The sequence below is a fragment of the Mytilus californianus genome, unplaced genomic scaffold (genome assembly GCF_021869535.1).
Source record: "Mytilus californianus isolate M0D057914Y unplaced genomic scaffold, xbMytCali1.0.p SCAF_12, whole genome shotgun sequence".
In the NCBI taxonomy this organism is placed as follows: domain Eukaryota; kingdom Metazoa; phylum Mollusca; class Bivalvia; order Mytilida; family Mytilidae; genus Mytilus; species Mytilus californianus.
This window is the reverse complement of record NW_026262604.1, coordinates 13,580,069-13,724,247: the sequence shown is the minus strand read 5'-3', so window position 1 is coordinate 13,724,247 and position 144,179 is coordinate 13,580,069. Positions and strand designations below refer to the sequence as shown.

The following is a 144,179-nucleotide window of genomic DNA, read 5'->3' as shown; positions in this document are numbered from 1 at the left end:
TAACAAGTTCTTAGAAGCGTACTCTTTCACTCCGTGATCCGTAAGCAAGTTGAGAAGTTTTAATGCCATATTATTTTTTTCATTTTGCAGATATGAACTTAAACAAATAGCGTCAGACTCGCAGAAGACATTGATCTTAACGAATAGTATGACGGACCAAGCCTTCTTACAGGAATTTGAAGATAAACTTAGACCACTTGTTTGTGAAGGTGATAAAATATTTAATCCACATGTAAATGAGTAGGAAAAATGTATATTACATTGTCATGGATAAGGGTCTGGATTGTGGGTCTTCCTTTCTATAATTTTTTTTTCTCTATTTGTAGACCATTTTTCACTATTTTTTTGTTTTTTTTTCCCTTATTTTCAATTCTTTTTCCACTTTATTCTCTTTTTCCCCCTTTATTATGTACTCTGTTAGTCCATTCAGACCATCATGGATTATCAGCTATGTTTGCGGGCCATCTGTATAACCTAATATTTATCAAAAAACCTGCAAAAGGGATCTTTTTGCAAGGTTGCAAATATATAAATCAAAACACTAGAGTTAAATTGTAATATGAAAGTTACAAAACAAATAAGAGTTTATGGCAAAAAAATACGAAAGCTTTAAATAAATTAACATTGTTTCACCATTTATTTAGCAGTTACAATAACAACAGAACAAATGACCACACCAGTCTTACCGACGTTACCATCCACAGAAAAACTAGTCCCTGACAGTAAGTACAAAATGTATCCCTTTCTACATCGGCGATCGTTGGATTTCGTCAGAAAAGCTGCAGAAAGATACCACTAGGTTCGTTTAGAAACACAATACAAAATGTATGTGATGTGAGAAGTGGTCGTCTTTACACTAAATCCGTTTGACTGATTGGTACTTTAGTCTGGGAGAACATGATTTATCTATTAGTTGTAAATGGCTTTGAACTAGCTTCCATTAACTGCGAGTACGCTTATGTCTGTTGCTTTTAGTTTAGTGGTTTTTGAGCCTCAAGCATCTTTTGAGTTAAGCCAAATACAACTTTTTTGTTTTCTTATGTTGTGCTGTCACACCACCGTCCCAGGTAAGGGGATGGGTTGAGTGATTACAAACATGTTTATTATTTTCCAATACTGTATGTGCCTCTCCCAAGTCGTCAGGAGCTTGTAGTACAGTGGTTGTCGTTGGTTCCTGTCTGTCATATTCGTTTTTCATACATTGTTTTGTTATAGATTATGCCGTTAGCTTTCTCGTTTCAATTAGTTCACATTTTTCATGTCGGGGCCTTTTATAGCCGACTATACGGTATGGCTTTTTCTCATTGTTGAAAACCGTACAGTGGCCTATAATTGCTTACTACCACTTCAATTTAACTCTGGTGGATCGTTATCTCAATGCCAATCATACCACATCTCCTCATTTATATACTAATGTGCAGTCGGGGACTGTACACAAATGTGCCAGTGGATATAATTATGCTCTTGATATCATATATATAGATTTAAGGGTCTGTTGATTAATCCACTGAGTGGAAGTTTACTTGTCAACTTATGCTATAAGATTTGTAAATCCTATTAAATTTCAACATTTTCAAATCTTTGTTCATTACTAAGACGCTTGTGAGTGTCGAGCTGATGAGTTTATCCATTTCCATCTGATTTTCAAGACAAGAAACTGTTGTAGGGCAGAGTAAACATCGCTCTCGCAAGTTTCTCAGTCTCATACCATAAAGTTTATACTTTAATATGACATTGACCTAAGGGAGCTACCATTTGATTTTTAGGGGGGGGGGGGGGCTAGGATGAAATTTGAAAAAAAAGGCAGGACAGGAGTTTTGAGTAAAAAAAAAGGCAGGATGAGCAACTTGGCAAAAAAAAAAAGTCAGGATAAACTAATAAAAAAAGGCAGGACCGAATAGAGTGAAAAATAAAAAGGCAGGACAGAGATTACAACTTAAAAAAATGCAGGACAGAGATTACAACTTAAAAAAATGCAGGACAAAATTTTTCATCCTAGCCCCCGCCTCCCTTATAAAAATCAAATGGTAGCTCCCTAAACTAAATATTATCTATAAAAAATAATCAGATTTCGATGTTTTCTTTCCAGAGTACTGTCCTAACTGTATGAAGGATGTTAATTACGGTTATAAACCGTACCCGGGTGATTGCACAAAATATTATGATGTCAGACCTGATGAAAATGGTGGCGCTATCCAGGACGTTAAGAAATGTCCTTTCGGAACTTTTTGGGACTCGACATACTTAACATGTCAATATACTTGGATGGTGAACTGTGTATACGGTAAGATGAGTATTTTTGTTATTATCGAATTCAAAAGGTTACGGGCTTATCAATTGTAAATTATTTTTCATTCGTTTGTAGACAGAACGCAAGTCTGACGTATTTTAAAATTATATGTTGTGCTTTGTGTACAGTTGTTTGTCTTTTGATCTTTTTCTCTTGTTGCCTTGGCATTGTCAGTGTGTTCCGAATATGAGTTTGAATGCCCTTTGGTAACTTTCGCCTCTTTTTTACAAAAAATGATTTTGTTTATGATTATGTGCAGTTATTTCTCTATCATGTTACTTTTAATAAAAAAAAAAAAATAAAAAGGATATTTTTATTTTTGTATCAGATCCATGTAGAAGTTTTTCATCCGGAACATTAGCCATGCCTGGTTTATGCAGTGGTTATTGGACATGCTCCAATTTCCGGGGAAACGCTACCTGTTGTTCGAGACCAAACCAAAGATACGTTCAGGGTGTGGGTTGTTTGGAGGATTTTTCTTGTACTACACCATGTCCAGATGATGATTCAAATAAGATTCAAGTACAAACACGTAAGTAATAATAGTGTCCGACAGGGTAGAAAGCGGAATATACAAATATGTAAACATTAATCGAAGCATATCATGTGTGGATCAAAGTATGTAGGTAAGGGATACAGGGTCTTTGATTTTCAACTTAGAAAGGGGTTCTTGGCCTAATTTTAATCGATTTTATGTGGTTTAAATATATTGTAGAATGGAAGTATGGATTCTAGTATGAACAATAACAGGGAACATATTAATGACATGCTTGGGCTCAGCAGTATATTCTTTGTTATATATAACAGTGAAACAGGAAAAATGTTTTTCTCGAACTTGCACGTGGCTATGCAACAACAAATGTTGATACTGATAACTTTTTTATTCTTTTAATACATTAAGCAAAATTAGTTTTGATTGACGACAGTTAAGGTTCTTCATTGAACAAATTCATTTGCTGATTGTTCTTGTTTCTGACATATGATGTAATATTTGCCACTGACAACCTAGTATCTGCAATCAGTCAATAATATCTAGAATGTGCTATCCAAAATAGAAAAGCAAATGGGAAATATCTCCATGATTATTTTCACTTTTCATAATAAAAAAAGAAAATATGATAAAAATTTTAACTTATTTTATTATTTGTATTATTAATAAATGTTACATTTTACAATTTTTACGGTACAGCGAGTCATAGCAAATTTCCTTAATTGTAATTTATGCATGGATTTAACTTTGGCGGTATCTTCTGATAGGCTTCTCTAAGTGTTTTTTGGGAAATGTGTGTCGTTTGGTTTATGCATTAACGTATTCTCCTATAATAATATTCCAACGTCATCTTTATTTTTCAGAATGTTACCGATATCCATATCAACCAGACCAGTCCAAATATTATGAAGAAAACCATGGTATCAACATCACACGAAGTTGTGCACCGGGCACGTGGTTTGATCAGAAAACGTGTTCTTGTTCTATAGCTTCCGGTTTGAATTCTGGCAATATACAGGGTAAAATCATGAATCTATAAATTTATGGCTTCGGGTTCAATTTCAATAAAATTAAAGGTAAATTTACATGCAATTATATTAACCTATAAATAGCTTCCCATTTCAAATCTTATTAAATCATAATAAAGATGCGACCCAACTAATCGATGTCATATGGTACTGATATAAGTTATCATCATGACTGACCAGTAGGGACACAAACAGGGGTACAGTCAACGATTCCTTCTACAAGAAGACGGTGAAATATTTGTAAATAGTAACACTGCAACTATATCTTTGCATCACTGTAGTCTTACTTTAAACCTTAACTGTCTTATACCATAACTATATTTCCATATTTGTATGTATACTGGACTCAGAAGCAAATAGTAAAATCCTATACCAGTTGACTGAACGCATTACTTCAATGTAGTTCACTCAAACTCATGAAATTGTGGATACAACGGCATCAGTTTCTGTTTTCGCGCAAATTCCTGTCCACCATTGAATTGTAGTGACATCACCAAATTCAATTCTAAAGTGAAATAATGAAAGAACCTAATCATTTATGTCAGTAAACATAATTATAATGTTTAAGGAGGACTTTCCGATTTGACTCTATATATTTATTATAATAATCAGTTTTATACTGCAAATAGAACCGTCGTGGTTGTCTTTTTCTTTAATATACATTTAGTAAAACAGTGACATTGTGTACAATGATTGACATGTCAATCAATTTCCTTAATAACTAGAGGCTCATTTGGGATAGAAAAATACACTGGAATAGGTCACTATGACAAGCTTCATAGTATATGATAAGGGCATGAAATTTGGATTAAAATCATAATAAGGATGCTTTTTATATCCAAATTATTGGAAACTTCTGAATTGATCTGAATTGGATATAAGTATTTATAATGGATGTGCTTAAAACCAGTCGTAACTGCATCAGACGTGATAGGGACATGTGTATTTTTCTATATTTAAAATATTTCAAACGGTCGGTGTACTGGATGTATAAGCTGTTCGACCCTACCACAAAAGGATTAAAGCCATCCCGCACCCCAAGTAAAAATTAACCTCGCCAATTTCAAATGAAGTTCAGCATAAGCCTCATACTTTTTTTTACATAGAATTTATATTGTATTATTTATGTGGGACTCACGTAGGCTTTTATATCTTTCAAAATGAACTGGAAATTTATGGTTTTCATTATAACTTACATTGTTGGTGTACTTTGAATATTTCTCAAACAAATATATCTCTAAAAATGTATATTTCTCAAACAAATATATCTGTATTATGTTGTTTCTTCAAACAAATATATTAATATATTTATAAAATGTATATTTCTCAAACAAATATATCTGTATTACGTTGTTTCCTCAAACAAATATATTTATAAAATGCATATTTCTCAAACAAATATATCTCCAAAAATGTATATTTCTCAAATATATATATCTGTATAGCGTTATCATCTCAAACAAATATATCTACAAAATGCATATTTCTCAAACAAATATATCTATAATAATATATCTCTACCATATATACGTATATAGCATGTTTTTTCTTCAGCAGCTGTACACTTTCCTGTGTTTGATGATCTAAGACGGGAGACAACTGTTGGTGAAGGTACAGGGGCATATATTAAACAAAAAGAGACAAATGAAATGTTTTTAACTTTTGGAAACCAGCGAGACAAGTCGATAGAGATATGGAATTCATTAAATAACGAATTACTTGAACAAAGAGCAGTATTGCTGAACGGAAAAGAGTTTTTCAATGTATGGCAGGCAAGCCGACGGCCATTATTGAAAAGTGCTTTCGTAAATGAACTACATGGCGATTCTTTTAATTTATGGGCGCCAAAAATGTTTTCCCGGAAAAGAAATGGTCGACGGCTACGAATAATCCCGAGAAATCCAAATAATGAAAGAATGTGGCAGAGATCACGTGCTCTGCTACAGTAAGACATATCGGAGGCCCCTATACATATAACTCATTTAGAATCAGGTAATTCTATTCAATGTATGTTCCAACTAACGAGGAGTAAGTAAAATACTAATACTAGTCGACGTGTTTTCAGGGATTCTTTATCCAAAATCCGTTCAACAAAAAATATTCTCTCAATGAACAATTATGCTGATTGATTGCTGTTTTACGTCCAATGACAACTATTACAAGCATACTCAGGATGAGAACAGGCTTACATAAATTATGTATAGAGTATGAACCCTTCTTTGTAATAGCTTTACTTCTACGATGAGCCAAGTTTTAACGTGCCGGTTGACTCGGAAAAAAACATATCACTCGCCTTACCTGCGCACATTTTTCTGACTCCGACAAGTTTTGCTTTTATTCGTTAATGCCCCGTCTTTTGCGGGAACCAGTGAATACATGGAAACGAAAATCTCGCTTCATTATTAAGACAAAACTGTTTCCACAAACATCAATATAATTTACAATGTATAAAAATAAGTTTAAAACATAAATATATGAAGAAGTTAAGGCAACATCCGTCATATAGCTCCAGACTCGAAGTAAATTATTTTTGTAAAGTATAGATCGATTTATTGTAGCAAAATTTAAAAAAAAATAGGTTTGAAGAAAAAACAGGCATAATAGTACATCTCATAGCACGTTATATCTCTCAACAGTATGTATAAAGGTTATAAAAATTGTGTTTAATAGTGAAGTAATTATGCAAAATGTCATGTATGCAATTATATTAAATGTTCACGTACAGTCAAATTAGGTTTATAATAACGGTTGAGTTCTGTCACAGTTGTATGGATATAATTGTTACGTGATTTCGTTTGAACCGGTCACATGTTCATGTGACTGTCTCTGGTTAAGGAAACATATAATTGGTTGTCTTCAGTAATTATATCCAATTGACAATCCTCGGGTGAATTCGGCTACTCTCCTTCGGAGGAACGGAATCGGCCGAGTTTAGACGAGTGTAATTATATCTTTAATGGGTTTTTTTACTCGACAATTTTTTTTGTGTTTATGTTTGATACGCAAGGTGATGCATTTCTCGAACTATTTAAGACCTCTTTACACGAAATACGTTGAATGTGTACTGCTTGATGCTTAAGTCTAGAAGAACATGAATATTTCATGAGTTTATGACTGATCCACAAGGTCATGCTTTTTTCGGACTGTTTATGACAGATACATAAGGTCATGCTTTTTTCGGACTGTTCATGAAGTCTTATCTTCTAAATACGTTAGGTTTGTACTGATTGATACTTTAGTCGTGGAGAACATGATTTATTTATTAGTTTATGACAGATACACAAGGTCACACTTTTCTGAGAATGTGTTATGCTGTCTGTACACTAATTGGGTTGAAAGTGTACTGTTTGATACTTTCGTCTGGGAGAACATGATTTATGTATTAGTTTATGACGGATACACAAGGTCACACCTTTTTCAGAATGTGTTATGCTGTCTTTACACTAAATAGGTTGACCGTGTACTGATTGATACTTTCGTCTTGGAGAACATAATTTATTTAATAGTTTATGACTAAACACACGGCCATGCTTTTCTCTGACTGTGTATTTCGTCTTTACACTAAATACGTTGGACGACTACTACTTAGGAAAACATGATTTATTCATTAGTTGCAATTGGCTTTAAACTACGATCATTTTTAGATTAGATCTTTGTGTCTTTTGTTTTTATATATAAATACTAGAACACCCCCGCGGGTCCATGACTGAATTAAAGTACCTATAGATATAAGAAGATGTGGTATGAGTGCCAATGAGACAACTCTCCATCCAAGTCAAAATTTATAAAGGTAAACCATTATAGGCTTTTTTTTAGCCTGGATTTTTAGTATTCGTATTGTCATTTGATAAAGTCATCCTGTTTGTAAGGTGCAGAGTTTTCTCTGCTTTCAAAATCTTTGTTTGAACCCGTCCTGGTTTCTTACTACAATAAACTTACTATAAACTAAATTTAATTTTTAACTAATTAACCAAAATTAATAGTGGTATTGGGGTGGAAGAAAAAAGACTTGTTAAATAGTGCACTATAGTGTAACATAGATTGAAACAACTACTGGAAGAATTCCAGGTTCTCTTTATAGAGAAGGAATTTACAGAAGGTAACAGGTGACATATACTATTGGTATCTGTATCGGATTCGACCCGGAACTTGTTAATTATTTGTAATATTAATTATGTGGAAAACAAAAGGGCCTGGAATGTTGTAATTTTTAAACAGCACCATTGTCCTATGTTAGTTATATATTAAGTTGAATTATTTGATTCGTTCTTTTTACGTCATGCCGGCTAACAAATAGGACATCGTTATTTTAGTACTATAGATATAATCTATTCTCTCGACTCAATGTACTATCATAAGGTGTAAAGAGGCTTTAATGAATATACACCACGTTTAATAAACTGTTAAAATTTCATTATTTAATTACCAAGAGTTTGTATGGTAGAACGTATTACTCGGAGTTTGAGTTAGAATCTTAATAATTCTGTGTGATATTTTCAGAAGCGTTCACCAAAACGTTGCAATTGGTTAACAACAGCATAAAAAATTGATATTCAACAAATGACGAGACGTAAATTTCATTGTTGGCACGAACTATGACATTCCCCATAGTCCTTAAAAATCTTAATCGACAAATGTGTTTAACTCTTATTATAATAGCGTTCCTGCTAAAGGTCTGTGGTTCTCTCCAGGCATTCCAGCTTCCTCCACCAATAAAAACGTACTGCCACTAAATAGCCAACCGTGCTGGAAGTGGCGTTAAACACCAATCAATCAATAATATGATAGCTAATGGCCATGCAAGAGAACAGTTTAGTTATTCGAATTTCAAATTAGATCATGTATTTTCAATGGTATATTAGAACGCAATGTAATAAACACAAATAGCATAGTGGGTAATACTTGATATTTTATAAGTTGTAGGGTGTGGCCCGGATGTATCTTATGAATTCAATAGCAATAGTGGTATAACAGACAGTTCTAGTAATGGCATTCTGGCAGGGTTCCTAAACGTCGTTCTAAACGGACAAACAGCGTCCTTTAGTGGAAATAGTATGTTAAACATTTGGCGGTTCTCTAATGTTGAACTCAAAAGTCGCCTGGTCATTGAATTCCAGTTTAAAACTTCCGGATCCGGTATTCAAAGCGAGGCACTAGTTTCTAACTGTATTGGAAGCGACCTTGAGGAAGCATCATTGCTGATCGTGGCTAACCGTGGGAGTAACACTGTTCTTTTTCGTACTGTAACAAACAAAGGAACAGCAGAAATATCAGCTCCATTCATAGTAGGTGTAAAAGTTCAAAAGTATAACACTTAAGATAATTATTATTACAATTAGAAAAAAAGTTAGTATATTGAGTTTGATATTGATCAAGTTGGTTTTTCGTTTTATAGATTTTCTTTTATTATTTTTATTATTATTATTATTTTAATGAAAATCGTAAATCAAACGACAGACAGAACCATATATAAATTGAATCGACCAAAAACTATTTTAGAAGTTTTATAATAATAACATCAAACAACAAAAGATACCCACCACCTCCTTTTTTTTAGTAAAATTTTCTATTGAATATAACCTTTATAAAAGTGATTGAAATAAGTCACAATTTTAACACATTTCTGAAGTCAAAAACACCATATTGTGTGAAAATTAGAATTTTATTGATTTTCAATTTTTGACATTAAAAAAAAAAAAACGTTTTTATTAAAAAAAAAAAAAAAAGAAACGGAAAAAAAAAACGAAAATTACTTTGAATTTGAGTTTTTTATTAAATTCTTGTCTCTCGACCAATTTGAAATGGACTTATCTTAGACTTTTGAATTTTTACTTTTTCGGTTGAAATCTCCAGATTTGCTACTGAACTAAAAATGTCTCTGTATACTCGGCATTAATTTCAAGGGTTTTAAATATACTAAATGTCTACAAATTTGTCGCTAAAACAAACAAAATGTGAAACTGCTTCACACAATAAGAGGTGGTGCGTTGTGTTGTTAAATATAATTATACATGTCTGTTTATTTGTGCCGTTTGTTTTTGTTCATTTTACGAAGCGATGTTTAGTTAAGAAAATGAAGGTTTAAAGATAAACGAACAAATCAGACCAAATTGAAAATTAAATCACCATGAAAATGAATGAAAAATATTGTTGAATAAATTTGACATTTTTGATTTAGAAAAGTAAAAAAAACATTTAAACTTCAATATTTTTTTTCGATTACAGCCTGGATCAATGAATACTGTAACATATATTTACAATGGTCAAAGGATGATATGTGCTGTAAATTCGGCGGTCGTTCAGACCTCTCTTACAGGTAAAAAATGTTGTAAAAATTCTTATCTTTCCTTTTTTTTTACATTTCTTGCATTAAAGTTGTAAACCAAGGAAAAAAGTTTTATAAAAAAAATCCTTGTTTGGGAAACATTCATACGAGTCGGTGTGAACGGCATGACATTTCTAGTGCATCTGGTGAAGAAAAAATGGTACCATTGTCAGTACTACAACTGGTTTGATTCCTCTGCTGATTGACTGTTAGTCCGCGAGGGTATCACCAGCTCGGTATCTAAATACTGATATTGTGTCATAAAAATTTGCTGTAACAAAATTTTTGAAATTATTTCGAATTAAGGAATACATCTTCCTCGTGCAAAGATCTGATTCCTTGCTCGGCTTTAGCTATACTCTTTGTCCTCTTTGGTTTATAACCTCTTCATTGTAAATAAGGTTTGGATTTTTAAATATTTTAGCCTCGAGCATCACTGAAGAATCATTTATTGTCAAAATGCGCACCTTGAGGTCCAAAAAATAGTAACATTAATGTCACTCTAACAATTTCAACATGGACTAGTTTTAAGAATGTTATGTCTTTTCCGATTTAGATCTGTCTCCCCATTATTCAGGCAGATGTTTCCAAAATTAAAATTCTCCTACACTTCTAGGAAGGGCATGATACTTTCTTATCTGCCAAAAAGATAAATCTTCATGCTGCTATTATTGTAACATGAACTCGAAAAACGTTAATAATTCCCTGATCGCAAGCGAAATGAATCTACACCGTGGAGAAGTTAACAGTCACAGTAGGAATTTTAGATCCTCAATGCTCTTTTAATCTTTCTATCCATGATTTAGATTATTTAACGACTGTAATATTTTAAAACTTGAAACATGTGCTTTTCTCAGTTATATGGAGATGTTGTTTTGTATTTTCATTTCCTATGTTCCACAGGTGATATTCAGATGAGGCAAACCGGTATTATCATCGGCGCTGCCAGTAAATGGGCGTCATTACAAGGAGACATGGATAATGTAAGTTAATAACAAAATTACAGCTGAGGATAAACATTTATATCAGAATTTGCTATGTTAGAATTGTTCTGGGTGTTATGTTTTCATATTACTCGTTTGTATTTTGCGCTTATTGCTACTGCTGTTTCAGTCGGGGTTTTTCTTCAGAAAAGACTTATTTGCATTTCATGCAGTAAAAACTGTTTTGAAAGGTTATCACGAGAAATTAAAATGAAATGTAAGGACAAGAACAAACCGAAGATCAGACGATATTTCAATGAAGTAAATAATGGGAAACTGTCATACTCATAAACAAACATGACTTTGAACAGGCATATATTGAATGTTACGGAGTTAAACATGCATGTTAGTGAGATCGTCAGATCGACTCAAAGCACAAAAACAACAACAAAGCACAAAAACAACTAACAAATAGACACAAGTCACAAAGTATCGAGTATAGAGTTCCCGTAGTTACTAAAAGCTTGTTCAAAACCAATTACAACTAATAAATGAAAATGTTTCAAACTAAAATATCGATCAGTACACATTCAAAGGACTTTAGTGTAAAGACGTCATAAACAGTCTAATGATTCAGGTCATATGTTGACCATAAAATTGAACAATATACAAATCATTGTATTGGTTTAAAACCTAATATTTCAGAATTGCATAACAAGTGAGGCACTGTAACGTATGCGTTAGCAAATATATAATGTATATAGGTAACAAGACTTGTGTTGATTTTCTTCATTTGATAATTGATTAAAGTTATAAAAAGTAAAATAACAAAAATACCGAACTCCAAGCAAAATTCAAAACGGAAAGTCTCTTATCAAATGGCCAAATGAAAAGCTCAAACACATCAAACGAATGGAAAACAACTGTCATATTCCTGACTTGGTATATGCATTTCCTTATGAGACAATGGTGGATTACACCGGGTTTTATAGCTAGCTAAACCTCTCACTTGTATGACAGTCGCATACAATTCCACAATATTGACAACAATGTGTGAACAAAACAAACAGAAATAATAGGTAAAAATGTCAAAAATAGAGTCATCATTGTGTTATAATCTTAATCACTATAAAAACAAACAAATATGTCAACAAAGAAAAAAAATTGTATATAGACAATATAAGCGACTTGGTACAGGCATTTCCATAAGTAGAAAAAGGTTGATTAAACCTCTCACTTGTATGTCGCATAAAATTCCAGTATATTGACAACAATGTGTGAACAAAACAAACAGACATAATAGGTAAAAATGTCAAAAGTAGGGGTACAGCAGTCAACATTGTGTTATAATCTTAATCACTATAAAAACAAAGAAATATATGTCAACAAAGAAAAACAAAATGACGTAAAGACAAAGCACAAAAGAACAAATGAAAGACAAGAATACACACAATGACCACAAACAACTAAAAAACAAAATGGCGTATAGACAATTCTATAGACATGGCATATAAGCAAAAATGAATGGCAAGAATACGAAAAAAGACCATAGCACAATAACACAATGGCGGGATGTATAAGTACCGAGCCACGCCAAAAGGATATATTACCAAAGATGGACTAAACAGTAAAGGGTAATAATTTACAAAGACAAATAAAAGAACACTATAACAAGTGATTAAGGCGATAAACAATGTCAGTACCTAGAATCTATACTTCAAGACCATCATGTATTATTTGTGAAGTTGATACGGAATACTTATCAACAAGGTCTTGATATCTTCCGATGAACTTTTTTAAAACACTGAACTTAAAAGCTCAAAGCTTTCAAATCGACATCTTTTCAACAGTATCCTCTTTGTTATTTGATAACTGCTACTATCTTAAATCCTCTGAAATAGATTCCCAGTGTTGTACGATATTAACGACTTAAAACAATTATTTTCTTATATTTTCAGTTTCATCTGTACCGTTGTATACCTGCCAGTGTTGTACCATTTCTTAGCATGTAGCTTGAGTTCTAGGACACAAAGAACCCTTTGACTTCAGCTTTAATGATAATAAACCCGTTTGTAGTTATTTCCGTACACTGTAAAGTCTAAACTGTTTAAATGTGACATTGTTTATGATGTTTTTTAAATCAAATGTTGCATAAAAGTTATTTTGTACTTTAATTTAAACAGTGTATGTTAATGAAATTCGGAGTTACTGTTATAGTAGTATCTTTACATTTGTTTAGTTTGTACCGTTTGTGTCTTTTGCACGATTCTTTAAATTGGATATCTAATGCAAGTGTCAACGAAATCAATAAGTTTGTTGATCAATGGCATTTTTGTCTCAAAGAAATCCTGACTGAGTAATGTCATTGATTCAGGAAACTTGCCTTAATGGGTGTCTTTCGACTTGTGAAATCCTGTGTCATCAAATTGCTAATGAAATCCATGTATAATAGAAATGTATCAAAGAAAATGATAAGTTAAATAATAAAACCATTTTCCAATTGTGTTGTTAATTTATTTAGTCTTACCTCGGGAAGGTGAAATCTGGTCTTTAACAATCGAAATGTCAAGTATAATTTCTCCAGATTTAAAATTGTCTATAAAAGAAGGTTAATAAATAAATTAGACAAAGTATCATAGATCTTCTACCAGGATTAAAATTGTGTACGCCAGACGCGCGTTTTGGGTACATTTAAAGTGCGAAACGAAACAGAAACGAAACAGAAACGAAACGAAAAGAAATGAAACGAAACGAAATCAACGAAAAAAGCAGACGAAGCGAAATAGGAATCAACAACGAAGAGAAACAAAGAAAAACGAAATATAATTAATCGAATGTAGAATAAAAACGTCTTTTTTTTCTACATTTGCATTTAATTCTTAGAATTGATGGTTAGTCAGAACCATTTGGGTGATAGTGATGGATGTAACAAATACTACATGCATATCGGAACGAGAACACGTTATGATGTTTTGAATATGAACCCTGACAGACACGCTGAATCGGATTTTATACGTGCTACTGCACCAGGAAACAGTCCGCAATCGGACACTCCAACCTACCAGGACACATTATTCAGACTCTGAGCGAACCAGTTGTTGCTCTTTTTCCTTCATACCGCAAAATAATTGAGAATTAGAAAAAAAAAAAGTTCTAGTTCTAGTTTGACTATGACATTGCCCGGTATCGAAACGGCGACCTCCTGCAATTAACACGAGCATGCCACCTTAAATCTACACAGGCGGTTAGAACCATTCTGTCTGAATACAAACTATTATCTTCTTAAGGGCATACGATACAGTTTTGATCCCGTAATGAAATTTTGATAAAAATTTGCATATAGGCTATTTTTTACCTGATTAAATCAAATATGCAATAAAAATATACCATCATGTGATACTTTTTGAGTAAATTGAGGTTGAAATTTCAGATATTTCCTCAAAATTCGGATTTGTGGACGTATTTTTCCTTTCGACAGAAATACATAACTTTTTTGTTTTAAAAGATAAGCTGTTTTTTGTTAAATTATTTGTAATTTCTGTTTTATATAAATGTTCCATAGATTTGTACATTTTATTTTTACAAATAACTCATATTTATCAAATGTTCATGAATGTAGAAAAAAAAGTCATGTTTTGCTGTATATTTATTAAATTTAAAATAATTGCATTATTGACTTTTTCATGAAAACTGGTACACATAATCTTCATACGTAATCAAATCAATGTCATTTTAAAAAAGAAGGGTCCATGATCTCGTTTTCAAGTTAAATCAGTTTGAATGATAAAAATCAGTCGAAAACTGCAACTTTTCCCGATAAGTCACAGTTTGACGGCGCGAGAATAACAATTTACGTTAGCAACGTCATTACTTCCCCTGTAACTGTATCGTATGCCATTAAGAGAGACGGAAGATACAAAAGGGATATAAAAACTAATAAGTCACGGAAGAAAAACTGACAAAGACATGACAAAAAAATGAGAGACGACGAAAAGACAAACAACAGTCTATAAACACAATGGAAAACCCTAGAGTGAGCAACAAGAACTTGATGTGAATCAATGCACCACGGCAGTGATAATCGTTGTGACTCCGGTAGGGTAAGTAGATCTTGCTCCACATGTGGCATCCTTCGAGTTTCTCATGCAAGTACAAGTTCTGTGATTTCTCTCCTTCAATAATTTCACTTTCAAGGGAAAGAGGACAGTTTGGAATATGAACATCCTAGTATCCGTCGTCATATCTGAATCAGATATTCCATAACGATCAACCTTATTTAAATGTTTGTCCTTCTTGCTTTCTTGCAAGATATAGAACTATGCCGTGTACTAAAATTGTATCAATTTCTACACGATTCAGTTTACGTCCGCTGTGTAGTTTCAGATTTGGGATTTGTGAATTAGAATCAAAGAAGGCATCTGTCAGCCATGTTTTTAAATTGATCTTATATAAATGAAAATTGCTTATGGCTTTCCATGAACGATCACGAATTCTTGCGAGTTTGGCTATATTTTAGTCCAATTTCCGGAGATGAAAATGTGAAAATTTTCTTGAAGAGACGGACGGACAGAAAGTGATGGCAATAGCTCAGATGGACCTTTTGGTCATTTCAGCTACTGTGGATTCATTTATTTTCGTGGGTATCAATTTTCGTGGATAGAGAAAAAAAGACGTTTCGTGGTATACGTAAATTCGTGGATCGCTGATTACAAAAAGAAAAAAAATCAGATACGTAATTCGTGGATTTCTTTTTAATTTAAGAGATCATATAACCTCCTTGGTTTGATCAATAATAAAACAAACAAAAAAGAAGGAATTCATTGAAAAAGTTTTGAATTGTCAAAATCCTCGCTTGGTCATTCTAGATTAAAGTGTTCATTGAAAAATTCTATTACAATAATGGACAGAGACAACTAATTACTTGTTTGTTTTACAATTTATAAATTCTTGTCGGAATTTTATAAGGCATTAAAAACTCTATGATTGAAAGCTCATTTCCCTAATCACGATATAATAAACAGTCATATAAGTAAAAGGTGTGAAAATAAATGTTCCTGTCATAAACAATGTTACCTACGGGCAATATCCACGTACTTAATCCTAGTGATTTTTAATCACCAGTAAACCACACTATGGCACGGTAATTAACAACTTTCAGTTATTTTCCATGAACAGTTTTATTCAATTTTAAAAAGTAAATTATCACTGATATTTATTATTGATTTAATCAAAATACTTGTATCTTCTTTTAATAAAAACACGTGTTATGTTACAATGTTTATCGATAGTCAACACTATACTAGAACTGCATAACATAACCGGAAATAAACATCCGATTCCATACACATTTCTCGGGATTATTCTTCGTTGAATTCTTAAATTCGTGGTTTGCTGTGACCCACGAAACCCACGAAAATTGGTATACCACGAATAAAAATGAATCCACAGTAATCAAATTTGGAAGGATGTCATTGAATCCTTATGATTTAAGTTTATTGCATTTCGTTTTATTTCTTTCGTTTCGTTTTGTTTCGTTCCGTACTTTATAGACACCCTGCTTTTTGTCTATAAAAGAGGTACGAAAGATACCAGAGGGACAGTCAAACTCATAGATCGAAAACAAACTGACAACGCCATGGCCAAAAATAAAAAGACAAACAGACAAATAATAGTACAGATGACACAACATAGATAAACCAAAGACTAAGCAACACGAACCCCACCAAAAACTGGAGGTGATCTCAGGTGCTCCGGAAGGGTAAGCAGATCCTGCTCCACATGTGGCACCCGTCGTGTTGCTTATGTTATTACAAATCCGGTAAATAGTCTAATTCGGTAAGTCACATTCGTTAAAAGGGAGGGTATTGTAGTTACGACATAAGGAACATATCCGATATCATCTGTGAAACGGTTATTCCATAACGGTCGACCAACTCGTGATGGCGTCCGTAAAATTTACGAAGGGATGATTTCAACTTCCCTATTTGGAACTCTTAGTTTAATAGCTTCCTTGTGAGCAGCAATCCTCTATCAAGGAAATAATGATATGAAACACAAGCCCGGGAATATCGTATCAATTGGGAGATATATACTCCGTATGCAGGCGCTGCTGGAATGATGCTACATAGAAATGGAAAGTTCACAATTGGGAAGCTGAAATCATCTCTTTTGTCGTAAAGTTTTGTTTTCAACCGACCCTCATTGTCAATTTCTATATGTAAGTCAAGATATGAGGCAGATTTAACTGAATCTGTAGTATCCTTTATCTCTAGTTCGATGAGATAAATTCGTTCAACATAGTCACCAAATTTTGTAATATTTAGTGAGAGAACATCATCTATATAGCGGAACGTAGAGTTAAAGGATATTGCTAACGTCTTTTATCTTTCTTCCTAAGAAGTTCCTGTATGAAGTCAGCCTCATAATAATAAAGAAACAAGTCGGCAAGAAGAGGGGCACAATTGGTTCCCATTGGAATTCCGACAGTCTGTTGATAAACACCTCCAAACGTAACAAATATGTTGTCAATCAAGAAATCAAGCATCTTGATAATGTCAGTTTCAGAGAATTTTTTGTTTGAATCAGAGTGATTCTTTACAAAGTAAGATTTATTCCTCCCCAAGACAAGATACTTGTATCAACGTTCGCCATTCTTTTTAATGAAACAAAGTAATACCATCTCTTTCAATTTGTCTTTTAGTTTGGAATGGGGAATACATGTGTAAAGTGTAGAAAAAGTCAAATGTTTTAATTCTATTGCAAGATGAGAGAGTCTTAGATTGTATGTACTCTAAAAGATCTTTGGAATTTTTTAGTATCCACATCTGATTCACGCCACCTCTAGAATAGGCATTTCACAATAACTTTGGAGCCCGGCTTTGATTTCTGATAAAATAGATGTTAATAATTTAGAAAGAGGTTTCGTGGAGCACTTGAAAAACCCAGCAATATACCGTTGTTTGTAAGGACACTTATATAGTTTAGGTATCCAATACAGTGATGGAAGATCCAGTTCTTCATCTTTGGTTGAAATTCCAAAGGAACATAGAACAGACATATGATTATCCAGGATTTCCTCTTTAGTAAGTGTCGTGAGGGTATATGTTGAGTTTCCAAGTGAATTGTCAATACCTAATTCATTTATCAATCAGTTTATGTAATGATATTTACACACAAAAACGATGTTGTTTGAGGCTTTATCTGCGGGGACAACAACATATTTGTCATGGAGGTAGGACAAGTGTTTTGCTACATTTGGGTCTTTAAAAATTGACGTAGCGTGGGTATTGATATGCCCATTTAGTTTCTTAATTCGGATTTGTATCAACGACCTCACAGCCTGGGGTAGGAAATCCTTAAAATAATGTAAAAATCTGAAAGTTTTTTTTACAATCAATTTATAACTTTGACCACACAAATGATAATTCATGTCAACAAAGAAGTGCCAATACATGAATCCCAAACTGACATCCACTAAACTATGAGAAAGGACAAAAAATACTGAGGTTCCTACCTTGAAACACTTACAAAATCTTATCGTATGAGGCCATTAAACTATTTGGTAATCTCACTTCAATAATCAAAAAGAGTGTTAACAAAACAATCCGAACTCTAAGGTAAATTCAAAAATTGGGATGTCCATAAAAACTGACAAAATCAAAGGTTAGAATTTATTAACCAATGGAATGAGTGGAAACAACTAACATATTCCTGACTTACGACAGGCATTTGTCAAAGAAATTGAGGGTTAACCTGGTTTTATAGCTATCTAAACCTCCCATTTGTTTATAGTTCTGTTATATTGACACAAGTGGGTGAACAAACCAAACAGACATAATACTAGGTTAATGTGACAATATTTGGGATCCAGCAATCAAAACTGTGTCAACATACATCACAGACATATAACACAAGTGACTTAAAAATTCAAACAAACAAACAAATAAATCTAACAAAGACGCTAACAACAAAGTTATTGTAAATAATTGTAAATCTGACAAAGACGCCAACAAAAAACTTATTGTAGATGATACATGTAGTAAAGACAATAACATAAATGGTAACAATTGTAATGCACCAGATGTGCATTTCGATAATTAATGTATCTTCAGTGATGCTCAAAGCCAAAATATTTGAATATCCAAAATCTAATACAAATTTTCAAGAGCAAATCAAACCAAATAGGACCTAAAATAAAATTAATATACAGTTTAAATTTTCTCGATGAAGTTCAAATTAAGTAAAATATAAATACAAGTGAAAACAAAATGAAAAAAAAACACTGTTAAAACCTCTTGCATCCGATTCGCATTTCATAATAACCATCAGGAACAAATTCAAACTCCCGATAACTGAATGCATAAATACAGAGTTACGTCAAGATTCTTACGACCAAATGAAATAGAATAACACATTTATAAATGAAAACAAACGTAATTTACTGACTTAAGGATTATCTCCCTTAACTTATCCCCCCCCCCCCCCCCCAAACCACCACACCAGTTGATTTTTAATTATTTTGTTTGTACATGTATGTATAAGGCTATCACCATGCTAATCATCTCGATTTTCATACATAACTACGAAGAAGTGAAATATATTGTAAAATAATTCCTTGTAAAATAGCTGACGTTAGTATAGACGTATCTGACTGTTTGGATATTAAGCTACTTTGACTCTGAATGATCCTAGATCTGTTTCCGAATAACCTTCTAATGTCATGCATTAATTATTTTAATCATGACAGACAAATTTTCATACACGTGTAAATACTCCTATTTTTCAATGTTACACAATGTGTATGATGTATATGTATTTTTATTTAAATGTTACAGTATATTTATGATGATATTTAAGCTACTGTATACCTCACATTCACATTTGTTTAGTTTTCACCGTTTGTGTCATTTGTAAGATTCATTAAATAGTATGATATCAAATGCAAGTGTCATCGAAATTAGTAATTTTGTTGATCCATGACACTTTTGTCAAAGAAATCCACAAGCTGAATTATTTCATTGGTTGGGAAACTTTAAGTATTTTAACGAATTCTTAATCATGTGTTATCAAAGTGCTAGTGAAATCCCTGTATAATAGAAATGTATCAAAGAAAATAAGTGCTTGAATAATAAAACCATTTTAAAATTATGTGAGTTTTTCTCAGAAGTAGGATCTTTCTATAACGTCAACCTTTCATTGATGCAATACTATATATTGTGTGAATAAATGGGAGTATATAGGATTAAGGTCAAGTGAAAACAAACAAAAAATCCTAGCCTTCAAAAAGCCTCCGGAAAGCCTAATCCGGTATAAAACAATAGACTTATATAGTGTATAGAATACCTCCAGATTTTAAACCGTTCCTCTACAAATAGGTTATTAACACATTAGACAAAACAGTCATAGCTCTGCTATCACTAAACTCACCATAGATACCAGGATTAAAATTTAGAACTCCAGACACGCGTTTCGTCTACAGAATACTCATCATTAATGCTCAAATCAAAAGGGTTGAAAAGGCAAATCAAAGTACGATGTTGAAGAGCATTGAGGACTAAAAATGCCGAACGGTTTAGCCACATACAGCTAAAGTTATCTATTCCTGGAGTAGAAAATCCTTAGCATTATGAAAAATCTCAAAGTTCTCACATAAGTGCCGATACATAATTCCCATAATGACAAGCACTAAACTATAAGAAAGGACAAAAACTAATGAGGTTATACCTGGAAACAACCACAAAAACATATCGTATGAATCCAATCAAATATTTGGTAGTATCACTTGAATAAACAAAAAGAGTGTTTACAAAAAGAAGGAACTCCAAAGTATTTTCAATTTTGGATGTAGATAAAAACTGACAATAAAATCAAACGTCACACTTGATCAACCAACGAAATGAACGGAAAACAACTGTCACATTCTTGACTTGCTACATGCATTTACAAAAGAAAAAGGTGAGTTAAACCTGATTTTATAGCTAGCTACATGTAAACCTCCTACTTGTATGGGAATTGTTTTTAGCTCTGTCATATTGTCAAAATTAGGTGAGCAAACCAAACAGACATATTACTAGGTAATGTGACAATTATTGGGATCCAGCAGCCAAAACTGTGAAAACAAATATCACAGACATATAACACAAGTGACTTAACATTTCAAACAATCATACAAATAAATCTAAAAAAGACGGCAACAAATCAGTTACTGAAGTTGATAGTAAATTTACAAAGACGCCAACAAAAAAGTTTTTGTAGTTCATACAATATATAGTATAAACTTTCTCGATAAAGAACAAAGTAAGTTAAATATATATACAAGGGAAAACAAAATGAAAACAACACTGTTAAAACCTCTTGCGTCTGATTCGCACCTCTGGCTCAGCAAAGGGGAACACCCAAAGATAAAAACCCGATAGCTGGATGCATAAATACCGAGTTAAGTCAAGATTCTTACCTCCAAAAGGAACATTATATCACACTTATGAACGGAAACAAAGGATTATTTCCCTTATCTTACCTTTCTCTCCCCCTCCCCCATCCAATACACAAGTTGATTTTTAATTATCTTATTTGTACATGATGTATGTATAAGGCTATCACCAAGCTAATTATATCGATTTTCAAGCGAAAATGGAATCAGAGTAGAAAAAGTAGTACATCAATATTAGACATTGTGTAAGATAAACACTATCAACAGACACATGTCATTTACCAAAAAAAAAGTCATTGGTTATGTGTAGATACACCATAGGATGGACTAAATTTCACTCGAAAGCAAAGCTTTCTCGTGGAATTTAGTCCCTCCTATGGTGTATCTACACATACCCAACACTTTTTAATTTGTTAACTATAACGAATGCAATTTGTAATAAAAAAGCAGCGTATGCAATGCTTACACAATATCCATACATAACTACGCAAATTGAAGTATATTTATAAATAATTCATTGTAAAGTAGGTGACGTTAGTATAGACGTATTTAACTTCTTACGAGTGTATTAGGCTGAATTGTCTCCAAATGTTATAGATCTGTTTCCGAATCACTTTCTGGTATCATACAACAATTACTTTTAATTATGACAGACAAATTTCCATATACGTGTAAATACGTCTTTTACATAATTTTTTTAATGTTACATAATGTGTATGATGTATATGTATTTTTTTTTAAATGTTACAGTATGTTTATGGTGATTTTTAATTTAAATATTGAATGTGAATGAATTTCTCAGGTATTGTAGTATCTTCGCGTTTGTTTAGTATTTACCATTTATGGCATTGAAATTGTAAATTGTAAATTGTATGATATCCAAAGTGTCAACGAAATCAGTAATTTTATTGATCAATGACACTTTTGTCAACGAGGGAAAAAAATCCAGACCATCAAAAGTCCATTGGAATGCAAAATACGGTCTTTAACAAAAAGCATATGAATATACAATATCCAGACTTTAAACCGTCTCTTTAAAACAAGTTATGAATATAGCAGACAAAAAGTATCGTAGATCTCTCTCATAATGACAAACCACTAAAGTATAAGAAAAGACAACCACAATAAATGAGGTTCCTGGCTGAAAACAGATACAAGAATGTATGGTATGAGTCCAACAAATATTTGATAGTTTGAGTCCTCGTTTGAAAACGATATTGACCATTTCTAGTTGAATTCTAGATCTGCATGTGTTTCATTGAATAATCAAAAAGAATTGAAGACAGGTGCTATTAAGAAAGCATGACCGATCGAATGGAGAATTTCCCTTAAAATATCTCTCCCCAGCTCTACCCCTTCCCCACACACACATACTTGATCTTTAATTGCATTGTTTGTACGTGCATATATAAGGCCATCACATAGCTAATTATCTCGATTTTTCAACGAAAATAAAATCAGAGTAGATTATAAAAAAAAAACACCATCAATAGTAGACACTCCTGTTAGATAAACACCAACATTAGAAAACAAAAAAAGAAAGAAATGTATCTATAAAATTTTATATTAATCAAAATGCAATGCGACCTGTCACAAAAATGCAAAATGTCTACATGTAGTAAAACACAAATAATAACCATGATTTATACTAATACATGTTATATAACTACGAAACAGAGACATATTAGAATAACGTCCTTGTAAAATCGCTGACGTTAGTATAGACGTATTTAAGCTAAATTGTCTCCGAATGGCCCTAGATCTGTCTCCGAATAACGTTCTAACATCATGCAACAATCAGTTTTTAAATTATGACGTTCAATGTTTTAAATTGTGATGCAATATTTTGAGAGAACTTGCGTAGTTTGAAGTAATGGAAGACAAAAATTGAAAACAAGTGTAAATACGTCTATTATATAATTATTTATGTGTACCTAATTTCATGCGCATTGTACGTGTTTACATGCTTTAAATCAAAGCAGATCACGGACTATTTTCTTTAATAATCAAAAACTGTTATGTAACAACATATTAATCTTATTATGCAAAAGAAAATTTAAAAACTGAGCACTCAAGGAGATGATGAATTGGAAGATTATTTTTTTATGAATTGTATCAAAAATTGATTTTTTGTACAAAAAGACAAGAGAGATAAAATAAATCCAGAAGGTATAAAGGGGCAGAATAAAGAAATCCTACGTATAAAAAAATGCTACGGTAAAAAAGACATAGGAAAAGACTACACAACACTTCAATCTCAGCTGTATGTGCTTCGAGAGGTACAAAGATACTGCTCCACTAATGACACCACTCGGCAAAAATCACAGCTTTTTTATAGTATCTGCTTATATATGAGAAATAGTAAAGAATCTGGAACTAACAGTTATCATTTGTTTCCTTTCCAAAAAAAATTGAAAACAACACGTGAAGTTTTTCGGCAGAATTTATGCTTATGCACAAAAATGATTCACATGTATTTTCATCTTCTGCAATTGACTGTTTTGTGAAAATGTGTCCATAATTTAAAAGTTTACAAATAACTGAAGTGAAAACACGTATATAAGATGAATAACATCCTTAATTATGCACCTACATTAAGCCCATAGATACATATGTAAAGAATTAAAATATACCTACTTGTCCTATTTTAAATTTTTTCTCGACCGTTATTGATATACTCCAATTGTCATCGGTTGATATCCAGTTGGTATTAAACAATATCGACCATAACACTTTTAGAAGGTTGAATATAATTTAAACATTATGTACCATCAGTTCAATTGCTTCCTTGTAAGCAGTAACCCTCTTTCAAGAAAATCATGATAGAAAGCACAAGCTCTTGAATATCGTTCAAACTTTAGGATTTATACTCCTTATGAAAGATCTGCTGTCATGTTTCTAAATAAAGATGAAACATACAAAAGTCGGAAAGCTGAAATCCTTTCCATTGTCGTAAAGTTTTCTTTAGTTTAAACGTCGTAAACATCGAGACACTTGTTTTTAAAAAAAACATCTCCCTCCTACAACAATTCAACAACTGTGCAGAAGATTAATTTGTGTTAGCCAAAAGTTTAATATAAATGTTAAATGCACATGAAAATTGATTCTGGAACAGTGTTTATAATATTCGTTCGAGACCAAAAACTTGAAATTTCAAATGCAAGCTTACAGTTACATCACGTCTTAAAATGGCACTGCAAGCTCATTTTGTTTATTTTAAACATAATATCACTACTGATCAACCCTTGAGACCAACACTTCGAAAGGACATATGGAAGTTTACAGCTACATCGCGTCTATATCCATTTCATATGATGAAATTTAAGTATGTAGCACGGAAATAATCTGAAAAAAACTGTTAATAAAATTAAATCAAATTACGTTACATCAAAGATAGTAGGTGTCAGACCACCAATTCAAAATCCCTATCTATTCAACCAAATTTTCAATTTTCACAGCTTTCTAAATATTTAACCTTAATTTTAACTTCACTAAATTGTTCATGTATCAAATTTCTACATGTCACTTTTTAACCAATGTTTAAAGTCTTGTAGTAAAGTACTAACGGTCTGAAGGTAACTACTACTACAAATAACCCCTACTTTTCTGGAAATCTTAAATAAGTATACTATGGAGCGCACTTATCCTCAATTTTTAATGCAAACTCGTGGACAAGTAAATTTTGGCTCAAAATGGTCTAAGTATATTTCTCTTTCACCAACAGTTTCTTTTTTGCAAATTTGTTGGTTAATTTAAGTAAACAATGACATCGAAAGCACTATCTTTTGTCAGGGAAGGGCTACTTTATACATTCTAAACTGGAGTGGGTGAATTGGTTGTCTGACACCTGTTGGAGCTTTAAGACTACAATTGAGAGGTTTAGCTATCTATAAAACCAAGTTTAATCCATTATTTTCTACATAAGGAAAGGCCTGTACCACGTCAGGAATATGACAGTTGTTTTTCATTCGTTTGATGTGTTTAAGCTTTTGTGTTTGCCACTTGATAAAGAACTTTTTTTTTATTTTATTTTATTTTTTTTGTTATTTTACTTTTTAATCCCAAAGCATCAGAAGGATACTGAAGCATATACTCTAAAAGAACTTTTCGGGAAAAAAGGCGACCTTTTGTGTTGTATAGCAGAATGTATATTCAGACTATATAATAAAATCATGGAAGTAATTGATACACCAACTCTACCTTGTGCCAGACGATTTTCATCAGTTTGTAAATAATAAGTGAAAATAAATTCAAAATTGACCTCTCAAGTGGAAAATGTCGCATCTCGCTCAACAAAAGTTATTGACTTTATACTGATATATAGTCAATTGAACGTAGAGACTCGTTGACTGTTCTATTGTAGCCCTTTAGTTCTATTGTCTTCCATGTGATTATATAGTATTTGTTTTCCCTACTGTATACGGTTATTTAGGAAACAGGTGCCGTGTGCTTCATTTTCTTTCTGTTGTTTTTGATGTACGATTTTTTAAAAGCTAGTAATGAAAAAATGTGCACTGATCCTTTCACCATCCTCCATTCAAGTCATAATGTTTGTAATGTACCAATTACTCACCTTTATGTATGGCATTACGTTTTGTTTAACAAATTATTTGATTCAAAATGTCTGGTTAAAAATTATTTGATTCAAAAGGGAAGTGAAAAATATAGTTTGTTTTGATTGAAAAATAGGTAGAGAATTTCAACTTTGATGATTAAAACACAAAGTTCCTGTTTGTAATTAAAAAAGATTAGAAAAAAAAACAAGGTAATGGGTCGATGCTTATGAACGGATAAAAGATGCTATTTTCATTGAAGGAGAATGTATTTGCTTCCTTGAGTCTAAGTGATACGTCATAAAAGACGTAAACCGCCAAGCCTTCAGTCACTTCCAAAGATGCAATGTTTATGTATTCGAACTTTTGCAAATTAAGTCACACGTATGTTTAATTACAGAATCTTTGAAGACATTCAGAGGTTAATGTGGTGAAATATGTTAACAAATGTCATTACCTTACAAAAAGAAAGTAAGACGATAGGAAATGTCTCATCATATGAAACTTAATGGAGAGCTTGACAGTTCTATACATCTATTTTGTCGCCGTCTTAAATATTTTGCGGCTAACTGCATCTCAATGTCCGGATGCTAACCCTAAATTGAGGCTTTGGTCAGATAGCGAAACATGGACAACAAATGGACTTCCGGTAAATATGTTTTCTGTTTCATTCGATTATTTAAGAATCAAAAACAAAAACGAAAATTTGAAATTATGTTTTGCTCGATACGGCACTATATATTTAGTTAAAATTTATCTGAGTTACAATGATTTGAAATTGTTAATATTTTTTTTTAAATTTTACATATTTACAGTCGTTTTGTAATGGACGTATTTTATTTTTCTCAGTTTCCTTTTATATATTATAAAGTACATTGATATTGCATCGATCTGTAAATCCCAAATATGAATTAAAATTGCGCATATAATGTATACAAAAGGAGATCTCTTTCTAAAACGTGAACATGTGTTAAACTATCGTGACATGTTTTTTTCTTTGACACATTTTGTTTTAATGGTGAAAGGACAAATTAATTACAACTATGTCTTATGATTTATTAACTAATAATACATACATTATTTCTGATTGATGTGTCAGGGGCCAACTCAAGATGTATCTGTGTTATAATATTATTTATGGTTGGTCTCAAGATGTTATATAATATTTGACGGATTTTTATTATTTTGCTGTACGATTCAACAGCATTAGAACCATACAAAGATGATAAACATGAAGTTAGTATTATAAATTGAATATCGTAATTGGGACACAAAAGGGATATTATATAACAATTTTACCCGAAACAGGAAATATAAATGGAAAGTTATTAAGGTGGCTGGGGTGTCTTCCTCCATCTTGGATTTTGAAATAGCCGATAACAATCGGTTTAGATCTTTATTGAAATGTGCAAATTTGGAGAGCAGTATGTAATTCATGTGTAAGACTTTTCATGTTAATATAGAAAATTATGTGTTTTATCATATTTACGGATGCATTTTACAAAAAACAGAACATTTTTGTTTGATTAATTGTTTTTCAACTTAGTCATATAAGGGGAAATAACTCAGATAAAGTAACTTTTATAATAGAATGTGTTGTTAATTTAACTATTTTATTATGTAGCAAGAAAATGAGTCCAGTGACCCCATTTTTTCGTTTTCTTATCTGAAAGCATATTATTAGAGCTATCTTTTCATATTTTATCTTAAAATTCTATGCTGTAGTTTAATTAGGTAATTAATTTAGTAATTGGGTTTTCCATGCATAATCTATTATACAAAATCTGACAATTTTGCACAACCTGTAGCGTGAAAAAAAGCCCGGTGACCCATAACTTTTATTATATTTTTGAAAAATCATGGTATAAACTATATTTTGACAAATTATTAAAAAAATCAATGGATTTTATTTTAGACCCCCTATCTACCTTAAGTGGTATCGGATTTTCGTCTAAGCTTTGGTTCCTAATGTTAACCTTCCGCTCTTCACGAATGGTGTGAATAGGTCCGAGAGAGTGGAACTTTTCCAACATAGGTATTTAATACGTCGAACAAAAGCCCGGACCATAGTAAATCATTGCCCACGTCTTTAAATTATAATTTACGTCTTGCGTAAACTTGAAAGAAAAGTTAGTTAAAATACTAAAACTAAACTAAAAAAGACAGTTTTAATAATTATGCAAGATTAGCAATATTGCTAAACCATTAGATACTGAAACGCAAGAAAAAGTATAAATTCAAGAAAAATGTAAAGAAGTCTTAGTTTTATCATAGGCACCTTTTCAAAATGGCACAGTGACAATAAAAAGTGGAATGAATGTCAAACTAGATGTTGACGTTGATGTGACTAGCATTGCCATAGAAACCAATAGCCGGCTGGTGTGGGACTCTTCACGGGATAGTGTCGTACGAACATACTTCATTTACATACGAGGAATCATGGAAATTGGATCAGAGAACTGCAAATTTAAGAAGAAAGCTCAAATAATTCTGAAAGGTAAATCCGATTTATTATACTTGTAAATAAAGGATTAAAAAGAGTTGTGCTCAATATTTGTATTTGTATAACGTATGACTGAAGACACATATAATTTCAATGCGATACGACACATTTCCAAGCTTTGGCGTAAATTCTCTATAACGTAAATGTATGTACTTGTTATAGTTAAACTTATTCTCTAAAGCTTTCTACTTTAACACATTGACGAAGAAATTTGTTTTAGTCATCGTTCCCATGAGATTTGTGATTTATAATTTGAGTTAAACTATTGTGTAAATCTTAAATAAAATCTCATCAAAGATACAAGGTTTATAATTTAATACGCCAAACGTTTCATCCACGTAAGATTATTTAATGGCGTACGAATCAGAACAATTGGAACATCAACTCAAAAACGAAAAGTCGAAGAGCATTTCAAACCGAAAATTCCGAAAAGAGTAAGCCACTACTTCCATAACTTTATTTGTTTAGGTATTCGTGGGGAAAATCCCGGTATTCCACAGTGTGGCGAGAAGTTTATTTGTGTGGACCAAGGAGGGACTCTCGAATTGCATGGTAGAGACAAATTATCCTGGACAAAATTGACCAAAACTGTCACTAAACTAAGCGTAGGTGATGGACTATATTTCAAACATCAGGTAGGATCACCGGACATCAAAATGCAATTACTGGGTGTTACAAGCAATGAATGAATATATCATTGAAAATTTATCCGTTTAAAGGTCAACATAATGTGATCAATTCTTTGCTTTTATGAAAAAAGAAAACACCAAAACAAATTACAGATTATGCTTAAAATCCTGGCATCAAAACATCCCTGTAAAGCCTGGAGTAACTCAAATTATCGTTGAATGTATATCTTTCAAAGTTATTAGCGTTTCTCATCTGCAAACAATCTTCAGCTGTTAATTAAGATGCATGTGAAATATCTGAAAGCTTACACATATCATTAAATACATTTTATAAGGGGTTAAACCTTTTTCGCTTTTGTTTATTGCCAAAGCACATGTTTTTATGTATTTTAAATGTGACATTGTTCTGAAACTGTATGAAATACTTGCCACTAGATGCTATGCAAACACCAATTATTCTCTTTTACATCATAACCATTCTAAATCTTTTGTTGTAGATTCTTTATAAGTAACATGATTTGAGTAATCACCCTTTTAATGTAGTTTTAAATACTCCGATGCTAGTTGCATGGTAGGTGATTACAATATGATATTAGATAAGGAGATATGGTATGAATGCCAATGATACAACTATCCAATAGTATCCAAAATAATTTGGATTTCAGCATTTATTAGTCACCTTTCGACTCTCAACAATGAGCAAAACCCAAACCGTATAGACAGCTATAAATTGCCCGAAAAAATAACATATGAACAAATTAAAACGAAAATACCAACGGCCTGTTTTTTTTTATGACTAAACAATACACAAAAAACCAATATGAAGAACACCAACCAACGACAATCACTAAATTACAAGCTCCTGCATTTGGAATTGAATATAAAGAATGTGGCGGGTTTAATCATGTTTGTGAGCGCTTAAGCCCTCCCCTTACATGGAACAGTGATGTATCTGTGACACTTTTATTGGTTTTCCTTATATGTCCCTCTATATTTCTACTCTGACAGGTTGCAGTTAAAGGGTATTGATATCTTTAATATATATGTATTAAAATCATGTCTTTTCAAAGAAATATACAAAATAAACCATCAAACTTTTTTTTTAAATCACACTGCAAATAAATGATAAGTGTTTGCTTTCGTCCAGCGGCAATTACTTAAAACCTTCTATCCTTTATGGGTGGATTTTACATAGATAAATAAAGTCGTATAATAAAAAAGCAAAATGATGATGTTAAATTTGATGTATGCCTTTTTGTGCTTCTTTGTTACATTTGTTTGTTTTATAGTGATTAAGATGATAACACAGTGTTGACTGCTGTACCCCTATTTTTGACATTTTTACCTATTGTGTCTGTTTGTTTTGTTCACGCATCGTTGTCAATATAATGGAATTTGATGCGACTGTCATACAAGTGAGAGGTTTAGCTAGCTATAAAACCAGGTTCAATCCACCATTTTCTACATAAGAAAATGCCTGTACCAAGTCAGGAATATGACAGTTGTTATCCATTCGTTTGATGTGTTTGAGCTTTTGATTTTGCCATTTGATAAGGGACTTTCCTTTTTTAATTTTCCTCGGAGTTCATAGATATAGGAAGATGTGGTATGAGTGCCAATGAGACAACTCTCCATCCAAGTTACAATTTATATATTTTTTGTGATTTTACTTTCTTTCATACCTCATCAGGGCAATGTAACCCTACAACCAACCAGCAAAAGCCGAATACTATGAATCAATTTTCAAATATCCATTTTGTTGCTAATTTCTTAATCTGGACAGAAAAAGTAGGACAGACTGTACTCTCTTCAATGCATACTTCATCGAAGGAGAATTTCGTAACCTTCTATTTTATATCCAAAAAGTGCGGAAATTAGCAAAGGGAAATTCATATCGAATAAGTCGATGAGACATCGACATAATCATAATAAAAAACAAAAAAACGACGAAAAGGGCAAAAAACAGTCCACAAAAGTCTAAAGACTGAGGAGCACACATACTTTATCATAAATGTGTAATGCACATACTAAGTAAAAATTACAACCATATCTCGCATTTTTGTGTTTCCAAATGAAACAATTCCGGTTATTTGAAAATTGACTAATGGTGGAAGTTTGTAGAATCAATTTAATAATATTTTCAATTATATGTTAAAGGATTTGAACTGTACACTTGATGCTAAAGAAAAACTGTTACAATAATTGTTCACATTATCCACTTTTCAGGAATCCGAGAATATGAAACATGACTGGAGAGAGGGACTTAGAGTTTATGAGATGGATCCTTCATCACAACAAGTATATAAAGAAGATGTGTTTTATCTATCTGGAGAAATGAGCTGGTGGACCGACAAAGGATTTAAAGAAATAGGGCCTTTTATAAACAGTATGTTAATTAATATGTTAATTAAATTAAAAATTAAAATATTTGAACACAAATTATATTAAATATTGATCTAACTTTTTTAACAGGGGATTTTTATAAAACCACAAATGAGTAAAACTAAGTTGCAGGAAGGGTACATATAATATAAATAATTTTCAGTTTCGAATCACGTGCGTTCAACCGTTTAAGAGCCGTTCGTATTGACCAATCGTTTATTGTTTGTATTTATTGCAAATTGTATTTTATTATTAATTTCATTGACGCCACCACGGAATATCTTTTATTAACTATTAACGGGATACAATTATTCACTTCACATCTTCAAATCTTACTGCTTCTATGGTCTCGTGGTAGCATGCGGGAGGTCCTGCCTCGATGGTCTCGTGGTGATATGCGGGAGTTTGTGGATTCGAACCCGGTCGAGTCAAAATATAACTTTAGAATTGGTATTTGCTGCTTCTTCGCTATACAGGCGGCATTAAAGAATAAGAGCAAATAGTGGTCTGCTCGTAGTAAGAATAATAGGTTTCATGACTTTCTGCGGACCTTGGGATCTATAAAAATAAGAAGATGTGGTATGATTTCCAATATGACAACTCTCCACAAAAGACCAAATGACATTAACAACTATAAGTGGCCGTACGGTAAGTATCGGGCTATTACAAGGCAGTATTTATATCGCATTAACATGTTTTCTTCCCAAAATTGCATATAATTTGACACTGGATGTTAAAACAGCCATCCATCAGTAACATCTGCATATCTTTTTTTTTTTAAATTCTGCTCACATTAGCACACAAAATGTAGTTAAAATATACAGTACTTTTATTTATTTACTTCTGACGAAAAAAGAGATTGACTATATTGTATGTTGTTGAAGCCTGTATGTTGCTATCTGTAGACTTGTTGGTTATTTTTGTCGTCAGATTACTGCCTCATTGCACCATCATTTCTTTTTCATGCATACTCATTAAAGGCAAGAAAAAAATAATATCGCTTACACAAAAAAAAATCTGTTTTCTGTTATTCGATTAACGCTTTCATCCCCCTTGTTCCCCTTCCAGCAAAATTTTGATAATGACAATACTTCGGACCGAAATTCCGCAAAGCTTATTTCTTTTGTTAGACTTAAACATCATTTTAGTTTGACTTAAATACCGTTTTTAAAACCCTAAACATATGACCATACTTTCCATGTGTGTATGTACATAGTTTTGATTGGTCGAGTGTTGCTTGCTTAACGCCTGTTCAGACGACATGTTCATTTGATATTTTCAATTTTTTTTTAATTAAACTGCTTTTCCAAGTGCTCCAAATAACTGCATTATTTATTTTTCTTTAGGTATTCAAGATGGCCACGTGGTCTGTGTTGCCTTGCTGAGAAAATTAGTTGGATCCAATGATCTTTCTAGGGTATATACCTTGCTGGAATCAATAGGAGCAAAGAGAATTCGAGATGTCGTTTCCGATGATGCGTACGCATTAATTGCTATTAAAGGTTTTTATTTATTACTTATTGTACAGCATATATCTATTATTCTGTTAAGAGTTGTTGGTATACTAGAGAATGCATTTACCTGTTCTGCTTTTCACCGACAGTTCGTCCTTCAATATTATACTTTACTTAGGTTCCGAACCTAGGAATAATGTAATATGTAGAAACTGTGGAATGATTAGAAGTAAAGTGCCAGCGATTTTCATATCTATTGGACAATCAGTTTCATATCTATTGGACAGTCAGTTTCATATCTATTGGACAGTCAGTTTCATATCTATTGGACAATCAGTTGCATATCTATTGGACAATCAGTTTCATATCTATTGGACAATCAGTTGCATATCTATTGGACAGTCAGTTTCATATCTATTGGACAGTCAGTTTCATATCTATTGGACAGTCAGTTTCATATCTATTGGACAATCAGTTGCATATCTATCGGACAGTCAGTTTCATATCTATTGGACAATCAGTTGCATATCTATTGGACAGTCAGTTTCATATCTATTGGACAGTCAGTTTCATATCTATTGGACAGTCTGTTTCATATCTATTGGACAGTCAGTTTCATATCTATTGGACAGTTAGTTTCTGTTTGATGATGTTTTGATTTGTTAATACCATGTGAGTTTGTATACCAATTTTGAACAACGAGTGATGTATAATACTTCGCCTGACTTTCCTTGCAGAGTTCTCCTTATTTTATAATGTATAAGATTGAAAGGGAAAGTTGGTGATAACCTTGGAGACCTTGGTACAACTTACTTACTTAGGCCTCTACGTATATGTTTGCAAAAGAGACCATCACCAATGTCGCACACTTTTGCCTGCCTTGTGTCTGTTTTCAAAACAAAATCCAAAAAGACAACAACAAAAAAGATATAATGCAAATGTTTACGATCTTACACTAAAGCTTGCTGTTCGCAGCTATACTGATCAAATTTGGCAAATATTGCTCCTTTGTTTGTTTGATGTTTTATCAACTTATACATTGACGGAAACCCATAGCCAATTCAAATAATTTTGTTTAAAATGCATCATTGTACATAGGTAAACCCGATTCAGCGATAGAGAGATTGGACAATTCAGCAAAAGAGGTACGAATAGCTACCGTTTCCATGGATTTTAAAGATGCTAATCAACAAATTCAGGTCATCAGTAGAGTAAAGCCTGGTTCTCCTGGGGAAACAGATGTAGACTTTATAATATATGAATATGACAGGATTTATCCAATCATTGACTTGGTTGACAACGTACACAGCTGGGAACCAGGTTTGTTTTTTTGGTCTTAGAACTGCACTAATTAAACTAAAAACAAGGTTACATTTATGAATGTATGCCAAGGTTATAAAAAAAAGGATATGTGTATGATAACAATTGACACAACCGATATTTACGATAATAATGATGAGAACAACCTCCACCTGAGTATTATTTCGACATTCTTCTCATTTTACCCAGCAGTATCTACATGTTATTATTGATGTTTCTTTGGTCGAATGACTTTTGATGTGACTCGGTATTTATGCATCCCGCTATCGGGATTTTGACTTTGAGCGTTCCTGGTTTAGGTGGGTTATGAGGTGCGATTCGGACGTATTAGGTATCTACAGTGTTGTTTCCATTAATATGTTTACCCTTGCATTTATATTTTACTTAATTTGCACTTTATCGAGAAAGTGTAATCTAGAAACGGTATGCATCATCAACTACAAAACCTTTTTTGTCTGCGTCTTTGTCAATTTACCATCACTTACAAAAACATTTGTTGACATCTTTGTCAAATATACTATCAACTACAAAACTTTTTTGTTGACCTCTTTGTAAGATTTATTTCTATGTTTTAATTTTTTTGTAAGTTGTGTTGTATGTCTGTGATGTATGTTTACACAGTTATAGCTGCCTGGTCCCAATTATTGTCACATTTACCTATTATGATTTTTTTTTGGGGGGGGTTGCTCATCCAATTTTGTAAATATAACGGAACTATAAACAACTGTCATACAAGGGGGAGGTTTACCTCCATGTAGCTATCTAACCAGGTTTAACCCACCGATTTTTCTGGAAAATGCTTTACCAAATCAGGAATGTAACAGTTGTTTTTATTCGTTCCGTTGGTTGATAACGTGTGATTTTATCAGTTTTTATGGACTCTCTCTTTTGATATTAACCTTGGAGTTCGGTATTTTTGTTATACGTTTTTTATTATACTAGTAATGTTTATATCAATATTAAACTAAGTCATAACTTTTATCGTTTCATAATTATATTTATTAATTTAATAGCGCAACACTTCACCGGTTAACATGCAGCATATATTGGTAGGAACAATCAGAACAATGATACACTTACTTCTCTTACAATAAAATAACCGCCATGAGAAGCGACATAGTTAACAGTTATTTGAAAGAATCGGATTTCATACCTGGAATATATGATATGTTAATGCAGTAATGAACAAATTGGAACGCCGTCGAGGAATGTTTGCTTAGAACAAGCAGGATTCACATTCTTCACATTTCAACAAGTAATCGCCTTGAATATGTTTAAAAGTATGCATGGCCGATTGACTTTGATTAGTTAATTAATTGATTAATCATCTATTTTTATATATGCGCTGACTGACAAAATAGTCGTTCACAGCGGTATTCTTCACAAGTTGTCTGTTTTCAGGAGACAAGGTGCTGTTAACTTCTACAGATTTTGATATGGACCAGGCTGAAGAAGGAATTGTCCAGTTTTGTCAGAACTGTAACCAGAAACAGATAGGAATTAGCCGTGAGTTAACAAAAATGTCCACAACGATTGATAGGAAGGAAGGCGGGTGAACAAATTCATAAATGGGGGTAGCTAAGTGTGGGTTTAGAAGTAGGATCAAGATTAGCTAAAAATAGGAGTGCAGTGGAAAGCTATGAACACCAAGTACTTATGTTTTTGGCTAAAAAAAATCAATATAAATTAAATACCCGTTCTTTCTTTGCTTACCTATGTAAATTTAACAAATATATAAATTACTCATTTGTCCTCGAATGCCTGCTTATAGTAAGACTGCAAAACTTTCTAGCACATTTAAAGGTTCGTTTAAAAGCACATGTCATATCATTTAAAATAGCAAAAAGTGATTGCGACACCGCTGCATGAATCTTAACTTGACCCATTGTAACAGGACTGTATGACCTTCTTCTTCGATGATTTGAGACCTTCTTTGATTTTTTTCTTTCGCTAATTTCTTTCTTAATAAACAGTTTAATATACGGATTTGCTTTGTATCAGAATTTCGCTGATCTATCTATTTCAGTTGCTCCTCGATACACCCATTGGTCAAAACTGGAAAACAACATTGACATGCGCGGAGAGGTAGCTTTGCTGACCCGTAATATCAAGGTCAAAGGAGAAATGGAGAACAATTGTCCTACAGCCAATAAAAACTGTAAAGATTATCCTTATGACACGTTTGGCGGTCAAATCCAGGTAAGTGGATGCTTAATGTGTCATAATTAACCTTACACTATCAGAAATTACAATGCGTACATTGCGCTTGTTTAGCTGTGCTCTATCCAATTAAATCTAAACAATGACTGCGTTATATAAGTATATCGGAATAACTTCATGTAATATTGAAGTAGAACAAATTATAGTACATGTTTAGCATTGTATTTGAACAGATTCAATTCAGATAAAAACAATTCGTCCTGAATGTGCATAAATACTTGTCACTGGACGTAAAGCAATCAGATAAATCATAATACTTGCCACTGGACGTAAAGCAATCAGATAAATCATAAATTCTTATGTAGTATGACATGCATTGCAACTTTTGATTAGAAAACGGTAAAATGATGTTTGGATTAGAAAACGGTAAAATGATGTTCGGATTAGATAACGATAAAATTATGTTCGGATTAGGTAACGATAAAATGATGTTCGGATTAGATAACGATAAAATGATGTTCGGATTAGATAACGATAAAACGATGTTCGGATTAGATAACGGTAAAATGATGTTCGGAAAAGATAACGGTAAAATGATGTTCGGATTAGATAACGGTAAAATGATGTTCGGATTAGATAACGGTAAAATGATGTTCGGATTAGATAACGATAAAATTATGTTCTTTGGTATGTTTTAAAACATTTTTGTTTTAAAAACATTTTGTCAGTATTGTGTAACAATATTTCGAAATAACTGTACTTTGTTTGTCACAAGTTTTATTGTATATGCTTTACGATAATACAGATATTATATAAAATAAAAGACCTATTACATAATTATATGTATAGAAATGAGATAGGGTTGTCATTGAGACAATGATTCACCACTGACAACAGGACAAGGACAACTACGGGTCAGTATAAAGCATTCTACGATGAACAAAACTAAAAATGAATAGTCTCTCTGATTTTTGAAGTGTTTAGTGCAGTTTTGAAATATTTAGGTGTATAAATCACTCAGTGTATATGTGAATTTTTCAAGTTATTTGTAGATTTTAAGAAATTTTAAGAACGTACACATAGAAGGCGTGGAGCTAGAAAACGTAGGGCAAGCCACTGAAATAGGTAAGGTAAAACCACACAGTAAAACTATTGTAACGACACAGAGTAAAATACAAAGTATATCTCTTTTTATTTATATGCATGTAGGGAAATATTACATGTTAATATACAGTTTTATCGCCGAGAGTACATAACAGCTAAAGGGAATAAAAACAGCTAGCATGAAAAATTAAACACAAAAAAGACAGCGTTAAAAATCAAGCTTGAATACAGTTTTTGCTCGCTAATAAACACTAAAAAAACCTCTAGCTTCCAAACAAAAAGCAAACATGAGCAAGATGTCAAAATCTGTTCAAACCAGATTTTTATCACATTTATAAGGGTCATTATTAAAGCCATGAAGGGCTTTAACTCATGAACGGCAAAATTGAAAATCGTAAAAATCAGACTTGATCTCCATTTTGTCATCAGTAATAAGACATCAAAATTAGAAAAAAAACATTGGTTTAACAGGTCTTAAGTTATTGTGCGGTAACGGAACACAGTGTCATTTTAAAATCAGCCAAGGACCGTATATCTCCTGAACGGTTGACCCGGTTGAAAAACTAAAACACAAACACACACACACATAAAGCAGACTAATAAACCGGAAAAAAAGTTCAAGATGTTGTAGAATGTATTTGTATTTTTTTATGAAGATATCCAATGTTTTGTTTGGGTTTGAATCACCGTACATTGTTGTCAGTTTGTTCCCATCTTGAATATGCATGGAATATTTGCCACTGAATGTTAAACAAATAAAAACCAACCAATCAACCATAGATGGTTACTTTTTATTATTATATCTGTTTATACACTAACCATTATTCAATTATGACATTTTTTTGTTTTCCAGGAAACTATCCTCTACATTTCCACATGTGTCACGACACTGATGACGGAAATTATCCTAATCCACCATACCTAAAGAAAAACTCTATCTACAGAGCGTTTGCAAGATGTATGACAATCCACGGTTCACATGGCATAACGGTACAGTTTTTTACGTTGTTGGTTATTCAACGTTTTGTTTCTAGGGAGATGTAAACCCCTCCCTCGGTCGACTCAGGTTTAAAAATATGCACATCTAGACTTCTCCCGACTGACTTTGTTTGTTTATGCGGATTTCGCTTAACGCCCAGTGACAATTGCATTTCTTCATAAACTACTTTTATAAAGCTAAATTAGTATCTACATGACATATTTGTCACTGGACTTTATGTAAACAAGAACAATAAATCAGTCTATCACTGCCTTGTTTCTTGGTCCACTCTGCAATCAAATTACATATGAAACTCATAATTGCGAATCTTTTGTGGAGGGTGTATGGGCTTTGTATTTATTAATATGTGCTGTTTCTATTGATTGGATGTGCTGTATATGTATCTGTTGCTATTTCCATTGATTAATTATGTTATATAACAGTGGGTTAAAGAGCTCTAAAGAGCTATATGTTCTATGTTAATTTGATAAAGATTACTTAACTTTACTTTTACTTTAATGGGTGCATATGATATATGGGTATTCAAAAACATAAACTAGTATATTATTAGTATTAGTTCAATCCGTTTGTACTGTTTACTTTATTGTTGGATTTTGTCTTAGACATGTCATGCATAATTATTGTATTGTGCTTCTTATCGGAGAATGAACATCTTCTTATTATTTAACCTCTTTTGTTATCTTTTGATGAACTACGTTTTACTATGTAGGTTGAAGATAACGTATGTTATGATACACTGGGTCATTCCATTTTCTTGGAGGACGGAGGAGAAAAGAGGACAGTAATTGATGGCAACTTGGTAGCGTGCACACGTAAAGGAAAACTCATTGCCTCAGACAGGTAAGGTATTGTCTTTACTTGTGGGGCTGCTTTGTATCGACATGTACGATGTAAAAAGCTTCAGGTTAAAGAGAAGTTGTTATAGAATAGTACTTGATTTGCTTAATTGTTAAATTTTTCAGAGGCCTAATCTGCAAGCATAAACAGAAAAAGGCAAAGAAATGGATAAACTAACTTATAAAAGAACAAGCAACCAACAAACAAAACGAAACAACATAAAAAAAAGGAAAAAGAAGAAAAAAACAACAAATACAAACAACAAGCGTCACCAGTTTATCGCAAGTCCAACTTGTTAGCTTTTCATTGGACAAGGTTTTAACTTATAATGTAGTATCATTAACAAGGCTTTGTAATTTATTTTGGTATTTATTCGATCAACATATTTTGAGCCTGGTATCTTTGATGAGTATTTTTCTTTATATGTATTTACAAATTTATGTTTTTCCATACAGAACCAGAAATTTTTTTTTATGCATATATATATCTTACGGCCTATAAAATTTATCATCTGTCCACATATCAAATCTTACATGGTTTATGTATCACCTTAAGTTTCTTTTCAGCACACCAGCCTCGTTCTGGATAACAAATCCTCTTACTGTTATACGCAACAATGTAGCCGCTGGTTCAGTGGTATGTCATTTAATTGAGTCATTATTATTATTAAAATATCCTATAGTAGAAAAGAAAGGATATGAAGTATCCATCCATATGCTACAAAATCAGTACATGCATCATATGTGCATAGCTAAAAACACAAAAAATTAAAGGAACAGCCCTTTTATTGTTGTTCTTCATCTCAAAGTCACAGTGAGGCTTCTGACACACAACAAAACAAAAATCTCACCTCACTGGAAGTTTAAGACTATCCCTAGTACCGGTTTAAGTGGAAACTGTTAATTGAAGAACAAAGCCATGGAGTAATATCAATAACATTAATCTGGCAAAGATATCAAACATTTATTGTCATAATCAACACATACAAACACACTGAAGCGTGCAAAAACAATACAGACATTTAGACAACCACGAGATATGTGTTAGATAAGTTGGCAGGAAATAATGCAAATAATTCGGGTAGACCATCAACTCCGGCACGGTAAAAATATACATACCCGAGAGTAGTACATATTTAAAACAAAATAGTATCTACGTATAGGATTATTAACCACTTTTTTATCTGTAGCTCAAAACTTATGTGTGACACGAACAAAATATTTCAAATAAACATGCATTACCTGTACCATTACAGACATGTTAACCAAATTTGAATTACTAACCGTGATAAAATAACGGATTTGCGTTCACGAGAATTGAAATTGGACCCAATAAGCTGTTTATAAATTTTGTACAAGTCTCGTTCACAAGTCAATAATGTATGTAAATATGTGTTTTTTCCGTATCGAAGGCTCTTTTTAAAGTTAACAAGTATATTTGTCATCAAACTGGTGTTTCAAAAAGTGTTGCACCAAAATACCGTTCAAATAAATTTTTCATCAGATACCTTTCTTAAATCTGCTTATTTTTTTCCTCTTCATTTTTCATCAAATCGATCAACGGGTTTCATAAAATTAAGTTATTTCTAGTTTGAAATTATTGCCCATCATATACAATTATAGTAAGACAAACTCCATTACATTTCCGTAAAATCTAGCAAAATAAACATTGAATAAATGGTATAAAAAATGTAAAGTTTTCAATTTTATCGATGGAACGTTCAAGACAAATGCAAATACTTATTTCCATTTTCAAGAATTTAACAAACTGAAGATTTTTAATTCGTTTAGAATCAAATCGGTAATCCCTGCAACACCTGATTCTACCAACTCATGATGGCATCCGTAAAATTTACAAAGGAATGATTTCAACTTCACCAATTGGAATTCTTGATTTAATAGCTTACTAGTGAGTAGTAGCAACCCTCTATCAAAGAAATCATGATAGGAAATACAAGCCCTGGAGCTTCAACTGGGAGATATATACTCCGTATGCAGGCGCTGCTGGAATGTTGCTACATAGAAAAGGAAAGTTCACAATTGGGAAGCTGAAATCATCTCTTTTGTCGTAAAGTTTTATTTCAACCGACCCTCATTGTAAATTTCTAGATGTAAGTCAAGATATAAGACAAACTTAACTGTATATGTTGTATCCTTTATCTCAAGTTCGATGGGATAAATGCGTTCAACATAGTCACCAAATTTTGAAAGCATTGACCAATTAATTTATTTATTTTCATACACATAATGTACATGTACATGCTGTGCATTCATTTGTTTTATTGGTTCAAATTATCATTCACATGATGGAGGGAAACATGTTTTTGTAGATACTTGATTTCATTATATTGAACAATTATTAATACAAGCCTATAGGAAATGTGTATTTTGTTACACGTGCAGATGTGTTGCACACATATACCTTGGAAATCCATGAACATAATTATCCTACGAATAACCATTAGAAATTTGCTGATCATAAATTGTAATTTATTTGGAAATTTGGATATATCTCCCTCATGCAAAGCTCTGATTTCTTGCCAGACTTTTACTATACTTGTTGTTCTTTTTTGTTTTATCAGCTCTTTAATTTTTGAATAAGTTGTGGATTTTCAAATACTTTGTCCTCGGGCATCACTTAAGAGACATTACTTGCACATCTGGTGCAGTAAAATTTGTACCGTTAATGTTATAACAATATCTGATATATACATAAAAGGAAGATGGCTTCTGGATAATATTCCCGGATGAACCTACAGGGGATTCTGAAAGTTTAGGATTTATGAAGAAATATGAAGCCAAACACACAAAGATAACAGAAATATCCAACAACGTAGCACATTCAAATTTAGTGGTAAGTATTCTTATGTAAGATAAAATGTGACTGAGGTCTAGAAATATGGTCAACTTGACTTCTTCTTTCAGCAGTAAAACACAAGATAAAGGGGTGTCTGTATGGTTGTGCAGGATGTATAAATACACCACCATGTCCGGTTGAAACAGAGACATTGCATTTGATGCTTAGTGTAGAGACCGTATCACGCCTCTGAAAGTTTAAAACAAACTCATTTTGTTGTTCTATGTGACGAAGTATGATTTTAACGTGTTCAAAATCAGTATATTCGTCCTTTCCTTTGGCGTTTCAAATTTAAATGAACGTACTATTTTCATTATAAAAGAACATTTACATCAAGTATACAGATATCAAAAAGCTAAATACAACTTCCGCTTTTAACGAGTTCGATTGTACGCATGTGAAGCAAGTACAGTCTGTAGAAACTTGTATAATTATAACAAAGAATGAATGAAAAATCGACTAACTGCTTGCGCTAATCATTTAGGCATTTGTTTACTTTCAATACTATTTTCATATGCGTTGTAATTATCTTTTTTATGTCAAAATTTTCATTAGACAGGATTTTTTATGGATGGTAGTATTGAACATAATGATCTTAAGGTGTATGGCGTCAATGGATATTATCCTAGAACAATTCCCACTGATCCAAAGAACAAATACGCAGAAGATGATCCAGTATACATAAACAAAATGACATGTATGTAGAAATGTAAACAACAGTTTCCGGGGCAACTGAGTTCACTTCCGGTATTACGGTTAAGATCGTTTTGATGAATATTTTGTTTTCTGTATAAAACTTTTTTACCGTAGTTTGTCTGTTTTGTGATCACGATGTTGGTCGGTATTTTGTTTTCTGTATAACTATTTTATTGACTGGTAAACAAATACAGGCTTACTGAAATAGTTTATCAGTCATAAAAAGATTACTCCAGACTGAACTGTTTTTACACTTGCTTCAAGAAAAAAACCATATCTCAATTTTTAAGTGAAAGATTCAAAGTTCCGTTTCGCTGAACTATTATACATTGTTGTTAAGGGGCCAGCTGGTGCTCGCCTCCAGATGCGGGATTTTCTGGATGCGTTGAAGACCTATTGGGTGCACTGGACTGTTCTTTTTTGTTTTGCTTTTTGGTCGGATTGTTGTCGCTTAGGCATATTTCCCGTTTTCATTCTCTCTTCTTAAGTGTATTGTCTAAATTTTTTACTTCAAATTTAATTCACCCAACAGCAAAATGATTTTTAAATGTGTATGTTGAAAAAGGCGTGTTGGTACAAACAAAATGTATATTATTTTGTTTAGTCATTTATTTGAAAAAATGAATATTTATCATTTAGGTTGGAAAAATAGAATACAGAACAGTTGGATTAGGGGAGGATTTATTGTTTTGAAACATTACTCGTGAGTGAATTTTGTAAAGCACCGACCATTCATATGAGGGGGGGTGGGGGGGGGGGGGGGATGGATTTTATCAAAATATATTTTTAATCTAAATTTCATTAGAAAAAAAACTTTCAGAAGGAAACGGGAAAAGTTTATTTCTATTGAAAATAATAAAAGAAAAAAACAAATTCTTGTCCTGAAAAATCTTTTGAGAAATACATTGTTTTTATTCAAAATGAACACAATGTATGATCCGGAAAACCCCCATGAAGAAAAGTAAAATAACAAAAAACTGAACTCCAAGGTTAATTTAAAACGGAAAGTACTTTATCAATGGCAAAATCAAAAGCTCAAACACATCACACGAATGGAAAACAACTGTCATATTCCTGACTTGGTCATGTTTTCACTAATCGCGTAAATGATCCTAGGACTGTAACGTGTTTATTCAATACGAAATGCATTTTTTAGAATTATAAAGACTAACAGTATTATTGTTCAGAACTTGTGAAAAAAAAATAAACCTTGAAAGGAAACGGATCCTTCCAAATTTATTGTTTTATTCCTATTTTGGAGTTTTGTTTACCGTGAGTACCTCACACATTCAAATATGTTATTACATGTATATTAACTCATCATAGATACCAGGATTGAAATTTTGTATTTACGCCAGACGCGCGTTTCGTCTACAAAAGACTCATCAGTGACGCTCGAATAAAAAATAAAGTTAAAAAGGCCAAATAAAGTACGAAGTTGAAGAGCATTGCAGAAATTTAAAAAAAAAGTACTATACGAATATATACAACAATATATGTATAAATTTTTGTTGTTTTTTGTTGTTTTTTTTTTTGTTGTTTTTGTTTTTTTTTTGTCGTCAACCAGTGGTTTTATTGGTTCGTAAGCCCCAGTTAAAAAAAAAAATGTAATTTGCTCGTAGTATTTTGATTTTTCTATTAGTCTGATGGCCAGGTACAAATGTACCCGAAATGGTGGATAACCTATGCCATGCTAAGCTTAAATTACTACTAGTAATTAGCAGATACTACAGAAGGATACATTTTTGTCTCTTTTACATGAGTTTGGTAGTCAATGGTTTTAAATAAAATATATCAGCATATTTATTTTAGCTTATTTTTCAGGTCAGCAGATAGCTGTCGAGGACTGATATTTGCAAGGTATAGTTTGTTTTAGTCTTTTGTTGATTATTTTGTTTAATTCTCTTCCTACAATGTATTAACAATTTATAGAGCTATATTTCCATGCATACATAGCGGGAGACGACTACCTTGTTGACGCAACCGGTCTCGCTCCTTTTGGAGTTCATTCGATTCTCTCAGTTTATGTTTGTTACTTTGATTTGTCTTTTGATATGTTGAATGCTGTTGGTAGTTGGTGTATTTAATGACATCTGCCTTACGCCCCAGTTTTATCATATTACTTCTAAATTACGATTTCGAGTTGGGACACGCCATAACAATTGCATAATAAGGTGGACAGTCAACCGATGCTCGAAGGGTGGACAGTCTACCCGATACTCGAAGGGTGGACAGTCTACCCTATACTCGAAGGGTGGACAGTCAACCGATACTCGAAGGGTGGACAGTCTACCCTATACTCGAAGGGTGGACAGTCTACCCGATACTCGAAGGGTGGACAGTCAACCGATACTCGAAGGGTGGACAGTCTACCCGATACTCGAAGTCTACTTGATATGTTAACATTATTGGCCACCATGATATTATAAGAATAGATTTCAATGACACGTTTTTCTTTCTCGAGGTTTTGTGTTGTTGTTCTTTTTTTGTTCCTCTTTTAGTTGTCAGTACATGTAGTTAATGTAGTTATAGATTGTGTTAATACATGTAGTCTTACTATTTTCTATATCGTCATTAAAGCGTGTACCTATTCTTTTATTATTTCGTTTCCAAACTTAGTATAATGTTTAAAAAGTTTTGAAGAAGTTTTTTTCGAAGAAAAGTATGTTATGTACATGTATGTTATGTACATGTATGTTATGTACATGTAACCTTCATCGAAAACAACTAGGTATACTTTGTGAGTAATAGGTTTGATATGTTATACATGTGACAATTAAATAATCATCTGAGATTTTTTCAATTTACAGATCATCAAAACAAGAACAATTTATAGAATCTAGTGTAATGGTTGGTGAAACTGATAATATTGGAGAACCAACGAAAACCTGGAACAATACATTAAATCGACCGTTGGCATACCCTCGGTCTCTTGCTGTACCATGGGATGCGTAGGTTGAACATTTAGTATTCTTAAGCGATGTAACAGAGGGCAAAACGATTTCGGTTTTTGAATGGTTAAAAACAAGTTTAAACCCGGTTTTGTTTAACCAGTTTCGAAACAAATAACAAGTTTTGATATTTGTCTGTTAAACTGTTCAAACCACATAGTAATTTGAGGAAACTAGATTTGGTTATCAAAAAACAAGTGTCAAACCAGTTTCGGTTCAAAACAAACAGAAGGTTTATCAAACATATCAGAAACCGAAACCAGTTAGCGGCAACACATACCCTTAAGTGAAATTTGAGTGAGCAGGATGGTGATTAACAAAAACTATGTGAGCTGTACATTGTACTGTATGTTCTCTCATTCTGCTGTGAATTAGTATCTTAATATGAGGACGAAGTTCTCAATAACAGTAGAAAAATCAATAAAACGAAAAATCAATATAAAAATCAAAATACTAATGAACTCGAAATCGTTATTTTTTTTTTAAATTATTTTTTCTCATTAGCTAAAAGCGTAGGGAATCTTCCTTAATAAAACGTTCTATTCACCGGGGGAAAATCAGGAGAGGTTAATATAAGATTTGGAACGGCTAATGTGTACCTATAAATAGTTTTTCCTAGGCAACGTCTAAGCAGTTTAATATCTGAAGCAAATACTAGAAATTGGAGATGGATAAAAAAAGTAATATAATAAAACAATTGTTGACTTTTGATATCAGTTGATACAGTGATTTATCATTGTATCAACCTCATCAAACGTCACCAGACTCAAGCTAGCGAACAATAAGCCAGCGAACAATAAGAAAACGCGCCAACCTGATTATTCCTAAAAACCGAAGACTTGTAATAACATGAAACGTCCTTTGAAATCTGAAAACAATCATTTCCAGTAAGAAGACTAAATGCAATTCATTTTCACAAATACAAAATGGATTACTAGTAGTTATTTGTTTATTTAATACATTTTTTGTTTAAAGTCGGGCATCTAAAATTCCTTTTAGCTAATCCTTTCTCTACATCGTGTTCTCTAATTAGAGATGGGTTTGTCGTCTTTATTATAGTGAAACAATTAATAACAATTATAATATAGTTCATACTAAACTAGTGTAACGATAAAATTAAATCTTCTAGCTTATATATTTGCGTTTAAAAAGATAAGAAGAAAAAACAGATTTATTTTGGAACGTCAAGTATTTTTTGTCAGATTTTCATTTGAAATAAAAGCTGATAACTATACGCAGTTTTCTTCTTTTGTAAAAGAACTAGTAACTTTTTAAAAATTATTCAAAAGTATGATAAAGCAAATGATAGGCAATTACCTGAGGTTGTCTGGCCCACAGACCCAGGTGAGTAAAGTTACGGAACTTCTACAACTGAGGTCCAAAGTTGGGGTAGGGTGACCAAATCCCTCCCTTCTTTAATTCATAAAAAATCCCTACGGCAAAGCTGTTGTCCACACTAGGTTCAAATGATAGGCAATTGCCTAAGGTTGCCTGGACCCAAAGACCCAGGTGATTAAAGTTACGGAACTTTTTTAATTGAGGTCCAAAGTTGGGGTAGGGTGACCCAACCCCCTCCCTTCTTTAATTCATAAAAAAGTCCCTACGGCAAAACTTTTGTCGACACTAGATACAAAGAATAGGCAATTGCCAAAGGTTGCCTGGACCCAAAGACCTAGGTGGATAAAGTTACGGAACTTGTTTAATTTAGGTCCAAAGTTTGGGTAGGGTGACCCAACCCCCTCCCTTCTTTAATTCATAAAAAAGTCTCTACGGCAAAGCTTTTGTCCACACTAGATACAAAGGATAGGCAATTGCCTAAGGTTGCCTGGACCCAAAGACCCAGGTAGGTTAAGTTACGGAACTTTTTTAATTGAGGTCCAAAGTTGGGGTAGGGTGACCCAACCCCCTCCCTTCTTTAATTCATAAAAAAGTCCCTACGCAAAGCTTTTGTCCACACTAGATACAAAGGATAGGCAATTGCCTAAGGTTGCCTTGACCCAAAGACCCAGGAAGGTAAAGTTACGGAACTTTTTTAATTGAGGTCCAAAGTTGGGTTAGGGTGACCCACCCCCCTCCCTTCTTTAATTCATAAAAAAGTCCATACAGCAAAGCTTTTGTCCACACTAGGTACAAAGGATAGACAATTGCCTAAGGTTGCCTGGATCCAAAGACCCAGGTAGGTAAAGTTACGTAACTTTTTTAATTGAGGTCAAAATTTGGGGTAGGTTGACCCAAGCACCTCCCTTCTTTAATTCATAAAAAGTCCCTACGGCAAAATGTTTGTCCACACTAGGTACAAAGGATAGGCAATTGCCTAAGGTTGCCTGGACCCAAAGATCAAGGTGGATAAAGTTACGGAACTTTTTTAATTGAGGTCAAAAGTTGGGGTAGGGTGACCCAACCCCCTCCCTTCTTTAATTCATAAAAAAGTCCCTACGGCAAAACTGTTGTCCACATTAGGTACAAAAGATAGGCAATTGCCTAAGGTTGCCTGGATCCAAAGACCTAGGTGGGTAAAGTTACGGAACTTGTTTAATTCAGGTCCAAAGTTGGGGTAGGGTGACCCAACCCCTCCCTTCTTTAATTCACAAAAAATCCCTACGGCAAAGCTTTTGTCCACACTAGGTACAAAGGATAGGCAGTTGCCTAAGGTTGCCTGGACCCAAAGACCCAGGTGGGTAAAGTACGGAACTTTTTAATTTAGGTCCAAAGTTTGGGTAGGGTTTTAATTGAGGTCCAAAGTTTGGGTAGGGTGACCCAACCCCGCCCTTCTTTAATTCATAAAAAAGTCTCTGCGGCAAAGCTTTTGTCCACACTAGATGCAAAGGATAGGCAATTGCCTAAGGTTGCCTGGACCCAAAGACCCAGGTAGGTAAAGTTGCGGAACTTTTTTAATTGAGGTCCAAAGTTGGGGTAGGGTGACCCAACCACCTCCCTTCTTTAATTCATAAAAAAGTCCCTACGCAAAGCTTTTGTCCACACTAGATACAAAGGATAGGCAATTGCCTAAGGTTGCCTTGACCCAAAGACCCAGGTAGGTAAAGTTACGGAACTTTTTTAATTGAGGTCCAAAGTTGGGTTAGGGTGACCCACCCCCCTCCCTTCTTTAATTCATAAAAAAGTCCATACAGCAAAGCTTTTGTCCACACTAGGTACAAAGGATAGGCAATTGCCTAAGGTTGCCTGGACCCAAAGACCCAGGTGGTTAAAGTTACGGAACTTTTTTAATTGAGGTCCAAAGTTGGGGTAGGGTGACCCAACCACCTCCCTTCTTTAATTCATAAAAAATCCCTACGGCAAAGCTTTTGTCCACACTAGGTACAAAGGATAGGCAATTGCCAAAGGTTGCATGGACCCAAAGACCTAGGTGGGTAAAGTTACGGAACTTTTTTAATTGAGGTCTTAAGTTTGGGTAGGGTTTTAATTGAGGTCCAAATTTGGAGTAGGGTGACCCGACCCCCTCCCTTCTTTAATTCATAGAAAAGTCCCTACGGCAAAGCTTTTGTCCACACTAGGTACAAAGGATAGGCAATTGCCTAAGGTTGCATGGACCAAAGACCTAGGTGGGTAAAGTTACGGAACTTTTTTAATTGAGGTCAAAAGTTTTGGTAGGGTGACCCAACCCCCTCCCTTCTTTAATTCATAAAAAGATCCCTACGGCAAAGCTTTTGTTCACACTAGGTACAAAGTATAGGCAATTGCTTAAGGTTGCCTGGTCCCAAAGACCCAGTTGGGTAAAGTTACGGAACTTTTTAATTGAGGTCCAAAGTTTGGGTAGGGTTTTAATTGAGGTCCAAATTTGGGGTAGGGTGACCCAACCCCCTCCCTTCTTTAATTCATAAAAAGTCCCTACGGCAAAGCTTTTGTTCACACTAGGTACAAAGTATAGGAAATTGCCTAAGGTTGCCTGGATCCAAAGACCCAGGTAGGTAAAGTTACGTAACTTTTTTAATTGAGGTCAAAATTTGGGGTAGGGTGACCCAAGCACCTCCCTTCTTTAATTCATAAAAAGTCCCTACGGCAAAACGTTTGTCCACACTAGGTACAAAGGATAGGCAATTGGCTAAGGTTGCCTGGATCCAAAGACCCAGGTAGGTAAAGTTACGTAACTTTTTTAATTGAGGTCAAAATTTGGGGTAGGGTGACCCAAGCACCTCCCTTCTTTAATTCATAAAAAGTCCCTACGGCAAAACGTTTGTCCACACTACTACAAAGGATAGGCAATTGCCTAAGGTTGCCTGGATCCAAAGACCCAGGTAGGTAAAGTTACGTAACTTTTTTAATTGAGGTCAAAATTTGGGGTAGGGTGACCCAAGCACCTCCCTTCTTTAATTCATAAAAAGTCCCCACGGCAAAACGTTTGTCCACACTAGGTACAAAGGATAGGCAATTGCCTAAGGTTGCCTGGACCCAAAGACCCAGGTGGGTAAAGTAACGGAACTTTCTTAATTGAGGTCCAAAGTTGGGGTAGGGTGACCCAACCCGTCCCTTCTTTAATTCATAAAAAAGTCCCTACGGCAAAGCTTTTGTCCACACTAGGTACAAAGGATAGACAATTGCGTAAGGTTGCCTGGACCCAAAGATCAAGGTGGATAAAGTTACGGAACTTTTTTAATTGAGGTCCAAAGTTGGGGTAGGGTGACCCAACCCCCTCCCTTCTTTAATTCATAAAAAAGTCCCTACGGCAAAACTTTTGTCCACATTAGGTACAAAAGATAGGCAATTGCCTAAGGTTGCCTGGATCCAAAGACCCAGGTAGGCAAAGTTACGGAACTTTTTTAATTGAGTTTAAAATTTGGGGTAGGGTGACCCAACCACCTCCCTTCTTTAATTCATAAAAAGTCCCTACGGCAAAACTTTTGTCCACACTAGGTACAAAGGATAGGCAATTGCCTAAGGTTGCCTGGATCCAAAGACCCAGGTAGGTAAAGTTACGTAACTTTTTTAATTGAGGTCAAAATTTGGGGTAGGGTGACCCAAGCACCTCCCTTCTTTAATTCATAAAAAGTCCCTACGGCAAAACGTTTGTCCACACTAGGTACAAAGGATAGGCAATTGCCTAAGGTTGCCTGGATCCAAAGACCCAGGTAGGTAAAGTTACGTAACTTTTTTAATTGAGGTCAAAATTTGGGGTAGGGTGACCCAAGCACCTCCCTTCTTTAATTCATAAAAAGTCCCTACGGCAAAACGTTTGTCCACACTAGGTACAAAGGATAGGCAATTGCCTTAGGTTGCCTGGACCCAAAGACCCAGGTGGGTAAAGTAACGGAACTTTCTTAATTGAGGTCCAAAGTTGGGGTAGGGTGACCCAACCCGTCCCTTCTTTAATTCATAAAAAAGTCCCTACGGCAAAGCTTTTGTCCACACTAGGTACAAAGGATAGGCAATTGCGTAAGGTTGCCTGGACCCAAAGATCAAGGTGGATAAAGTTACGGAACTTTTTTAATTGAGGTCCAAAGTTGGGGTAGGGTGACCCAACCCCCTCCCTTCTTTAATTCATAAAAAAGTCCCTACGGCAAAACTTTTATCCACATTAGGTACAAAAGATAGGTAATTGCCTAAGGTTGCCTGGATCCAAAGACCCAGGTAGGCAAAGTTACGGAACTTTTTTAATTGAGTTTAAAATTTTGGGTAGGGTGACCCAACCACCTCCCTTCTTTAATTCATAAAAAGTCCCTACGGCAAAACTTTTGTCCACACTAGGTACAAAGGATAGGCAATTGCCTAAGGTTGCCTGGATCCAAAGACCCAGGTCGGTAAAGTTACGGAACTTTTTTAATTGAGGTCCAAAGTTGGGGTAGTGTTTAAATGGAGGTCCAAAGTTGGGGAAGGTTGACACAACCCCCCTCCCTTCTTTAATTCATAAAAAAGTCTCTACGGCAAAGATTTTGTCCACATTAGGTACAAAGGATAGGCAATTCCCTAAGGTTACATGGACCCAAAGACCTAGGTGGGTTAAGTTACGGAACTTTTTTAATTGAGGTCAAAAGTTTTGGTAGGGTGACCCAACCCCATCCCTTCTTTAATTCATAAAAAAGTCCCTACAGCAAAGCTTTTGTCCGCACTAGGTACAAAGGATAGGCAATTGCCTAAGGTTGCCTGGACCCAAAGACCCAGGTGGGTAAAGTTACGGAACTTTCTTAATTGAGGTCCAAATTTGGGGTAGGGTGACCTAACCCCTCCCTTCTTTAATTCATAAAAGGTCCCTACGGCAAAACTTTTGTCCACACTAGGTACAAAGGATAGGCAATTGCCTAAGGTTGCCTGGACCCAAAGACCCATGTAGGTAAAATTACGGACCTTTTTAATTGAGGTCCAAAGTTGGAGGTATGTCATCTTTCTACTTTAATTCATAAAAAAGTTGCGCACTATGCATTGATACATAATATAGTTCTCAAGCCTTTAACAAAAAGATAAACGAAATCCGCTTTTTCAAGAAGAAATCAATTTACTCAAACACTTTTGTCTTGAAAGGTAATCATTTACATAGTTTATACATTGTTTATACGTTTATTCTACTAAAAAATGTTATTTTAGGAACTATTTGACAGATGCCGAAAGTAGCCATTTCACACAACACCTAATTTCTAGTTGAAAAGTTGATAAAATAACAGGGAATGCTGTTTACACTTTAGATTATTTAACAAAATATAGAAATTTATCTGCAAAAACCAACAAAATATAAACAGTCATCTGACGACAATAACTAATAAGTAGATCATAATGAGCGGATCATTTGTGAGGAAAATCTTTTGTAAAAGTAAACGGATGATGGCGGCGGACGACTACGGACTACAAACGACAGACGCTTAATATTGTAAAAAGCTCACACTAAACCTTTAGGCTAGGTTAGATATGATAGTTAATGCGTATTTAATAATACACAATATTTCAAGTTAAAACTAGAACTTTCCGTTAAGCTGGACTAATAACCCCGCATCTTGGATTGACTGAGTATTCTAGTTACTGAAAAACTTGTTGTTAAAGAAAATGATAATACTAATTTGGTCTTTTTTCCAGTATGGTACTGTAGATTCATGTGATATATTTTTGTCTTTGATTTCGTGGGAAAAGGTGAACCACGAAAATAAAGGAGTAGGGGCATCGATGCCCGGTTTTGGCCCAACAAAAATAAAATGTTTAATAAACTTTTTCAAAATTGGCAAATAATGTTTGGCAATGCATAGAGCTGAGTCAAGAAATATAAAGAAAAACTTAAGTCAGAGTAGTAGTAGTTTTGTCTGTGATATTTTACCCCCCACCACAACTCGTGGTGCTGTGGTTGTCCCAAATATGGGCATGCCCCGCCCCTTAATGCCAAATATGGGCATGTCCTGCCCCCTTATATTATATAATATGATAAATGGGCATATACCACCCCCCCAAAAAAATACCCTACCTTATGACGTCACCGGAAGTAAGGAAGATGAATCACGACGGCTGCATGTTGACCATATTTGGATATGAATATAACAGTATGACTCACGTAGAACCATGCCAATTCCATGAGTCATACCGAATGCACGCCCGCCATATTTGGTCATGATGCGATCCGACCATTTCGATACCACGAGTCATCAGGATGCAAGATCAGGGCATGACGCACCACATGACAATACCATGAGTCACACCAGATGTACGTTGTCCGTATTTGGTCTTGTTGTGTAGCTTTGACGAGTCAGATATCCGTATGAGTCACAAAGTCGACATTGGTGGTACGTTCATTATACAAGGGCATGTCTCCCTTATTGGAAAATTAAAAGTATAAAAAAATTTAAATATTCAAAAATTCAAAAATCCAAAAAATTTACCATTTTATAAAAATTGTAAAAAAATTTTGAAATGCAAAAAATTCAAATAATTCAAATGCATAATTTGAAAAAATAGAAAAAATAACCAAAATTAAATTAAAAAAAAAAATAATAATAATTCTTTTTAAGATTAAAAAAAAAAATAATAAAATAAAAAAATTCAAAAAATTTGGAAAATCAATCGAAAAATAAAAAAAAAATCATTACATACATTGATCAACCTATCAAACGTCTGTAAGAATGCATGAAGCAAAACTTGTAACTAAACGATGGATGAATTTTACCTTTACGTATCGAGCGAGGGTTCTCTTTCGCTTTTTGAAAATAATAACGGTGGCGCATGTACGATTCAACTTCACAAAAGCTACGTATTGGACGGAGAATGGGACTGTGCACTGCTAGAGTCATCGTTCGTGCCGACCTTTCTAATACCAACGAGACGGGTCTTCTTTTGCTCGCACTTTGTGATCGACACGTACGCCCGGGAAATGTCTCTGCCGATACTTCAATCGGCAGGGGTTTTGAACGAAGATACCGCGGACGTCATATATGAAAAAAACCAATTTACCACAAAGTCACCAGAAACGAATTGCACCGAATCGAATTCGTCTTAAGGGATGATAATCTCAAAGTATGTCGCCCGAAGGATGACCACCTGTTTTGCTTGCTGCATTTTCGCAAGAAACCTAAAAGAGGAGATTGTATGCACATGCAGAAAAGGTGAAGATGTTTCAGTGCAACTTATGTCGAAGCGTGTATGCTTGGCCACATGATCTTCCAAGACATATGAAAAACAAACATGCGCAGCAGCAGAAGCAGCAGCAGCAGCAGCAGCAACATCAACAACAACAGCAGCAGCAGCAGCAGCAGGAACATCAACAACAACAGCAGCCGCAGCAGCAACAGCAGCAGCAGCAGTTCCTTCCTCCGAAAGAGGAATGAGAATTTTCTAAGTGGCAGCAGCAGTAGCCTCAGCTTCAGCAGCAGCAACAGCAGCAACACCGTTCTTTGAAAGCGGAACATGCCACATCGAGTAAGAAGGATGTGCCATCCGTGCCCAGATGGGATCGTTTGGTTGTACAAGAGAAGGCAGCCTCTCTATGGAGAAATACAGAAAACAGTGAGCCCACAAGTGGAATATTTCCACGGTATCCCGGTCGATTAAGAAAGCGACGACTTGTTCGATCCCAACAAGAAGAATATGATCATTTCGCAGGATCTGATGTCCACATCGGCTAAAGATTCAAGAATCAATGATCTATTTACGGAAGGCAGTCATCACAGACATTTGTCGGTAGTGTTTTTAAATCATCACTTGTACTTTGGAAAGGACCCTACCCAGAGAAGAAACTGTCATTTCCTCGTGCTCTTTAACAATCCCATAGATCGACAACCCGTCATGACCCTAGGACGACAGATGTTAGTCGGGCTTCTTTCTACGGAAATTTGAGGAGGCTACTAGCAGACCCTACGGATTCCTCCTGGTTGATCTGAAACCCGGAACGGCAGAATCGTCAAGACTGCGAACTGATGTTTTGCAGACATGCAATGGAGTCAACACCTCTGAAGAAATGAAGGGCGACGATAGTTCCGACACTGAAAGTACAGGGTCAGATATAATGGATGACAGAGAGAATCTAATAGCTTGTCGAGATTGCGGACTGGTCTGTGAAATCGATTCGCTTACCAATGTCTAGCGAGGCACTAGATTGAATTTTGAGCGGAACGTCGGCCACCGTTTGCTGTGCAGACGACTTACCAGCCTATACGAGTGACAGACCTAAAACCTTCGTTGTCAACACGGACAACTGTAACCAGGAAGGAACTCATTGGATAGCCTTTAATTTTCCTATATCGGGACAGCCTGAGTTTTTTTTTTACTCCCTAGGAGGAGTACCAGAGACATACCAGCAACATTTTACAAATGTTCTCATCGTTAACGGACCCCAGTACCGTTTTTCTCGATGTCCAATTCAATCCAACTTTTCGGAAACATGTGGACTATACTGCGCATATTATGTGAAAATGAGATGTCACAGTATCAAGATGAAAGATGTATTGAATGACTTTTCATCGGATAACCTGGATGCCAACGACAGAAAGCTCATTGCGTTATTTTCATTCTGATATTTTGGTACACAATCGATCAGCTTTGATGTAATATTGATCATAATAAAATATTTGCCCATATTACATTTTTTTTTTTGCATTTAATTCGTGTGTATAAACAACATAAAAGCCACTGTGATAGACTCTGACAGATATTCTCATAGATCAGGTGAACATGTGTCGGGAGTGTCAGCTACTGGGCGTTTACCAATCGACATTAAGATCAGAGAATGTATTAATAACGGATAAAGAGACATGTATTTTTTTTTCTGTCAGCAAGCGAAAAAGGTGTTTTGAGGTTTCATAATGACAAAATTAAGATTGAAATGAGGTTTGATCTTATGTTTAGTTAAAAAATATACAGGTAATAATATTCGAACATATATTGACTGCCTTGTTGAATTACACGTCTGTAGGTCTTTTGTATAGATACAGGGGAAGGTCCTGTTGTTGCTGCTGCTGCTGCTGTTATTGTTGCTGATGTTGTTACTGCTGTTGCTGTTGTTGCTGCTGCTGTTGTTGTTGCTGCTGCTGCTTTTCTGCATGTGTATACAATCTCCTCTTATAGGTTTCTTGCGAAAATGCAGCAAGCAAAACAGGTGGTCATCCTTCGGGCGACATACTTTGAGATTATCATCCCTTAAGACGAATTCGATTCGGTGCAATTCGTTTCTGGTGACTTTGACGTAAATTGGTTTTTTCATATAGGATATCCGCGATATCTTCGTTCAAAACCCCTGCCGATTGAAGTATCGGCAGCGACATTTCCCGGGCGTACGTGTCGATCACAAAGTGCGAGCAAAAGAAGACCCGTCTCGTTGGTATTGGAAAGGTCGGCATGAACGATAACTCTAGCAGTGCACATTCCCATTCTCCGTCAAATATGTAGCTTTTGTGAAGTTGAATCGTAAATGCGCCACCGTTATTATTTTCAAAAAGGGTAAGATAATCCTCGCTCGATACGTAAAGGTAAAATTCATCCATCGTTTAGTTACAAGTTTTGCTTCATGCATTCTTACAGACGTTTGATAGGTTGATCAATGTATGCAGTGATTTTTTTTTTCCATTTTCAAAATATTTTGAATTTTTTTATTTTATTTTTTATTTATATATTTTAAAAATTTTACTACTTTTTTTTTCTATTTCAATTTTTTTCTTCTTTTTTCAAATTTTGCATTTGAATTTTTTGAAGTTTTTGCATTTCAAAATTTTTTAACAATTTTTATAAAATTTTGAATTTTGTGGATTTTTGAATTTTTAAATTTTATATAATTTAAATTTTCGAATAAGGGAGACACGCCCTTGTATAATGAACGTACCAATAATGTCGACTTTGGGACTCATACGGATGTCTGAATCGTCAAAGCTACACAACAAGACCAAATACGGACAACGTACATCTGGTGTGACTCATGGTATTGTCATGTGGTGCGTCATGCTCTGGTCTTGCATCCTGATGACTCGTGGTATCGTAATGGTCGGATCGCATCATGACCAAATATGGCGAGCGCGCATTCGGTATGAGTCATGGAATTGGCACGGTTCTACGTAAGTCATTCTGTTATATTCATATCCAAATATGGTCAACATGCATCCGTCGTGATTCATCTTCCTTACCTCTGTTCAACATAGGTGATACCAGAATAAAATGATATATATACTTACTTCCGGTGGCGTCATTAGGTCGGAGAAAGGGTGGCGGTATATGCCCATATATAATATTAGGGGGTGGGTCATGCCCATATTTGGCATTAAGGGGCGGGCCATGCCCATATATGGGACAACCACAGCACCACGGTTTTTTTTTGGGGGGGTGGGGTTAAAAAACCACAGACAATACTACTCATAAGATTATTCATCTGATGACCTGGGCCATCTGGTCTGGGTAAAAGACAAAAGCTTTGCCATAGGAATCTGTTAAGGATTAAAATTGGGAGGGGAGGGGTCTCCATACCCTAATTTTGAATCTCATTTGGAGAAATTCAGTGAATTTACCCTCCTCCGCTATCTTGTCCTGGCAAGTTCAAGGCCTTATCTATCGGTTGCTCATAGTATGGACAAAATTAAAGCTTTGTAGTAGGAAATTTTCTAACAATTAAAGTTTGGACGGAAGGATCTCCTTATCCCAACTTTGAACCTCAGTTGCAGTAGTTTCATGAATCAACTCACCAGAGTCATCTAATCCGGGCAACTTTATGCCATTGAATTTCATCTGTACTTTGTGTGGTCAAAGCTTTGCCGCGTAGAGAATTGTTTTTACGAGTTAAAGTTTTGAGGGGAAAAGGTCTCCATATCCCAACTTTGGACCTCAGTTGCAAACGTTCCGAGAATTTATCCACCCGGCCCATCTGTTCCAGGCAACACGCAGGGAATTGCCTATCATTTGTACCTAGTGTAGAAAAAACGCTTAGCCGGAATGATTGTTTGACAAAATTAAACTTGGGATGTGATAGGGTGTGCAATCCCCAAATGTGAATCAGTTGTAGAAGTTCCGGAACTTTACCCATCTGCAGGTTCTTTGAGTCCAGGCATCCTAAGGCAATTAATATCATTTGCTATTAGAGTGGACAAAAGCTTTGCCGTGAGAATTTTTTTTTAAAGTTTGGAGATACGGTCTACAAACTTTGGACCTAAGTTGTAGGAGTTCCGTAACTTTACCCACCTGGGATTTTAAGTTCAGGCAACCTTAGGCAATTGCCTATCATTTGTACCTAATGTTGATGAAAGCTTTGCTGTAGGGACTTTTTACACAAATTAAAATTGGGAGGGGGTAGGGTCTCCATACCCAAACTTTGGACCTCATTTATAGAAGTTCCGTAACTTAACCCACCTGGGTTTTTAAGTTTATGCAACCTTAGGTAATTTCCTATCATAATTTTGTACCAAGTGTGGACAAAAGCTTTGCCGTATTAAGTTTTTGACGAATTAAAGTTGGGCGGGGTAGGGTCTCAATACCCCAACTTTGGACTTCAGTTGTAGAAGTTCCGAAACTTCACCCGCATGGATGTTTTGGTTCAGACATCCTTAGACCATTGCCTATCATTTGTAAATAATGTGAACATATAATTTGCCGTAGTGCATTTTTTAAGGATTAAAGTTGGGAGGGGTTGGGTCACCATATCCCAACTTTGGACCTTAATTATAAAAGTTCCGTAACTTTACCCACCTTGGTCTGTGGGTCCAGGCAACCTTAGGCCATTGCCAATCATTTATACCTAGTGTGGACAAAAGCTTTGTAGTAGGGACTTTTTTTATGAATTAAAGAAGAGAGGGGGTTGGGTCACCATACCCCTACTTTGAACCTAAATTATAAAAGTTCCGTAACTTTACCCATTTGGGTCTTTGGGTCCAGGCAACCTTAGGCAATTGCCTATCGTTTATACCTAGTGTGGACAAAAGCTTTGCTGTAGGGACTTTTCGTATGAATTAAAGAAGGGAGAGGGTTGGGTCACCATACCCCAACTTTGGACCTCAATTATAAAAGTTCCGTAACTTTACCAACCTGGGTCTTTGGGTCCATACAACCGTAGGCAATTGCCTATCTGTTACACCTAGTGTGGACAAAAGCTTTGCCGTTGGGAATTTTTTTATGAATTAAAAAGGGGAGGGGGTTTGGTCACCGTACTCCAACTTTGGACCTCAATTATAAAAGTTCCGTAACTTTACCCACCTGGGTCTTTGGGTCCAGGCAACCTTTGGCAATTGCCTATCATTTGTACCTAGTGTGGACAAAAGCTTTGTCGTAGGGACTTTTTTTATGAATTAAAAAGGGGGGAAGGGGTTGGGTCACCATACCCCAACTTTGGACCTCAATTATAAAAGTTCCGTAACTTTACCCACCTGGGTCTTTGGGTCCAGGCAACCTTAGGCAATTGCCTATCATTTGTACCTAGTGTGGACAAAAGCTTTGCTGTAAGGACTTTATTTATGAATTAAAGAAGGGAAGGGGTTAGGTCACCATACCCCAACTTTGGACCTCAATTATTAAAGTTCTGTAACTTTATCCACCTGGGTCTTTGGGTCCAAGCAACCTTAGGCAATTGCCTAGCATTTGTATTTAGTGTGGAGAATATCTTTGCCGTAGGGACTTTTTATGAATTAAAGAAAGGAGGGGGTTGGGTCACCATACCCCAACTTTGGACCTCAATTATAAAAGTTCCGTAACTTTACCCACTTGGGACTTTGGGTCCAGGCAACCTTAGGCAATTGCCTATCGTTTGTACCTAGTGTGGATATAATCTTTGTCGTAGGGACTTTTTTTATGAATTAAAGAAGGGAAAGGGGGGGTCACCATACCCCAACTTTGGACCTCAATTATAAAAGTTCCGTAACTTAATCCACCTGGGTCTTTGGGTCCAGGCAACCTTAGGCAATTGCCCATCATTTTTACCTAGTGTGGACAAAAGCTTTGCCGTAAGGACTTTTTATGAATTAAAGAAGGGAGGGGGTTGGGTCACCATACCCCAACTTTGGACCTCAATTATAAAATTTCCGTAACTTTACCCACTTGGGACTTTGGGTCCAGGCAACCTTAGGCAATTGCCTATCATTTATACCTAGTGTTGACAAAAGCTTTGCCGTAGGGACATTTTTTATGAATTAAAGAAGGGAGAGGGTTTGGTCACCATACCCAAACATTGGTCCTCAAATATGAAAGTTCCGTAACTTTACCCACCTGGGTCTTTGGGTCCAGGCAACCTTAGGCAATTGCCTATCGTTTGTACCTAGTGTGGACAAAAGCTTTGTCGTAGGGACTTTTTTATGAATTAAAGAAGGGAAGGGGTTGGGTCACCATACCCCAACTTTGGACCTCAATTATTAAAGTTCCGTAATTTTATCCATTTGGATCTTTGGGTCCAGGCAACCTTAGGCAATTGCCTATCATTTGTACCTAGTGTGGACAATAGCTTTGCCGTAGGAACTTTTTTATGAATTAAAGAAAGGAGGGGGATGTGTTACCATACCCCAACTTTGGACCTCAATTATAAAAGTTCCGTAACTTTACCCACCTGGGTCTTTGGGTCCAGGCAACCTTAGGCAATTGCCTATCTGTTACACCTAGTGTGGATATGATCTTTGTCGTAGGGCCTTTTTTATGAATTAAAGAAGGGAAGGGGTTGGGTCACCATACTCCAACTTTGGACCTCAAATATAAAAGTTCCGTAAATTTATCCACCTGGGACTTTGGGTCAAGGCAACCTTAGGCAATTGCCTATCATTTGTACCTAGTGTGGACAATAGCTTTGCCGTAGGGACTTTTTTATGAATTAAAGAAAGGAGGGGGTTGGGTCACCATACCCTAACTTTGGACCTCAATAATAAAATTTCCGTAACTTTAATCACCTGGGTCTTTGGGTCCAGGCAACCTTATGCAATTGCCTATCATTTGTACCTAGTGTGGACAAAAGCTTTGCCGTAGTAACTTTTTTAGGAAGGGTAGGGTCATTATAACCCGCCTTTGAACCGTTCCCCGATTATTGTTCTAATGTTAAACTGAATTATTTCGTTGTGATAAACCCTTTTTGTTAAGTCGAATCAGTGCAAGGGACATGCCTTTATGAAAAGCTGTAATAATCTTGGATTTGAACTTTTTGTCGGTTAAATTAACTGTCACATAAAACACATTTCCTATTGAAATGTAATAAATAAATAACAAGTTTTCAATCGTACCAGAACGGAAACTGTGGATATTTATTAGCTTTTACTTCAACCTATAATTCTGGATGCAAAATTCTGTACTTGACGTTCCAAAAACGGTATCTTTTTTCTTATTCTTTTCAAAAGCCTATCAGTATGTGGATTTAATTTCATCTTTACACTAGATAAGTACGGGCTACTTTTATTATTTTTATCATTATTATAAAGAAAGCCGTTTGTAATCAAAGGTAATTAAAAGAAAGAGGAGTAGCTAAAATTAATTTTGAAAATCCTATAAGAGATGCTCGGCTGTCAAGAAAAATTATGTTGTTTTAAACATATATATATATATATATATATATATATATATATACAAGTCTAAATTGAAAACAACGTTCAAACCTATGATTGCGTTGGATAAAAACCGCAATTTTTATACGTGTGCATGCAAAACAAATTTCTTGTTAGAGGGGTCTAAATACAGCACAAACAACATTTTCCAAAAGACCAAAAATGTGAAAAAGTATATTTTAACAAAACGCATTTGACTAACAGGTCGAACAACAAATGTTCTTAAACCCTGCTGACTGCCATTGGCGATTGCCAAATAAACGGATCACCGATGTAATAAATGGATCTTAATTATAAATTTAATACTAAACAGAAAACAATAAACTTGCGGAAAAGATGGTATACCGCAAACAAAAGGTGCAAAGGTTTTTGTACACCATATCCGGATTTCGACAATTAATGTCTCTTCAGTGATGTTAGGAATCGAAACGGTATTTGGAAAGCCATACAATTTACCTCAATTTAGGATTGACTCTTGAATTTTGAGGAGTCAAAATAGGATGAACGGATCATATAAACCCGAAGGCAAATATAATACAAGCCCAAACGAAAAAATATAAACAAGTATAAATTGAAAACAACGTTCAAACCTATGATTGCGTTGGATAAAAACCGCAATTTTTATACGTGTGCATGCAAAACAAATTTCTTGTTAGAGGGGTCTAAATACAGCACAAACAACATTTTCCAAAAGACCAAAAATGTGAAAAAGTATATTTTAACAAAACGCATTTGATTAACAGGTCGAACAACAAATGTTCTTAAACCCTGCTGACTGCCATTGGCGATTGCCAAATAAACGGATCACCGATGTAATAAATGGATCTTAATTACAAATTTAATACTAAACAGAAAACAGTAAACTTGCGGAAAAGATGGTATACCGCAAACAAAAGGTGCAAAGGTTTTTGTACACCATATCCGGATTTCGACAATTAATGTTTCTTCAGTGATGTTAGGAATCGAAACGGTATTTGGAAAGCCATACAATTTACCTCGATTTAGAATTGACTCTTGAATTTTGAGGAGCAAATAGGATGAACGGATCATATAAACCCGAAGGCAAATATAATACAAGCCCAAACGAAAAAAATATAAACAAGTCTAAATTGAAAACAACGTTCAAACCTATGATTGCGTTGGATAAAAACCGCAATTTTTATACGTGTGCATGCAAAACAAATTTCTTGTTAGAGGGGTCTAAATACAGCACAAACAACATTTTCCAAAAGACCAAAAATGTGAAAAAGTATATTTTAACAAAACGCATTTGACTAACAGGTCGAACAACAAATGTTCTTAAACCCTGCTGACTGCCATTGGCGATTGCCAAATAAACGGATCACCGATGTAATAAATGGATCTTAATTATAAATTTAATACTAAACAGAAAACAATAAACTTGCGGAAAAGATGGTATACCGCAAACAAAAGGTGCAAAGGTTTTTGTACACCATATCCGGATTTCGACAATTAATGTCTCTTCAGTGATGTTAGGAATCGAAACGGTATTTGGAAAGCCATACAATTTACCTCAATTTGGGATTGACTCTTGAATTTTGAGGAGTCAAAATAGGATGAACGGATCATATAAACCCGAAGGCAAATATAATACAAGCCCAAACTATATATATATATATATATATATATATATTGGTGTCACGATAATTCAGTAGCATGAGTTCGAATCCCGGCGAGGGAAGAACTAATAATTTGCGAAAGCAAATTTACAGATCTAACACTGTTGGGCTGATATATATATAAAATCTGTTTTTCTGTGTGAAAATGTCTTTCTACTGGAAATGATTGTCATCAGATTTCAAAGGACGTTTCAGGTTAATATAAGTCTTCGGTTTTAAGGCGTGGTCAGTTTGGCGCGTATTTCTTATTGTTCGCTGGCTTATTGTTCGCTAGCTTGAGTCTGGTTCAAAAGTCAATAATTGTATAATGTTGACGGACGCTGCCATGTTGTAAGTTATACGATTTCCCGCAACTTTGCATATCTGATTACACTGACAATAATAAAATGAAAATAAAATTCGTAATACGGACTTCGTCCTCTTTCACCTGCCTTATATTAATCTAATCTTTTCAGCCAATTCCCAATCATTGGTCTGATATTCTATGACGGACCTGTGTACGCTGATAAGATATGGTTCAATGATTTTAAATCAACAAAGAATTACACTTCTGCAGCCATCGGATTTCGTCGGAAAAATCAATTTTCCAGTTCTCCTGCTAGTGCTATGACAGACATTCTGTTTGGTTTTAGTGATGTGAGTATAGTTGGAGGTAAACAAACAGAATATTTAATATTTGTAAAGTATTATCACATCTGCCTTTGGTGAAATAGGAACTTTCAAAAATGTATTGCAGCCAATATTATTAATCGAAGTGCTTGTGAATTCGTCTAATTACTTGTATGTAATAATGTATTAATATACAAGATATCAAATATTCTTATTATTTTCCTTTCTTATAATATTTTTAAAAAATATTTTCTTCTTTCTTATTCTAAATATTTTGTAAAAAGATAATTTCCTTTTATTAATACCATGCTTTGCACCTGCATCCCTGATCGGTGGATTGTTGTTTGCCTTGAATATCATTTGGAACTGACTCAATGAAAACACGCTTGCTTTCCAAATTGTTTTTAATCACTTTAAAATTAATGAAACCAAGATTGAGACTTCCCCTTTTCGAGCTCTTTGACTAATTAAAAAAAAAACAGTTCTTAATGTGCGCATGCTTTCATCCTGTCACAGTTTATGTGGTGATCACTGAATCGATAACCGGCGAATAATTATAATAACTCCCTTTAATATTTAGACACTTACCATTTATCTAATGACAATATATATGTTTCTTCTGGTAGCCATTAGAAGGAAACCGTGTTTATGACGGGAACACAACAGTTCATGGATTTGGTAATCTGGATGGGGATAAAGGAGCTACATTCCGGGATGAGGATGGATCAGTGACGTCATACACATCTAGAAAACAGGTTGTCAAGCCTGGACGATTCTATACGACTTCCGAATGTACATACAGAAGAAATTGGAACATGGCAGTTTGTCCACATAAATATGGAAAGGTGGGATGTTGCTAGATATTAAATTTAATAGCAAATGATTGACAGCTACATTTGTTTAACTGCTAAACAAATAACATCAAATTAAATCAGTAAAGATTAAGATCAAAACATCGATTGACTCACATTGATTGATTGTTGGTTGTTTAACGTCAGTGGCAAATGTTTCGTACGTGTATAGCACGAGAACAAATTAACAATAAATACATTAGGTAGCCCTTTTATAGAGGCCGTCAGGAATGAAGATGGAGAAATTGGGACTGTCACTGGAAAATGAGGGTATAGACGATAGGGACAGAAATTTTGCCTTGCAACAGGCCACCTACGGACCCCGCAAAGAGTTGTTTCAAGTGTTCTTAACGGACAGTGAGCGTGGTAGTCTTCGATTGACTTACACTTACCAAACGTAAATATTCGATCAACGAGGATGTCTTTAAAAAGTATTTATCATGATCTGTAGGAGGATTTTACAAACTAAAATGAGTAAATAATATTTGTAATGTTATTCTAATATATGTAATAACATTAGAAATATTGTTAAACTTCAAATATTTGAGCTTGACATCCTTTAAAACTACTGTAAAATGTTGCTCTCTGGGAGTGTTTAGTTAATTTTTTGTCGTTACGTTGTTGTAATCAATTTATGACCCATAACTCCTTTTAGTATTTATTTTTTTAATTTCTTCATGATATAGTTAGATGTAGATATAGACCGCAATTCTCCTGACCGAGGACAAACCGAGGCTATTATGGTTCGAGACGATGAACCAGATTTTCCTGAAACTTTATACGATAATTATACAGCAGATTTCATGACAATTCTTGGTGGCAGCCATAGTTACACACTTCACTGGACTAAACAGATTCCTAGATTCTTCATTATAAGAGGCTATGGTATTGAGAAGTATGTATATATTATTAAAAATATATTAATCATTTTTCAGTAATATGTATATAAAATATCTGAAGTTAATTAAGAAAGAATAAAGAAAGTTAATGCTTAATAAGTAGTAAAAATTTATCATGAGAAAAATATTTCATGTGAAATAATAAATTCTGAAGAGAGGTAAGTAAAAGGTCTTTGAATTTAAGATTTACCTTCATAATGTATGCTCATGAATACAATTTTATAATTCGAAATAATCCGTTATTAATGTATTCACAACACTTTTAAACTATAGTTGTTTTGTGTTGCTCAATTTCTTTATTGTGCTACTTCAACTTTCTGATCGGGGTTTTTGATGAATTTAATGCGTAATTGTACGTATGACAAACTTTAGATCTTCTCCATGTTTATGTATAAGTTCGTTGCTGTTTCGTTACTTTTATTAAATAAACTCTTATGTTAAAACTTCGAAGTATATTCATTGATTGTTAATTTCAATAAAAATTTGACGTCACTTACAGTGGTTATATATAACGGTTATTTGTATTCCTTGATAGACATAACCATGTTCGATTGGGTATTTGTTTGCCAACTGATGCAACGTTCAAGCTATACACATGGTCGCCATTGTGGAGACCAGAAACAAAATTATGGATGCAGGTGTCATCACTTAAAGAATTAGACAACGACACACTTGGTGATAGATACTTCTGGGATAAGTCGATAGGGTAAGTTCAATACCGAAAGGTTATATTTATTTACACTTCTAGTTTTGTTTTAGATATAGCATAGTCATGACTTTAAACGTTTACTCAACTGCTTTACTCAGAATACTTAACCGTTTGTTAATTTGTTCCTTAAAAAAAACCTAAACATATTTAACGCTGTTCGTTAAGCAAACACTCTCTTTTGATAAATTCACATTATACGCAATTTATGTGCTCAAAAGAAGAAAAAAATATGCGAATTTATGTTTTTAATGATTTAAAACCTTACAACTTCATTTAAACTCTGATGGAAAGTTGTCTTATTGGCAATTATACCACATCTCCTTTTTTATATCTTACAATTTTAGGATGTTATTTGTAAAATTCATCAGCTATAGAACACGAAGCCGTAGTTGTACAACTGATTGTGAAGGAGAATGTCCGGTTCTACAAGTGACTGTCCTTTCAGGGGATAGAACAAATGGTAATTGTCAACACAGAACTTACGTCGACCCGGGTACTTACAGAAAATCAAGCGGTGTAAGTGTGAAAAACCATATTTCCTTAAAGATAGAATGAATATTTAATATTGATTCCATAGTAAAACTTATATGATTGATTGTATTCGGAAAACTCTGGAAAAGCATATATTTTTTATTATGGTTTATATTTGGCAGGGGTTTCAGAGGAAGGGAGCAGCTTGTAAATTCACAAACAAATGCAATGATACATTTTGTACAACCAAAGGTAAAATATCAATATTCATTCTATCATGTCTATACATACTCAGTTACTTCAAATTGTTATCAATAAAAATCAAAAGTCATTTTTAAAACAAAATTTTGTCAGGATCACAATAGTATTTACACGTCCAGTGAACGTTGTGTTTTGCAGGGTAAAATGAAAACTGATGAACGGGAAATGACAGCAACATCAAAAGCTCCTCCTGTGGTAAGTATGATTCTCAAGGGAAATGACAGCAACATCAAAAACTCCTCCTGTGGTAAGTATGATTCTCAAGGGAAATGACAGCAATATCAAAAGCTCCTCCTGTGGTAAGTATGATTCTCAATTATATATGCAAAATAGCAGTGGTTCGAATTAACAGTGGTAAGAGGTCAGTTTCCTTTAATTGCTTAGCTCTCAACATTCAGGTAATTATAAAATGTAGCTACATCAGACGGACTTGTTTTCTTGGTCAACTGAAATCATGTCAATGAAAATGAAGTATTGACATCATATCTTAATATTGTCTTATATATACCAAGACTTTTGCACCACATACATTTTAAGAATGAAAAATCCAGGGGTCACAAACAAACCATGGATCCTGGAAAAACAGATAGGTTGGTTTGGAAGGGATAAGCGTTGCATGTTCTTCGAGGGGCACATCACAATAGGTATGAACGATAACTAACATTACTATTGCAATTTGTAGGACTGGGGAGCTGGCTCACAACTTCCGTTTTCGTCAAGACAAATAACAGACGGCGGGTTCTCTGATTGGTCGGATTATATGGAATGTTCTGTCACGTGTGCAGGTCAGTGGTATATATTGCAATTCAACACGCATAAATTTATAGCCTTTACGTTCCTACAATAAATAAGTTTTTAATTTCAATCATGTTACATTGCATGTCTTAGTCATTGTGTTTGCAGACTCGGTTCAATGATTCATGTATTGCAAAAAAGCAAACAAACAAAACTTGACGTTATATCTCCTTCAAAATGATTTATAAATACTCAACTTAATAGCTTAAGGTACAATAAAATGGAGAGCGCAGTAGAAATAGTATCAAACTTATAGTATGATCATTTCATACAAAATTGCTATAGCTGTATTTTAATGTTATGTGATGTTAAAAAAGAAAACAAACAAAGTTAAATAATAAAAGGAGTAGACATTAAGAAGAAATTGAATTCCCTGTATGGAACGTACTAGTCTGAACAAAAGCTACATGTACATGTTGTTGAGTATACTAATGGCAAAAGAAATATTGTATAGTATTTTTCACTAATGGATTTTTGTTAACAATTTATAGGAGGCACTAAATCCATGTACAGGTACTGTAATAACCCGTCCCCGACGAACGGAGGTGCTGACTGTACTGGACCCCCTGTTGTGACTATTACTTGTAATGATAAACCGTGTCGTAAGTATTTTTTTTACATTGCGTCATAAATTTTATAGGTATTGTTACGTGGAGCTATTTGAATTTTGAAATAGTCGCATCCATACATCATGTAAGACGGTCTGGATGGGGTTTACAGAATAGAGAATAATAGGCAAATAAAATAATGAATAGAGAAAAATGTGAGAATTATTGTGGAATATTAAAGAATAAAGTAATATAATACTAATTACAGAAATTAAGGATGTACAGAAAAAAGAAATTATCTAATTACAGAAAGTTTTAATTGTAGAATCATTTTCATGAGAATTTTACAAAATGAGCATTATTTTTAAAAATAAGGAAAAATGTCCTAGAAATTTAAAGAATACTGAAATTAAGGACCATGCAGTTCCCGCGTATGATTTTTTTTACTGACGACAGATAAGGAACCGCATGTTGGAACCGATGGCAATCCGTGTTTGATCTATGTTAGAGGGCATTTATGTCCAATAAAATATTACAATTCTTTGAAATATTCCGAGTATGATTTGATAATTTAAAAAAAAAAAAAATTTTGAAATCCTCTTTTTTTTCATTATATTACAGCTATTGATGGCGGATTTGCAGACTGGACTTCATGGAGCACATGCCTTGTAACTTCCGGTTGTCAAGGTTACAGAGAAAGACAAAGATCATGTGACAAGCCGTTTCCACAATATGGCGGAAAATATTGCTCAGGTTCAATTAAAGAGGAAGAAGCCTGTAGTATGTGTTTTTAAAGATTCGCTACTTTTTCCAAAAACTGAATGACTCTCGCAAAGCAAGTTCAGCAAACACAATCCTTTGTTGTAATATGAATCTAAGAAGAAAAATTAATTTCTTTATTTCTAAATGAAATAAGTGTACACATGTAAAGGATAGGGCATCTTAATGAATTTTTACATTCAGCGATATTTATAGTATATGGATATTTGAAATACCAGTGAATTTGTACAAGGATATTATTTTTTTTAATAAAGTTTTAAATGTAAATCTAGATATATTTCTCAACGATAATTTGAACAATTTTGACTGCAATTGTAACTAATATAAGTACCCTGGATTTTGATTGGTGAATAGCTAGTGTAATTGTCACATGTATTTTCTTTTATATTTTCACCATAGCCGGGTTTTATGCGCAATGATATATCTTGTTTACCCCCCTCTGCCATGGTATTTGCAAAAGCATATAACATTATGTCTATTCCAGTCACGTATACGCTAGTGACGATAGCTTGATAATTTGATAAATAAAGACAATGGACATTTACAGGTTGACGGTATCTCCTTATGAAAGAGGTAGGGGTCAATTTCCCAGAGGCGGATTTAGGGGGGGCAGGGTGCCCGGGCCCCCTTTTTGTGGGAAAAATTTGGTTGATTATTTAGGGAATCACTGAAGCATGACTAAGCGGGTCCCTAGTATGGCAGTCAGTGGGCCCCCTTATGAAAATTTCTGGATCCGCCACTGTTTCCACTGTATTTATTTCATTCACAGGGTTAAACAACACAAGTTTCAAATCTAACTGATCAGAAATTTAGATATAAGATACTCTAATCATAAACAGAAAAAAATCATTTGATTTTATAACATATTTCCTTAAATAATCGCTATATGATGCTGTTGAAGGCAACTTTTTTAAAATTTAACATTAAAGAACAGCTCGAACCAAAATGAAACAATTCGTATCCGGGACATCAGATTTTGGCTTTGGTATAGTATTTTCTTCTCTTACATTTTTAAATACTCAAACTTTGTTAAAATCTTTTTTTTTTGGGCTATCGGTAGGTGTATATAATATGGTCGTCTGTTTAGAAATAAGACAACATATGTTTAGAAAGTAAACGTTCAAACATGGAGCTGGGATTCCGTGATTTTAAGAAAGACTGAGACTCCATTTGTAAATGGCCCTGTTGTGAAATGAAGAGGAATTTGGCCGTCTATATACCTCTTTATATCCCGTCATCTTTTCTTGGAATGTGACCTACCGAATTAGACTTATCAACAGATTTGTGTTTATATGATCAACACGACGGGTGCAGAATCTACTTACCCTTCCAGAGCACCAGAGACCACCCTCGGTTTTTGGTGGGGTTCGGTTGCTGAGTTTTTAGTTTTCTATGTTGTGTTTTGTGTACTGTTGTTTGTCTGTTGCTTATTCTAACATCGGACTCGGACTTCCCTTAAACTGAGTTTTACTGTGCGTATTGCTATGTGGTTTTTTTTATTCTACATTGGCTAGAGGTAAAGGGGAAGGGTTTAGATCTCACAAAACATGTTTAACCCGCCGCATGTTTGAGCCTGTCCCAAGTTAGGAACCTCTGACCTTTGTTAGTCTTGTATGTTTTTTTAAATTTTGGTTCATCTATATGTTTCGGAGTTTAGTGTGACGTCCATTTTTTCTGAACTAGTACACTTTTTTGTCTAGTGGCCAGCTGAAGAAAATTCCTCATGTATTGTTCCCGCTTTAAAATTGATATCACAATCTTGCCTGCAGGTAAACAACTTTCATAATAATTTTATTTTTCCAATCAGTCACGTGCATGACTGCGTAAACAAATAATATGAACATTATTCAACATTGCATATAGTTTTATTTTGACAAAATCCTGTATATAATATTTGTTTAAAATGATTAAAAAATTTTGCTGTATATTAACATACGTAGTAAAAATAATCAAGGTTAATATCTGGCATCATTCACGTGTTACTTAAGTTAAATCAATTATGAATTTTGGAAAGTTATGGAAAGGGTTTACACTTTTAATTGCAGTTATCAATATGAAATCTCAATACAAAATTAAGTGCTGTACCATTAAACAATTTTTTTACAATTGATTGACTTCAATTAAACAACATTCAATGACTAATGTTTTATTTATTTCTCCAAAGATATTTACCCGTTTAAGTTATGAAACAAATAATCTTGGTCAACAAGAAGTCATGTACTTTAATTTCAATTCAGTTAATGTACAATCAGTATTTTGTTTTACTTCCGACTCGATAAGAGTTATGATTTAAATCACAAACTACGAAGTCAGTACAATACCTAACTGCCATCCATGTGCTCTTGCCATAGTTGGGCGTCCGTTTGTTTGTGTGGGTTATATAAATACGCAGCCACGTCCGGTCAGAATGGGGGCGTTAAATGAGATACATCGTGTAGAGAGAGTAACACTCTGCACATTAGAAAACTTTGCAACAATTCTTTGAAATCCGTATGTGTCCTGTTTCTAGGCTTAATTTTGTCCATATTAAATATACCCTCATTTTCCGAGGCAGTCCAAATTTTCCGCCTTTTATCCTGGTCGACCCTTATTACATGACCTATCTATATCCCTATAATTGTATTTACTTTTAATTTCTTATCGTCCTGAACATGCATGAAATATTTGCCACTGGACGTTAAATAAACGGCAATAAATCAATCTGTCCCTATGTGGTCCCATGTTAACTTACTTAACTCTTTATTAAAGGGATATAAGAATATGAAGATTTTGGAAGGGGAGGAAGAAGAAAATTAAGCTTGGTAAAAAATCAAACAAAACTTTGCCCAAGATGGAAGATAATGATTTTTCTGCTGAACAAAAATACAAATGAAACTAATTGTGTTCAAAAGTTAAAATAAACTCGGCTAGCAATAGGTGAACATTTATATTTCGTCCACAAAGAGTCCTCCACTACGGCCCTCCCCATTTTCTCTTGAACATCAAATGGTCTTCCCCCTAAAGATCAGCATACAGGATTTTCATACAGTCTTCAACTGAAAATTATAATTGGTCACTACATTATATCAAGCACTATATCGTTCACTGTCCTCTAAAAGGTATGTAAATAACTTATTAATAAACTATCAAAGATCTGCCATGTATGTTTGTGTTTACTTCATGGGTGGATGAATATTTCCACTATAAAAATTACCTATATGATTTTCATGTACTTATATCCTTTTGACGTCAGTCAAATGAACCATGCAAGACAAACTAAAGTATAACTTATCTTAAAAGTTTATTTAAAAATATTAAAACCTATTTTAGCCACCTTAAGACTTTAAGGCATGTAAATCGTCCGAACGAAAGAAAAAACAACGTACGTTTATTTAAATCATTCAAAAAATTACTGGTTCAATGATCGGTATATATAAACATAATTCATCCTGTCAGTCTAAATATCTACAGTTCTTCAAGGATGTGGGTATCCGCTAGTTTTGTGGTTTTTAGTTATATATGTGTAGTTGTAACTGCAACCAGTTGTCCAGATGATGACGTCACTTTAAAGCCATGGTCAGTCAGCACCACTTGGACAGACCAGGGACTTCTGGTATTTAATGTTATTTTTTTCATCCATTTACACTTAAATTTAATTTTCACGCTCTTTCTTTTGTTCTTTAATTTTACAGTACTTTGAACAGTTTTTCTGATTAATTTACTCTTCTAATGAGTACAAATTGGTGCCACATATTTTAAAGGTAGAATCATCAAAAGAATAACGATTTCGTATTTGTCATGGAATAGCACGAAACCCTTTTGGTCTCGTACAGATAAAAACTTATTTGTTTTAAAGTCAACTTTAAAGTGGACTTTATGTCCACAGCGCTGGACTTCAGATCTACAGCGCCTGACTTTACATCTCTAGCGCTGGACTTTACATCTCCAGCGCTGGACTTTGCATCTCCAGCAATGAACTTATATCTTCATGATATCGGCCCTCGGGACTGATATTGGTTCCTCGTGATACAGCATGCGATACGGATTTTGCCATGTATTATTCTATATTTATCGACCTAATAGAAGCATATAGACTGAGGACGAAGTCCGAGGTCGACATGCTTCTCTAGGTCGATATAACTTCGTATTGACCTCAAACAAAGGCTACAATTGTTATATTATTAATCAACAACTATTGCATGAAGAATGTAAAACTGGTGATTTCTAGAATGAATTTTTAGTAACATGCTGTATGTCCTGTGCAATATGTTGTTTTTGACCTACGAAAAGCTAAACACAACATTATTAGCGTGCAAACTGAGTAAATACAAATGTACATGGAATCAAGTTTTGACGAATCACAAATCCTTAAAAATATTCGATTAATAATATAATGTTTTATCAAAGAGGATTTCCTATGATTTTAGCCAATGAGAAAACAGAAAATTTATAGTCATATAATAATATAGTGTTACTAACTTGCTGATTCTGTATTGGCCCATGTATTGATTCAAGGTCTGCTGTATTGGTCCCGAGGGCTGTAGGGCCGAGGACTAATACAGCTGACTGAGAATCAATACATGGGCCAAACCAGAAGCAGCAAGTTCGTAACGCTTTTATTAAATAATCAAAACAGTCCGCATGACCAGTCCGTATGACAGGAAGTAGCTACAGTCCGTATGACAGGAAGCAGATACAGCTGGTCCGTATGACAGGAAGTAGATACAGCTGGTCCGTATGGAAAAAACATATTTACCGGGCCAAACAGTCATATTAAAAGTATGGTTAATATGAGTTGATGTTTTGAATTCCATATGAGTCATATTAGGGCCAATTTAAACATTATATTTAATATTAATAATCTGTGATATTATTTCCACTGGAAACATTTTATAGTATTTGTTCCTGAAGGAAGAAAGGGTGTAGAATATTTGCTCCAACAATAACAGATTGTATAGCATTGTTAAAAGTAAAGTTACCATAAAAACCTCTGTTAGCTTCTTTGGAACATTATTTTTGAGTTTTTGGTTTTTAATGCTTGTCAACTTCGTATTAGATTTGGCCTATCAACTGTTTTGATCGGAGCGTTACTGGTGAATCTTTTGTAGACGAAACGTGCATCTGGTGTAGAACATTATAAGCTTTGTATCTTTCATAAGGTTATGAGAGACACGTTTACTTAACATAATTACCAGATGATTCAAAATTTAATATGAAATATAACATGTGCTGCTTGTAGAAATACGAAAGGTTGTTAAAATTGAAATCTTTGGGGAGCACGCACGTTCACAAACTCCGAAACAGCTTTAACGTCGTCTCTGCTACGGTATGCTGCTGGTTTGTAGTTTGACACTTTCAGTCTGAAAATTGTCACGTTTCAGACAATATTTCTATGTCGGTGAATTTGTTTTGGAACAACAGCGTCCTTCATAAGACAGTCGTTTGAACTGAGGTAGAAAGTACATCTTGATTCATGGTCATATTTTCGACTTGTCAATCAATCGTCTTTTATGACACTTTTGAATTGAGTTGAATTATTGCAAATAGAATTGAATCAAAAAATAAAATTTAACTTTTTAATGAACTCTTTTGAAAAATTAGAAATATTAAAAATCATTTGCAAATTTCTGCTCAGACACTGGCAACGTTTTATAAAGTCTGGGTAGCAGCTGCAATCCCTTGAATACCGAATGAGTTGGGAAATGTATAGCCCATATGCCAATGAAGTTGGTATATTGCTGCTAAAGTGGAGGGGATTTATAATTTCAAAATAAAAATCATCTCGTTTGTCATAGATTCATGAGATGACCGCTTATGTCAAATTCGAGGTCTAGTCTAAAAATTAGGCGGAGAAAGCTGTGTCTGTTGTTTCTTAAATTTCTAGTTTTGGAGGATATTTAAATGTAATCCAATCAAAAAAGTCTGAATTGTTAATGGAAAGAACATCATCAATATTATATAAATAAAACATAGCTGAGAGGGGGATACAGCAGATTGTTACCACGAGAAAACATTGACAACTGAGGCGAAGCCAAGGTTGACAATGTCTTTTCGAGGGGTAACAATCTGCTGTATCACCCTCTCAGATATGTGTTATTTAATTTATTATACTGAATGTTCTGTTATTACCGTCTATTAAATTTCAAAATTCAAAGTAATAAACTATGACGTCTTGTACATAACAATCATCCGTATTTATTAAAGCGCACACTTGAGCAAGCGTCTCCATGAAGGGTAATAGAGTATTTGCCATGGGATAGAGTAAATTGTCTCCCTCCTATTAACCATTAAAATCTGGCATTTTGACATTAAATATAATGAATCTGAATGTGAAATTAAATGACCTGGCTTCTTTGATCATCTTGTTTTTGACAAGTGTCTGAAGGAACTCTCACTTATATGAAAATAAGAAGAAGTCAACAAGAGAAGCACACAGTTCGTTCCCATAGGAATGCCGACAATATGTTGGAATAGTCCTCTTCCAAATTCAACAAATATGTTGTCAATAAAAAAAAACTCCAGCATACCGATCACTTGTTCAACGGTGTGGTTTGACTCAGCCGGGGTTTGAATGATTTTTAGTTCCGTCGTTCAGATTTTAATAGAATAGATGAGATCGATTTAAGATGTTTTAATTAGAAGAAAGTATTTAAAGTATATACTGATCCCATAAACACTCGTTAGGTGTAGAACGGATGTTAAACTCTCAATTGAGACATCTTTTAATAACGTTACACTGCGTGAACTTATACTGAATTTATTTTAAAACAATTAATGACGTTACACCAAATGAACTTCAATTGCATTTATTTTTACAAATAAATTTTTAAGTTCAAACGGATATAAACTATCATAATTACTGCTTTTAAATCTACTGTATCAAAACATAAACTGTGTTTAAAAATGTCATCAAAATCGTATTCAATTTACTAGATTACAAAGTACCAACTGTGGCTGCACTTTTCGTCACCATCAACGTTATCAAATTTGTTTGTCCGTAATTTCCTTGGCTGGAACTATTTCTGGAGCACCTGTAAATCTTTTAAGGACGTAACAAATAATATCGTCTCAATCTGTTTTAAGGGTAATTTGATATTAGAACAAAGTGGCGGGTATAGATGGAATATACTCACTTCCCTCCTTTGATCGAAAGAAATATAAAAACAATTTAAGAAAGGTTTTTTTTTATAAATCATGTCTATACCAAAGTAATGACTACTGAACTGATGATACTCTCGGGCACTGCTAGTCCACCAGCAGCGCTATTAATTCAGTGCTGTAAAATATGAAAACAACACGTTATAAATAGTATGCGTCCGAAGCGCTTTTCTGAATTCACCTTCATCGGGAACGTTCAGAGCTGAACATTTGAAAGTCAAGGATGTATACAACTGAAACAGTTGAAGAGCAATATAACCAAAAAAGGACCTCAAAAAAATAGCAAAATCCATCTAAAGTCAACTTTACTTTAGGCAGATGGAACCTTACATGTGTAGTTTCTTAATTCATAAATTTATAAACGGAAATTAAGAAAGGTTTGTTATAAATCATATCTGTGCCAAAGTACTGACTTCGCAGCTCATCTGCTTTCTTCATCCGTATAATGGACACACTTAATTAAGGTAATAATTTTGATTATCATTAATTTTATCTGTGTACAAAGGTCCCTACAACAAATTCGGATGTTACAATCAAAGCTGGAATGAACGTCAAACTAGATGTTGATCTTGCTGTAAACACTATCACTATACAATCCAATGGACGACTGGTGTGGGATTCTGGGAAAAATACTGTCATCAGGACACGGTCCATTCTGATACAGGGGAAAATGGAGATCGGATCAGAAGATTGTAAATTCAATGCAAAGACTGAAATTATTCTCAAAGGTATGAAAATAGCTTAAGATAAGACATTTGCAGAGAGAAATTTTGAAAATGGGAATTGACATCAACCCTAAACGTCAAAATTATTCTTCAAAATTAGTATGAGGGTCTCGGTGGGGGTCCTTCAATTCGGTATTCTTTAATTTTTTAAGCAATTTTTCTGTATTCTTTATAGATTTGTCCATTATTCTCTATTCTTTATATTCTTGGTCTCAACCATTCGCTCCTTTACGGCTCGGTTGTTTCAGATTTTCTCTCAGTTTCTATTCGGTATAACTATTAGATTGATTCTAAACATGTCGTATAGTACTTTATAAGTAGTTTATCAATTTTGTCCAAACATGCAGTGTGTAATACCTTTCCAAAAATAGTATCTGGTGTATAATAACTGGAGGTCTTTTGGGGGCTTTTCATTTCTGGTGTCATACTTTTCCCAAAATTTGAACCGTTTTCATCATAACCTAGGGTCTTGATTTGTGTGGTGTGTTTTTTTTTTTTGGGGGGGGGGGGGGGGAGGGGGGTGGAGGTGGTAGCCCTTCATCACTCTATTACTCTATTCTTTAATTTTAAGGCCACTTTCTCTTGCTGTCAATTTTTCTCTATTCTTTTATTTGTTTGTGCAATTAAAATTCTGTTAACCCCCATTACTTTCAAAAAATATATATATTATAGTGTATTTTAAATGTATATATAGTGCATCAAATGTGTCAACAAATGTATATTATATTTTATTTTCTAAAAGCGGATACCGTTTAGTATCAAGAGTGAGAAAAAATACATTAATATATATATTTAAATTTTTATTTTTTCAATAGTTTTGATACATTTGAAAAAGGAAAAATGCACGCGGATGTTTTTCATACATGCTCATTACCTTGTCAATGGTTTAAGGGAATTTTTCCTGTGTTTTCAACTTACTTAACATTTTTATTATGCATGGAATTTCCAATTAAAGAAAGTAATCGCTCGTCACGGCACGAAAGAAAATATTTGAAATTTAGATAAGTTCACCTAATAATCAATTTTTCAAAAAAAAACAAATCAAACCAAAACAATACAAAACAAAAACAAAACAAAACAAAACAAAACAAAACAAAACAAAACAAAACAAAACAAAACAAAACAAAACAAAACAAAACAAAACAAAACAAAACAATTATTGAAAGTAATAAATATCCTAATAACAACAAATTTATTAATGAATTATTTCTATTTCTAATTATTTTCATACTTTGGAAGGTATTAGAAATGAAGTCCCGGATTTCGGTCACTGTGGTCAGAAATTTGTTTGTGTCGCCCAAGGTGGTACATTAGAGCTTCATGGAAAGGACAAATTATCATGGACAAAACTTGATAAAACACTTAATCCTCTTAAAGTCGGAGACGGAATTTTTTTCCAACATCAGGTAAGTGTCGAAAATATATTTTAAAAGTACAATTTTAGTTCATAATAAAAATAAAGGTTATTAAAAGGATTTTTATTTAAATGTGTGTGTAAACTCGGTCCAGACTTGCTCGTAATCTAAATTCAGTCAAAACTACGTAAAATAACATTTGTTTCTGTTTATTTAAAAATTGAATGCTTCTTTTTGTAAATTTATTGGGTCGTAAAAGCGTTGACCAAAGTACATTTTGTTTCCGCGCTTTATTCTAAAAATGTGCGCACGGTCAACGCTTTTACGTCCTATAAAATTAATAAAAGAAGCATTCAATACTTATAATTACATTTTTTTACTAGGATCATGGAAACACGATTTCTATCAAGTTTTTCTTTTATTTACCTGTGCACTTTTTTGTGGAAGCTCGTGTCATCATGAATGTTACATTTCATAATGTCAGAATGACGCGAGATTGCTGCTAGCCAATCAAAATAACGTATTATAATGAAACATACATGTAATGTTATTATTACGTAATGAACGAAATAGTCCGATCAATTCTATTAACTTTTTTACGGAATTTTTAATCGTGATAGCACGAATAGTGTGTATACATGTATAAATATATTGGTTTTCATAACGTTCACCAATGAAATCGGATTAAACATACTGCATAGGATATAATAATCTCTCAATCCACCATTTTTTTCTTGCGCATGTTTTATAACAATACAAGTGAAAGTTAAACTATTACGAAAAACAAATCATGAAAAATCAAAAATAGACTCGGAAGATATCAATCAAACATAGAACGGGTAACAGGAATGGCCAAAATATAAAGGACAGAAAAAAAAGACTGCGTAAACTACCAAACCCAGTCTGCTCCGAAAAAAACGTTAAGCAAAAGAAACAACGGACAACGCATGGTCCGGATGTCATGGCATGTTACAGGCAAACATGTGGTGGTGGTTGACGCTTAAATTGTTACAGGCTAAAATGTGGTGGTCGAAACAGTTCCTTTTTTTTATATTTCAGAAAACATCTGGAACAGATAAAGACTGGTTTAGTGGTTTACGCGTGACTGAGTTTAATGCATCATCAAAACACGTCATCAAGAAGGAAGTGTTCTATCTGTCTGGTCAGAACGAGTACTGGACGAACAGGGGAATGACAGAGTTTGATCCCTTTATTGACAGTAAGTCATCTTTATAACGGTCGTTTGGATGAAGGGTTAGGTGCGACGTAATATCTAATTAATCCCACTTTTTTTTTGGGCGGGGGGTGGAAAGGGGGGGGGGGGGGGTGGAACGTTCCTATATTAAGTCAAGGAGACAAAAATTACCGTAAACTAACTACAGAGGAATTTTCGCGGATTTAAACTTTCGCTATTTCTAGCACAAACAAACATGGTCGCTAGGTTTTATATTATTTTTTTGGTTTGTCCATGATGTTAATCTCCTTCAAATAAAAAAATATTTTCCAGGATCATTCCTATTTTATTGGTGTGGTTTTTATTGTCCTGTCGTTAGTTTTCTATGTATTGTTGTGTGTTGCTGTTTGTTTTGTTTTCCGGCTTTTGCCATGGCATTAATTGTCAGTTTCTCTTCGTCTTATTTTTCGTATTGGGAGAATTAGCGAAAGCAAGGTAACCCTCTTTCGAAAATTTTCAATATATCAATATCATACTTTTTGTGTAATTGCCTATACTCGTTTTGCCAATAATTTTGAACACAATTTTTTGAAGTTAGATAAATCTATTATTTTGTATTTTAGGTATATCTGCAGGAAGTGTTGTTGGCATTGCCTTGTTGAGGACATTGGTTGGCACAGCTGACCTATCAGGCGTATATGCCAAACTTGAGTCGTTGGGAGCTACTAGAATAAGAGATGTAGACAGTGACGATGCGTATACATTCATGGTTATTAAAGGTGAACAATAGTCGGTTTTCATTAAACTAGTCTTTTTCCAATTTTAGAATTTTAGGAAAAGGAAAAACAACTTTTAAGTATTTCATGACAATGAGATGAAAATTTATTGAAAAGGCATATTTTTTTGTACATAAGCTGTTTATAATATTTATTCTAAAAAAAACTTTCTCTTTCTAATGCCCCCTTCACATACACGGATTTTTCTTGCGAGTCCTTACGGATCGCCAACTCGTAGTTAATCACAAGCATCCGTAAATAGCTCGCTGGTATCCGTAAATAACTCGCCACAACTCGCAGACACTTTTGAATATCCGTAAAAGGAAAGGCAAATTTTTTGACAAGACAAAAATCTTTTCCCGTAAATAACCGGTACCAATCCGTAAGTATCGTTAACCGCTCGAAAACCGATCGCAACAAGTTGTAATCATCCGTAAAGTGCTCGCAAGAATCCGTAAATAACTCGTTAAATTTCTTTTAACGATTTGTTGCTTCGCATCACGGTGCGGAGCTATTGGTTTCAGTCGATATACACGCCATCTTGAAATAATTACTTATCACATATAGATCCTGACTGGTTGCTTTATGATGCGACTGAGATACAGCAACAGCTATTGGTTTGAATGAGATAAAGAATTACAGACTTTTCTCGTCTCAGGATAAGACATCAAATGCCGGAAAATTAACTATGTGTATTTCAGTTCCGATCAACTGTCATTAATACATGTTCGTTTTATTATGCATATATTGCACACTGAAATTCAATATTGAAATATCAATTGTTAATACGTGTTTATTTGCTTTGTTAATCTGCAATATGCACGATTTGTTTTGCTAAACAATGTTTACAAAAATGCATTATCTGTATTTTATAACCTCTGCCAATCTAGGCACACCTCCAGAGTCGTGATATTTGCAAATGCCTTGGTTTTGATGGTTATTGTCTTCATCACTCGAAATCATGTTACTCTTAATCAACATACCTAAACATCCAATTATATCTGAATAAATTATATACAGAACTAGCAATCAAAATCGCAAGTAAATGACCAGCTGAAAGAACTAGAAAACCACACTCCACAAAAACACATTGACAACTATCACTGAACAGCCAGTTTAAAATTTCAGAAAAGTTCATCTTAATATATATACAAAAATTGATATTCCAAGTCTAAGACATCCATTTTATATCAATCAATATCTAAAAATACCACATCCCCAATACTAAATCAACAACCACATGGACACATATTACCTTAAATTAGGATAGAGAGATTTTAGAAAGCTCAAACTTGTTACGGTTAGTTTACGATTTGTGTACGTCATTTTACGATTGTTTTACGGATTGTTACGAGCACTTTACGTGAAGTAACGAGTACTCTACGAATAGATACATATACTTTACGTATAGGTCCGTGTTGTTTACGAATTGGGAAAAGGTATAACAGATGCGAAATAGTCAAGACTCGCAAATACTTGTAACTAACTCTTAACAATTCGTAACAACACATAAACAGGTCGTAACTTATACGTCATAGCTTCTTCGATGAATAGTAAAAGCTAGTATATTGCCTGCAAATTGCTCGTAGTTATCCGTGACAAATCGTAAAAAATCTTGGAATTTTGCCGTTAATACTTCGTAGTAACTCCTAAAAATCCGTAATAAACCATAAATCCCTCGTTATAACTCGTAACAGCTCTTAAATCGGTCGTAACAGTGGCCAAATCGTTAATTAAGATCCTTGAATTTGTGCGATTCGTAAGGACTCGTAAGAAAAATCCGTGATTATGTAGGGGCATAAAGCTAGTATTTGTATATTTCTTTTACCTATTGACTCAGTGAAATTATTTTATTGGGTAAAAAAAGTCACTTTAAGTAACATCGTTCAATTGTATAACATTGGCGTTATTGTATACTAATAGTAATATGACGTCAAAGAAGCAACATTATTGTTTTGATTAACCATGTGATAGTTTCGATTCAAATTCGAAATTACGATATTTCATTGCGACCAATGTCATAACATATTAAGGTAACCTTTCTTAACCTTTCTTAACGATTTGAGGAAGAACTTACTCTGTGTTGTGTTTCAACATTATGTTAAAGAAAATAAAGTTAACAAAAATTATACGTTATATTTCATTTCACTTCATTTCAAGGTGATACCAGTTCTGTTGTTGAAGATCTGAACAATTCCGCCGATGATGTTCGTGTCGCAACCGTTTCCATGGATTTAATCGCTGCAAACCAGAAAATAGTGGTCAGCAGTCAAGTAAAGACTGGTTCATGGGGTTCCACATATGTTGATTTTCTGGTTTACGACCATGACCGAGCTTATCCTATAATAGATCTAGTTGATAACGCACAAACATTGGAACCAGGTAGAAAATTCGGAAATTTAAATAAAATGAGACTTTGGGTATACGTCATTGAGACCGCAGAGCCACAGAATAACAAAACTGACATATAGATTGCAACACTCAATTGTCAATTAAGGACATTTGTCTTTACAAAATTTAAAAAATCTAGACAACAATTCTCAATAAATAACACAGGAATCCCTCAAAGATCTGCCATCAACACCAGATTCTCGAAACAGACAGAAAACAGCCCATGAGTTATGATAAAAGACTTCTTAACTTGAGACAGACAGAAAACAATCCATGAGTTATGATAAAAGACTTCTTAACTTGGGATCGACAGAAAACAACCCATGAGTTATGATAAAAGACTTCTTAACTTGAGACAGACAGAAAACAACCCATGAGTTATGATTAAAGACTTCTTAACTTGGGACCGACAGAAAACAACCCATGAGTTATGATAAAAGACTTCTTAACTTGACACAGACAGAAAACAACCCATGAGTTATGATAAAAGACTTCATAACTTGAGACAGACAGAAAACAACCCATGAGTTATGATAAAAGACTTCTTAACTTGGGACCGACAGAAAACAACCCATGAGTTATGATAAAAGACTTCTTAACTTGAAACAGACAGAAAACAACCCATGAGTTATGATAAAAGACTTCTTAACTTGGGACAGACAGAAAACAACCCATGAGTTATGATAAAAGACTTCTTAACTTGAGACAAGCATAACGATTTGTAGAATCGTAAAACTATTTTTTATTATATCTACTCCTTTTTTATCCCTTAATTAGTAGACAAACAAAATGTAAATAAAAACAGTACATTAAATTCACTTGCGCCAGATATTAGATATGAGGTTGTTTTAGTATTGGCATATCTCATTTCTATTGAGAATTACGTTTGCTCGAACCCTCATTTGGAAAATTCAAAAATTGCAAGGCATGGTACATTGACTTTTAAAGTCTTCCGTTGTTCCCACGTTTAAATGTTGCAATTCTTTTTTCGACATTTGCATTTTAAACTATTGAAATACTCTAGACAAATAGCTCTCTGTCATCATTTTGTTTACCTAATTAGCGTTCTTTTTTTCTTTTTAGAGGACAAGATCCTTTTCACATCAACGGATTTCGACATGGAGCAAGCAGAAGTTGGTTCCGTTGATAGTTGTAACACTTGTAATCAGAAACAGATCCGTGCTGACTGTAAGTAGCGATTAAAGAAAAAACAATTGTGTTTAATTAATAACTTTGAAAAAAATGTGAAAAATCTAAAAAATTGCAAAATTTCATTACGATTAGTCTTAAACTTTTTGATTGGAGCATCACTGAAGGTGTCTTTTGTAGACGAAACGCGCATCTGGCGTACAAAATTATTAGCCTGGTATCTTTGATAAAATGTTTTGTACATTCACGTAAGAATCTGGATTTCTCGTGTTTAATCAACAACTTTCGCCGAGCTTTTATACTGTGATGTGATAAAGTTTTATGAGGGGTTTATTTTCCCAAATTTTGCAATTTCGATAAAATAGTAAAACTATGCTCTTACGTAAAATGCATTTGTTATGTCAGATGGAACAATTTTGCTTTTAAATTTAGTTGTTTTGTCTGGTTCAGTTTTGTTAATTTTCTTTTGTCTAGGAGAGATAACTGGAATATGAGACATATTCAGTCGCCTATTAAATATGTATTATCTGATACGTAAGTTATGTACATGTACAATGATGTATGAGTTATGTTAACTGCCTGTATTATGTATCTGATCATTACATTGTAGTTGTTCCAAAGTTTGTTCATTGGTCAAAACTTGAAAATAATGTTGACATGCGCGGTGAGGTTGCATTGTTGACTAGGAACATAAAAATAAGAGGTGAAACACAATTAAGGTGTCCCGCAGCTAATGGAAACTGCGCTGACTTCCCATATGATACATTCGGCGGTCACGTCAAGGTAAATTATGACACGTTTAAAAAAAACATGGAATTTAGCATTTTATTAAAGAACAAAATAACTTGATTCTTATTTTTTTCACAGTATAAGAATGATCGAACATCTTACCACATTAAAATACTTTGTAATAACATCTCTAGCATACAAAGATAATCAATATCCCTACACGTACTTCACAAAAATGATAGCAAACGAACGGCACCACAATTGCCGTTCTTTATTGTAAATTCACTGTAACACTTCATCGTTACATGTAACGTTGTGACAACTAATATAAAAATAAGGAGATGAGGTATGATTGCCAACAAGACAACTATCCACCAAATTTCAAATAAAGTGGATGTAAGCAATTATAGGCAACCGTAGGACTTGAACAATAAGAAAAACCCAAACTGTATAGTCAGCTATAAAAGGCCCCCGACATGAAAAATATGAAACAATTCTATTGAGAAAACTAACGGCCTAATTTATAACAAAACAATTAACGAAACACACATACGACAGACATGAACCAACGACAACCACTGAACTACAGGCTCCTGACTTGGGACAGGCACATAAAGAATGTGGCGGGGTTAAACATGTTTGTGAGCGCTCAACACTCCCCCTAACCTGGGACAGTGGTGTAACAGCACAACAAAGAACAAACTATAAAAATCAGTTGGAAAAGGCTTAACTCAGATCGATATAAAGAAGAAAAACATCACGTAAAATGCGCTTCACTAAAAGGTCAAGATGATCGCTCTCTTTGCAGTTTTTGTCAACTTCTTGGTAACATGTTGATCACACTACATCACGCAATATATAAACTATTTCAGGCGAAAACATCTAAAGGTATAGAATATCAGGTCCAATTGTTTTATTAAATAAATAGGATTGTGTATCAACAATACTGTATACCAAATAGAAAACAATACTTTATAAATTGTATGCATCTGACGCTCTTTTCTGGATTTACCTTCATTAGTAACGTTAACGCACTAAGCCGAATATTTGACATTTTTGCTAGCCAAGGGTTACGATCCAGTCCCTCATCTCTACCTTTCGCATATTAAGCCAACATTTGTGATTTCAATGCTGTGCCATCTATCGGTAGATAAAAGTAACGGCCATTTCGACTACATCATTCTTGAACAATGGCAATACTTCAGTATGGAAGTGTGAAAATGGTTGTGTCTAGTAGTCACGAATTTTGTGAAACAGGAACCGTAAATATACATTGAAATTTCAACATTTGCGCGAGAAACATACCCCGAAACTTCAATTAGTTGATTAAGAACTTTAAAACTTTCACTATATATCGTGGTATGTTTTGGGGGTAAAGACTTGTTGCACAATCAGCACGTGGCAATAGTTTATTTACATTTTATACCTTAACTAAGGATCGTCTTAAAGGCTCTTTTTGATTGGATGCAGCCCGTAACAACTGCGACCAACGGAAATCAATACCACGTGGATCCGAAATTATATTTCAATCCGCCAAGGGTGGAGAGAAGGGGACTGGATCGTAACTTTTGGCTAGCGATGATGAATATTTAAAAATCAAGGATGCATAAGAACAGAAACAGTTGAAGAGCTACAGTATATGACCAAAAAGTACAAAAAATGATAGCCAGATTAATCTAAGGATATAAATTGTCGCAAAAATGGCAGACTCTTATGGTTTTTTTCCCCCCACAAATTGTTTGTTGTTGTTTATTTATATCGTTGGGTAGCTGTCTTTGACGTTAACCCAACGTCACCTTTTATTTTGATCCAAAGGAATTTTCGGGTAAAGAAAGACTGTCACCCCTGTACTTCTATTGCACACTCTCTTCACGTTAAAAAAAACCTCCATCATTTTCTAGTGTCAATCCAAATTTCCCGCTATTCATCCCAGTCGCCCTACATTGCAAAAGCGTTTTAATTGTTAATTGGTTTTTGTCCTGTATATGCATGGCATATATGTCATTGGGTGAAAAGCAAGCAACCATAAACTAACTAATCAATCAACCCTCTTACAACAAAGTTTTAAAAAAAATAACGAATAAAGAATTAACATTTTATCGGCGGCGATAACCCCTAAATAAAAAAAAGTATACTCCAAAATCATTTGGTTTTCAGTGTTCATCCTTCAAATCGTACTAATGGTTGTAAATTATTTCAATGGAGATACCTTTATATTACACCTGATAGAATAAAGCAAGACACACAACAATTAATTTTATCAAAGAATATTGAATTATGATGTCATCATTACGTCACAGTGTACACATCGTGTTCAACCTTTATAAAATGATGATAAGGCTGACTTTTTCACAAATTTCAACCTCTTTCAATAAACCTTATGATGTTAGATAATTTCTTTTGCAAGAGAAAACAATATTCAATTATCTCCTTATATTGTAGGTTTTGCGATATTTTAAGAACGTGCATGTAGAAGGAGTTGAGTTAGAAAATATGGGACAAGCTACGAGTCTAGGTAAGAATTCCATTATTGTAAAACAGTGGATTTGGGGGCGGATATACGATTTATAGCGATGATATAGATTCATTGCAAACGAGGCCGAACACCGAGTAGTTTAAGCTTAAATTTGACGGAGGATGCATATAGAACATTTTGATCCTTCTAAAAGTTAAGCGATATTTGTAATGATAAAATTAAGTCGAAAATATCCTTTTCAAAAGCGCTATTATGTGAACGCGCATGAACATAATATGATAATCAAGGTTGAGAAGCCATATGCATTTCGGGTGATTAAAATACAGGTCTTTTTTACAGGAAACTATCCTCTACATTTTCACATGTGTCATGACACTGATGATGAGGACTATCCCAATCCACCATATGTCAAGAAAAACTCAATTCATCATTCTTTTGCTAGATGTATTACAGTGCACGGATCACATGGTGTAACGGTATGTAACTTATCACGTGATTTATTAACCATAAGATATGTGACGGGATTGCTTCCCTAGCATAGTAGATACTTAGGCAGCCGCAAAAGTACTTCTCTACTCAGTCGGTAAGAGCGCTGACTTGTAATACAGAGGTCCTGGGTATGAGTCCCGAAGCAGACAATGTGATTATCTAATAAGGCTCGTGCTGTCTGTTTTCAGATGTAACGATACTAAGCTTATCACGTGATGCAGTTGGCACTTATCTAGTCACGTGATTCAATTATCACATGGTATAATGGAACTAAGCTTATCACATGATTTAATAATACAAGTATTGGTATATACATGCATTGCTTATCATTTCATTCAATAATCACTGTTATGATGTAGGTGAAGAGTTTCCCACCCCTGCGTATTGACAATGTCCTAAATTCGATATTGATCTTTGTGGATATCTAACTAAGTTTATCAACCAAAACATTTTCTTTAATACTTGAAAGATCCAGGATTATACAGACGTACATTTCGAACTTGTATGATGTTATTTTATACATTAAACATTTAAGATATTTCCGTCTTACTTATGTAATATTGGTCCTGCGTCCATCCTTTTTAAGTGGAATCGTTGATTTTATTAATATATGTTCAACTTGAAGGAGCGTACAATAAGTTTAATTGCTTAAAACAGAAATGAGAAGAAACGGAATGATTGCCATTGTTGTATATCTTTATTACTAAAGTCTATATAAACTGTAGGTGTACATTTGAATTTTATCCACATCAATAATACACATATAAACACAAAATATGTGACAGAATAGCATTGAAACACCTCTCCACCAGGAACCAAATGACGTAGAAGTGGTCAACTATAGGTCACCGTACACCCTTCATCAATGAGCAAAACCCACACCGCATTTCAAGCTATAAAAGTCCCCGAAATGAAAAATGTAACACAATTCAAACGAAAATAACTAACGGCCTGATTTATTCTGTGTACAAAACAATAAAGAAAAACAAATGAGACAAAAAGAAACCAAAGTCTACCACTGAATTACGAGCTCCTGACTTGGGAAAGGTACATACAGAACGTGTCGTTATTGTATGGTTTAAATATTGTTTTCATTACACACAGGTGCAAGATAATGTCTGTTACGATCATCTTTGCCATGGTATATTCTTAGAAGATGGTGGCGAGAAAAGAACAGTTATAGACGGGAATCTCGTTGCTGTAACACGGAAATGTAAACTGATACATTCCGATGGGTAATTATGTTTCTTGCCAATATCACAATGTCATTGTGCGTTTTAGATTACTATTGAAAAGTAATATTCCGTTGAAAAATTTATGGAGTTGACCGGCGCTCTAAATCTCTACTTTTTACGGTAGGTTGAATAGTTTGTAAATGTATAATAACATAACAGTGCCAAATTAGTGAACCAGAGGAGCATTTCGACGATTCGCGTCTCTTCAGTGATGCTCGCTGCCAAACTACTTGAAAATCCAAAACACAATGACGTTGCGCACGATGTTGGTACGAATTCCATTTTGCTATAGATTAGCATGAAAATAAATACGTAGACTGGTCAGTTCGATAAAAAATATTGTGATTTCTGGTTGAATTTATTACATTAGACTTGAAAATAAAGAAAAAAAGGACCCGAAATTTAAAATATCAAGAATTATTACTCTTTATTATCCCTTTTTTACGCAAAAACGTAATGTCCAACGTTACATTTTGTGTGCAAAAGATCGGAGTTCCGTTTTTTTCCTACGGTATTTTTTTTTCTGATCATCGTAAAACTTCACAAGAGTATTGCTATTGTTATTGTTACTCGCGTGTTAAAGTAAAATCAATATCACTGAAACCGTAAACCGGAAAATGTTATTTTTGAAAACGGTCTGAAAAATGTCCAAGTATATGCAAGGTAAGCATATATCGGGTTTGCGCATTTATACCGTGAAATTGGAAAAGCTGAGAGGAAAAATATTTATGATATTTTGAAAGTTTTTTTACTTTTCTCCTGGTTCATGATATTTTTTTGCCGGAAACCATGCGTATAGTTTTTATTGCAATGACTTCGAAAAGTATAGCCATCTTGTCCCAACAAAAAAAACCGCTGTATTTTCTTTACAATTGAGGTTTTAACCGGCTGCATATTAAATAGGCACAGTTAGATCATAGAAAATAAAACTTGGCGGTAAAAGTTTTTTTCTTTTTCTTTTTAAACAATATAGTGTTTAACATTTTTTCGATAGGCAACAAGATTTTTAGATCGTTTCAAAAATTATAGCGTTTTGTCCCAACGTTCGCAAAACGTAATTGATGTCATGCTCGGGTTTTTAAATTTATATCATAATTATTTGTTTCCAGTTTAATTCGAATGAAAATAAAAATATAAGTTATAATATAACTAATTTATGATAAAGGAAAAGTTTAAGTTTAAATTCTAATGTTGACCAAATGAGACTGATATAAAAAAAATATCGGGATTTTAGTTTTTTTCAGCACATTCATGACATTTGTTTATTCAAGGAACGTCTATCTGCAAGTTTTAAATCATCAAAAGTAACATGCATAATTTTTTGTGTCAATAAAATAAAATAGAGAAAAACCATAGCTGGCAATTATAACAAAACAAAGGATATGCATAATGCCACAAAAATACGGAAATGAGAAAAACATGAATCCAAAATGTTTAACTACCTAGAAATTTTGCGACAAAGAAAGCATCGGGAAATGATAAAATATAGAAAGGAAACAGAAACGGAAAGAAATGCAACAAAAGGAGTATGTATAAACATGCAATAAAAAGGGAAAATAAATTCAAAATCTAATTTATAAATTAATGTATGATTCATTAATGCGAATTGCTGCCAAAAGTAAAATCATCAATTTTGGCCTGGAAAGACTGACAACTATTAATAAATATTCATTAAAAATATATGTGTACGACCACTTTGAGTTTTATTTGTTAAACTATGCATTTTCAGACAAACCGAAATCGGTTACCAAATTCATAACACTATTAACAGTAAATTGACCTCATCAATTATAAGCTTGAACGCTTGAAACGTTCTTTGCAATCGTCGAAATCGCTTCATTATGAGAACGTGTAACGCTTTAGACGTTGCGCACGATGTTGGTACTACTTAGACGTTGCGCACGATGTTGGTACCAATTCCATTTTGCTATAGATTAGCATAAAAATAAATACGTAGACTGGTCAGTTCGATAAAAATATAGTGATTTCTGATTGAATTCATTCCATTAGACTTGAAATTAAAGAAAAAAAGGAACCGAAATTTAAAATACCAGGAATTATAACACTTTATTATCCCATTTTTACGCAAAAACGTAATGTCCAACGTTTCATTTTGTGTGCAAAAGATCAGAGTTCCGTTTCTCTCCTACGGTATTTTTTCTCTGATCATCGTAAAACTTCACACTAATATTGCTATTGTTATAATTATTCGCGTGTTAAAGCAAAATCAATATCACTGAAACCGTAATCCGGAAAAAGTTATTTTTGTAAACGGTCTGAAAAATGTCCAACCGTATGCAAAGTAAGTATATTTCGGGTTTGCGCATTTATACCGTGAAATTGAAAAAGCTGAGAGAAAAAATATTTATTATATTTTGAAAGTTTTTTTACTTTTCTCCTGGTTCATGATATTTTTTTGCCGGAAACCATGCGTATAGTTTCTATTGCAATGACTTCAAAAAGTATAGCCATCTTGTCCCAACGAAAAAAACGCTGTATTTTCTTTAAAATTGAGGTTTTAACCAGCTGTCTATCAAATAAGCATAGTTAGATCATAAAAAATAAAACAAGGCGGTAAAGGTTTTTCTGTTTTTCTTCTTAAACAATATAGTGTTTAATATTTTTTCGTTAGGCAACAAGGTTTTTAGATCGTTTCAAAAAGTATAGCCGTTTTGTCCCAACGTTCGCAAAACGTAATTGATGTCATGCTCTGGTTTTTAATTTTATATCGTAATTATTTGTTTCCAGTTTAATTCGAATGAAAATAAAAATACATGCATAAATTACAATACAACCAATGTATGAGAAAGGAATAGTTTAAGTTTAAATTCAAATGTTGACCAAATGAGATCGATATAAAAAAAATATCGGGATCTTAGGGTTTTTTTTCATAGCATATTTGTTTTATATAAGGAACATTGTCTATCTGCAAGTTTTAAATCGTCAAAAGTAACATGTATATTTTTTTGTTAATAAAATAAAATAGAGAAAACCCATTGCTGGCAATTATAACAAACAAAGGATATGCCACAAAAATACGGAAATGAGAAAATTTAAAACATGAGTCCCGAATGTTTAACTTCCTAAATATTTTGCGACAAAGAAAGCATCGGGAAATGATAAAATATAGAAAGGAAACGGAAACGGAAACGGGAAGAAATGCAACAAAAGGAATAAATATGCAAAAAATAGGAGAATATGAATTCAAAATCTAATTTATATAAAAAATAAATCTGTGTAAATTTGGACATTATTGTATCGGATTCATTAATGCGAACTGCTGCCGAAAGGAAAATTATCAATTATGGCCTGGAAAGACTGACAACTCCTGTAAATGAATTTCATTAAAAAAATATCTATACGACCACTTTGAGTTTTATTTGTAAATTTATGCATTTTTCAGACAAACCGAAATCGGTTACCAAATTCACAACAGTAAATTGACATCATCAATAATATGCTTGAACGCCTGAAACTTTCTTTGAAATCGTCGAAATCGCCTTATTTTGAGGAACGTCGTGAAACGCTAAGTAGTACCAACATCGTGCGCAACGTCAGCGTTTCACGACGTTCCTCAAAATAAGGCGATTTCGACGATTTCAAAGAAAGTTTCAGGCGTTCAAGCATATTATTGATGATGTCAATTTACTGTTGTGAATTTGGTAACCGATTTCGGTTTGTCTGAAAAAATGCATAAATTTACAAATAAAACTCAAAGTCGTCGTATAGATATTTTTTTAATGAAATGCATTTACAGGAGTTGTCAGTCTTTCCAGGCCATAATTGATAATTTTCCTTTCGGCAGCAGTTCGCATTAATGAATCCGATACAATAATGTCCAAATTTACACAGATTTATTTTTAATATAAATTAGATTTTGAATTCATATTCTCCTATTTTTTGCATATTTATTCCTTTTGTTGCATTTCTTCCCGTTTCCGTTTCCTTTCTATATTTTATCATTTCCCGATGCTTTCTTTGTCGCAAAATATTTAGGAAGTTAAACATTCGGGACTCATGTTTTAAATTTTCTCATTTCCGTATTTTTGTGGCATATCCTTTGTTTGTTATAATTGCCAGCAATGGGTTTTCTCTATTTTATTTTATTAACAAAAAATATACATGTTACTTTTGACTATTTAAAACTTGCAGATTGACAATGTTCCTTATATAAAACAAATATGCTATAAAAAAAACCCTAAGATCCCGATATTTTTTTATATCGATCTCATTTGGTCAACATTTGAATTTAAACTTAAACTATTCCTTTCTCATACATTAGTTGTATTGTAATTTATACATGTATTTTTATTTTCATTCGAATTAAACTGAAAACAAATAATTACGATATAAAATTAAAAACCAGAGCATGACATCAATTACGTTTTGTGAACGTTGGGACAAAACGGCTATACTTTTTGAAACGATCTAAAAACCTTGTTGCCTAACGAAAAAATATTAAACACTATATTGTTTAAGAAGAAAAACAGAAAAATCTTTACCGCCAAGTTTTATTTTTTATGATCTAACTATGCTTATTTGATAGACAGCTGGTTAAAACCTCAATTTTAAAGAAAATACAGCGTTTTTTTCGTTGGGACAAGATGGCTATACTTTTTGAAGTCATTGCAATAGAAACTATACGCATGGTTTCCGGCAAAAAAATATCATGAACCAGGAGAAAAGTAAAAAAACTTTCAAAATATAATAAATATTTTTTCTCTCAGCTTTTTCAAATTCACGGTATAAATGCGCAAACCCGAAATATACTTACTTTGCATACGGTTGGACATTTTTCAGACCGTTTACAAAAATAACATTTTCCGGATTACGGTTTCAGTGATATCGATTTTGCTTTAACACGCGAATAATTATAACAATAGCAATATTATTGTGAAGTTTTACGATGATCAGAGAAAAAATACCATGGGAGAGAAACGGAACTCTGATCTTTTGCACACAAAATGAAACGTTGGACATTACGTTTTTGCGTAAAAATGGGATAATTAAGTGTTATAATCCCTGGTATTTTAAATTTCGGTTCCTTTTTTTCTTTAATTTCAAGTCTAATGGAATGAATTCAATCAGAAATCACTATATTTTTATCGAACTGACTAGTCTACGTATTTATTTTTGCTAATCTATAGCAAAATGGAATTGGTACCAACACCGTGCGCAACGTCAATACAAACGTTGTTAACCAACAATAAAGCTAAACTCAAAGGCAAAATTTAACAAATTGTCAAGTAAAAATTTTATCAATAAAACATATATCAAATAATTACAGAAAATATGACATTCCAGCTTTTTTACGGAGCAACACCAAAGTGTTTTAAATTATCCCCCCCCCCCCCACCTACACATTACGTATACACTTGTTAAATTTATAAATAACCTTCATGAAGTACATTTAGTGGAGAAAACATTACAACCAAAATCCCTGCTATGAAATAATATTTGCAAAACAGCAAATTGATTGCCTTTACACTTTAACGTTTCCGGTTTAAAAGGATACATATAACCTGGTAACAATCTTTACCGTATTATCATTCTAAATGTTTTAAATGTTATTTTTATAGAAACCCAGCCTCTTATTGGATAACAAATCCCAAAACAATCACTCGTAACAATGTTGCAGCTGGGTCTGAGGTAAGACCATATTCACAATAATTGAATAATACGTAACAATAAAATACGTGTTTACCATGTTTCTTTAAGGCCAAAGTATCGTTCAACGTACACTCTGACTTCGATAAATTTCGAGTCTTTACAGGTAACTTCGGAAACTGTATTGTTATGATTTCAAGAGTTTTGATATCATACACAAAACAAAAAGCAGACAATTAAGAACGAAAAGAACAATGTGAACAGATAGAACTAACACATTTTTGAACAATTTAATGAAGAGACATGATCTACCTACCAAGTAAAGTGAGAAATGATCTCCATCCTACATGAATTTTTTTTTTGCATATGGTTACCATTGGCGATTTTCTGTGGAGCACGTTTAACTTAATAATTTGAATTTAGAAATGCATTAGCTTTAGATTTAAGATCCGTATAATAATGACATATCGCAAAGATCCCTCTTATATTTTTATTTTACAGGGAATGGGATTTTGGATAATTTTTCCGGACTTACCAACAGGCCCTTCTGAAAGTCTTGGATTTATGGCGTTTGACGAAGCTAGACACACAAAGATTACCGAAATAAGTAATAATGCTGCACATTCTAATGAACATGTAGGTATTGTATTCTGTCATTCAAGTGTCAAATCTTATGTTTGTATAATAGCTAAAATGGAAACTAAATTTCATGCATCTTTTATTTAGTTCAATAATTTAAGTAAATCAGTAAAATGTTCTAAACAAATTATGGTCTTTATGGTTCTAGTATTCGTTATAGTACAACGCAAATGCATTGATTCTGTTTTCTCGACATTTACATTATCTGAGAGAAGAATCCATACGGATATCTTGACTTTTAACTTGACAACAACGCCCAGTTTAATTATACGGCTTAGCTTACACGGCGTTTACAACTACATTTAAACCTTGATTGTTGATTTCAAGATCATCAAGATTGAACAAATAACTAATTTCCAGGAATACCTAACAAATGTATTGTCTTGTATAACTTCATATTGTGTACCATTTAAAAAGAAGCAGGAGATATCAATAGACATTCAAAACTCAAAAGTCGAGAGACACTTAGCAAATGTCATGCCATAAAACATAGACGACGAAAAGACAAACCAGTTCACACAACATAAAAACTAAACACTAAGTAACATCAACTCCAACAAAACCTTGGAGTAATCGCAGGAGCTGAAGAAAGGTTACCAGATCCTGCTCCACCTTTGAAACCCTTCATGTTACTCAAATAAAACACCTTTATAAGTTGTTTCAAGTGAAAAGTGGATTGGTAAATTTTTTTACAGATGGTTGCAGTCCTAACCTGAACAAAGTTTAACTTAGAGCAGACTTTTTGACTGCTTTCCAAGTTTACTTAAGAAATTTTATGCAGACATGCACGTTAACCTCATCGGTGGTGCTTTTTTAAAACTGCTGCAGAAATATTGACAAGTCTGCTCTAGACCAGACATATTGACAAGTCTGCTCTAAATTTCCCTGTGGACATTTTTTGAAGTCTGCGTTTGACCAGTCCTCTGGACAGGTGTGCTCTATACCAGATAAGACCTGTGAACTAGTCTGTTTTTGTCCAGATCTCAAAATAGGTTAGCTCCTGGTCAGAAATACATTTGTTATATTAGGGCAGGTCTGATTTTTACAGACGATATAAAAAAAATGTAAAAATACTTTTGAAATAGAATGTCATAAAATATGAGACTGAGCGAATTGATGTTATATTTATCAAGACATTGACATTCAATAGTATACTACTATGGGTGTAATACCACCATTGATTTTCCCCTATTAGTCTTTGTTAAATTTGCACTTTTCAAAAAATTGTGCAGAATTTATCTTTGTTTCAAATAAAGAAATACTTGGCATGAGTAAAGTTTTATCCTGTCCAGTACTATAGACAAAATTTTACATAACATTTCATTGCATATAAGAAAATAACCATCACTGGAAGTTAACCAATCAAATTTTCACCCCTTTTCTTCCTGTGCACAAGCTTTGGTAACCATGTAAACTCAAGTTTCCAAAATATTCTATAGAAACACCAAATAAAAAAATAAGGGTGTTTTGAAACACCCAAGATATATGTTTATGACTCAGAAATTTTTTACTGCAATGAAATGTAGTATTAATTTCCTTCAACTGTCAAATTCAAGGGAATATTTTTTTTCGACCCATTTTCGTATGCAACCGGATGTGACGTACTATGATTGGTGGTATTACTCCTAAACGCCTTGTATGTATGCTTTATTTTAGGGTTTATTTATCGATAACCGAATCAAGAAAATTGATAATGAACTGAAAGTAGACGGAACGAATGGATATTATCCCAGGACCATGCCACTGGATCCAAAAAACCCTTTAGCCGAGGATGATCCAGTGCATATCGACTATCAAACCTGTATGTAAAATATGAAATATATATCAGTTGATAGCATAAACGGTACTAATTCTACTGCACCAGAATCACACTTCGACATTTAATATCTTTTCAGTGATTCTCGAGGCCAAAATATTTGAAAATGCCAAAATGTATTTAAAAATTAAAGAGCTGATAAAACCAAAAAGGATAAATAGCGAAAGCCGGGCAAGAAGTCAGAGCTTTGCATGAGGGAGATATATTCAATAATACAAAATAGTTTCTCAAATTTTGTAACAGCAAATATATATATGAAAAACTTATTTTTTTTGTCAGTTTCGATGCCTTAGCAATTGGTATAGCTTAACATTAATACTTTAGTTTCCTATGTCGTGTTTTGTGTACTGTTGTTTGTCTTTTGCTTCTTTTTATTTTTTTTGCTATTGCATTGTAAGTTTGTTTCCGACTTATTAGTTTGAATATGCATTTAGTATCTTTTGCCTATCTTTTACATGAACCATGTCAGCAAAATATTGGCGTGGATTTATTTTAAAAATAATATGCAATATGATTGATATGTGGCTATTAACAAGTCAGTTACTATCCAATGACTTTTAAATCATATATCACATATATACAAACACAACTGACTTAAAAATTCAAAAACACATACACTAGTAAACGATTTTGATCTAAAACGGTCATTTTGATCTGAACAGCTCTTAAAAGACTGAACACTAAATTATTAAGTCATTTTCAGTCTTTCGGTCAAGTATCAGACGCCACGACTGCGGTAAAGTCAGTACTATTGAGACAATTTGGTTGCAGTCAGTAAGATGTCTGTAGTCTATGTTAAGAAGGTTGTTTTGTTACCTCTACACATCAAGGACATACTAATTGTCAGAAAAGCTAATGAAGAGTATTGTATTGTCTGCAAATAGTAGGGTGCCCAGTCAACGAATTTTATCGATTTGGGTTAACGGAATAACACACGGCTGTATTTGATATTATTGGAAAGAGGAGAACAAGACTCATCGAAATATTGACGTCGTCGTTGTCTACAGTGGTCACGATTTTCTTAAATTTGGATCAAAGGTCAAAGCTAAAATTTCAAGGAAAACGCAGAGTTACGTTTAGACAGCTGGTCGCCCCTACATATATGCGTTTATAGCAAAATAAATTCAAATAATTCAAGGGATCATAACTATAGTTTCTATATTTAGGACTAATTTGATATTTATATTGCCATATATGGTTCGAGAGTGACATTTGTACTTATATGGTGCACATTTACAATTTTTATTCAGCTGTTAAACAACAGTGACATTGACCTATTAAAATTTCCAAATTCGGAATCTTTTCATAAGATTCAATACATGTATAAGTGATCTCTTGAGATGTTTTTTAGATATTAACATGTATAAGTTGTCCTTCCAAAATGTTATTTTTCCGTCTTTTGATAGAAGGTGTTCGTAATGATTTTCTGGGAAAATATCCAGTTTTCTTTTGGCAAGTGTGGAAGCACATACAATTGTACTTAGTTCCAAAACTGGTGTAATATTAACGTATAATGAATTGAATAAGCAGGTCTGAGTATATCTATGCTTTATAAAAATAAGAAAGACTGCAAACGGTGAAAAAGGGGGAGGGTTGTCCGTCAAAGTTATGAAAACAAAGTGACAATTACAAACAGGTTAATAAATATATCTTACAAACTTATATGCCTTATTGAGCATAAATTGGGCTACAATTTACATGAAGTTAAAGATTATCTACAAAAAGAGGGTTGTAACAACATCAATCTAATTAAGATATAGACCTCTGTTTTCGTTATCCTCATATGAGTTTATGTATTCGAGCACGCGAGTTAATATAGTTCAGAATTTTAATCAGATTGAAACAACATAGAAAAATTGCCTAAGCTAGCAGTAGCTATTACGTTTGGTTGTCGATTGTTAAGTTGAAAGCCCACCGACCAGGTTTAAATTAATGATCTAATTTCAGTTGTTCCTTTAAATCGCATTCGAAGCAAGTTGCAGAATGCGAGGCATACAGAATACAATCTGATGGTGGAGGATGCAACATCGTAAACTATTTGTATATCTTTATATTTCAGAGGGTACAGGAATGGGATGAACCATACTTTGTATATATATCCATTGAGTAACAAAGTTTCCGTTTGTCATATAATTATTTTCCTTGACCTCATTTTCATGGTTTAGTGATTGCTAACAAAACTGGGATTTTTTCCGTCATGTGAATGTCTCACTTGTGAGTTTTAATGTCCATTTGGTATCCTTCGCATCTCTTTTATCATGAGTTCTAGGATAACAATATTTGGTTACTAATGTATGGTATCCTTGCAAGGTCAACATGTCGGTCAAACATGGTTCACCTGGCCTCGACCTCATTTCATGGATCAGTGAACAAGGTTAAGTTTTAGTGGGCAAGTCCTTATCTCAGATACTGTAAGTACATGAAGTAGTGGGTATAATATGTTTGGTGTATAGAATGGTAGCAAAGTGTACATGTCTTTGTGACCGAGTTCATCTGTCTTTACCTTATTTGCATGGAACATTGATAATGTTAATTTTATGTAATACTTGTATAATATAAAAATAAGGAGATGTGGAAGTAAGCAGTTATAGGCAACCGTACAGCCTTCAATAATGAGAAAAACCCATACCGTATGGTCGGCTATAAAAGACCCGGTTCTATAGGCCTCAGACTATAAATTGATAACGTCCTTTCATTAGCTTTCAATAAGGGACCGACCATTTGATTTCGAAAGGAGGGAGGGGAGGAGGATTTTGAAAATCAATAAGTTGACCTGGTATGAACTTTAAAATCAGTGACTTTTGCACAAGACCGGATGAAAATGAATACTCTGCAACATGAAATGCAGGCTATTTAAGGATATAAATGTGTACAGAAGTGAAAATAAATTTTCGCGCAACAAAGCCGAGGAAAAAATAAGAATGCGTAGTAACAGATGCAAAAATGGTCAATCCGAAAAAAAGTTTCCTGCTGCCGGCTTGGCACATATAGGTCATGGGCTTCAGTGGTTTGCTTGAACAAACCTATTGCCAATTCAGCTTTGAAATTATTGCAGTTGTTTCTGCAGGTGTATAATTTATAGCAGGAACGGTGATACATGTTTGTTGTCTTTCACACCAATGGGGGTTTAGGTCCAAAAACATCATGCAAGACCATAACATAGACTTGATGTGCCATATTCCGGATGTGTTATTAAACCGACCGATTTGATTCTTATACTACAATTATAACAAAAATATCTTTTCAATAAATAGTTGAAAGTATTAAAATACAGACAAAAACATATTCCTCCGAAGAAAATAATAATTTACAAAGTTAGCTAGCTATTCAAAACAAATAAACCAACCACACAACAAGCAAAAATGAGAAATGTAATGAGTGACCACTGTCCTTGTTAATGACCTAATAGTGTAAGAAACAAAATGATTGATGTCACGAGATAATCCGTGATTAATCTATGCCAAAATGTTGACTTAATTTGTGTTTTTCATTGCTAATTTCTTCAAAACTACTTTTATTTCAAACATGACATTTGACACGCACGTGCTTTAATCAGAGTAAAAATTATAGTGATGATACACGTAATAATTTTGCCTTCGATGAAAATGTGGTAAATTAAGGGTAAAATTTTAGTCTGACTAAAATGCTGAAATAATTATACTAAAATCACTTAAATACTTTCCGCTTTTATATATGATATATTTAATGCATAAACTATATCATAAGTACTGTTTTAACAACCAACAAAGAGTGCAATAATTTTACTTTTCATGTTAAAGATTTCCCGTACAATACGGTATCTGGGGGTACCCTGTAAAAACACGAAATTTAGAAAATCGTGACCATTCCAAAATGTTGACTTAATTTGTGTTTTTCATTGCTAATTTCTTCAAAACTACTTTTATTTCAAACATGACATTTAACATGCACGTGCTTTAATCAGAGTAAAAATTATTGTGATGATACACGTAATAATTTTGCCTTCGATGAAAATGTGGTAAATTAAGGGTAAAATTTTAGTCTGTCTTAAATGCTGAAATAATTATACTAAAATCACTTAAATACTTTCCGCTTTCATATATGATATATTTAATGTATAAACTATATCATAAGTACTGTTTTAACAACCAACAAAGAGCGCAATAATTTTACTTTTCATGTTTAAGATTTCCCGTACAATACGGTATCTGGGGGTACCCTGTAAAAACACGAAATTTAGAAAATCGTGACCATGGGAACTTACGACGGCAATCATGATTGTAAAATATAATGATTTTCCTATAATTTGCAAACAAAAATAGTCGTGTGTTATCCGTGAACTTAAACTCGTTAACTAGAGGACTTTTTTAACACTGGGCACCCTACTAAAATGAATTGTCTGAACAGCAATGCAACTACCGCTATTGATACGTCTTACAATTGGCTGAAGGACGAAACATGGCTCAACTATTTATTGTTCAGTCATTTCAAACAATGCTGGAATTCGTGTACTAGTGATACAAATAAAATAATCAACATGTAGAGCTTTAAATTGATGAAAATACAGATAATTTACTCTTTTGTGTTCTATAATGACCTGCATATTCCTTGTTTAAACATTTAAATCAGTAATGGTTATTCTAATTTAAGGTTGGAAAAACCGAGAAAACACATGGATAAGAGGAGGTTTGATCATTGTCCGATGGTATTCGTAAGTAATTCAAAGAATAAATATAGAAATTCAACAACAGCCTTGTTGTGATATAGACCTATTACATGATAAAGATAAAGATATATATTGTTATACGTCATTAAGACAGCAACCCAAACCACACAAATGATTTAAAGATATCTAGAGGTCAACAAATTGCCTATACCAATAGACAGGTGCCTGTACAATATGTTATGCTGTTAATCACTCCAAGTCTTGAAAAGATCTGGCATCAACACCACATTCCCATCATTACTGTAGGATACTAGTGTAACATACAACAGCTTAAGAAGAGGTTCCTCACATGAGATAGTTGAACATGTTAGCCAAATGGACCAATTCACATATGAAATTATGTGACCACATGAAATTATGTTTCTTCTTGCTAATATTTGTGTACACTTAACACATTGCTATTGGCAGTCCCCAAAGGAATCACCACCTCAGTAGCTAGTACATCGGTGCTGGCACGAATAAACGGACATTGATATTTGCTATCATAAAATTACCAAATTGTGGAAATCGATTCAAATTAAGGAATATACCTACCTCGTGGAAAGCTCTGATTCCTCGTCCGTATTTGGCTATACTTTAGGTCCTTTTTGGTTTTATCAGTTTTTCAACGTTTGTATTACATTTTGGATTGTCAAAATGTATGCCACCGAGCATCAATCACTAGACTTGAATTGCCAAAATGCGCATCTGGTGAAATAAAATTGGGACCTTTAATGTTAATCCATGTATTTTGTAGATCGGCAGACAGTGGAAAAGGTCTTACATTTGCAAGGTAATTTTTTTGTTAATATCTTCTAACTTTCTTTTTGTTCACCTCTTTCAAATGGTTTTTGTAAGATGAAAACATGAAATTATTGTAATGCATTTTACATAGAAATAATGGTGAAGAGTAAACAGAATTATGTTTGAATTCGTTTCATTTTAATTGAACACTATCACATATTTTAAGTTTATAAAATCCACGATTTGCCTACCGGAACTGCCCTTCATTTTCAGAAGATATTTTCGTTTATCTGAAATTTCTTATTACAGCGTCGTCGACAAACTCGATATCAATGCAAACACGCGTGAACCGAATTAAAAACATTGCACACCTCTAAAGAAGGAATGACCAACACACCACTAAGGAAATAAGAATAGGGAAGTCCATAAACTTTGTTATGAACATTTCTATGACTCATACTAAAATCAAGTTCTGACTATTTAAGTAATTTATTATATCTTATGAAATGCATCGATCCTTGTCAGAAAAACCGCATATAGAGTCATTACATATGCAAACCAATAGATAATCAAAGGTAATTTAAGAGGCCTCTGTTCATGCTGTAGGACAACTTGTTACGGAAAATATATTTGAAATGGGAATTGAAAATGAATTGGTTGCATACATTTAAATAAATATTTTGTAGATCATCCGATCAGGAGCAGTTTATTGAGAAAAGTGTGTTCGTGGGAGAAACAGATAATATTGGTGAACCAACAGAAGTCTGGAGTAGTACACTGAACAGATTGTTGGGATATCCTAGATCTCTGGTTATGCCCTGGAATGAGTAAATATAGTCTAGACAGTGACTCATCTTTTTGTTTGACATATCAATCTAACAAGAAATCGCGTATTAAAGCTACTCGTTATAAGACTTAAATAATTAGCATGGACTATAATGATCATAATTGGTCGATTAAAAAATATATAGCATGGATCACGTCAGATTTAAATCGCAACATCACAAAGTTATTGCAACTTTTTTTTCAATATAAGGATGAATTGACCTAAATGAATGTAAAAATCAGTTTTTGTGTTGTTACTTAGAGTCAACTGCCACACGAATATTAGTTTTTTGCAAAAGGTAAAACGATTAGATCAAAACCCAAACGTCGGACAAAGACCGACATCACAATGTCAAAAGGTCATCGTATATAAGGCTTAAAATTGTGTACACCAGACGCACGTTTCGTCTATAAAAGACTCACTAGTGAATTAAAGCAGATAATAAGATAAAAAAAAAAGAACGAATTTGAAGAGCACCTAGGACCTATTATTCAAAACTAAAGAGAAAGAGACAAGACAAACGACACATAAAAATTCAAACCTACTAAACTTTTATACTTCGACATGTACGGTGTTCCGGAAGGCTACGCAGTTCCTCACCACAAGTGACATGCAATCCAGTTAAAAGCCTCATTCGGTGAAAACTAGAGGACGGAATTTGGTTACAAATGAATGACACATAACTGTTTCGAAAAACCTATATTTGCTTTTTATGGTATCAAAATCGATTTAAGTATTAAAGTAATGATTATGTATCACGATGGTGCTTACTAGGTAAAAACAATTGTACTTACTGTTTTTTTTTTAAATACATGTATGTAAAACTCTGGGAGTTTATACTCATTTGATATTTTTCCTGATCAAGTGAGCTGTTAGAATACAGGGTACCTTGTTATGTAACCTGGGCTACTTAGGTATTTATATATCAGACATATTGAAGACAAAAACACAAAAAAATACAGAATTAAGTAAATGAATATGATTATTTCTGTTTCAGTAAGTATCCAATACAAGGGTTTATTTTCTATGATGGACCAGTGTTTGCTGAGAGCATCTGGTTTGATAAGTTTACTCCTACGGAGAACTACACAAGCGGAGCATTATCATTCTTAAGAAACAATCGGTTTTCAAGTTCCTCTGTTAGTCATGTGAAGGATATAAAGTATGGATTTGTTGATGTAAGTTTCAGACAAATTACAATTATAACAATAATGTTGGAATTTCCTTTAATCAAACTTTGAAATTATCTCAGAACGGATAATGTCTCTATCAGCACTCAAATTATCTCTATTGTCACTTGTTTATTATTATTTCATAAGGTTTTACTAAATAAAGCGCACTTGATACCTATATCTCGCAACTTTGTTTTGACCGTACGTTTGATCAAAATGAAAAAAAGTAAATACTACAAATCAGCACATTGGTATTTAAGTGAGAGAAAAAAACCAAAATAATCAATTAAACGTTTGAAATGTTCTCCTTGAATTAAACTTACCTTACATTTCATTATACTCATTTGATTTTGATGTCCGAGAATTTATTATAAAACATATTATATATAAAAAATATGAAGATGGTGTATGGTTAGTAATGAGAAACAGAAATTAACAACTATAGGTCACCGTACGGCCTTCAAAATTGGGCAAAACCTATCCGTCATAGTCAGCTATAAAAGACCCGGAAATGACAAATGTAAAACAATTCAAACAAGAAATTAACTTGGATTCTTGATGGAATAAATAGATGGAATAGTCAAGAAATATTAGATTAACTCTTTTTCAATTGGCAAATAAGAGGATTACAAATTCATCAAATTGACTCTGACAGTCAACCGTCTTTTCAACGGTTGACTGTCACAGTCAATGGCAAAAGCCTCGCACAAATCTTAGTCGACACGTTTGTCTTTCAGAATTATTCTTAATTGTCATATTCTTTCACTATTATACATAATAGTATGTTGTGGTATTTAACCCATGTAAAAGTTATTATTTTTTTGTAGGATGGATTGTTTTGGTTTTTTTTCTGAGTGAGTTACAATGAAATTTTACAATGTTTTATGTTACTTCATACATATGTTCAATCTAAATTTTTGGTCATGTGTCAATGTGAAAAAGATAATGAACACAAACATCGTTTGCTGTTTTTAAGAGAGAAGCGATTGTTGAGCTCTTCCTTTTATTGTTTTAGCCAATAGGCGGACATCGTGTTTATGATGGAGATGAAACTGTGCATGGCTTTAACAATTTGGACGGCGATAAAAGTGCAACTTTTAGAGATCAAGATGGTTCTGTTACAAACTTAACACCAATTCAACAAATTGTAAAACCGGGGCTTTTTTACAGTACAGCCTCGTGTCAGTATCGTAGTACCTGGAAAATGGCCATGTGCCCGTACAAATACACAAAGGTAAAACACATTTAATATAAAGACTTTTAAAATGATAGCTATTTATGCTAAAAATATAAAAATGACCATTAAACATTCAGAGATATTCCATACTAATATATAAATTGCAAAACAAGTAAATTAAAGTAGTTGGTGCATACATTTGTGTTTTTTGAAACTCTTAGTCATTTGTGTATCTGATATTCGCCATCGGTTGTGGCCATTGTGTCTGACATTTGTCATTGCTTGCTGACGGTGTCTGACAGTCGCCATCGCTTGTACGGTTGTGTCTGATATTTGTTATTGCATTTTGCTGATGTCGCTTATTTGTTTGTCGAATTCAAATCTCAGCACGGGTATTTTAGTTACACCATCGAAAGTACTTAATATGATTATTGATCGACTATTCATCATGTTTGCTAGATAACCATAGAAACAAACTATGTTTCACTCCTTTCTTGTTATATTGTTCTTTTCTAGAAATTGCGAATCGGACAAAATATTTTAAAAACATGCTCACCTCTCCCGAAAACCCATTTGATAAATATTCAGAGCTTAGCATAAAGATTTAATCAAGGATAAAGAATGAATCAAGGTGTATGATATTTCCGAACTATTACATTGAGTAACAGTGTAACAAGAAGCGAATAAACATTACTCTTAGTTATGCGTTCTCTGCTTAAAATTCAATGTCAAATAATAACGGACACCAATCGCGTATAACCTTTAGAATGCATTGCGAAATATCCAACCCGTGCTGTTCTTCAATTCAATATTAATGGTATTTTGAAAAGCGGTGAGTTCCACAATAAATGCATTTTTTGTTGCAGAGAATAATTGATACATTACAACATTATGCATTCTCTGTTATTAGCTGGATGTTGACATAGACTGGAATTCGCCTGACCGCGGAACAACTAACGCCATCATGGTAAGGGACGACGAACCTAATTCCCCTGAAACACTCACTGATGACCAAACAGCCGAGTTTATGGCAATACTCGGGGGCGCATTTACTTATACGCTGCATTGGAGTAATACAATTCCCAATATATTTTGGATTTATGCCAACGGAGTTGAATTGTAAGTTGAAAAAAGAACATAATGAAATGAGATGATTTGTGTTGAGAACCACTCCATATAAAAAAAATTATGTAAGATATCAGACAATGAGACAAAAACAAATGCATTGTTAAACTTTATGATATCACATCTAAATAACATAAATACAAGTTAATTGGTATAGTAAAAATCGAATTCACACCCAAAATTTAGAGAAATTATTGACATTGACATTACCCTATTATTGACAGAGATTGCAAAGTTATAAACAACAGTTCACAAAACATACATAGAAAATTTGAGCATCGATAAATCTTTTTGTCGGGATGGAATTCCGCCTATTCTAGCAGGGCCAAACATCAAGCAAAGGCAACATTGAATATTAGGCTAGCTATACATCCTCATTATGTTTTGTAGGAATCAGTTTGTCAGAGTCGGTATGTGTTTACCACCTGATGCCACTTTCAATCTCTATTCCTGGTCTCCACTCTGGCGACCAAAGACAAATGATTGGACAGAAGTGTCCTCAATAACCGATCTTGACGCCGATACCATTGGAGACAGATATTTCTGGGATAGCTCGAATAGGTAAGTATTCCCATACTTGACGCCGATTATATTGGTCACATTAACGTATATTTCTGGGATATATTAATTAGGATAGTGTCCTCATTAAGATATTTCTATGGCAGATTCATAAGGTAAGTGTTCGCAGTAAGTTATTTCAGGGTTAGCTCGATAAGTTGGTTTTTTCATCTTTTCGGAAATTGAAAATTAAACAAAAGAGAATATATACATCAAAATGTTGGAAAGTTATATTTGTGTGCTTGATAAAGATGATGGAATATGACAGTTGTTTTCCATTCGTTTGATGTGTTTGAGCTTTTGATTTTGCTAATTAATAAAGGACTTTCCGCTTTGAAATTTCCTTGGAGTTCGGTATTTTTGTAATTTTACTTTTTGTTACTTAATTAACGTGTTTCTAATTTACTCATAACATATGTATTTGAATGAACGATTAATGAACCTTGTAAACTTTTTGGGAATATTCTCGCATTCTTGCTGTAGATTTTTGTTACAGATATAATGTGTGAGTAGCACTTCTAAATCCGTCCTTTATCTAATGAATTTTTTACACATAAGATTTTTCTTCCACAAGACCTAGATGGCCGTAGCCGTTATTGGCACAACTTTTAGTCATTTTCAGTTTCAAAACTGTTCAATGTTGTATTTTATTTGGCCATGTCTGAATATTATACCCTGTCGTATGGTCATCTTCTTATCTAAGTCAGAGACCTCGGTAGTGGTGGTCTTTTGTAACATATGCATTAACATTTTGTCATTTGGGGAATTTGGTATTGATGGGAGATTTTTTACTGTTTCTGTCAAATTTATTTACATGCTTGTTTCGATTCGGCCCGACTTTATACTTGGCAAATTGTACAAAGACTCATTACCTGTAATAATCGTTGGGTCGTATGTACCTATACTTCACAACTCTTTTTTATTTGTGAAGAATATAACACGATCTACATCTATGTATATATACAGAGACAGTAATAATATTTGAAGTATGTTTTTTTTTCCTTTTCAGAATGTTATTCGTGAAGTTTATAAGCTATAATCAAAGAACATCTACTACCACGAAAGAATGTGAGGGTTCTTGTCCTATGCTGAAGGTTGAGATACTGTCTGGTGATAGGTCAAACGGTGACTGTCGTAATGCTGCATACACAAGTCCTGGAACTTACAAAAAACCAAGCAGCGTAAATATTGATTTTTTTAATTTGTTATATATACCTCTGTTTTCATTCAAAGAATATGAATTTTCCCAAATAAAATTGTGTTGCTTTTCTATTAAAGTCATTTACGTTTTCCTGTTTTTGGATATCATTTTATTTTCTTTCCTGCACTTTTACCTAGTTTACATGACCTATGTCACTTTCAGGAAAACTGTCAAACAGATTGTACATATGGTTTCCGAATAAAAAATATGAACATCACTTTATAAATTTCACTGGTCCGAAGCGCTTTACTTGATTTACTTTCATCAGGAACGCTCAAAGCCGAATTTTCTGAAAACCAAAGATGCATGACAACCGAAACAGTTGAAGAGCTATATGACAAAAAAAGCACCAAAAATAATAGACATTAGATCAAACTATATATGTATACATTTGTAGCTATAGACACAAATGGAATCGTAAACTGGAATACGGTTAATAATAAAAAGATGAACTCATGGTTTCTAACTATTATAATAAAGAATTTAGAACACCATTATTCTTTAGATAAGAAACTTTCAAGGGTAAATTTATGTTTTTCTTAATATTTTTTAGGGCCAAATGAGTACTGATACTCGGACATTAGTTGCAACTGCTCAGGGACCACCTCAGGTAAAGGACAAGTAACGTTTATGAAAGATGTGTAGTTTCTTTTACAAATCCTCATTCTTGTATAATGCTTTAAAGAACAGTCAGACTAATAATATTAATAAACAATGCAACTTTCTCTTAAGAGTAAAAGTATTTCTAATGTTTAATATGCTGTATGAAAATAGAAGAGCGGGTTATCTTGCCTAATTTAAACTAGTGTGATGAGCTGTTTCAAATAAAAATCATAACATTTCATTTGTCGTTTTAAATATCAACTATCTCATAACGTATAATGTGTTAAACTTTTTAACCATCTAATAATCCAGATTCCTGCATGGTAAAGATTGCGGCCAATTCAAACTTGATAAACTGATTTCGTTTCATTTCTATTTGGAAAAAGGTTATTCGCTTATTATTAAAGTAACTGGTGTATAATGCTCTATGTTTACAGGATTGGGGAGCAGGTTCACAACTTCCATTTACTTCAAGACAAGTCATAAATGGCGGTTGGTCCAGTTGGTCTTCATTTGATGAATGTTCCGTCACCTGTGGTGGTACGTATTATGAATAGAGAATACCATATGACATTTTCAATATCGCACCCGTATCAAAGAGAGACATCAATATAATTCCAGGAGCTCTACTCGTGGTATATTGGTTGAGGGTTGATACGGTGTGTGGTATTTGAAAGGTCATATCCTATCAACTTTATTATATATTTCAGGTAGATGTGTTCACGTTACATGACGTAATGCAGAATTGAGGTTTGATCAAACCTTTGTATCCGTGATTGATTTCAATGACGTGACGTCATACAAAATAGGGATTTACAAAATCATTTGAAAACGTGACTGATTTCGATATCATCACGGATGGCTGATACAGTACGTATCACATTGAATGATTTAATCAGTATAAATCATTGTCCTGAAGCTAGCTGGCACAGTATAATTTTTTATTCTCACATTTCATTATTGAGTCTTGGTTATCTAAGGAATAGTTTGGAAAAGAAAACATATTTTCTAAGTCCGTTTTTGTTCTCTGATTAGGATATACATACGTAAACACGTGGTTTAAAAAGATATGAGTAAAATCCAACAATGCGTCGAAGCAGAAACGTACAAAAAGTGAAACAAGATCAGTCGAAGACCGACAAAGAATTTTAAACAATAACCAACGACACAGATTTTGAATGAAGACAAAATGGGTTTAAGACTTGTCATAATAAGTACATGACATAAGGAATAAAGCACTTGAATTTTACGATAATAGTTCGTACTTCTTTCAATGTGAATATTTACTACATGTATTTTATTTGTAGACATTACTACTTTTGAAAAATAAAACATATTAAACTCGCGATAACCAAATGCATATGCCTAAGCGTTTGCTGATATCTGATAGTATTTTACTTCATTATTACTTATAAATTATAAATACCCACCATCAATCTATATTCTGTAAAATTTAAAATCGTTACAATTATAATTGTATTGTAAGATTGTACTGGTTGTTTTTTTTAATAAGTAAATATGAATAAAAACAGGTATCAAAAGACAGATTTACTGCATATTCTTCTAAAGATTGCTATTCAATACTTTTAGGAGGAACTAAAACTCAACACCGAACTTGTAATAATCCGTCCCCAGCAAATGGGGGAGCTGACTGTGACGGAAATAATGTCAATACAGTGAACTGTAGCGACAATCCGTGTGGTAAGTTTATTTTTATCGTTTGGTATTGACTTAAAAAACTATCGTTTTTGTATTGACTTAAACAAAAATTGTCGTTTTGTATTGACATAAAAAACAAGTTATCGTTTTGTATTGACCTTAAAAAAATATCTTTTTGTATTGACTTTAAGAAAATTATCGTTTTGCTACTTAAAAAATTATCGTTTGTATTGACTTTAAGCTTGACTTACATTTTCTTCTTTCGTAGCGTCGGTTGTTTCAAAATTGAAGAAGAGTTGTCCTTCTTTGGTAGATATTCTCAGAATAATTTCTGTGGGAAAACAGTTTCTTTTTGTCCTGCTCGTATACAACATAAAACAACCATTGAATGTACATATTGTGGTATAAGAAGTCCGTACGTTTGGACTAGTTGAATTGACTGTAGGATGTTTTATCGAACTCTGTTTCATGTGAAATACCTGCTAGAGACAAACGGATAAAATGAACTTCTCCCATCTTAACATGAAAGCAAGTGACTTTAATAGAAAAACAAAAGATATGAAAAATCCATGACACAAATTCAGTACATGCATAGAAAAAAAAACACAAAAAAGCAAAAGAACAGCGCGGAGCAAAAATACTCTCACCTCACTGCAAGTTTAAGATGGCCTCTTGAACCGGTTTGAGCGGAATTCTTTTCAAAAATAATTTGGATAGACTTTGTAAAATGTAACACCACCAAATCCGGCCGAGTCAAAAAAGAACATACTGGAAAGTTGTACAGATTTAAAACAAAACAGTTCTTACGCAAATGTGTAAATATAAAACTATGTAGAATATATTTTAGTAATTAAGGTATCAGATGAAAGGTGAAGGACTTGTAATCCTGTAGAACACATATTGACTGATAATTTTAAATAATACAAAACTGTATGAAGGAATTCTAAAATTGAGGGCATATATTGTCTGTTTCTCAGATATGAAGTATATTTGTACCTTGTTTAGTGTATTCGAAAATTTCGGTAACCAGTAAGGTCTGATGTAAAACAAAATAACGGTATATTGATCCATAAAATGTTTGGAAGTGAAAATTTCAAAGTAGATCGGAATGAGGATTAACAATAGCTGGTGTGCGTCTTATTAAAATGTTAGTACACAAACTGGCCTAAGATTGAGAGAATGATGTGGCACACATAAGAGAAGTTGTCTCAAGAATAGATACATTATAACGTTAAAAATACAGAAGAGCATACATATCAAGCACGGGGAAACTTTCTACGGCCTCCACACAGCAAAGAGACACACTCCGTTACTATCTATGTGTCTTGATCTGTTTATTGAATAAGCAACTTCCTGTCAATGACATTTTCATTTTCATGCTTAGCCTATTGAATTTAACACATAGTACATATAGCTAGAAATTTTTGGAAAGATTATTGAAATATATATAATTAGAAAAGTATGGGGTAAAGAAAGTCAATAGAATTTTTTCATATTATCGACTTTTGTCTCCGGAGTATATAAGTTTTCGACAGGTTAACTCCTCTGCGATACTCTTGTAATCGGTTTGGTGAGAGCAACTAAAAGGCAAATCACGCTTGTAATCGGTGCAATCTGGGGTAAACATTTAAATAATTTACAGTTTAATATATAGATGTAGTGTTCATATATTTTGACAGCTGTCGATGGAGGCTTTGGTAAATGGGGATTATGGTCGTCTTGCGTTATACCTTCCGGTTGCCAAGGATACAGAGAAAGTGAAAGGTTCTGCAATAATCCGACACCTAAACATGGCGGGCTCCATTGTACCGGACCAGTAAAGAGACAGCAAGCATGCAATACCTGTGCATGAATAAAACGTTGACCGTTCCTTTCATTACTATAATTAAAATCACATTATACTGAATATATTCTGATAAGACATACTACTACTAAATATTTTCATTTTGATTAGCAACAGTAAATATAATAAATTAAATTATTTCATATAACTATTAATAAATGTGACATGCATTTTAATGTTGTTTTTTTTTTTTTTAATATGTATAGTATGTTTTGTGTTTTTATGCTCAACATTTTATAAGTGCTTAAGAAATAATTCATTTTGGCTTGACTTTATAATGATTTTACCACGGGTTGGTCCTTTATGCCTATATTTTACCCCTATAACTATCGCTCGCGGTAAAATATTTAGCATAAGGGGCCAATCCATGGTAAAATCAAAGACATCATTTACACCGATTGACCTCGGATAACTCATTCATGAAAAGTATACGACGTGGGAGTGCGATTGGAACATCCCAAGCACATATTGTCGTTGCCGACTAGCTGACATACAATATATTCATATTCTACGACGGGTGTGTACTCAAAGCGATTGAAGAACGTCTATATAAGAATTGAATATATTTTATATCCTCTGTATGCTATTAGCGTGTAGTAATGAACTTTTCTGAAATAAAGACACTAACAGTGTGTAGCGTCAATGCATATGTCGATATTTCAAATCGATTCTGGAATAAATGCAACATGCCTCAACAAATGAGATGTGTGGTAATCGAATATGCGACTGCAACCGCACGACACAATAAACCAAACAATATCTAGAGGGAAACACAGTCTTCAAAAGTAAACAGGAGTATGAACTGTATAGCAAGCTCTTAATCTGAATCTATCAAAGTTGTAATAACAGAAACTATCAAAGACGAACCTAAAAAAGTTTTACATGAAAATATAGGGTATCGTGTGTATTATTATATGAAAATAACTTGATGCTGTAAGCATATTTGATTATTGTCAGTTGTCTCATTTAGCATAAGGGGCAACAATGACAAATTCATTAGATGTTCAAAACCTACAATTGTCACCCTTGTACTCCATCCCTTCCTTTGCACTATTTCTTGGCCCAATTTATAATTGATCATTTGTTCCCTGGTGTTTCAGTCTACCCTAACATCCAGGGCAGTATGATTATAGTGTTAGTTTCAAAATGTATGCGTTTGTTGAGATTGCGGGGTTAACATAGTGTCGTTTCTGAATAACTGTATTAAGTTCCTTTAATTGTATAGCTAAATACAGTTTTTTCCATTTGAGAAAGACAAAACTTCAACACAGCTGACAAGATCAACTTTTATTTTAAATCAAATGAATAATTCGCGTACTAAAACATCATTTAAAACACAATAGTTCTATACTCCGATGAGAATAGTTTAGCTGAATTTTTAATTCGACAAAAAGTATAAATAAAGCAAGTATACAAAACCGAAGTTTCCTATTATATACAGTATATGGTACATGTATCATCAGATTTGAATGGTACATGTATCATCAGATTTGACTATTATATACAGACTTGAATGGTACATGTATCATCAGACTTGACTATTATATACAGACATGAATGGTACATGTATCATCAGACTTGACTATTATATACATAGTCAACTCGTAAAGACGTTTATCAAATTTTCGAAGTGGGGAACTTCAATGTTACCACTTGGGTCCCTTAATCCATTAGCTCATTTGTAAGCAGCAACCCTTTATAATGGAAATTATAATACTCCTTATGCGGGCGCTGTGGGAATGTTGCTACAAAGAAATAAAAAGTTCACAGATGTTACGCTGACATCATCCCTTTTGTGGTAATTGTTTGTTCTCTACCGACCCTTATTTTCAGTGTTAAGATGTAAGTCAAGCTATAAGGCACATTGCACGAGGTCATGCGTTTTTCAAACTGTTTATGACGTGTTCTAAGTCGTTGTCGTTGGTTCATGACTGTCATATTTGTTTTTCGTACATTATTTGTTTTTTAAGAATTGGTTCACATTTATAATGTCGGGTCTTTTAAAGCCGACTACACGGTATGGATTTTTTTCACTGTTGAAGGCCGTACGGTTGCCTATAAGTGCGTACATCTACTTCATTTGAACTTTTATGGATAGTTGTCTCATTGACTATCATACCACACCTCCTTATTTTCATATTATATCCATTATAAAAATCTGTGTCGAGCATTGTAATAATAACCAAGTCCAATCAAAAGATCTTTCAGAATACGTTAATGCAATATGTAAAAAGAAGCAGTAACTGTAGTGTGCTTTTAATCGTTAAATCCATCTCATGTAAAATTTGAATCCAGTCAACGCAAATCAAAACAAAATCAGTAAGGAAACCTATACTCTAGTCATATGATCCTCAAATATACATTATTCTGTGCATAGCTAAGCTGTCCTTTTAAAATGACTATGTAAACCTATATTTATGGAGTTATATGTTATAGTTAAAAGGAAGTATAAAGGAAGTCATCATATTACTATTGAAAACGCTATTGAACTTCTATGTTTTTAATTCAATTTTCAATTAAAGATTAACACGTGTGATTATTAATTTCGTCATAGTAATAGTAGGAACTTGTTCAATCCTACTGAACAATGAATAAATATTGCTTGTTCTTAATAGTAAGAACTTGTTCAATCCTACTGAACAATGAATAGATACTGCTTGTGCTTAATAGTAAAAACTTGTTCAATCCTACTGAACAATGAATATATACTGCTTGTTCTTAATAGTAGGAACTTGTTCAATCCTACTGAACAATGAATAGATGCTGCTTGTTCTTAATATTAGGAACTTGTTCAATCCTACTGAACAATGAATAAATATTGCTTGTTCTTAATAGTAAGAACTTGTTGAATCCTACTGAACAATGAATAGATACTGCTTGTTCTTAATAATTAAAACTTGTTCAATCCTACTGAACAATGAATAGATACTGCTTGTTCTTAGTAGTAAGAACTTGTTGAATCCTACTGAACAATGAATAGATATTGCTTGTTCTTAATAGTAGGAGCTTGTTCAATCCTACTGAACAATGAATAGATGCTGCTTGTTCTTAATATTAGGAACTTGTTCAATCCTACTGAACAATGAATAAATATTGCTTGTTCTTAATAGTAAGAACTTGTTGAATCCTACTGAACAATGAATAGATACTGCTTGTTCTTAATAATTAAAACTTGTTCAATCCTCCTGAACAATGAATAGATACTGCTTGTTCTTAATAGTAAGAACTTGTTGAATCCTACTGAACAATGAATAGATACTGCTTGTACTTAATAGTAGGAGCTTGTTCAATCCTACTGAACAATGAATAGATACTGATTGTTCTTAATAGTAAGAACTTGTTCAATCCTACTGAACAATGAATAGATACTGCTTTTTCTTAATAGTAGGAACTTGTTCAATCCTACTGAACAATGAATAGATGCTGCTTGTTCTTAATATTAGGAACTTGTTCAATCCTACTGAACAATGAATAAATATTGCTTGTTCTTAATAGTAGGAACTTGTTCAATCCTACTGAACAATGAATAGATACTGCTTGTTCTTAATAGTAGGAACTTGTTCAATCCTGCTGAACAATGAATAGATACTGCTTGTTCTTAATAGTAGGAACTTGTTCAATCCTGCTGAACAATGAATAGATACTGCTAGTCCTTAATAGTAGGAACTTGTTCAATCCTACTGAACAATGAATAAATATTGCTTGTTCTTAATAGTAGGAACTTGTTCAATCCTACTGAACAATGAATAGATACTGCTTGTTCTTAATAGTAGGAACTTGTTCAATCATACTGAACAATGAATAGATACATCTGCTTATTGAAAAACCCTATAATATCAATATGTCTATTTTGTCTGTTAGCATTTCTATGTCTTGCGATAAGTAAAGACTGTCATATGGTATTATAATTATGTCTCTGTTCCAATTAAAGTCTGTATCAAGACTTGGTATAAATTAAGAAGTTCTTGATATAAACCTCTCATCCCAATTTCATTACAATCAAGAGGTGACACTAACAAGACAGACGGCTATAGCAGAGTTTTTGCGGTTTACAATGTCCAAGGTATGTTGATGCGGTGTAACGTGTTTTGAGCACTGCTATCTCCATAGCGACGGGCATTAGTTTGTTCATGATGCAAGTATACATTTAATTGTTTCCTCCGCCCAATTGTAATGACATCACTTACATTTCATTATATACTATGAAACTTCTGCCAAGAACTGTATGAACTCATAAAACAAGGAAGATGATCCAAACATTTTGTTTTCTGTTTAGTAAAATGTGGCTGCAAATGTGAAATGGAACTTTAAGATTGAACTGGGTTTTTATTTCTAATTTGAGAAAATATGTTTTATAGTAAGCATGAACGTTTTCGTTGATGTTGTGATCATGACTTGTGTAATATATTATGAGTTAGAATAGCTTGTACAAGTCAACAATATTATAATTGTCTCACTTCTCGTTTGTTAATGGAATTTAACCCCAGCGCTATAAACGTTAATGTATTGACATTTATAAAATAACAACCCGCTAAATAATGTACTTGGGAACAGCAATGTTTCACCATTCATAAGCACGTCATTTCACCCCCCATTATTGGTGGGGGTCGTGTTTCTTAGTTTTTAGTTTTCTATGTTGTGTTCTGTCGACTGTTATTTGTCTTTTCATCGATTATCATTTTTTTGCCATGACGGCGTAGTTTCTTTTGTACCTTTTGTATCTTCCGCCTTTTTATACCCCATTAACCTTGGAATGATTTTCTTTTGTCATGATCGATGTATCAAATGCTCCGGAAAGGTTAGAAAATCCTGCTTCACATGTGACAACCGTCGAGTTACTTCCATAATAAAAGTTGATAAAGGTAATATCAAGTGATTCGGCATGTGGCACCGTCGGGCTAATCAATTTTTATGAAGTACAACATGATGAATATGAAAATTCAAATTGTTCAATTCCATTAGAATATATACAATTAACCCCAGTAGGTTTCTTCTTTGATCTCCTTTGTTTTTGCATCTAATAATTGCGCAATTTTTCAAACGCATTTGATTTATAATGAGGAAAAATTTATGTTGTTCAATAATCAAATAGAATAATAGATGCGAAACGGACACAAATATAGTATATATGGTAAAACGAAATGAGTTGCTTCGTTATAGTCTGATTGTAGAAGAGGAAAGTATGCAATTTCATCATTTATTAGCATCAAACAATAATTTCATATAGTTTAATAGAGATCATCATTGATATCGTATCCAAGTAAAAGGGAACATGCTTGATGTTAGACACGATTAAGGCTAAGTTGGCATATGTTCAATCTTTTATCCAATACTTTATGGTCTGGATGGGGTTTTAAAATTAAAGAATAATGGACAAAAAGTGTTGAATAAAGGGCAAAAAATATAAAGAATAAAGGAAAATAGGTAAAAAAAAAAGAATAGAGAATTATGGGGTGTTAAAATATAAAGAATAGAGAATAACAGGCAAAATTTTAAAAGAATAAAGAAGATGGTTCAAAAAATGAAAGAATACAGAATTGAAGGACCCCCCCCCCCCCCTTTCCATCCAGACCCTCATACTTGACTGTAGTATGTCCAAGGTCCATTGAATTCAATTAAACACAATTATTCCTATGTGTGATCGTAAACATCTACGGTCTGGTTGATATTTTGAAGATTTCCTGTGTCGTATGTGTCTTCCAATTGACGATCGTAAATATTGTCATTTCCCCCATCCATTTTGTTCATTGCATTATGGGAAGAAACGTCGTAAACTCCATCCGGTTTTATTTCATAATGATCTTCTTTCTCCGTATTTGAAGTTTTTGTATTATCAAACGAGATAAATTTCTGATCCGTCTTAGCATTTTTTGAGTCAGAAGAAACTAAGTTTGCTTGATCATTTGATAGAACATTCCCGGATATAATTGTTTCTTCTGATACCGAGGCGTATAATGAAAACTCATTTTTCTTCACGTCATTATTTTCTGGCCTCATAATTGATTTAGATGTTTGGCCATTTTTTCTAAAAAACAATAGTAAGAAATAATAATATAAGAAATCTTACTAATTTTTTGAAATGATTGATATAGATCAAAGGAAATGTACGTCAAATGAAAGATCACAAAATGAAAAGAAAACAAACTACATACAGTTGTCAACATACGGTATTCAAAGATGATCGATTGTCGTCACTGATTTATTCTTTAATATTCATATATTGAAATGACTAAATATATGATTCAAATTAAAGTTAAAAGAAATATGAGTTCATTATTATTTACCGTTTTTGTCTTCAGATATCGCAATGTAGCAAGTCCACATATTATGTTTTAAGAATTGTGTTCCTCGAATGTCTTTTTTTTTGAAATTTTCTCGTCTATGTTTGATATGTCAAGATCTAGATCATCCCAGGTTTAGATTTGAATACAAAAAGTCACACATTAGTAGACTCAACAATATGCCAGAGGTTTATGACTCATGTATGCATGACCTTTTCTAATGTATACGTATAAGTGACGAATTTGATGTTTGAGTTCTCAAATGTATCATATTTTGTTTCACAAATGACGACTAATATGTTCCAATTGTCGTAATCACAATCCCGTCCACTTTTCCTAAAATGTGACTTACCGATTTATCACCAGGTTTGTACTTGCATGAGCAACACGATTTGTGGTACATGTCGCACAGGATGTTCTTACCCTTGCAGAACACCTGAGATCATTCCCGGTTTTTGTTGGGATTTATATTGCTCAGTCTTTAGTTTTCTATCTTGTGTTTTGTATACTATTGTGTGTCTTTCGGTCGAATTTTGCTTTTTTGTCATTGCATTGTCAGTTTGTTTTCGACTTATGAGTTTGAATATCCCTTTAACAACTTTCGCCTCTCTTTTACTCTTCCCTCTTAATTACAAATATGCTCAGCTGTACATTTGAATTTACTGAACTTTTTGTACTATCATTATAAGCCCACTACATGTTATTAATGCAGGATCGTGATAGAAATATTTGCCATTGGACGTTAAGCAAACAACAATAATTTTATCGTGTATAGAAATAGAAAAGATATAAATTTGAAATCTCACCTATGTTTCCTGTAAATGATGAACATGATAACAAAGATCAAAATCAAAATAACAACATTGCCAACAACTAGACCACTGACCATACCTGTAATAGAAATAAAAACATTGCCAACAACTAGACCACTGACCATACCTGTAATAGAAATAAAAACATTGACAACAACTAGACCACTGACCATACCTGTAATAGAAATAACAACATTGCCAACAACTAGACCACTGACCATACCTGTAATAGAAATTAAAACATTGCCAACAACTAGACCACTGACCATACCTGTAATAAAAATAACAACATTGCCAACAACTAGACCACTGACCATACCTGTAATAACACATTGCCAACAACTAGACCACTGACCATACCTGTAATAGAAATAACAACATTGTCAACAACTAGACCACTGACCATACCTGTAATAGAAATAACAACATTGTCAACAACTAGACCACTGACCATACCTGTAATAGAAATAATAACATTGTCAACAACTAGACCACTGACCATACCTGTAATAGAAATAAAAACATTGCCAACAACTAGACCACTGACCATACCTGTAATAGAAATAGCAACATTGTCAACAACTAGACCACTGACCATACCTGTAATAGAAATAGAGAAATATTATCATAAAATCATTAAAAGTATAATATTTCAATCAGAGTATCTTATTGCCTTAGCTTTCGAATGCAATATGATTTACTGCATGATACATGCATAATACGAGAATGAGCTATGACCTAACGCATTATCATAGAACAACGGGCCATAGAATAAATTCTAGGTGAACGAGTATCCAAAACAAAATCAGTGATCTGGAAGGATTTTTTCTCTATGGGCCCAGGGACCCCAAAAAATAAATTCAATGGGCCATTTTTAGAATTAATGGGCCATGTTGTCAAATGAGTGGGCCATTCGTTTACAATAAAAAAATAAAAAAGTGTATATTTCAGCAAAGAGGTAGTGGTACTTACCTGTATGATTCTAATTGATATCATGGATATTGTTCCTGTGATTTTGTAATTTCAATTTCAATGAATATACATTAACTTCTTCCAAACCGGGCAATATTTACGATAACCTTTATTTACAATGTTAAAACTGGTACTGTTGCCTTGTTCATGTTCATGTTTTTTTTACATTAAATTTGGGTCTTCGTCGATACCATACTTATTCCAGACGTTCCGTATTAGAGGACGTTTCTGGCATTTCCTCAGCACTTCTTGTATTATTATTACTTCATCACGATGACAAGAATAACAGTAGAGAGTAACTTTAATTGATAAGACACAACAACCATTCGCTGAAGGCATCACGGGCGCTTGGGTATATGATACTGAAATTTTTTTTTTGTTGATTAAAATATTCAATTTTCTATATTTATACTACATATCTATCACTACTGCGCATGTCTCACCTAGTTTCGAGTGATTTTACCAACTTTGAGACAAACCCCCATTTTACTATCCACACTAAGAAACAAAAAGGCAACTAACTCGACGCCATCTTGCGTGCTATAAATAAATAATAAAATTGACCTACCTGGATTCCCCATCGAATTTTATGGAAAACATGCCTTTCTCGTAGTCCGATCGCAGACGTCGTTTCTATTTATCAAATTGGTACTGTTCGTAACATTTTAAGTCCATCTCAAGCATATAATAAAAAGATTTTCACTATTTTCACTAAATTCAAATTTACGTGCCCGGAGGTTTACTGTTAATATTCAGGGGAAGTTACTTTTTCCCGAACTTTTGTTAAAGGGAAGTAATATTTTCCCGGACTTTTTCGGAACATCTCTGCAAGTACACATAAAACAAAGAAAGGGGTACGATGAATTCCGAACTAATACTGAATGTAAACAAACAGATATGATGGACGAAGAACAAGATCAAGCCTTTAATTTGATTGTTAGTGCAACCCCCCCCCCCCCAAAAAAAAAAAAAAAAAAAATTATCAGATCAAATGGTCCATGGATTATTTTTTTAGTTCTTTTCATAAGACAATTTTGTGTGAGCATTTGTATATTCATAAATTACCATGAAACTATGTTTTCCTTCGTAATTTCTTCCTTTGGTTGACTTGCCATTATTTCTGAAACAGATCTTTTCCTTTTTTCAGCAACGAAAAAGTTGCGCCTTTTTTATAATAGTTCGGAAATCATCGTATCCCTTTCTTTGTTTTATGTGTACTTGCAGAGATGTTCCGAAAAAGTCCGGGAAAATATTACTTCCCTTTAACAAAAGTTCGGGAAAAAGTAACTTCCCCTGAATATTAACAGTAAACTTCCGCGCACGTAAATTTGAATTTAGTGAAAATAGTGAAAATCTTTTTATTATATGCTTGAGATGGACTAAAAATGTTACGAACAGTACCAAGTTGATAAATAGAAACGACGTCTGCGATCGGACTGCGAGAAAGGCATGTTTTCCATAAAATTCGATGGGGAATCCAGGTAGGTCAATTTTATTATTTATTTATAGCACGCAAGATGTCGTCGAGTTAGTTGCCTTTTTGTTTCTTAGTGTGGATAGTAAAATGGGGGTTTGTCTCAAAGTTGGTAAAATCACTCGAAACTAGGTGAGACATGCGCAGTAGTGATAGATATGTAGTATAAATATAGAAAATCGAATATTTTAATCAACAAAAAAAAAAAATTAAAAAAAAATTTCAGTATCATATACCCAAGCGCCTGTGGAAGGCATGTTTACAAAATGTTCAAACGAGCCAAAGAACAAAACAAATTGACAAGGACAGTTAAGCGCCTTTTATGGAGACAAATACTATATTCATAAAAAAGCTTTTGGGTTTTTCAATCAAAATAATAGCAAGCTTACTTAAAAAAATATAATTAGAGAAAAATTCTCCTCTGTACTAGCAAAATTTCACAAATTTAAAGTTGTTTATAAAATTTTATATCATGAATGATGGTTAATTACGTTTTTGGGGTAATCAGTTATACCGCATGTTGCTATTATTACCATAGGAAAACACCCGAGACGTCCCGAAAATATATAGGGGCTTCTATCATTGGAGGGAACACTACACAGTTGTGTACACACACATGGCAACACGAAACACGATCGGATATCCATTTGACGATATCTAAATGTTTCAAAACGAAGTGAAATATATCGTGCGCCACGTGGGCGCTTACATTTGTCACTGTATGCGCCATTTCTGGCCGATAAGCGAAATTGGCGCATGGCGCACGTCCTTCCCGATCACTGCAAAATATATGAGTAGAGTTTGCCAAGCAAGGTGTATTCGTACTGCATTGCTCTTATTTAGATCTAGTCTAGTCATCTGATTCTTTTAAAGGGGTTTCTTGTCAAATCAGTAACTGCAGGCGGAACAGTGCCATTTCATAAAGATTTTATTGATATTTGATTTTTATAACTTGTTTTACTGGGTTTTTTATGAGTATTGTGCTAAATGGTAGCCCAAAATTCACAGCCAAAACTATCGACACTTTTTATTTATTTGGTTTTTTTTTGTTAGGGGATGGGGGACGGGTTATCGTATATTATATAGTAGGTTTGCTGTCTCATGGGGGACGGGTTGTCGTATAGTATATAGAAGTTTGCTGTCTCATGGGGGACGGGTTATCGTATAGTATATAGTAGGTTTGCTGTCCCATGGGGAACGGGTAATCGTATTGTATATAGTAGGTTTTCTGTCTCATGGGGGACGGGTTATCGTATAGTATATAGTAGGTTTGCTGTCTCATGGGGGACGGGTTATCGTATAGTATATAGTAGGTTTGCGGTCTCATGGGGGACGGATTATCGTATAGTATATGGTAGGTTTGCTGTCTCATGGGGGACGGGTTATCGTATAGTATATAGTAGGTTTGCTGTCTCATGGGGGACGGGTTATCGTATAGTATATAGTAGGTTTGCGGTCTCATGGGGGACGGATTATCGTATAGTATATAGTAGGTTTGCTGTCTCATGGGGGACGGGTTATCGTATAGTATATAGTAGGTTTGCTGTCTCATGGGGGACGGGTTATCGTATAGTATATGGTAGGTTTGCTGTCTCATAGACGTTCATCAACTTATCTTTTCCTCGTATAAACTCGTAACGACAGAAGGTTCTTTCTTATGCAAACAAATTTGTTTGAATAATCAAATGTTGCTGTCAGATTTTTGGTAGTACAAAATGTATTTGTTTAAGCTTTTATGAAATTTCATGCGTCCTGAGTTTTATTAACACTACAGCAGGGGTGGAATTTTGTCATTTTTACGATGGGAGTGAGCAAAATTTTCAGATCGATTGGATATGCCATTTCTTTTGTTTTTCTTTCACGGTCTACGTTAGTTTTTGACTTAATTGAGATGCTAACGGTTGGTAAGTTGAATAAAAAGTGACACGAGATGGAGTATAAAACATAATAAAACATAAAACACGTGTCTAATGTTGAAGATCGTATAATGAACTCTTATTAATATATTTTTTTCTGTTTTGTGTATAGTTGAGTGGGTTCCGTCGGTGACATCTCTTTATTTACAATATCTTCTTGTTACAAACCTTTTCCTCCGGTGACATTGTCTGCTGAACTCTTTGATTGTAGTAAATCATTAAAATTACATTTAATTTCGTCTGATCTACCAACTGAAATAAAAAAAATATTTGATTATTGCTTTGTACCCTGTCTCCATCTTTATCTGGGTTCGTCGAAGCTTTCCACTTATTGTTGAAAGCGTTATAATAGCATTTATGTGAAACGTTCTCATCAGTCGGGGATCCAGGATTTAACAATAGGAGAGGGGGCACTCATGAGAATAAGAAATTAGAGAACCTTATTTTGATGCAAAATTGGCCGTAAATTTACATTAAAGTTTTTTAAAATAAAATTTCTTATTTACAGGGTAGTTTGCCGGTGTGCCCCGCTTGAATCCACACATGCTTATCAAATTAGTTTCTCATTATCAAGTATACAACAAATAATCAAAAATATTGATTGATTGATTATTGCTTAACGTCCAGTGTAATCAAAAAGAAATGTGAGCCCTCTTTAACCACATCAATGTTAAACAGGCCAAGATATATGTACAAAGTTAGTAACAAGACTTCGTCTTCTTTCAAGTACTTTCGGTTCACATTCAATTGATGCATACACATATGAACTATCATAAAACAGTTATGCGTACTACATGCATCATTTAAGTTTCTAAGATTAGTAATTCGTAATTTTCAATATGATAAAAAAAATCCTAGAATGTTGTTCACGAGACAAGAACAAAAAGGAAAGAAGATTAGTTTAGAAAATCGAACTTTGTAAACTTAATAAAGCTTCAAGAGCATAAAAGGAATTTTGGTAGATCATTCGGAAGATCATTTTAATGATTCTGCAAATAGTTAAACGACGTATTGCCTGTTGACAATCCACATTTTTTTTTAAATACTAACCAACCGAATTCGCCGTTTTAGAATATATATGACTATGGGCAATTTTATTGTTCGTACCCTAAAAGGAAAATAACATCTCGTCATTATTTGAGTTTCCACTATTTCGTCCGTTTTTGTTACCGAGAATGCTTTATATTTTGAAATAATTAACGCTTACATTAGTAAGTGAGTCGTTACACATAAACTAAAATTACATACCCCTGCAAATATAGGTCAATTTTGTTGAATTGCAGTTTAAGTCTGTTTCTTTACTGGGAGTGGTCTTGTCTGCATATAACCTCGTGCGGCAGATATTATTTTGGAGAGAATTCACTATAAATAAAGTACAACTAGTTATAACTATGAAAGTATAATGAGTATGTCCTCAAGAGAGTTTTGTTAAGTGCTGTATTCATTTTATAGACCAAGAGCTAAACATGTTATATAGATTGTCGTGACTAATTATTTGTTTCATGGCCAGTTGAAAATATTTCATGATATATATTTAGGATAACACACCTGTCTATTGTAAAAGACCTATGCTGACCTGTAGAAATTTTGATTATATCTAATACTCGAAATGGTGATGATGATAAATAATCTAACATCCAGTGACAAATATAACGTGCATACCAGGACGACGACATGTTTCTGATTTGTACTAAGAACAGACCCCCGATTTTTTTAAAGGATAGTAGCAGTGCATGAAGGTGTTTTGAAGCAAAAAAAATTCTCCATGCGCACACCCTAATAGATATTTTCCTGACCATAAGAGTGAAACAAATACAGGGGTAATACTCGTTTTTATGATAGAAATCCTTGTAAATCACCAGAATCGCCATGCTAAAATTCGATTTTGAATTGGGTTTTTCGTAGGAAAATCCTGCTATTAATTTGGCGTAGAATGGCTTCAGATGTTTCTGCATGTACAATAACTTGTGAACCATTTAACCGAATTCCTTTTCAAATTTTAAAATATGTTATATCTGACGACAAATTGGAGGTCAAGTCCGATATAAACTGTTTTAACTTTTGTGATTCAGAAGTAATGATCCATGACTGATTGGGAAAGACACGTAATATCATATATATAACTACAACACGGTTGGTACTTATAAAAAGAAGATGTGCTATGATTGCCAATGAGACAACTCTCCCCAAGAGACCAAATGGCACAGAAATTGACAACTATAGGTCACTGTACGGCCTTCAACAATGTACAAAACCCATACCGAATAGTCAGCTATAAAAGGCCCGGAAATGACAAATGTAAAACAATTCAAACGAGAAAACTAACGGTCTAATTTATGTACAAAATAATGAACGAAAAACAAATCCATTTAAAATTTAAAATGTCGTTATATTGTTTCTAATGACAAAAAGGAGGTCAAGATTGGTTGATACTATTTCCATATTTACCGTTCAGGTGTTATGCCCAAGAATTCCTTAAAATATGGCTTTAATAAATGTAAGACAAACCCTGTTTGCTTAATTTGACAACCTTTTTTCTTAATGAATTGATAAAAAAACATAGTTGATATGATGATCAGTTATCATTATTGATTTTTACAAATTGTTTAAAGTACAGAGAAAATGTTTCCAAAATGTATATATATATTTTTTTTATTCATTATTATTTTGAATTTATTTGACATCGATTTTTAAGACGGGGTATCGTGAAAAAAAGATTTGATTATTTGGCATATTTCGCTGTTTGTCCGTCTTTGTTTTTTTTCAATGGGAATCATCTTAGGGAGCTGATAACTTCCTATCATGTAGTCTCCGTAAAATGGAAGTTATTGTAAGGTATGACGTCATTGAGTGGAAGAGGGCACTCCCCTTAAACATAGTTGCGATTAATAGAAAACAGACATTTTCAGATGAAAGCACAAGGAATCATGTCACAATTTAGTACACTGATCTATTCTGGTTTTTTTTACCCAGAAAAGTTGAACATGCTGTGTTATTGTCCCGTAGAACTAGGTTTTTTCACCCTGCAGTGATTGAACTGGTACATCACAGAGAGAACCGAATGGATACATGATACAAAGGACAATTGGCTACGCTTATCCTCTACTTTAATAAAATCCTTATCTAGCAGCCATAGATTTAGGGCCTACCAAGATTAGCAGGAATTGACACCTAGTAGAAGGGTAAAGGCACATTTATCCCACACAAGGCTTGTATAAACCCTTGCGGTAAACGTTGAGCCCGTCGAGAAAGTCCAAGTAATACTTTTTGCTTTAAAGTTACCTTTTTCATAGACAACATAATATGGAAAGCTTCCATACTCTCCGGTTCCGCATACATCATTAATGTTACCGGGACATTTAATTGTTTGATCAAAACAGAAAGATGCAGTAAACGTTACACCTTCGTTATAACAGAAGCATGACTTAGTCTGTGAAAGGTAAAAATAATGAATTAATATGTGTAGTCATAGATGTATAAGCAAACATGTATACTGAAGCGTTACATTTGAATTCATAAAATAAAAATAAAAGCAGTTTATAGCCTGATACTAGGAATGGACTTTGTTCATTGTTGAAGGCCGTTTGGTGAACTATAGTTGAATTATTAACGTCTCATTTGCAATTATATTACCTTCTTATTGTAATACTTAACATGGTTTAATATATATTTGCAGTAACAGTCTTCGGTTCTTTTCACTAGGTGTATATTTGATGGTTTTGGGAGGACCACCGGTTTTTTAGTATGAGATAGGTGAAGAAATATACTAGGATTTTATTAAATTAGTAATATCATTTCATAGATTTTCCATATGTAGAGCAGGATCTGCATACCATTTCGGAAAACATGAGAACACCACTCGTTTTTGTTTCGCAGGAATTCTTTTGTTTTCTATGTTATGTTTTGCCGAATGTTTTTTCGTCGTTTTTTGTTTTTGAATATTGATTGTCCATTTAGTACCTCTTTTTAATTTTTACTGTAAACTGGCTCAATTTATTTACAGACGAATAAATGTACTCTTGGTAAAGTTTGTGAATGAATTGGTTCAGTGTATATGTCTATAAATTCCGGACAAATGTTGCGAATCTTATATCACAAGGTCAGTCCACCAGGTCACTTTCAAGCAAATTTGACAGTTTTATGTTTAACAAAGTCAAAAGGTCATAGGTCCTTTAAAATATCTGGATAGGTGTGCATATATGGAGGGCACAGGTCGCAATGTCGCTCGCCAAACCTCCAAACTAGCAATGTAGCAATCTGATTAAATGACAACAATTACAACACATAAACTGACCTATAATCAGCGAATGAATTTTCAATATTATTAAAAAAAACTCATTTACTGTGAATTAGTCCATATTAAGTAATTTTACACTGACCTGTACAGCAAAACTAGTGTAATTCTCATTGGCACAAAAGTCTGCACATACTGCTACGTGTTTATCTGCGGTTCTGTTGACTACTGCTGTTCTCAGTGTGTTTATATTACCATCATAATAACAATCTGAATAAAACAATAGAGCACGTATAACAATGTCCAGACGTTTGAACAAAACAATAGAGCACGTATAACAATGTCCAGACGTTTGAACAAAACAATAGAGCACGTATAACAATGTCCAGACGTTTGAATAACACAATAGAGCACGTATAACAATGTTCAGACGTTTGAATAAAACAATAGAGCACGTGTAACAATATGAAGACGTTTGAATAAAACAATAGAGCACGTATAACAATGTGAAGACGTTTGAATATAACAATAGAGCACGTATAACAATATGAAGACGTTTGAATAAAACAATAGAGCACGTATAACAATGTCCAGACGTTTGAATAAAACAATAGAGCACGTATAACAATGTGAAGACGTTTGAATAAAACAATAGAGCACGTATAACAATGTCCAGACGTTTGAACAAAACAATAGAGCACGTATAACAATGTCCAGACGTTTGAATAACACAATAGAGCACGTATAACAATGTTCAGACGTTTGAATTAAACAATAGAGCACGTATAACAATGTCCAGACGTTTGAATAAAACAATAGAGCACGTGTAACAATATGAAGACGTTTGAATAAAACAATAGAGCACGTATAACAATGTGAAGACGTTTGAATAAAACAATAGAGCACGTATAACAATATGAAGACGTTTGAATAAAACAATAGAGCACGTATAACAATGTCCAGACGTTTGAATAAAACAATAGAGCACGTATAACAATGTCCAGACGTTTGAATAAAACTATAGGGCACGTATAACAATGTCCAGACGTTTGAATAAAACAATAGAGCACGTATAACAATGTGAAGACGTTTGAATAAAACAATAGAGCACGTATAACAATGTCCAGACGTTTGAATAACACGATAGAGCACGTATAACAATGTCCAGATGTTTGAATAAAACAATAGATGAAATAAGAAGATGTGGTATGAGTGCCAATGAGACAACTCTCCATCCAAGTCACAATGTATAAAAAGTAAACAATTAGTTACTGTGCGTACTGTTGTACGTTTGTTTTTTCTACATTGCCTAGAGGTATAGGGGAGGGTTGAGATCTCAAAAAACATGTTTAACCCCGCCGCATTTTTGCGCCTGTCCCAAGTCAGGAGCCTCTGGCCTTTGTTAGTCTTGTATCATTTTTAATTTTAGTTTCTTGTGTATAATTTGGAGTTTAGTATGATGTCCATTATCACTGAACTAGTATACATATTTGTTTAGGGGCCAGCTGAAGGACGTCTCCGGGTGCGGAAGTTTCTCGCTGCATTGAAGACCCATTGGTGGCCTTCGGCTGTAGTCTGCTCTATGATCGGGTTATTGTCTCTTTGACACATTCCCCATTTCCATTCTCAATTTTAATTATAGGTCAAAGTACGGCCTTCAACACGGAGCCTCGTCTATAAAGCTATAAAGGGCTCCAAAAAGACTAGTGTAAAACAATTCATACAGGAAAACCAACGGTCTAATCTATATAAAAAACGAGAAACGAGAAACACTTAAGAAACCACATCAACAAACGACAACCACTGAAACAGATTCCTGACTTAGGACAGGTGCAAACAAATGCAGCAGGTTTAAACGTTTTAACAGGCGTCAATCGTCACGCTAACCTGAAATAGTAGTGTAACATTACAACATGGAAAGACACACTATAAAATATCAATTGAAATGGCCTAACTCAATCAAAAAGACATATTAACAAAAACAAGTTAGCATACACTGAACGAATAAATTTGAGCACGTATAACAATGTCCAGACGTTTGAGTAAACAAAAGAGCACGTATAGCAATGCATGTCTAGACGTTTGAATAAAACAAAAGAGCACGTATAACAATGTCCAGACGTTTGAATAAAACAATAGAGCACGTATAACAATGTCCAGACGTTAGAATAAAACAATAGAGCACGTATAACAATGTCCAGACGTTTGAATAACACAATAGAGCACGTATAACAATGTCCGGACGATTGAATAAAACAATAGAGCACGTATAACAATGTCCAGACGTTTGAAACCCCAATAGTGAACAACCATTTAAATCTGAAGGGGAGGGGTTAGATTTTTAAAAGAAATATTCTGATTCCCAACTTTGAAAACAAAACATTTTGAGTAGGACGATTTCTGATTGAGAGTATGATAGAATTTGTCAGATTTGATGTTAAGTTCATAAAAAAAAATTATGCTTGCGTGGTTACTGATTGTTTTTATATTTAGTATGGTCAAGTTCTTATTTCCATTGTAATATATCATTGTTCACTACTTCAATAGCAAATTGATATTTTGGTACGAAAAGCATGTTTTGTTTTTTAATTCTTATTTTAAATTAAGAATAATGAAAGATCGAAATTGAAGCATTTTTTACTATTGGTAATCGGAAAGTGAATTTTCACTTTCTTTTTTGCATAGTTTTAAACAAATGATAAAATCATGTAATAAGTAATGTATGATTCTCTTTTATCTAAACTAAACTTTTAAAGATTGTATCTCTTTTTTAAAAGTACACCTACTTTCCCATTTCCTATACCATGGTTTACCAGTCCAAACATCTGTTTGGAATTTTTCACAGGTACGAATCACTTCACTGAATCTTCCTCCGTACCTCAGGAGCACTCCACCTACTCTATTGCAAAACTGCTCTGCTTGGTAGTAAGTTTTGTTATCTGTGTTAGAATAATATAATGTAGCTGTTGAACCTATAAATAGAATAAAAACTGTAAACTACTCACAGTTCATGTGGATTTTTATCATTTCCTCTCGTCCACGGTAAGCAACCCTCCTATTTACACTTGGGTTTGATCCTTTTGTTATTTTAAGTAAGAAATGTAAGATACACATGCTAATTTGTTGCTTCTAGTGGGTTTTAATTTGAAGTCTGTATATTTAAAATAAAAATGAAAAAGAAAAATGCGTGCCCTGTCCATTGCTAGTGTTTACAAGCTATATAAAAAGTTTTGTTCACAGAGAGGGACTGAATTATTCGGGTTACTATGTCATATTCATAATACATAAAGGGATATCGGGATATCAGGAATAGCCCAAAAATACAAGATAGTACAACACACAACATCTACTATCAACAACCGACTGCTCAAAATAAATAGAAGCACATACAATGACAAACAACAACGAACATTAAATGGCTCAGATCGACTAACTTGGTACACATACAAAATGAGATGAGCTGATAGTTATCAAACAGAGCATGAGATGGTGTATAATACATGGCTGATTGTTATCAAACAGAGCATGAGATGGTGTATAATACATGGCTGATTGTTATCAAACAGAGCATGAGATGGTGTATAATGCATGGCTGATTGTTATCAAACAGAGCATGAGATGGTGTATAATGCATGGCTGATTGTTATCAAACAGAGCATAAGATGGTGTATAATACATGGCTGATTGTTATCAAACAGAGCATGAGATGGTGTATAATACATGGCTGATTGTTATCAAACAGAGCATGAGATGGTGTATAATACATGGCTGATAGTTATCAAACAGAGCATGAGATGGTGTATAATACATGGCTGATAGTTATCAAACAGAGCATGAGATGGTGTATAATACATGGCTGGTAGTTATCAAACAGAGCATGAGATGGTGTATAATACATGGCTGATTGTTATCAAACAGAGCATGAGATAGTGTATAATACATGGCTGATTGTTATCAAACAGAGCATGAGATGGTGTATAATACATGGCTGATTGTTATCAAACAGAGCATGAGATGGTGTATAATGCATGGCTGATTGTTATCAAACAGAGCATGAGATGGTGTATAATACATGGCTGAGTTATCAGACAGAACAAACACACGATTGCATATTTGAAACAATATCAAAGAATGCAAGTATATATTCAGTCATGCAAAGTTGATTAATTTTAGATGAATTACAATATTCTTTTTAGCAGACTTTTGTTCATATAGCTTCCCATGTATTCAAGTATTTATCTCTTTCATTTTTTTTTTTGTATTTCAGCGTTTTGATGAATGTTAATCAAAACGCACCATATTATGTATAAAGTGGTTTTTTTTATTTTCATAGAAATGCTCAAACACATTCATGCATGTTTACTTTTTACACATTGTGACTTTGGTGGAGAGTTGTCTCACTGGCACTCATACCACATCTTCTTATTTATGTATACAGACTACAATACACATTCAACAGATTAATACAACATACATAAAATCATCCGTGCATAAACCACAATAGATTTTTTTTTATATTCTATCAAATTAAAATTGGTAATTATAATTATGATACCTTGTGATATTGAAAAACTTACATAGAGATACTCAGAAAAATAAATGTAATGTGTCTTGAAATATTCTACATAACGACTTTACTGGGAATGGACAATCTGTCTATATCTTGATAGCAGAGTCATGATCAGAATTTAATAACAAATATATTTGGTCGTAGTAGAAATAGATTGTAACCTTTGTTGAAACGGGTATGTGTTGGTGAACCACAAGGTACAAGTCCATTTATAATTTTATACTTTAAACCAGATTTCTGGAATTTAGATCTTTCTGTTAATGGTAACCGTTTTTATAAGTATTAGGAACAAGAATCTTTCTTGAACATATAAACACATTGAAGAGGGTCTGGATGGGGATTATAGAATCAAAAATAATGGGGGAAAAGTGAAAAATAGAAAATAAAAGTGCCAATAAAAAGGACAGAAAATAATAGGTGCAAAATATAAAGAACAGATAATATGGTACAAGAATGAGGGTGTGGATGGGGGTTTACAGATAGAGAATAATTGGCAACAAATATATTGAATAGAGAAAAATAGCCTAAAGAATAAAGAATACAGAAATGAAGGACCCCCATCCACACCCTCGGGAAACGTGGCCTAAGAATACAGAAATAAAGACCCATCAAACCTGCAGACTCATTAAATTATAATTCGTGTCGCTCTTTTCTGCAGTTTTGAAGTTCTATCAGAATCTATTTGGGATACAGTCCCACAAACTAAACTTCAATAGACTTCAATATACGTACGATCAATTTAAAATCACTTCCCAATCGTAGCAACATTTTACTCAGCCATTCTCGCTAACCTACGCTAGATTAGCCGAGTAGTTACGATAGCTGAAATTTTCATCAATATCAATTCCAAGTAATTCTAATAATTATAGATAAGAAGATGTGGTATGGGTGCCAATGAGACAACTCTCCATCCAAGTCACAATGTATAAAAAGTTAACAATTATAGGTCAAAGTACGGCCTTCAACACGGAGCCTTGGCTCACACCGAACAGCAAGCTATAAAGGGCTCCAAAATGACTAGTGTAAAACAATTCAAACAGGAAAACCAACGGTCTAATCTATATAAAAAACGAGAAACGAGAAACACTTATGAACCACACCAACAAACGACAACCACTGAACAACAGGCTTCTGACTTAGGACAGGTGCATGAAAATGCAGCGGGTTTAAATGCACATTCTCTATAGAGGTTTCATTCATGGTAATAAACAATTCTGATAATTGATACTTCGTTAGAGTTCTTTAGATGTCTTATTTGCATTATTGTTTTTGTTTTTTTGTTGAGGATTTTTTTCTTGGAAGGGATTTTATATCATTGTTTTGTTTTGTTTTAGTGTTTGTTTTCGTTTTAAAATAAAGTTTGTTTTTATTTCTGTGTATTTAAGATTAAATACATTTGTATTCCCAACAATAAAACTAATGGAAAACATTAACATTCAAAAAGTTATTTAATTTTCAATTTCATTTATTTTTTTATTGTTTATATGCATGATTTGTAATACAAAATAATATTGAGTATACTTACATTTAATGAAAGTAAGTGTCCATATAATAAATATCAAGTCCATCAAGTTATTATACTTTTTTTTTTATTTGTCACAAAGTCTTTATACTAAGTCCGTATTTATTATGCGTTCATCACTAAATCCGGAAGTTTGTCCGTTCCGCTTACAAACATCTAAAGTAATCACAATTATATTAATCTATTATTGTTAGTGACTAATTTTTTTCAACAATACACAGCGCATAAAATTGAAAGCTTAGTACATAACTTGTCAGTACGTATTGCAATAGCACTTTTCTAAGCCAACGTTCTATAAAGCTCAATATCACGTGGCATTTGCTTTTGGTTTTCTTCGATCGTGGATTATAGAAACCCGTACGATCTTACCCAATGACAAATAGTAAAATACAGTATATTAAATGTTGATCTAAAATCATACATATAACTTTCAATGGTAAATGTATACTTAATGTGTCATAAAGATTTGAAATCATCTATTGACGTCACACTGCTGTAGGATAATTTCACCTTAAAACCAACCACTATGAACTTTATCTGATCAACCACACTAATATAAAGCGTAAACAGATGATAGGGGAAAGTATATTTTAAATAGATTACGTTACGTAGAGTTGAATTGATACAGAAGTTGTTTAGTACAATTGATGTGACATTTAAAATTTGCAAATCGAGTTTCTTAGATATTATCCCAAAAACGGGACTAACCTGTAACATGAATGATATTGTCAAAATGGGAGTGGAACATTATATAAAAGTGAATATTCAGTTTTAATTACTTTGATAATAAAACTTTTTTAAGTATTTATTACTGGACTAGATATGTCGTTTTTCAGAGAAAAAGGTAAATATGAACATAAATTGAAATTATAAGCGAAATATACACACCCGAATTAGATATAAATTAAGCCATATGGTTCAAAAGTCCGTAAGCCAGTTAGTCCGAAAATCCATCTTATTATCTGAATGAACTGGGAAGTTAATAAACTTTGATCATCATAATTATCTTTTCTTTTAAAGTGATATTGAAAAACCATAATGGATAAACTCGGGTGCTCAGGAAAAAAAACAGTATTAATTATAATTACACCTATATAAACACATCAGGCGTCCTTTATATATATAATTATTTCTGTGACTGCATCTTACGATCCTTTACGACAGATAATTTAGCTAATCTGCAATCAATTCCATCTTCATGCCTAATACTGTATCATGTACTGTGTTACAACTCTAGATTCTACTGACGAGGAAAGGTAACACTAGGCCACCAAAAGCTGAAAATTTTAGTTCAGTCTAGGTGGTCGAGTGGTCTAGAGCGCTGGACACAGTACAGGCGGGGTTGTCTCAATATACCAATAGCATGAGTTCGAATCCCGGCGAGGGAAGAACAAAAATTTACTTCCGCAAATTTGCAGATTTAACATTGTTGTGCTGATATTTAGAGTAATTATGAATATAATATGTGTTTTCAGCCGTGTATCACCTTCACTGGTGATCCAATGGATGGATCTGTCCTAGAATTGTCACTTGTTTAGACGTACCTATCGGGATATGGTGTATCAATGTTTGCACCTCATGTTTGCGGTATACCATCTTTTCCGCGCAAGTTTATTGTTTTCTGTTTGGTATAATTAAGATTCATTTTGTTACATCTGGTGATCCGTTTATTTGGCAATCGCCATGGCAGTCAGCAGGGTTCAAGAACATCCGCTGTTCGACCTGCTAAACTGAGGCAAATTATATGGCCTTCCAAATACCGTTTCGATTCCTAACATCACTCAAGAGACATTAATTGTCTAAATCCAGATATGGTGTATCAATTTTTGCACCTCATGTTTGCGGTATACCATCTTTTCCGCAAATTTATTGTTTTCTGTTTGATATTAAATTAATAGTTAAGATCCATTTTGTTACATCTGGTGATCCGTTTATTTGGCGATCGCACTGGCAGTCATCAGGGTTTACGAACATCCGTTTTTCGACCTGCTAGTCAAATGCGTTTTGTTAAAATATACCTTTTCACTGTTTTGGTCTTTTGGAAAATGTTGCTTGTGCTGTATTTAGACCCCTCTACCAAGAAATTTGTTTTGCATGCACACGTATATATATATATATATATATATATATATATATACAAGTCTAAATTGAAAACATATATATACAAGTCTTAATTACAGACCAATTGTAATTTTACCACTCATTTCTAAAATCCTCGAAAAACATGTGAAAACACACTTAGTAAAGTATCTTAATAAATACAACTTATTGTATAGAATGCAGTCAGGCTTTCGCGCAAAACATTCTTGTCAAACTGCGTTAACAGCTTTATTGGATAAATGGCTTAAAGCCATTGATGATGGCGATCTTGTTGGGGCAGTGTTTCTAGATCTAGCAAAAGCCTTTGATCTTCTCAATCATGAACTGCTTATTCAAAAATTAAACAAATACAAATTTGCTTATACTTCGCTACGATGGTTTACATCATATTTGGCTGACAGATATCAGATGGTATCTATTTCAAATACATTTTCAGACTTACAAAAACAAAAAACGGGTGTACCTCAAGGATCCGTTTTAGGACCAGTGTTGTTTTTAATTTTTATAAATGATCTTCCTATGTCTAATCCTAATCATAACACCGATTTTTTTGCTGATGATAGCACCATATCAGTCATTGGACAAAACAAAAGTTGTATCAGTCATAAACTTAATACGGTTTTACAAGATATTTTTAGCTGGTGTGATGACAATAAAATGGCTGTAAATGTATCTAAAACGAAGGCTATATGTATTGGCTCTAAACAGAAGCTTTCAGCTACATCAAATGAAAACATTAATATTGCTATGAATGGACAAAAAATTAAAGAAAGTACATGTGAAAAGGTTCTAGGTATTTTTGTTGATGCATCTCTATCTTGGTCTTCTCATATTGATTATATCATAAAAAGGGTTAACTCTTCTTTAGCTTTACTAAAAAGGATAAAGAAATATTTAAATCACAAAGCTAGACAAATGTTCTATAACGCTTACGTTTTACCTCACTTAGATTATTGTTGTTCAATATGGGGAAACTGTAATAACTTTCTATTAGATAGTTTACTAAAACTGCAAAAGAGGGCAGCAAGAATAATTTTAGACGAACATGATTACACCAAACCTTCAAGCGAATTATTTCACGAATGTAACATTGTGCCGATTACACAAAGAATACAGTATCATAAATCATTACTAATGTATAAGGCAAAACATGGCTTAGCTCCAGAATATATGTCCAGTCTTATTTTATCAGCTTCTGCAAACCAAAAATACAATACGAGATTTTCGTCCTCAGATAATTTTATAATTCCAAAACCAAATACAGAGTTGTATAAGTCTAGTTTCTCGTACAATGGACCAAAAGTATGGAATGCTCTTCCTGGTTCAATTAAAAAATCAAACACAGTATTAGAATTTAAACATAACTACAAATCTATGTACTTTTAACATTACCATGATATTTGTACTGTAATGCCATATATAATAATTGTTTATTGTATTTAAGTTGTATTACATCTTTATTTATCATTATTATTGAATATGTATTGTTTATTTTTAATGTAATTATTATTGTATTAAGAGAGCCTTATTGAAAATTGGTGTAATCCAAATGAGTTACTCTCTCTAAATAAAGATATTATTATTATTATTATTATTATTAATAATTGAAAACAACGTTCAAACCTATGACTGCGTTGGTAAAATCCGCATTTTTTTACGTGTGCATGCAAAACAAATTTCTTGGTAGAGGGGTCTAAATACAGCACAAGCAACATTTTCAAAAAGATATATATATATACATATGAATAACACGACCCGAATTCGTCAATGATTTCCACACAAAAAAGGGTAAAACTTCTCTTATCTAATATTTACATCTATATATTATTTGTAAAAGTATAAAATATCATCTAATGTGTCGTTCTTGAGAAGGACGAAAAAAGAAGAATATTGCCAGAACAAGTAAATTTAAACAACTTGAACAGAGGTCAAATATTTTCCTTACAATTCTGAAGTGATATTTGTTTTTGAATTCATAAATTGTGCATGTGCGGTCAGAATCAGGATGTTAAATGTTATGCCTCGTGCAGAGAGAGTGCAGCACTCTTTATATGCTAAAGAATCCTTGCATCTACTGTTTGAGGTTCTTAAGGTTGCCAGTTGCAAGGCTAATTTTCTGCCCCATTTCAAACATCGATCCTAAATTTCCAGTGGCAGTCTAAATTCACCCCTCCTTTTTCTGGTCGGCCTACCTAGTACAGAATCTTCCTATTTTATCTATTGTTAATTTGTTCTCGCCCTGAGCATGCATGAAATATTTTCCACTGGACATAAAGCAAGCAACAATCGATCAATCATATATCATTATACCAATACATGTATATATACAACTCAATAAAATTAAGGACCATTTAACTGTGGGGAAAGGTAAAATAAGTTTTTTTTATCTATTCCGAAAATGTATAACGAACCATGCAAGCATCAAATTATATGGAGTTTTTTTTTCATACAAAGTGAGATTTTTTTTAAACAACTGAACATTCTGAAAATCAAATTACAAATACTCGGAGTATTAAACATATTTCTTTTCTTTCTCCCTGATCAATTTTTTTTTCTTCAATGTTGGGGATCAGATTATTTTTTATTACAAAAAAAGGAGAGAAAAAACATAGGTCAGAAAGAAATAGTTAATTTCATATGCAGGATAATTATACAAAGTTATTATATTTAAATAAGGAGCTGTGGTATGATTGCCAATTGCAATGCGAAAACTATCCAGAAGAGTCATAATAACCATACAGCCTTCAACAATGAATAAAACCCATACTATATAGTCTGCTATGAAAAGGCCATAACATGACAAAAAATTATAAACAATTCAAACCAGAAATCCAGCAGCCTGAAATTATCACAAACAATTTAACAAAAAAAAAAGGTAACATACTACAAACTCTAAATTGGGACAGGCACATAAAAATGTTTTAAACTATTTTTTGTGGATACTTCATTTCGCATTTAGCCCTTTCTATTCCATTTCGCGGGGATTTAATTTCGCGATGTTCATATCTACTTTATGTAGTTAAACAAGAAAAGATCCAAGTTGTACATTATCGCGACGATTTATATTCGCTTTATTTTTCTGCTGGCGCGGTGAAGTCGCGAAAATTAGTTGGTTTACAGAGATTTTGTATTATTTGCTGGTTTTGAATTTTACAGATATAATATCGTGATAAAGACGTTTACCCCAAGAAAATAAATTTTATTCATAATTTCACCATCAAATTTACATAAACTTAATATTCCCTTAATTTTTAAAAATTTTATTCAGTATTTGACCATCAATTTCATATAAATTATTATTTTTCCTTTACTTTCAACATGTAAATTTACCTGTTATTTGATTAGAAACTAATGTCTAAAACAACATATTTTGCAATTAATTACGTCAACATCTATTGTTCTTTCCATGTAGGGATCGACAGAATAGGGAAATTCAAAATGTAGGAATAGCCAGAAGACACCGCTTTAACATAAACCAACACAGTCCTAGTAACAAATAAATCTACTGCAGAACATGGAGTTGTCTCCTTTTACAAATTAGTTTGTTGCAGTTCATGTCATACATTCGTAATTTGTATTTTCTACAAACAAGAGTTAAAATAGAAGTTATAACTTTTGCATTCTGATCAGAAAATAAGAAATTGATATTTGTAGCTTTTCCACTATTGAGTCAGTTTTTGCGTGTATTTTCTATATATGTTGATCTTTTGTCCTAGATTAATAGATCAATACATCAGGGTTGACCCGGGTTTTCCCGGCCTGGACAATACTCCCAGAAACGGGTAATGCTGGGCAACACTGGTCAATATGATTTTTTAAGCTTATTTTAACACAAAATAGTAAAGATTTGTTGTAGTTTCATAGTATTATAGCTAAATATATACATTTTATACAGATAACAATTGAGAGCCATTTCTATATGATTGAAAATTCAATTTTATCCTTTTCTCCACTAATTCTATGTAGACAGAATACAAGATTTGCACATTTTACATGTTTTAGGATACCTTGTTAATTTCCAAGCTTTGTTTCAATAATAAAAAAAAAATGCATTTTTTTCGCATTGTTTAAGTGAATTGTAAATTTTGATTGTTATACAATCGTATTGCTAAATAAACACCCTAAGGGGACATGTCATTAACACTTCCAGAAATGAAAGGCTGATTATTGTTATATATACAAATCTGTGTTCTAATCTGAATAATTACTTATTAATTAATGATGTACACATAAATATGTTAAAACTTAGTAAAATGGACAGAAATTATTTAAACGTAATTGTCCTTGCATATAACTATTAATTCTTAATATTGTTTATATATATTTAAAAAAAAAGCAAATTGAACTCTTAGGCTTTATGTTAACAGTTTGACCAATCTAGACAGAATGGTGGTTTAATAGATTTTTAGGAGCATTATTGAAAAAGCTGTTTCCATTTGTCTAATGTGTCTTCATGTACATTTGTCTCAGAGTTGCTAGAACAATACTTTCTCAGATTTATACACTTGTATTTAAGACTCTCAAACAAGTAAACTTATTTATAAATATCTTTAATGTATTGCATTTGTGATTGATCACAAAATCCTCTTGAAAATTCATGTCAGTATTTCACATTACCCAGTATTGACCAGTATTACCCGGTAAAACCCAATAAAACCCGGGTTTCCCAGTATTTCCCACTGGGCTTGGCAATACTCATAAAACCCGGATTTTTGCCAACCCTGCAATACATGCATGTGTCAATGAGATATTTGATTTATATTAAATTATTACATGTAAGAGCCTCACATCCCAATACACAATAATCAGGCGGGGCACAATTAGGACAACGCATCAGACAATCGTAGAACTTTAAATAATAATGTGAATAAACTCAATATCGCTTACCTTAATGTTTGCGGTATAACCTCAAAACTGTTGAATCCTGACTTTGATAACTTTATTAAAAACATGATATTCTGGTGTTTATAGAAACAAAAACTGATGATTATGATGAAATTAAATTACCAAAAGATTATACTCTATATACAAGCATAGAAAAAAATCAAAAGGAAATCTGGAGGTATCATTATTATTTATAAAACGAAACTGTCAAATATTCTCAAATTTATTAACTCAGAATCTGAGTTCGTTCAGTGGGTAGAAATTTTACATGGAAATTTTGATACGGGTTAAAATATCTTACTCGGTTGTGTTTATATACCTCCAGAATTCTCAAGATATTCTTCTGATGAATCTTTTTCAGAGATTGAAGATGAACTTATTCGATTTTCAAATACTTCAAAAGAAGTAGCACTGATTGGTGATTTTAATTCTAGAACCTCTATTGTTAGTGATCATGTTATACCTGATGAAAAATTACTAGAAATTTTACAGGTAGAAGACGATGTTATTAATGAAGATATTTTTTCTCAGTTTTTGTTAGAAAGTAAAAATATTCCTCTACAAAGATATAGTAATGATCAAGGTAGAGTGAATAAATATTGTATTCTTCTATTAGAGCTATGTAAAAGATGTGGAGTTTTTATATGTAATGGTCGTATATTTTCGGACAAATTTATAGGTCATACTACATGTAAGGACTCGAGAGCGTAGTATTTTTAAAATCCGCTTTTGGAATAAGCTTATGAATTATCTCCACAGTACTGTTAAGATTAAATGCAACGTCTGTTCTCAATGCAGACAAATGTGAAATAACTTGGTTTAGGATGAAGCAGTTTTGATGGATTATATCACAGGATGGATATGAAAATTTACGAAATCTTGTGAGGAATAGAAATTTCGAACGTATGGAACCAGTGTTCGCTTCCAAAGACTATATCCGCCTCTTTGACAAAAGTAACTCCATAATAATTGCACAAGTTTTTCCTTTTCTGCATGCACAGCTAAAACATTCAGCAGAAGCATCCATACTAAGACTGTGGCAAAACTTAAGGTTCCTAGAGAAAAGAAAGGTAGAAGGTGTTAGAGTGTGAATTGAATGTCGGTTTAGGATTTATAAATCCTTTTTAGCACTATAAACATAAGTTTTCTCATAATTGTGACATCAATACACTGAAAATAAAGTTATAAGAAATTAAGCATAGGTGGACATGAAAGTTTTGCCAAAGTCAACATGAATATTCTGGATGTAAGATCAAGGTAAAAACATTTATTATTGAGCACTTTGTCAACAAAATGTGTTTGTACCGCATTTTGAACTGAATGAAATGAACTTACGAATGAACCAACATATTAAGGAAAGTATAATGAACTAGAAATCTCCTTTCGAAAAGAACAAAGAATTGAATCTTCGAACACTGATTTAAACTAACCCTTGAATGGAATATGATAGCATGGAATATGAAATAATAGGACAATATGAAATACTAGGGCAATATGAAATACTAGCTATATATATAGGACAATATGAAATATTAGGACAATATGAAATATTAGGACAATATGAAATACTAGGACAATATGAAATACTAGGCCAATATGAACTAGCAATATATAAAGGACAATATGAAATATTAGGACACTGAAATACGAAATCATAGAAAAATATGAAAAGCATGAGTTGTAACATGCTTAATATGCAACTTATTGAAGAACATTATTTCGTTTTCTTTTCTTTCGTCTGGTTCCTTTTTGTGTTTTTGTTGCAAGGTATTGTCGCACCATATGAATTGGCAAATTTTGTTCTGGTTCCCAGGTCTTTTCTTTGTATCTGACCCATTTTACAAGAAATGGTTGTTCATTATTAACCTTTTTACTTTGGACAAGTTTTTCAACATCATAAAATTGTTTTGAACCATCATCTACAGGTTCATCAGTACCTGAAATATCAGCATCTGGATTTGGAACATTTTCATCATTGTTTGGATTCAGTAGAGGGATTGGATTTTGGAAATTTGGTTGCTCTTCCCTTCTTGGGTCTGGACGTGGAACATCAGGAGGAGGTGCATTTTGATCTGGACAATGATCTGGGGAAGTGTATAATTTCAATCTATTTGCATTGATCATGCCTTTTAACATCTTGTTGTCTTCACACCTTCTCAATTTGTATGTTTGATTTAGTCCTTTGGCAACTATGTAAAATGGACCGTCTTGTTTTCTATGTAAATTTGAAGCTAACCCTACTGGCACTTTAGGAGTGTACATAAGAACTAGATCCTGGATTTCAAATTTTGGAAGAGCTGTGTTTTTGTCGTAATGCTTCTTTTGTTTTTTCTGTGCATATTCCAAGTTGTCAGTTGCACACCTTTTGGCTATTTTAGACAATCAATGATAGTTTTTTATATGAACCTTCACAATTTTGTTAATGTCTGTTTTTGGAAGCAGAGTATTGTCAACAGGAAGGTTCATTTCTTTACCAAAAAGTAAATTATATGGAGAAAACTCAGAAGATGCCGATGGAGACATGAGAAAAGCCATGATTATACCCGGAAGGAGTTCTGCCCAATTAGATTGATTTTCATCTACAATGGTTCTTAGACATTGTATGACTGTCTTACTTGTCTCGTTCTGCAACTGAATTGGTCTGAGGATGGTACAAACTTGTGAAATAGTGTTTCACATTATAAATTTGAGTTACAGTAGCAAAAAGCTTACTCATAAACCTT

At 33.5% G+C, this 144,179-nt stretch overlaps 4 protein-coding genes and 1 long non-coding RNA gene across 8 annotated transcripts in view; 4 read left to right on the top strand and 1 right to left on the bottom strand.

Moving 5' to 3' along the window:
• Positions 1-13,557, top strand: part of LOC127722294 (protein PIF-like) — a 19,515-nt gene extending 5,958 nt beyond the window's left edge. Inside the window, exons 5-14 of the mRNA XM_052229185.1 lie at positions 91-209; positions 645-722; positions 2,090-2,284; positions 2,619-2,822; positions 3,644-3,799; positions 5,363-5,755; positions 8,726-9,093; positions 10,034-10,124; positions 11,037-11,116; positions 13,015-13,557. Of these exons, the coding sequence (XP_052085145.1) occupies positions 91-209; positions 645-722; positions 2,090-2,284; positions 2,619-2,822; positions 3,644-3,799; positions 5,363-5,755; positions 8,726-9,093; positions 10,034-10,124; positions 11,037-11,116; positions 13,015-13,068 (1,738 nt within the window). The 3' untranslated portion in view covers positions 13,069-13,557. The remainder of the gene's footprint in view (positions 1-90; positions 210-644; positions 723-2,089; positions 2,285-2,618; positions 2,823-3,643; positions 3,800-5,362; positions 5,756-8,725; positions 9,094-10,033; positions 10,125-11,036; positions 11,117-13,014) is intronic.
• Positions 13,558-26,474: 12,917 nt separating this feature from the next.
• Positions 26,475-69,735, top strand: LOC127722293 (protein DDB_G0287365-like). Its single transcript, XM_052229184.1, has 26 exons — positions 26,475-26,687; positions 28,313-28,535; positions 29,010-29,176; positions 31,397-31,556; positions 32,899-33,054; positions 34,105-34,326; positions 35,728-35,832; positions 36,353-36,525; positions 37,539-37,611; positions 38,444-38,580; positions 39,300-39,430; positions 39,994-40,063; positions 42,146-42,280; positions 42,839-42,980; positions 43,619-43,682; positions 44,804-44,839; positions 45,790-45,930; positions 63,934-64,114; positions 64,714-64,932; positions 65,625-65,833; positions 66,373-66,543; positions 66,891-67,062; positions 67,417-67,473; positions 67,961-68,063; positions 68,565-68,675; positions 69,243-69,735. The coding sequence occupies exons 1-26, from the start codon at positions 26,547-26,549 to the stop codon at positions 69,413-69,415; spliced, it is 3,672 nt and encodes a 1,223-aa protein (XP_052085144.1). The 5' UTR covers positions 26,475-26,546; the 3' UTR covers positions 69,416-69,735.
• Positions 47,870-51,244, top strand: LOC127721410 (uncharacterized). Of its 3 annotated transcripts, none has more exons than XR_007991240.1 (4): positions 47,870-47,916; positions 48,582-48,608; positions 48,969-48,996; positions 50,385-50,413. It is a non-coding gene; the product is annotated as an uncharacterized LOC127721410 (long non-coding RNA). The 3 variants fall into 3 exon arrangements; XR_007991239.1 differs by lacking the exons at positions 47,870-47,916; positions 50,385-50,413 and adding exons at positions 48,214-48,249; positions 51,216-51,244; XR_007991238.1 differs by lacking the exon at positions 47,870-47,916 and adding an exon at positions 48,214-48,249.
• A 3,126-nt stretch (positions 69,736-72,861) lies between the features above and the next one.
• Positions 72,862-112,861, top strand: LOC127722292 (cell surface hyaluronidase-like). Its single transcript, XM_052229183.1, has 26 exons — positions 72,862-72,993; positions 77,044-77,266; positions 78,503-78,669; positions 79,678-79,837; positions 80,416-80,571; positions 82,729-82,950; positions 84,043-84,147; positions 84,719-84,891; positions 87,280-87,352; positions 87,653-87,789; positions 88,907-89,037; positions 94,617-94,686; positions 95,146-95,280; positions 96,940-97,084; positions 101,729-101,789; positions 102,541-102,576; positions 103,214-103,354; positions 104,351-104,531; positions 105,541-105,759; positions 106,613-106,821; positions 107,218-107,388; positions 108,395-108,566; positions 109,140-109,196; positions 109,627-109,729; positions 110,780-110,890; positions 112,528-112,861. The coding sequence occupies exons 1-26, from the start codon at positions 72,862-72,864 to the stop codon at positions 112,698-112,700; spliced, it is 3,663 nt and encodes a 1,220-aa protein (XP_052085143.1). The 3' UTR covers positions 112,701-112,861.
• A 5,013-nt stretch (positions 112,862-117,874) lies between these two features.
• Positions 117,875-134,578, bottom strand: LOC127721408 (uncharacterized). Of its 2 annotated transcripts, none has more exons than XM_052228130.1 (8): positions 134,476-134,578; positions 131,167-131,352; positions 128,526-128,650; positions 127,429-127,576; positions 125,395-125,508; positions 124,315-124,398; positions 119,779-119,911; positions 117,875-118,716 (listed from the first exon to the last, which is right to left on the bottom strand). In XM_052228130.1, exons 1-8 carry the CDS (start codon positions 134,516-134,518, stop codon positions 118,323-118,325), a joined length of 1,227 nt encoding a protein of 408 aa, XP_052084090.1. In that variant the 5' UTR covers positions 134,519-134,578; the 3' UTR covers positions 117,875-118,322. The 2 variants fall into 2 exon arrangements, with proteins under 2 accessions (XP_052084090.1, XP_052084091.1); XM_052228131.1 differs by having other exon boundaries at positions 119,779-119,863.
• Between the last annotated feature and the right edge of the window lie 9,601 nt (positions 134,579-144,179).

Excerpts from the sequence above, each read along its gene's own strand:
- LOC127722293 (XM_052229184.1), top strand. The coding sequence starts at position 26,547 with ATGGAGAGCTTGACAGTTCTATACATCTATTTTGTCGCCGTCTTAAAT. Across the intron at positions 39,431-39,993 it reads AAACTCATTGCCTCAGACAG|CACACCAGCCTCGTTCTGGA; the intron begins GTAAGGTATTGT and ends GTTTCTTTTCAG. Across the intron at positions 45,931-63,933 it reads CTTGCTGTACCATGGGATGC|CCAATTCCCAATCATTGGTC; the intron begins GTAGGTTGAACA and ends TAATCTTTTCAG.
- LOC127721408 (XM_052228130.1), bottom strand. The coding sequence starts at position 134,518 with ATGGACTTGATATTTATTATATGGACACTTACTTTCATTAAAT. Across the intron at positions 131,353-134,475 it reads GACACTTACTTTCATTAAAT|GTTCAACAGCTACATTATAT; the intron begins GTAAGTATACTC and ends TTCTATTTATAG. Across the intron at positions 119,912-124,314 it reads CAATGTCACCGGAGGAAAAG|GTATGGTCAGTGGTCTAGTT; the intron begins GTTTGTAACAAG and ends TTTCTATTACAG.
- LOC127722292 (XM_052229183.1), top strand. The coding sequence starts at position 72,862 with ATGTGGGTATCCGCTAGTTTTGTGGTTTTTAGTTATATATGTGTAGTT. Across the intron at positions 72,994-77,043 it reads GGACAGACCAGGGACTTCTG|GTCCCTACAACAAATTCGGA; the intron begins GTATTTAATGTT and ends CTGTGTACAAAG. Across the intron at positions 78,670-79,677 it reads GAATTTTTTTCCAACATCAG|AAAACATCTGGAACAGATAA; the intron begins GTAAGTGTCGAA and ends TTTATATTTCAG.